This window comes from Girardinichthys multiradiatus, chromosome 22 (assembly GCF_021462225.1).
Source record: "Girardinichthys multiradiatus isolate DD_20200921_A chromosome 22, DD_fGirMul_XY1, whole genome shotgun sequence".
NCBI classification, from domain to species: domain Eukaryota; kingdom Metazoa; phylum Chordata; class Actinopteri; order Cyprinodontiformes; family Goodeidae; genus Girardinichthys; species Girardinichthys multiradiatus.
This window is the reverse complement of record NC_061814.1, coordinates 7,281,755-7,425,933: the sequence shown is the minus strand read 5'-3', so window position 1 is coordinate 7,425,933 and position 144,179 is coordinate 7,281,755. Positions and strand designations below refer to the sequence as shown.

Genomic DNA, 144,179 nt, shown 5'->3' with positions numbered 1-144,179 from the left:
AACATACCTTTGTGTTTGGCTGGTTTTCCTGCTCCAACACATGACTTTCACTACACATTGAGCCTCTAAGAGCCGAGATCGACAAACCTGCTTTGCAAAAGGCTATGCAGACATCCTGATAAATTATGGAATTTATTTTAGGCCGTTTCAGTGCATGATTGATATTATTACTATTTGTCAGCCAGGTGATGTGGCCTGATGGATATGACAAAGGAAAGCCTTTTATGCAGTAAGGCAAGCATTTAGTTTATACCCTTGGGTTACTTTAGTGGGTGTTTAGCATTCTTCTTGAAATCTGACTCGTTCTCTTGTGAATTTAATGTTGGCTTGTGCCTTTAGGAAAGCAATGTCAGCTACCAGTCTAAGTTACCTGATGGCCTTGAAATGACAGGTTTCAACAGACAGCATGTAAAAGAGGAGCATGGTCGAAACATCTAAAATGGGCTCTCAATCCACAAGGAACAGTAAGTGAATACCTCAGAAGCTGTTTAGTGAAGAGCAGCATTAATGTAACTGGTATGGAACCAAAAATGTTAAACATCTCCACCCTTTAAGTTTATAAACCATAACCCTCTGCAGGTTCGCTGGGCAGGTATCAGCGTTGTTCCCTTTGACTGGAAATCTGCAGACTTCACCCTCCCAATACCCGGTTTTCCCACTTGCAAGTAATTTTCCAAGGGGAAAAAAGTATTTGCTCTCTTTGCCAGATTATACCAGGTAAATGCCAGTGGGCTTTTTACAAAGCTGTGTAGGGGTCTGGTCTCAGTCGCCTTTGCAGAATCATTTTAACAGAGTAATTTGATTGTTTTATAGCAAAAAGTTCTAACACACCATCTCAAATTAATTTAGGTCCAGACTTAGACTAGGCCACTTCAAAACCTTCATTGTATTTTTCTGAGCTACTGAGAGGTGGACTTGCTGGTGTTCTTTGGATCATTGTTCTGCGTAACCCAAGTACTCTAGAGCTTAAAGTAACAAACTGATGGCAGGATCATTCAGGATTTTCTGGTAGAGAGCAGAATTCATGTGTCTAGATTGCAGCAGGTCATCAACGTCCTAAAGCTCACAAAGTTATGACATCATCATCTGTGCTTTCTCAAATTGTTTAAAGAAGTATTAATCCCAGAGTAATTTTTAGTTCTGAAGAGAGTATAAAAAAAACTATCTCTCATTGCTACGGCATTTAGCAAATAAAACTTTTCCCAAAATAATTGGTAATCCTAACTTACCTATAACAGGAATATTTTAGTCAAATTTAATAGCAGGCAGTGAGAAAATGTGTGTTTCTATAAACTATATTCCTCTAACCTGTAACAGCAAGCTACAGGGTTTAAACAATACATTCAGTTTTTTTTGTTTTTTTTGGGGGGGGGGGTTCACAAGTAGAGGTATTGAGATTTTATAAATTAAGCCATGTTATAAAGAGTCTACATATTTTAAATCTATTGATTTCACAAATGCTGGTCTTTTCTGTCTTTAGTTGTTTTCTCTTTGACCCCTCAAGTCCTCAGTTGCATTTTTGTATTGTCTCTGAATCACCTCATTACCTCCTATTGCTCATCGCTCACCTGCTCTCCACCCTGCTAACTTGAAATGATTGAGTATTTATTGTGGGTGATTGAATGTTATAACTGACTGTACAGTGCATTCTAAATGCCTCTATAAAACAATTGTCTTTGCAGTTTTACTCACCCCTCCTCTCACAGGGGTCCAGATCTATTTTAAAAATTAAAAACAGTTTTGTGATTGATTGGCATTTTAACTTTGCGAAGTGCCATGAGATAAGTATGTATTCTTCTGTGATTGTTTCAACTCAGATTTGGTGTCACAGCCTATATTTATTTTTTTTTTGCCATTTTTCCAAAGTAGGCAAATAGGAAGTGGGTTGGAGAGAGGGGGAAGACAAGCAGCATACGCGTCTGTTAGTGTAGACATAAAAAATGTCTCGGCTATTTTCGGCAAAACAAAATATCAATTGTTGAAATGCTTTAAGACTGTATCTGTGTCTGTGTTTGCGAAACAAAGCCAAAAGGAATGAACATGTGAAATAGTTCTTTGCACATCTAGAGACTGAAAATTTTGCTCATCCTTCATTAGAAAACAGCTTCAAGTCATTCAAATGGGATTAGGAGCATCTACGAACATCACTTTTCATTTCTTGTTTATTCTACAGATTATCAATTAAATTTGAGCCTCGACTTTGACTAGGCCATTCCACGACATGGATATGTTTTGATCTAAGCAATTCCACTCTAGCTCTGGTTGTACTTTTAGGATCGCTGTTCTGCTTGAAGGTGAACCTCTGCCCACCTGTCTCAGGTCTTTTGCAGAATCTAACTTATCTCCTCAGCATGATGCTACCACCACCATGTTTTACTTCCTTACCCTAGTTTCAGTTTAGATATCACAGTGTGTTGGGCTGCATGTGGAGCAGTTGTTGACACTGTTGCCTTGCCTTGAAAAGTCATCAACTTCATCTTAATGAGGGGAAAGGTGCTGTTTCTTCTGCTCGACACCAGATATAGTGTTGATTTGAAAAATGGCAGCTTCCAAGGAAAATGTGCTTCCTACTGTTCAAGTTGGCACCCTGAAAGAGTGCTTCACTGTTTATTGTATTCATGTATGTCTGTCATGCCTCCTTTCAGGCAGACAAAGGCTCAGCTAGTTTGTTTGAAGACACACTGAGGCAGAATTTTTGCAGTCCCTCAGTTCTAAACACATTTTACTGTTTCAAATAGATTCTTTTTATTTTTTTTTTGTCCACCAGGTGTCGAGAAGGCTATCAAGGAATCCGCTGTGACCAGTTCCTGCCCAAGACGGACTCCATACTGTCCGACCCGAGTAAGAGTCTTCCTTGTTCTCCCTGTGTCAACACAAAATTTAAACATCTAAACAAAGAAAAGCAGAAAAAATACAAATTTATCTGAAATCCCTGAAACCACCAACTTCTCACTTATGCTGTGTTAAAGCAGCTTGACAGCTATTACGGACGCACTTAGTCAGATGGTATAAATAGAAATGTGTTCTGTTCGTTTGAAATCAAATTGCCTTCACTGCTAAATCTTTTTGGAATTTATGCAAATGTATGTAATATTTATTCAAATGGCGATGAGTCATCTTAGCAGCAAAAAAGTCAGGAAGTTATTTCTCTCATTACCACCTCACATCAATGCGTCAAAGCACAATGTGCAATGTCCATCTACAGTATTAAGACCCATTCAACTCTTTTGTATTTTGTAACATTACACCCACAAACTTTAATGGTTTTACTGGGATTTTATTTCTTAGTTGTAAACTTTACTTGTGAAGTTTAAGGAAAATAATATATCGTTTTCAAAAGTCTGAACAGTGTGGCATGCATTTTTTTCAGCCTCTTGGTGTCAATAATTTGTAGGATTCCACCAATTAGTATGTGATCATTTATGTCAAGTCAAATGTGTGTTAAAGTTGCCAACTGATGAATGTTAATTGATGGGTCACTCTGCAGCGCTCCCTATGTGCTTCCCCCTTAGGGTTGTCCTGTTGGAAGGTGAACCTCCACGACAGTCTATAGTCTTTTGCAGCCTTTAATAGGTTTTCTTCCAATATTCCGCAGTATTTAGCTTCATCCATCTTCTCATTGACTCTGATCAGCTGTCGTGTCCCTGTGGAAGAAAAGCATCCCCACAGCATGATGCTGCCACAACCATGTTTCACCATAGGGAGGATGTGTCCATGGCGATGTGTGGTGTTAGTTCTCCACACACATAAAATTTTGCAAAGAGTTCTATTTTGGTCTCATCTGACTAGAGCATCTTCTTTCATATATTTGCTGTGTCCCCCACTTGTGTTGTGCTAAATGGTAAAATAGGACTACTTATTGCTTTCTTTCAAAAATAGCTTCCTTTTTTCCAATTTTCAATAAAGAACAGATTTATGGTAATGATTAGGACTTTTCTCATTTTAAACTTCCCTAACTTTATCCCTTGGGTTGGAGTTGTGCCACACTTTCCATTTTTCAGATGATGAATTTAACAAGACTTTAACAAGATTGGTTGACTTTCCAGACTGGGATATTGTTTTACAAATTAGCTGTACTTTAAACTCCTTCACGACATCATCCTCGACCTGTCTGCTGTGTTACTTGGTCTTCATAATACAGTTTTTTCAATAAAGTTCTCTAAAAATCTTTGAGGCCTTCACACAGGTATATTCTACACAAGAATCAAGTGCATCAAATTTTTAAATAGATGCACTGGATTTAATTTGGGGGTATTTGGGGGACTAAAGGGGGTTAAAGACAATTCCACATCACAACCTTTCAGATGTATTTTGTGTGCAGAGATGGGGATCTGTAAAGTGAAAGCCAATGTTGCATGATGTGTACCCTGGAAAGTATTCATTTTGTGCATAATCCTTTCAAGTCCCTGTTCAAATTTGGCTTTGTGCTTTGTTCACAAATATCTTCGGGTCTCCACCACCTAATGTTTTTCTCTGTCATGCCATCCCTTTAGGAACTGTGAGTTTTTATCTCTTTAGAGGCTTTTTTCAGAGCTTTCCCAACTATTCTTTACTACTTAGAAGAAGGTCACTTTCCTCTTCCTTTATCCCCTGAAAAATATGGTTCTCTCACTCTCACAGACCATAGAGAAGAACACAGATTACCCAAATTTTTCATTATCCCACCGCTATCAGTGTTATATTAATTTCCTAGGTCTTCTTGGCTCTACGTCTACATATTGTTTCATAACAATAGCTTATCTGTGTTTCCTGCTAACAATGCCATAATAGCACCATTTAGCATTAAAGGACACTATGTATTTTTTCAATGTCAGAAGCCCCCTCAGTGTGCTAATAATAAAATTTTAATTTGCCATTTAACACTTGATTGGAAAGGAGAATGTGCCATAAACAGGATGCGTAAATTAGATGTGGCAAATGCATCAGCACTGCTATCGTTGGGTATTTGCTAATATCCTTTACTTTCCAGATCATTAAAGAAGTCTTGGCAATGAGGTTTTTAATTCCATGCCAAGTATTAAGGTAATTGCTTCTTAGAGCAACGGCGGTGTTCACTCAAGAGACACCCATCACTTTTGTATGTGTAACAACCTACTGACCCGAGTATGTTGAAGAAATGTTACCTTCCTTATCAATTTGGCAGTTTCCTAAATATGCCATAGAATTAGGTGCTGATTTTTAAACTAAAGTATTCACAGCCCTTAACCTTTTTAACAATTTGCCATGGTAAAACCACAAGCTTCAGTATATTTTATTGGGCATAGCCCATAACTAATTAATGCTTAGTTGTTAAGTATGAGTTTTCAACCTTTTTTTCAAAAACAAATCTAAAAATTATGATATGTGTTTGTATCCAGCCACCCAGAGTCAATACAACCATCTTTTGCTTCAATTACAGCAGTAAGCCTTTTGAGGTATGTTTCCACCAGCTTTGCACATCTACAGAATTACTTTTTCCCATCCTTCTTTGCAAAATAGCTCAAGGTCATTCAGATTGTATCAAGAGCGTGTCTGAACAGCAATTTTTCGTCTTGTCAGAAAATTTTCATTGGGATTTAGGGGTGGACTTGACTGAGCCTTTCTAATGCAACCATTCAGTTGTAGCTTTGGCTAAATGTTTAGGGTTGCTGTCCTGCTGGAAGGTGAACTTCTGCCCCCATCTCAAGATTTCTGCAGTAAGTTTCTCATGGATTGTCCTGCTTTTAGCTCCATGTATCTTCCCATCAACTCTGACCGACTTACCTGTCTGTGCTGGAGAAAAAGATCCCTACCACACCATTCTAGTTTTATTTAATTTGTGGAGTGCATGATAACTGGTTGTCCTCCACCCAAGCTGTAGATCTATGCTGTTCCTTCAGCCACTTTGATAATGTGACTGCTTTAAATTGCTCCACAACCTTCTCTATGTTTCTTGGTCTTCATGGTGCTGTTTGTTTAATAATGTTTTGTAACAATCCTGTGAGACCCTAACGGAGGAGCTGGATTTATACTGACATTAAATTAACCACAGAGGCACTCTATTTACAAATTAGGTGATGTTGAAGGCAGTTGATGTCACTAGATGTTATCTAAGGGTATCAGAGGTAAAAGTGGTAGAACACAGATGCATGGCATGCTTTTGAGAGTTTTGTTTGTAAAATAAAAACAAATCCTTCCAATTCACAATTATTTGCTACTTTGGGTTGATCTATCAGATAAAATCCCAATAAAATATATTGAGTCTCCTCCAGGCTAACGCTGACCCTGTGATTCTTTGACAGCTTCCTGCATGCAGGACTTCAATAATCTCTCTTGTGAACTGGTGAGAGATATTTTAGACCAAGCTAGAGATGTAGAAGCTGAAATTGCTCACCAAGAGTTTGTGGTAAAAAAAATTTGAACATTTTCATTGAGTTATTTCTGCTCTTTCCAGCAAAGACATTAAACTCATAGTCATAGCAAACCTGGAAGAAGTGGTCTTAACTTGTTGTGTAAAGAGCCAATCAGACAATAGGGACTGTTGAAAAAAAACGCCCTAATCCCGCCCACTGCGTTTAATGGGTCAAGTTGACGGTTTCAACAATTTCACGATAATACTCCATAATAACTATTGAGTAAAAGAATTACATGTATTATTAAGGAATTTATTTTTTAAAATTACATTTACTTATTTATTTAATAATTTATGGGGAATGTTTATTGATGTAATGGAACATTTAATTATTTAATTGTGCATTACATAATTTAATGGTATATTTAATTATTTAATGATGCATTATATAAATAAATGGTACATTTAGCTTTTTGATGGGACATTTAATGAAACATTTATTTATTTCGTGTGACATTCACATTTATTAATTTCATGTTATATTTAATTATCTAATTTTGTCCCTTTTGGCCCCCATAAAGAAAGAAAAATTAAAGTGGAGAAAAGGGAGTTATTTATGTGATTCATGAAACAAGTCCTCTGATTTGAACTGTTTACTAAAGGCACGACTCTACAGGCAGAAGAGTTTTCACATCAAGAAAGAAAAAAAGACTAACCACATCTTTACCATAACCTTAAATTGGTTTTCTTGTCGAACATGGTGACCATTTAAATGAATAACAATCCAGAGGACTTTTTCAGGTGGATTTCCATATAGATTGTGCAAACTTGCAAAGTCATTCCTCAGCAACTAAGTGCCGGAAGATAGAATTAAGGAAGGGCATGCTAGGCAAAAAACATCTAAAAGAAGGCTGTTTTGCAACTCTTTCATCATCACAAACTGTTACAAACAGAATGCTGATTAAAAGCTGAGGCTCTCTTTATTTTATACCAGTCACATTAATATATTCTTTACATACTTCTGTTAATCTAATCCTAATGCAGTTTATATTTTCAAATTAAACTAAAATGCCTTACAGGAGTATTCAGCCCCTTAAACTTTTTTCACATTTTATCACATTCAACAAGAAACTTCAGTGTTACTTTCTGGGATTTTATGTCATGGATCAACACAAAGTAGCGCATAACTGTGGAGAGCGAGAAACTTCTTAATAATTTTCAAATGTTTTACCAAAAACTCTGAAAAGTTTCAAAATTTATATGTACTCAGCCCACTTTTAATCTGATACCCTGAAATCAAAAACCAAAACAATACATTACTTTCAGAAGTCACCCAATGAGTAAACAGATTCCACCACTGTGAAAATGAATCTGAGTATAAATTCAGCTGTTCTGTGAAGGCCTTCGAGGTTTACTAGAGAACCTTAGAGAACTATCACAACTTGGCACATAAGCTAATGAGCTAAGGAGGCACACAACTTCAACAATAAACTACTTTTTTTACTCAAGTTCAACCCAAAATAAATCAACCAAAATAACACAAAATGACATTTGAGGTGGGAAAATCTTGTGATGAGACAACTTTTAGCTATGCGCTTCACAAACCTAGCCTGTATGGAAGAGTGGCAAGAAAGCCATTGTTTTGAAAAAAGGCTGTACAAAGAGTTGCAAGTCATGAAGGGGACACAGCAAAGATATAGAAAAAGATGCTCCTGTCAGATGAGACCCAAGACTCAACATCTTTGTCTGCATGCAAAATGCTATGGATGGCAGAAAACTAACACTGCACATCACCCCGAATACACCCTCCCCATCTTAACAAATGGTGTTGCCGGTATCATGCTGTGGGGAAGCATTTCATCAGCAGGGACAGGAAAGCTGGTCAGAATCAATGGAAAGACAAACAAAGTTGAATATGGGGTGCAACTGAAGGAAAAACTATTAATGGTTTTAAAAGACTTGAATGTGTAGTGGAGATTCACCAGCAGAACGAATCCCTAAAAAGACAGCCAGAGAGAATGCATTTTCATATGTTAGAATGGCCCAGTCCAAGTCCCGACCTAAATCAAATTGAGAATCTGTATATGAAAACAACTGATGTTCACAGATGCTCTCCATCCAGTCTGACTGACGTTGAGCTTGAGTTTTGTGAAAAATGAGAATTAATGTCAGTCTCTTCATGTGCAAGGCCGATAGAGACACTGCAAAAAACCTGCAGCTGTGACTGGTGCAGGTGATCCAACAAAGGGTTTACTCCTGGGAGTTGAATACAAATGCCCACCACACTTTTCAGATTTTTATTAGTAAAACATTTTGAGATAGGACAATTTTCCTTATAATTCACAACTAGGTATGACAGGGTGTTGGCCTGTCCCATTAAAACCTAATTAAAATAAATAAAAAAATGTTATTGTAACTTTATAAAGTGTAACCAAGTTAATAAGTATGACTACTTTTGCAAAGGCCTGTATTTTCAGCTGACTTCTGTCAGTTTTGTATACAACTAAACGCAATGTTGCAAACTTTCTTCCTCGTCTTTTCCAGTAAACTTTTTCTATATTTGTTTTTTCTATTTTTCAACCACCTCCTGCTTCAAAAAGTTGGTAAGTGCAAAGTTGGCAAAGAAGAGTGGCAGATTGTGGCTTCTCTTCTTTCCTCATCCCCCAGATAATCTTTTCACAGCATCACTCTCCCTGACTTTGCTCGCAGTTAATCACATCCTAATTTTCTGGGTTACCTCTGTGTCTCCTGCTCGAGCTTGCCTCAGTGTTGACATCCCTGTTCCCTTTTCCTAAGTTTTCCCTTCAGACAGCCCTCTCACTCCTCATCCGTCTCCTGCTAACCTCCTACGTGCCATTCTTTTGTCAAAACACATTTTATACCAGCGTCAAGCTCATCCCTTCTGCTCAGCCTCTAATGCTCTGTCCAAGTCATCTCTTAACACGAAGAGACGCGGCCCTCAAATTGACTCAATTTTGGATTGTGGCAGCCAAAAAAAGTTCAGCGGTAGGGCAAAGAAACGCTGCCAAGTACTTCTGGCATTCGGTAGTCTCTGGGGGAAGGAGGCCGGAGGGTGAGCCAGGTGGAGGCAGCCAGGATGAAAGTAACCAGAGAGGGGTTATCACACTGTCTCAGGTTTTCTGGGGGTGGGCATCGAGGCTGCCATGGCTAGACAAATACAACCACAAGACGGGAAAACAGGAAGCAATATTTCTTCTCCTGACAAAATAGGGATGAGTAAATTGTCTTACCTGAAGGACAGGGAGTTTTTGTGTCAGTAGGTAACTTTTTGTCGGAGACCAAAAAATCCATATGTGGGGTTCCCACAAAGGTTAACTTAACCTTAACTAAGCCCCTGTAATGTACTTTTCTCTACATGTTTTTTTTTCTTATGTTTTATTCATGTAAAGCCCTTTTTAATTGTCTCGTTACTGAAATGTGCTATACAATTAAATTTTCCTTGCCTTACAGATAAAATACACCCAATGTTTTAAATATTGCTACTATAAGGGTTTGAAATACTCCAAAATAAATAATGTTTTTATTCAGAATTATTCAAATCTGTTCTAAACAGATTAAAAAAACATTTAGAAATAGCAATTAATCAAATACAACATATTTATAATAGTAACAGCCAAGTATTTCAAAAAATGTGAACATTTCAGAAGTGCTATTTATCCATGTAGTGGGCAAGGTGCATACACTGTTTAAACTACCATCCAATGTTGTAAAATCTACAAGACATAACAAGATGAAAATCTACGTTGGTGCATGCATTCAACAATAATTTAGTAATTACATGTTCTAGGCATTCCAATAATTACAAAAACAAAAAGAATTCAGGGATTTTACCTATTAAAGTGTTGAGAAATCCACTTCAGTGAAAGAGGAACATGTGCATCCAAGAAAGTTTGCAAACTGTATGACTACATGGCCTGATGGACAGACATAGTTACAGATTAATTAACCAATGGCTTTGCAAGGCTAAACAATAAAACTTAATGACTATGTAAATATGGTCTCACAAGAAAAAACTATTAGCATGTTTGTTTTTGTTACAACTAAAAGTGATGTTGTAATTTTGCAACAGTGGTCCTTATAGGATATCTTCATCTTATGAATCAGGTATAATATGAAATGAATTATCTTCTTTTATTATACACAGTTATCAGACAGAAAACAGGCAGACATACAACAAAGGTCCAGAGGTCAGGACTTAAACCCTGGACGGCTGCAGTGAAGCCTCTGTATCCGGGGTACCCGCTCTAATGCTACAGCACACGCTGCCCCAAAATAATTATTTTCATGCACATCTTTTTAATTTCAGAAATAATAATCCATGCAGCTGGCACCTGAAATTTAGTGTATTGAACAAATGTGGAAGATGCATATGAAATTTCTTCAGTATTAATAATGTGATATACATTTAACAAAGTAACTGAATTGCGATAACATTATGACCAGAGACACATTTCCACAGATGTTGAATTGGTTTATGAATTAGAAACTTCACAGAACAGGTCAAGATGTCTAATTGCTGTTTCTCAATTCATCCCTGAGGCTTTTGCTATTAGTAATTACTATTTCCATAAAACACAGCACTTACTCAGGAACAATGTTAATGTAGGAGGTGAAACCTACATGAATGGCAGAATCCAAGGTTTTCCAGCTGAACATAGCCCTAGACATTATACCGCCCTTGCCAATTTTCATTTCATTTCCTCATTATTTAACCACGAAACACTCACTAAGAAAAGGTTCTGGCCACAAAAGCAGCAAAGAAATGGTTTTAGACACAAAACAACGCAAACACAAAACCATACATGCTTGTAATACTTGGTGTGGACAATAGGAGAACTTTTATCAATTTTTTTTCATAAACGTTTTAAAGATCTGAGGCTTTGCCTGTTGAAGGAAACCTAATAAGGTCTGAAATAAAAGATTTTAAACTCATGCATAACACCTGATGGAGCACTGGCTCATAGCAGACAATAGCCGACTCAGTGATGTGCATTTAGATTGAAGCCCTGGTGAGGTTGAACATGGCTTGTCACCTTAGTCGTCTGATGGGATGCATTAGAGATCAGAGGCTTCAGAGTCGGATTTTCCTTGAATCCATCAACGAGCAACAGAAGCTTTTGATGTCATCTTTATATGCACTACGTCAAAGCTTTTTATAGTGCAAAGAAAGCAAGTTCAATCTCCTTTTGTGGTCTGCAGCTTTGTGTTGTTCAAACAGCAATGTTGCTGATTTGTACAACCCACTGAAGAACTTTCGCATGATAACACAGTATTCAAGATCCAACAAAGATAAGATATTCTCTTTGATAAGTGTTCCCTCTCTCCTTCACCTTACTTTAAGACATTTCTTTACTGTTTTCATCATCTCACAGAACCCTTCTGCAATCATTGTCTCACCCACATTGAAAAAGATATTCAACCTCTTGGAATTGAAGGTCTCGGAGCCGAGACAGTCTGGTTTTATGATGCAGAGAGAGAGTCAGAGTCAACGTATTCCCTTTTGAAGTGCATGCACTAGTTCACTCTCTGTAGACCAAAAGAAGGAGTTAGAGGTTTAAATCTAAAGGCAAATTTAGTTCTCACTACATTTGAGAAGTGATTACATGCTTTGCAGGTCTCTGTGCGTGTCGACAGTAACATTAAAGCAATCATGCAAGCCTGTGTTTTACATTCTGCAGCATGCTTAAGTCCACTGGATAATAGAGCCAAAAATGTTATGTTGTTTAAAGCTTCATGCTTTTATTACCATTATAAGGACAGTTCAAAAAAAGCTCTATCAAGCATTCAGTCAGTGATTTTTTTACAACTGTCATCATGCATTCACATTTTTATACTATGGTTCCATTATAAACAAGATGAGTACGTCGAGTAAGGATATCCTATAGAAACTGAAATGTCCCTGGGCAAAACAAGAGGCACCCCTGAGTGTCGGAGGCGATTCCTGCAGTGGTTCCTGACCTGCAGAAAATTAGCCAATCAATACGGCATCAGGCATTTGTTCATATAGCGTCACGGGGAGGCAAGGCTTAATAGATGGTGTGGGTGTTTGGGGAAAAAAAGCAGTCGATAGAAAGCCATGAGTTCAAACTGGTGTATCAAGCATATAAATTCAGCACATACAGAGAGTGGACATGAACATTAGTATACTCTTAGTCATGTCACAGAGTTGTATAGTGAAAACTCTAGCCATGAGGAAGTCAATTTGAGTCCCAGGCATGTGATATGAGATGGCTTTAGTTCTTCAGCAAACAGCAGTTTATCTGTGTGCAGGATGCCGTTTTTCTGTTGTTATCATGATTGTATAGGCACTAGTAACTATGAATAGCTGAGCTTTACTTGAGCTAAAAGGAACCCATCAGTGGACGCCTTAAGACAGCTGCCCTTTGAAGCCAATTCCTATATTTTAATTTAATTCACTTTTTTTTCCTTGTTTTTAGTTTGACTGAAGAAAATGGTGTTCAGTGTTCCCATTAAGTACCATCCACATTTATTGCCACCGCCAGTAAGAAGACTTAAAATAAATGTATGCTCTGTTGCAATACCATAGTGGTGAATGGAAAGTTTTACACAAATCCAGCCTTTATTTTGAGTGCATTTGTCCAGTAGGGATAATATCCCATGTAAAGAAATATTTGTTTTTAGCAAATGACTTGCGGCACAGTTGTCACTCCTGTCAGTTCTTTATACATCACCCTTTAGCTATTAGGACAGCATTCGTGTTCTCCCATAGTGTTTCAGAAGGTTGGAGAAAATACAAAGAGAGGGGTCTTTCAGTATTTCTCTTTATGCAATTTCTCTAGATCAAATGCTGAAAAAAACTCTGCAATCAACCTTTTGCCAAGATTCTCAATGTGCGCTTGTCCAATGGCTACAGAGATAGAATGTAATATTGGGGCTTCTGGCAGTAGGGATATCATTTTTAACTTTAATGAAGCTCACTGGTTGTCTACTCTAAATGAAGCTATCAAGGTTGACAGTGTCATTGATACTGTGCCTCTTAGGTTCCTGGAACACAGTGGGGTGTTGGCAGTTTGCTACAAATATCTCTATCCTGTCAGCTAATATCAAACTGCCTACATGTAGGCAGAAGTTAATTAGCTGCAGATGTGCTTTATTGGCCACCTGCATTACAATATGTTAAAACACCACCCCCAACTCACCCGCACACCACGACTGCCTCCCCATCCCCACCCCAACTGGTTTACCACTGACACATTAGAACGCACCGCCTGTTTATCTGCATTCAGAAATTACCAGATCTTTCAACAATGGTTCACAATAGCTGCTATTCCTGTAGGCTGCAGCTGGTGAAAGTGAAAGATTAATTATATGTTACACACATTTGGCTGCTGCTTGCACATGTCTTGTATTCTTTGCTGTACTTCAATCATTTTTGTAATCACATTATTTGACATGATTACATGAAGCAAGAAAATTGAGTACCTCATAGAAATACTTGAAATTGTCTTGCTGTCTTCTCCTTCATCATCCTATACTTGGAGGACAGGTTAACATTAAACTCTTTTCCACTTATAACTGGAAAAAAACGTCATAACAGTTTAATGGCACAACACTATGTAATTAAAGTATAAAATAGTGTGTTGCCACTAATGAGGTCTTAACCACATCCTTTACACAACGATGACACTGTTGCTTCAGTAAAAACGTCTGCTTGCAGTAAGTATAGCTTTTGGTTCAGCATGACCAAGTAGTTGTGATAAACAGAACCTACTAACTATTAAAATGGAAGTAATTATTCCTAAGAAGCAATAAATAAGAACACAAATACATGGTACTACTTTAAACTCAATCAACATGCTTCAAAGCTTTTTTTCCCCTGACTATTAAACAAATAATGAACGTAAATTAATTTATCTCTGCCAGCTGTTAAACTGCTTATTAAAACAAACATCAACTCAGATAATCACATGGCAGTAACTTAACGCAATCAGCTATCTAGATGTATTGAAGACTACTTGTGGAAGTTCAAAGTGAACATCAAGATAGGCGATGTTAGAGACTTTAATCTTGAAGTGATTGTTGGTTCCTTAAGAACTGGTCTGAGCATTCCAGAAACAGCTGATCTACTACCATTTTTACATCCAGTCATCTCTGTTTTACAGAGAATGGTCTGAAAAAGAGAACATTGTGACCAGCAGCTGTGTTGACCAAAATACCTTGTTGATGTCAGTGGTAAGAAGGGAATGGGCAGCCTGGTTCAAGATGTTAGACAGAGCAGTAGGTTAAATACCCATTCATACAACCAAGGTATGCTGAATACCATCTCTGAAAGCACAACGTGTCAAACCTTGAAGTAGCTAGAACCTAAGAAAACTAAGGCTACATTTTGCAATAGCTCACCGGTACTGGAAGGCAACATATTGAAAAAACATTGCCTGGTGCGATGAGTCTCAATTTCAGCTGCAACATTGAAATGGTATGGTAAGAATTTGATGTAAATAATGACAGTTCTAACTTTATAGGGGTCTAGTCTGAATCAGATATTTGGTATATGTTAGGTATTATTTAGTCAACTCAGAGGTAAGAACGATACAGTCAGAGTTACTTGCAGCAAGGGTAGCCCACTTTGCAGTGAAACTACAAAGTTTTTGACACCCTATCTCTTTATTTATATGCACAGTTCAACAGACAGTTCAGACAGGGTGTGTGTGTGTGAGACGGAAAGGAGGCTGGTTCTCACAAAGATAACAATGATCTCACACACACAGGGAGGAAGGCATAGTGCAGGTGCCTTGCAACACAAAGTTTTTACATGAGTGATAACAAGTTTTTGCACCCATCCAACAGTATAGAATCAGGATATCTCGCAGCAGATCCACTACTCTGCTGTCTGGAAGGAAGGATGTTTGTGGCAAGCACTGCTGGTATGTCTTGCTAGAGTCAGAGACATTCCTGTATAAACGGTCAAAAACAAACACACAGCAATTTTTTTCTTTTCATCTGTTGCATGTGTACTTCCAGCTGTAAATAATCCAACCTGTTATCCAAAAGACACACATTTATTGGAGAAAACAGTGATGTAGGGATTTGTGCAGGTCAGAATGTCACTTGGCCGGGCTCTCAGCCCCTTTAACAGCTGACTATACAGCCGTTTTTTTTTTTTTTTTACTGTGTCCTGTCCGGTAGTGTAGCAGTCAAAATTGTTGTCTAAGTGCCAAGAAGAAGCCCAGCAGATTTACCTTCACAGGTGGACCATTACGGCTAATGCTTTAAAGCTCTGCTTGACATTTATAATAGAAAAATTTTTAGAAACTGCTTTGGGATGGAAGACTGAAATAAAAAGTAAAAAATAAGAAGCAAGAAAAAGAAAGACGTGGGGCAAAAAGGAAAAAGGGAGAGAAGGATAAAAGACTTGAGGAGTGAAAGAAAGGTGAAAGTAGAAAGAAATGACTGGAAATTACCTTCTCAAAATGGGTTTTTAATGCTCTTTTTCTAAACCCCCATCAGTTCACAACTAAGTAATTGACAATTTTCTGTCAGGAGAAAAAACACTTTGTCACTGTGATTCAGATTGTTGTGTCATTCTTGTATTAATGTACACCAACCTTGTCCCTTGAGGAAAAAAGTTAATAGAATATAATTCAGTTTTTTTCATTACTAAACAGTGAGAATTGTCTCTGTGAGGAATCATTTCTGTGTTTGTAACACTCGTTTTTCAGATTATGCAAAACTAAATTACATGCTAAGCTATAAAGAAATTTACTTTAACAGTGAGTTGTGAAGTAGAAGTAGGTCCTGAGGACATTTCTGATGTCCTAAGCTCTCCCATCTGCAACCTGTGCCGGATGCTGTCCACCTTCCTCACATGCGTCATCTTCCTGTTCTTCATTTTCCTCCCCTTCTATGTATTCCTCATGATGAACCTTACAAAAATTATGGAAGACACAACATGCTACTATGACTTGACTAATCAGTGAAATATGTGTATTGTTTTGTGTAAGGGGGAACTCCAGCGCCTCTTGAGGCGCCCAAAATTGGCAGTATCACCTAAAAATTATGAGATAAATATTTACTTCTTCAACTGTTTTGTTTTATCGTAGAAAGAGTTCAATCCTCTAGCACTGATCAAATATACAGGTCCTTCTCAAAATATGAGCATATTGTGATAAAGTTCATTATTTTCCATAATGTAATGATGAAAATTTAACATTCATATATTTTAGATTCATTGCACACTAACTGAAATATTTCAGGTATTTTATTGTCTTAATACGGATGATTTTGGCATACAGCTCATGAAAACCCAAAATTCCTATCTCACAAAATTAGCATATCATTAAAAGGGTCTCTAAACGAGCTATGAACCTAATCATCTGAATCAATGAGTTAACTCTAAACACCTGCAAAAGATTCCTGAGGCCTTTAAAACTCCCAGCCGGGTTCATCACTCAAAACCCCGACCTGACTGCTGTCCAGAAGGCCACTATTGACACCCTCAAGCAAGAGGGTAAGACACAGAAATAAATTTCTGAATGAATAGGCTGTTCCCAGAGTGCTGTATCAAGGCACCTCAGTGGGAAGTCTGTGGGAAGGAAAAAGTGTGGCAGAAAACGCTGCACAACGAGAAGAGGTGACCGGACCCTGAGGAAGATTGTGGAGAAGGGCCGATTCCTGACCTTGGGGGACCTGCGGAAGCAGTGGACTGAGTCTGGAGTAGAAACATCCAGAGCCACCGTGCACAGGCGTGTGCAGGGAATGGGCTACAGGTGCCGCATTCCCCAGGTCAAGCCACTTTTGAACCAGAAACAGCTGCAGAAGCACCTGACCTGGGCTACAGAGAAGCAGCACTGGACTGTTGCTCAGTGGTCCAAAGTACTTTTTTCAGATGAAAGCAAATTCTGCATGTCATTCGGAAATCAAGGTGCCAGAGTCTGGAGGAAGACTGGGGAGAAGGAAATGCCAAAATGCCAGAAGTCCAGTGTCAAGTACCCACAGTCAGTGATGGTCTGGGGTGCCGTGTCAGCTGCTGGTGTTGGTCCACTGTGTTTTATCAAGGGCAGGGTCAATGCAGCTAGCTATCAGATTTTGGAGCACTTCATGCTTCCATCTGCTGAAAAGCTTTATGGAGATGAAGATTTCATTTTTCAGCACGACCTGGCACCTGCTCACAGTGCCAAAACCACTGGTAAATGGTTTACTGACCATGGTATCACTGTGCTCAATTGGCCTGCCAACTCTCCTGACCTGAACCCCATAGAGAATATGCTAATGTTGTGCTAGTTTTTCATCCGACCAATAAAAGAAAAGTGTTTTTAACACAAAAAACGTCAACCTTCAAATAATCATGTACAGTTATGCACTCAATACTTGGTCGGGAATCCTTTGGCAGAAATGACTGCTTCAATGCGGCGTGGCATGGAGGCAATCAGCCTGTGGCACTGCTGAGGTCGTATGGAGGCGCAGGATGCTTCGATAGCGGCCTTTAGCTCATCCAGAGTGTTGGGTCTTGAGTCTCTCAACGTTCTCTTCACAATATCCCACAGATTCTCTATGGGGTTCAGGTCAGGAGAGTTAGCAGGCCAATTGAGCACAGTGATACCATGGTCAGTAAACCATTTACCAGTGGTTTTGGCACTGTGAGCAGGTGCCAGGTCGTGCTGAAAAATGAAATCTTCATCTCCATAAAGCTTTTCAGCAGATGGAAGCATGAAGTGCTCCAAAATCTCCTGATAGCTAGCTGCATTGACCCTGCCCTTGATAAAACACAGTGGATCAACACCAGCAGCTGACACGGCACCCCAGACCATCACTGACTGTGGGTACTTGACACTGGACTTCTGGCATTTTGGCATTTCCTTCTCCCCAGTCTTCCTCCAGACTCTAGCACCTTGATTTCCGAATGACATGCAGAATTTGCTTTCATCCGAAAAAAGTACTTTGGACCACTGAGCAACAGTCCAGTGCTGCTTCTCTGTAGCCCAGGTCAGGCGCTTCTGCAGCTGTTTCTGGTTCAAAAGTGGCTTGACCTGGGGAATGCGGCACCTGTAGCCCATTTCCTGCACACGCCTGTGCACGGTGGCTCTGGATGTTTCTACTCCAGACTCAGTCCACTGCTTCCGCAGGTCCCCCAAGGTCAGGAATCGGTCCTTCTCCACAATCTTCCTCAGGGTCCGGTCACCTCTTCTCGTTGTGCAGCATTTTCTGCCACACTTTTTCCTTCCCACAGACTTCCCACTGAGGTGCCTTGATACAGCACTCTGGGAACAGCCTATTCATTCAGAAATTTCTTTCTGTGTCTTACCCTCTTGCTTGAGGGTGTCAATAGTGGCTTTCTGGACAGCAGTCAGGTCGGGGTTTTGAGTGATGAACCCGGCTGGGAGTTTTAAAGGCCTCAGGAATCTTTTGCAGGTGTTTAGAGTTAACCTGTTGATTCAGATGATTAGGTTCATAGCTCGTTTAGAGACCCTTTTAATAATATGCTAATTTTGTGAGATAGGAATTTTGGGTTTTCATGAGCTGTATGCCAAAATCATCCGTATTAAGACAATAAAAGACCTGAAATATTTCAGTTAGTGTGCAATGAATCTAAAATATATGAATATTAAATTTTCATCATTACATTATGAAAAATAATGAACTTTATCACAATATGCTAATATTTTGAGAAGGACCTGTAGATGAGAGTGCAACAAATCAAGCATCATGTATTTGTCCTGGTTGCCCAAAGTTGACATGCCATATTCCCATTTTGTGGTCTACAACCGTCTGTAGGATGATAGAATATTGGCCCTTTATATTAAAGTAGTCTGCTGGTGTATTTGAAGGGGCTTCGATGGGTACATGGGTACCATTAATGACTCTTACAACTTGTCTTTATCTTTGAACCCTTGGGCTATTTTCCTACAGTCAGATGCACATGGTGTCTTTAAGTGAGGTGGTTTTAACACTGTATTTATAACTGGTTTTACTTCCTGGGTGATGAGATAGCATGTTGATAAGAAAACTACAAAGAGGTGGGATGGATCTTTTTTTTTCATATTCATTCCTATGGGATTTTTGCACGTGTTTTTTGGCAAATTTGTTTACCTTGCTAACTCAGATCACCAAGATCAGTGAATACTCAAAGCCTATTTCCAATAATAACCCAAGTGGGATTTGTTCTCAACAGTGGAACATTCTCTTGGGGAAAAAACGGTAGGGTAAATCTGTTAAGCTAAACAAAGTTTACTGATCACAGCTGAATTATGTAATCTGAACCCCATGACTATGTCTAAACAGACTTTAAAGGTCAAACTCCCATAGAGAATCGGCATGAATCTCAGTGGCTTGGGAAGGGTTAAAGAAGACACATTTTGGTAACAGTAACTAAAGATTCAAGGAGTAATTGTAAAAAAAAAATGTTCAGCCCCCACTGGGATTTTTGAATTTTATGTGCATGTTATAATTTTCTGCTATAAATAGTTTTCCACCAACATTCTTATATCTCTTCATCTTTTTTAAATAAATAATGTGAAGAATGTGTTACATGTAAGCAGGAATACAAAGAGAATATCTGACTTGCTACTCAGGTAAACACTATAATTATAATATTTCCATGTTTACAAAAGCTATAACGTACATTGTGTTTTATAAAAGTATCACTGCTGACTCTGGTCTGAGAGTACTTGAAGAATTAACTAAGAAACATTAAGTCAAAGATAATTTGTTTTGCTGTCTTTCAAGTTTTCAAAAATTGTGGCTCCGAAAACAATTACGCGCCAGAATTCTAAAAACATTGGTAGATATTTCTCCTCTGGTCATTAAAGCACAGAGAAGATAAATTAATGAGGGATCAATGCGTAGGTTATGTGGCAATTTTAAACTGAACTGCAATAAAAGAAGCACTCGTTCTGGAGAACTGAAAGCAACTCCAGATATCCCTAGATTCTTTAACAATCTGCTTCTACTTTATATGATAATTAATGAACACACATATAAAATGTTCTGTTATAAGTTTCATTAGTCTATAGGAGAGAAGAGCTGGTGGGAGGAATGCAGTCCGGCTTCTCTCTTGTGCTGGAAGCTGTGTTCATTTTTTACATACATAATGCTTGCTGACTTAAACAAGAAAACACATGCGATGACGCATCAAAACTCTGTTGTACCGTAAATGGGGAGCTCAAATTATTTTTATGTGTCCTGGGTCAGTGGCAAGCACATTTACCAAGTGTGGATCAAGGTTTTATTCCCAGTGGTTTTTAGTGATCATTTCTATAGCCCCAGTGAGCTTCTAGGTGCCCTTCAACCCAGACTAATACAACAGCAATAAAAATCAGCCAGAACTGTGATGGTCTCTGTAAGGTGTTCAGAAGGTCCTCTTGAGTGCATCAAAATTTAATGAGTTCCCTATTAAGTCTGATGGAACGTGAGAATTCTTTGACTGTTTTGAAAATGCACAAAATTTCAATGGTACATTATTGTGTAACAGTGGCTGCTTCTCCACAATGTGTGGCTCACGTGCTCCTACTGGCCATGTTGGTCACATGCCAAGGCTACACGTAACTATATCAACCCTGGGCTGGCAGCGGTCAAGTCATTTATTGTGATGATTGTGGCACCACAGCTGCTGTCCGCTTTCTATTCTGCCCTTGCTCTCTTTGCGCCTAGAGGGATCTCACCAAGCATCTCAAACAGAAAAATACATGATCTTTATATCAGGGGAGCACATGCTGATTTCCAATGATATGGATGTCATATCTCAGCCAATCAGAATGTGCTACACTCCCCATGCCAGGGCTTCAACTGATGGCAGCTTCACATATTTTCAAAGCAATTCAGTAAATAATTATTTGACCACCAGGGGTACGCATGGAGCATTAAATCTGTTACATTAAAAACACAAAATGCATCAAAAAGTAGTAAAGTAAAATCAAATCAAATAGTAAATCTATACCAAATCAAATAAAGGGTTAAGACTTGATAGAAAAAATTTTATAAACCTTTACCTTTACTGGTAAGTCGCAGTCCTGATTTAAAGAGATTTTTTCACATTTTAGTTTTTCATAAAGACAGTGTTGAGGAGCACTAAATGCTGCCTTCCTTTGTTTAGTTCTGGTACTGAAAAAACAGAGTAATCAGGTCTCTGATTGGCCTGAGGCGTCTTTGTGGTTCATACCGGTTTATACCAGCAAGTCTGCAATGTATTTAGACCCAAGGACATTCGGTTCAATTCTATCCTTTTTTCAAGCAAGAAGCCGATGTGGTGAACCAGTACTATTTCAGTACTAGTATAATCCAATCCATTCTCAAGATGCTTATAGTAGGCAAGAATTTATTTTTCTGTGTTCTTATTTGCTACAAAACACTTTTTCTGATGATGCTTTTAAGATTGATAGGATTATGGGTTGCCATATGTAAGAATTCAGCAAAATAATGTCACTGTTATATTTCTGTTATTTAAAGCACTTTTTTCACATTAAGAGCTTTTTTTCATATTTATCGGGAATTGCTACATATAAATGTTGCATCCATTTCTTAATATGATATCTTTATTTATATGTTAAATCTATTTCTACATCCTGTATCTATTTACAGTATTAATGTTATATTCTAAATCTTAAATCTATATCTAAATATCTATCTTATATCTAATTCTTAAATGTAAATATATTTCTTAAATCTTATATCAAATCTATATCTATATCTTAAATATAAATCTTAAATTTTGGAGTTAAATTTTCAGAAGACATGCTAGATTACCACAGCCCTTTCATGTATCAACTTGTGGCCACACCCCCAGCGCACTGCGGTCAAGCCAGCCTCCACTGCGCTGGGGGTGTGGCCACGAGATGAGACGTGGTTAATTTAAGATTTAGATTGATTTAGATTTTAAGATATAAACTATAGATTTAAATTTAAGACTTTGATTTAGGATTTAAACTAAATATTTAGATTTATATATAAGATATAGATTTAGATTTAAAAATTAAGATATACACAACCGGTCAAAAGTTTTAGAAAGCCTTTCTCATTTAATGGTTTTCTTTATGTTTACGACTATGTACATTGTACGTAGATTCTCACTGTAGGCATCAAAACTGTAAATGAACACATGCAATTATGTAGCAAACAAAAAATTGTGAAATAACTTTTTATATATATAATATTTTAGATTCCTTAAAGTAGCCACCCTGTGCTGTGAAGACTGAAATATTAACCTTTAACCGTCTCTCAATGAACCTTTTGGAATTTCTTTCAAGACTCTTTAGAAAACTATTTCAGGTGACCACCTGATTAAGCTTATGGAGAGAACACTAAGACAGCAATGCAGTAATCCGAGCAAATGGTGGCTACTTTGAAAAATCTGAAATATAAAAATGTTTGTTTACTGTACAATCCCATGTGTGTTCATTTATAGCTTTGTTGCCTTTGGTGAGAATACAATTTAAATAGTCATAAAATAAAGAGACCTATTAAGTGTGAAAGTGTATCTAAAACTGTTTTATTGATAATTTGGGGGGGGGGGCATAAAATGAAGAATTAAAGAAAGGATAGACGGATTGACACATTGAAGCTCAAGGGATGACAGCCATGAACTGCTGAATCATGTGGTAACCTGTTCTTGACTTCATCTCACTCTCTTTCCTCACTCTCCTGTTTCCCTCTCTCTGTCACTCCTCTATGCCCTCAGCACTAAAACTCTGCATATCACTTACAAAAATACCCTAAGTCTCTTTTGACATGTCCTACCTTGCTCCTGCGTCCTCCTCATGGGAAATGGTTACTCTTTCCAGCTTCTTCCTCCTCTCTTACTCATTCATCCTTGGAAAGTTTGCCAGCGATTCACCATCCACGCAGTTCCTCTCATTGAGCATGGTCTCCAAAGGCAACTGTGGGTCACTTCTTGACCTTGCACTGTTATTTATTAAAACAGGCTGTTTCAGTGTATGTTGCATTTTGGCTAATGTCATTTAATCAACCGTGTTCATACATTTTAGGTCTGTCAGTATCAATATAATATCTGGATTTGATTTTAAACTATTGGTAAGGTCTTCTTGTAATTTCCTATTATGATACTGTGCCTTACAAAAGTGTTGATACCCCTTAAACACATTTTGCCACATCATAAACACATAATATTGTGTTTTATTGGAAGTTTATGTGATAGACTGCAAATACAACTGCAGTCTAACTTTGTACAATTAGAGACTGACTTTTTCCAAATCGCTTTGGCTTGTCAATATATAATATAATAATAATGTAATACTTAGATAACTAGGCAAGTTGACAATACCTAATTGGCATAAAACATATGAAACTAAATGACAATTCTAACAGATTATTTTATCATAGAAGCAACATTGGGATCAAACTCCAAATGGCCCAGCTGTAAAACCCAGACAAATACATGGTATCCCTACAACGACAACTTTTGTTTTTGAAGTTATATCTGGACAAATCTTAAATAATTTGTTTCAATTTCACAGCATGGAAAATAACCCAAACTGATATCTTATCGTAGCTGTGCAACATCTACATTCCATCAACTATTGCATTTGTCAGTAACTGAGCCAGCAAAAACTCCATCTTGATTATTTGCCATAGTAAAAGGACAAAACTAAGTCCAATGGGAAGGAGGTAAAGGGGATATCCCTCCCAAAGCGTGCTGCTGATCAGGCTGATAATAAGCCAGCATTATCATTTCACACTAGGAACTGATAGGTCCCTAATGGGAAACGATAAGGGGGGGATAATGATTTCTTCCCAGCCACTGCATCAGCTGTAAAGCAGAAGGTCCAGTAGCCTTTGCATAAGATGAAAACTGGAGTACATCATCTAGTGAGACAAGCCAGCTAAACTGCTTCCAAAGTTGCGACAAGTTAATATTCCCATTTTTTTAAAAGAATATTTCAAAAAAGACTTGCAAAAAAAAAAAGAGACTTGCAGAGTTTCATTTCCACACATTACAAAATGCAGTATCAAAAAATATTGTCTTTTGTTAAAACAAGATAAGAACAAGAAAACACCTTCCAGCTTCTATCGTCAGAGGGGCACAAGGCAATAATGCCCCTTCATTATTTGCTATTTTTATTGAACCACTAGTGGCAGCAATCAGGCAAACTAAAGATGTTAAAGGCAAAAATGCATGAATATTGAACATAAAATCAGTCTTTATGTATTACTTTTTCTCCAGCATTCACAAAGCTCACTCTCTCAGGTAATTGGATTAATAAATTATTTCGCAAGAGTTTCAGATTATTCTATAAACTAGTTAAAAATCTACAGTTCTTCTAATTAATTGTTCTTTCCACAATTCCATTAATACACAACTGCAGTCAGGGAATATTACATATTTGGGTATTAATGTTTCTTCTAGACTGGCAGATTTAACAAAACTAAACCACATCCGCTTTTAAAAAAAGTGGAAGATTATCACGCTAGATGGAAATCTCTATCCATATCACTCATGGGCAGGGTTGCTTCAATAAAAATGATGGTCTTGCCACAAAATCAATTACTTATTCTCACTGATCCCAAAGTAATTGTCATCTGACTGGTTTAGATCTCTGGACTCCTCGATGACCACATTTCTTTGGAAAGATAAACCCTTGTGTACAGGTCCTTCTCAAAATATTAGCATATTGTGATAAAGTTCATTATTTTCCATAATGTAATGATGAAAATTTAACATTCATATATTTTAGATTCATTGCACACTAACTGAAATATTTCAGGTCTTTTATTGTCTTAATACAGATGATTTTGGCATACAGCTCATGAAAACCCAAAATTCCTATCTCACAAAATTAGCATAGCCTCTTGGGCCTTGGCTGGATCTGCTCTGGTATAGACGGCTGCCAGTGGGGCCTGTGGGCTTGTTGCTACAGCTTCCTGGGGTTTCTGCACTGTGGCTGCTGGATGGTCCCCTGGGTCTCTCCTCTGCTCTTCTCTAGGGGGTTGTGGTAGTCCCGGTGCTCTGGGGGTGCTCTGGGGGAACCTTTAGATGTCTGTGGGTCAGATCTCCTCTGAGTCTGTATTGGGTCCAGGAGGGCAGGTCTGTGACTCCTCACACTCACTATTGCATATTTTTATGGAGAAACCTTATATCCACAAGGGCGCTCACACTTACACCCACAGGTTTGGGTTTAGGTGTTAACAGATACACAGATGTTCTATATTGAGCTACATTTAACACCAAATACATCTTGCATTCATTAGTACCTAGCAATGTTCGGTAATAATGCCGTTGTTATATATGTTTCTTCAGGTGTAGAAGCAGTCTTCTACAGTGTTACCTTGTATTCTCTTTACCCTTCTTTCTCTCCTATACTTTTCCTTCTCTCTCTTTTTCCTCTCTCCGTGTCCACTGCAATTGAAATAATCCCAAAGAAGTTTCTAATAAAATGTATATATATATATATATATATATATATATATATATATATATATATATACAGGGGTTGGACAATGAAACTGAAACACCTGTCATTTAATGTGGGAGGTTTCATGGCTAATTTGGACCAGCCTGGTAGCCAGTCTTCATTGATTGCACATTGCACCAGTAAGAGCAGAGTGTGAAGGTTCAATTAGCAGGGTAAGAGCACAGTTTTGCTCAAAATATTGAAATGCACACAACATTATGGGTGACATACCAGAGTTCAAAAGAGGATAAATTGTTGGTGCAGGTCTTGCTGGCGCATCTGTGACCAAGACAGCAAGTGTTTGTGATGTATGAAGAGCCACAGTATCCAGAGTAATATCAGCATACCACCAAGAAGGACGAACCACATCCAACAGGATTAACTGTGGACGCGAGAGGAAGCTGTCTGAAAGGGATGTTTGGGTGCTAACACGGAATTGTATCCAAAAAACATAAAACCACGGCTGCCCAAATCACGGCAGAATTAAATGTGCACCTCAACTCTCCTGTTTCCACCAGAATTGTCCGTCTGGAGCTCCACAGGGTCAATATACACGGCCGGGCTGCTATAGCCAAACCTTTGGTCACTCATGCCAATGCCAAACGTCGGTTTCAATGGTGCAAGGAGCGCAAATCTTGGGCTGTGGACAATGTGAAACATGTATTGTTCTCTGATGAGTCCACCTTTACTGTTTTCCCCACATTCGGGAGAGTTACGGTGTGGAGAAGCCCCAAAGAAGAGTACCACTCAGACTGTTGCATGCCCAGAGTGAAGCATGGGGGTGGATCAGTGATGGTTTGGGCTGCCATATCATGGCATTCCCTTGGCCCAATACTTGTGCTAGATGGGCGCCTCACTGCCAAGGACTACCGAACCATTCTTGAGGACCATGTGCATCCAATGGTTCAAACATTGTATCCTGAAGGTGGTGCACCAATACACACAGCAAGACTGGTGAAAGATTGGTTTGATGAACATAAAAGTGAAGTTGAACATCTCCCATGGCCTGCGCAGTCACCAGATCTAAATATTATTGAGCCACTTTGGGGTGTTTTGGAGTAGCGAGTCAGGAAACGTTTTCCTCCACAAGTATCACGTAGTGACCTGGCCACTGTCCTGCATGAAGAATGGCTTAAAATCCCTCTGATCACTGTGCAGGACTTGTATATGTCATTCCCAAGATGAATTGACGCTGTATTGGCCGCAAAAGGAGGCCCTATACCATACTAATAAATTATTGTGGTCTAAAACCAGGTGTTTCAGTTTCATTGTCCAACCCCTGTATATATATATATATATATATATATATGTTCAAGATTACCCTGTATTTAGCTCCAACTTTCTATTAACTTTAACCAGCTTCTCTGTTGCTGTCGAGAAACCCATCTCCAAAGCATGATGTTGTCACCCACATGTGTTGCTATGGGGATGGTGTATCCAAGATGGTGTGTTAGTTTTCAGCCTTTGATAGTGTTTTGCCAAAAGCTTTACTTTCATCTCCGCAGAGCGACTTGTTCCACATGTTTGCTGTGTGCCCTATGGCTTGACACAAACTCCTAAAACAATTGTTTTCCTTTGAGACCCTTCAATTAAGACCAGATCGGTGGAGTACATGACCAATAAATGTCCTGTTGACATATTTTCCCAGCTGAGCTGTGGATCTCTGCAGCTTCTCCAGAATTACAGCAGGTACCATGGCTGCTTCTCTGATTAATTCTGCCCTTGGCTGGCCTTTTAGTTTTTGTTGGAGTGGATTTACAGTACACTCTGGGAGATGTTCAAAGCTTAGGATGTTGTTTTATAGGTTAACCCTGCTTTAAAGTTCCCCACAACTTTATCCCTAACCTGTCTGTTGTGTTCCTTAGTCTTCAATATCCTGTTTATTCTCTAATGTACTCTAAAGAACATGCAGAAATGGCTAGAGCTCACTGATCACTTTTTAGCTTTATTGTGCAACCTTTATGGAGACAAACATTTCAAGCTTTGCCAGTTTGATTTCTTTCAGCTTGCCAGCACCTGATTAAGCCCATGTTAGTTAGAATATTTTAAGAGGCTTATCTTCTTTCGGGTGTTTTTCACAGAACAGGAATAGATACAACTGCATATAAAACTTTTCAGATTCTATTTTTTTGTTATATACACATATCTTGGTGCCTTCACTTCACAACTACTTGGTACTATGTGTTCATCTGTCACATAAAGGCCCAATAAAATACAATGGCGTTTGTGGCTGTAACGTGGGAAAACATAGAAAACCTCCCGAGGTATAAATAGCTCTGGAAAGCACTGTATATTTTGTCAATCAATAACCAAGATCAAAAGACAGAACATCCTAAAAATAAAATGAAAATCATTTTCACTGTAAGAAAATAAATGGGTAGGTAGCAACAGAGAAATCAGTTAATTAAGTGATTTGAAATGAGTAGTTATTCAGTTCTGTAAAGTATAAAAGGTTGAACTGCTTTATTTTGTCATGGCTGATCTTTTGTCAGGCTTAGCTAGTTTTGCACAACTTTGTTCATACAGTGGCTCTAAGACATGTAGTCCTGATAAAAAAACCAGGTTTTTGTGACGTTAAAGACCTTGAAATCCTTTCAACAATTTTCCAAGCGTAATTTGATCTTGTTTAAATTAATCCAAAAAGGTAATAAATCTGTTAGAAGAAAAACAAAGAAAATGTACAATAAGCTGGTTGCACAACCTATAACTAAATATTTGTTAAAGCACATCTTGACGGTTCACCATTCTTTGTTAGATGTCTATCTACATCTAATATCTTGATTTGATAATTTATGACCAAACGTTTTTTACGTCATAAAACCTGGCATTGCTCCACTTTTGAGAGCCACTGTATTTGTGTACCTTTTAAGATTGGTGGGTTAAATTATGTATGTTGGGCTGTATGCTTCTTAAAGGGAGTGCTGAGGCTAATCTTCACAGTAAGGCAGTGTTGGTGGCAAGTCATGTACCCTACAGTATGTCTTCAAGAAAACAAAATGCCTCCTGGGTATATTTTTGTTCCTCAATCTGTGTTTTAACTAGTTAAGTACTCATGGATTATCTAGTAAAATAAGCCATAGAAGCAGCATTCTTCTCTGTCTTGTTGTCTTGACCACTCTGATTTGTAGATGCAGAACAGACAGCTCAGATGAAAGACTTTTTATTTTTGCAAGATACCTTGTTGCCACAGCAACAGCTATCAGCAAAAACAGTGAACAACAAGAAAAGAGGGAAACAAGGCAAAGAACAGATGATGAAATAATGAAATAGGTCTGTGAAAGATGGCATTCGGATTCAGCGTTGAGACTGGCACTCAGACTGCAAAGAGTTTTTGGGATGTTTGAACTCGCGTTTATGCTCCCATCACACAGCCATCGATCTGTCAAGATGGTTGCATGCTGCTGCATGCCTCCAATCTTTCTGTTATAAAGGGCAGACGTGACATGATGTAGGATAGCAATCTAAAGAGCAGCAAAATCAACTGATCAACTGTAAAATAAGTTCCATTACTAAAGACCGGATTGTTACGTTTTATTTGCTTTAAATTGTAAGCAGAGTTGTGAAATCAGGTGGTCAACAAGAACTGAATGATGCAAAGTAAGAAAGAAAGACTTGCTTAATCTCATCAAGGTTGAACAGCGCCATTCAGTTTGCCAACACTCCTTCACAACCACCAAAGTATCCCTCCTTTAATTGATGAAAGTCAGAATAAAATCTCTCCTCTCCATGTGTGAAAATAATGTTATCGTTCCTCCATGCCCATCTGCACAATAAATCATTTTATTTTCTGACAGGAGGAACTAAAACAGTTGAGGATTGGGAGTGTTTATGTGTTGTGCTCCACCTGGAGCCACTGAAGAACAAGCATCCACTGTATTAACAAAGGCAGCAGCAGGGAATTAGTCTGCACAAACAAGATCTGCATGCACATAATCAATGAAGGGTGGAATTTAGTATATTTTTGATCTACCACGGACTCAAACTAAAAAAATAAAGATCAAGAAGCAAAGTGTCATTCTTCAAATACAAAGCACATAGTTGAACGAAATGACATTTTGTGCAAACCCCTAGTAACACAGAGCAACATTAACCAGAGCAAAACAAACACAAAAGGCAAGATAACAAATCATGTAAATGTCAGTTATCCACCAAAACCAGACTAAAGATCCATTACCCTCAACATATACTCGCTTCACTTGTAAGGATGTGCAAAAACCTTTTCTTTTTTTTTTCAATAGCATAACCAGAGCAATAAATTAAAAAAACAAAATCTTATGTTTATCAAGTGAAAAACAAAAGTACTACAGTAATAAGAAATAATTTTTGTGTAAATCACCAGTGGCAAAAGTATTATTGGGCATTTATTGTATTGTTTACTGTTATCAGTGAAAAAAATAGCAATACAAGAACTGTGATTTTTCATAAAAACCATAAACTCTTAATTCAATCTAATTTATTTTTGCAAGTTCCAAAAACTGACAGTTAGGTTGTGAACATGACACTAGCTAGTTTTTCATTGCTGGTTCCATTAGAGCATAAATTATTGTCAATATATTTAAATAAATTATTGAAAACAATTACTGTTTGCTATTAAATGGTGCAATTGCACTACTTAAAGTGTCTGATGTAGTGAAATAGCCCAGTGTTGGTTTTTGTCAGAGTTTGACTGTATGATAACAATGTTGCCAACAAGACTGCAATGAACAACTGCTTGATAAGGTCATCCTTATCATTATCACGATAAATTTTACCAAGTGTCTTGATAAAATTTTGAGTTCACATCATGCATATCTAATGCAAAATAAAAGGAAAATGAGATATGTAGATTAGTCTCATCACATTCAACAATTTTGTGTGTGTAACATTTTTGTACATTCTCCCTTCTTAAACAGCTTAGGCTCAGTCAAATTGAAGGAGAGTGTCTGTCAACATTCTTTTTTAACTCAGATTCTTATTTGGATTTAGGTCTGGACTTTGCCTAGGTCATTCTAATAAATAAATATGTTTTGATCTAAACCAATATGTTGTGAGGGGTATACATTCTTTCTCAAGGCACTATATCATGTCTGTAGATGCTGATTTTTCAGTACATTATAAATCTTTTTAGAAAAAAGCTAAAATGTACCTTTTCCACAGGCATAGTTTGGGATTTACCTCAAGGCAGTCACACAAACACAACCCTCAGTCTGTCGGTTAAAGTTGCCTCATCCAAGGTGTTGATAGATTCTTTTCAGTCGGTTTGTATTAAAGCTTTTATTCTGCAGAAGATGATTAATAACTCTAAATGGCTCCAACTTTGTATTTTCTCAAATGAAAAAATGATAACCTTTATCTATCTCCTTCTCTGTTTTCATTAAAATTAGGTGGAAGTTTTTGTATTTCAGCACTACAAGCTGTTTCAAGCATGGCCACGGCCTTTACAGGGGAGAATAGACAGGATGAATGAATATGAGGGAAGAATAACTGTGTTTGGTGCATCCTTGTTTCTGTCCGCTATAACAGCAGCTTTTTCAGGGTTCTCTGTTTGTGTCGGTATAGTTCAATTCAATTCAATTCAATTCAAAGATACTTTATTGATCCCCGACGGGAAATTAGAAAAGTTCAAAAGCCTATTCTGCCGTCCTTGACCAGCCAGGAGAACCATATTAATTCCTAATCTTTAGTTAATTATTTATTGGAGTGAAACATACCAGGGGAAATGTGAAGATGCAATCTGGTTTACCACCACAGACTTTTTCCAACAACATTCAGTTCCGTGAAAATGTATTTGTCTGCTTACATATTTTCACTCTTTTAGTCTTTTTGGCACCATAGTTGTTTATTATCTTTAAACAAATGGTATTATTAAACACAGAAAATCTTAAGAGTTTTCAGTTAACAGTTTTTAAATAACAGTTTTCCAATTATTATCTATGTTAAATTATGAATTACATGAAGTGACCCCTGGGGGTAAGTTCATGCAGCAAGTTCCAGCCAGGCTTTTGTTTTACACATTAACTTTAACACACTCTGTTGTTTATCAAGAATACCCTTCCAGTTTGGGTTGTCTGTTCTAGCTGCAAAACATCCTGCTGCATTCTGCATACATATATATATATATATATATATACTGAACACATAAATGATTTTAATTCTCAACAATATATATATATATATATATATATATATATATATATATTGATTTTGGCAGTATGAGATTTCAAACACAAATCCCTATGTTACACTAGATTTTGTGTTTTTAGTAACAATGCTTTGTTTGTTTTTTTAAATTAGCTACTAATCAATTTAGAGAACTGCTTTGCCTCAGGAAAGGTTCACATTTTATCATTTCTTGCAAGATACAGCAGCCTCCACATGTATTGGTACCCCTGGTAAAGATATATATTTTACCCATGAAGCTGTACGGAAAATGAAATCCCTAACCTTGGCAGCTTTAGTGCTAGGCTCTACTCATTGAGCTCCATGGGAAATTGAGTTTGCAAACCCGACAGAAGCGCTTTTGGATCCACCCAAAAGGACTTACTGAAAAGTGCAGAGTTTTAAAGAACAGATAATGCAGTTATGTTTTTTTTTCGGTTTTCCAGAGGCCACTGAAGTCATAGAGGCTAAATATACAGTGCCAACACATTTGTGTTCCCAATAGTTCACTGGCATGTTATTATTAAGATTCAAATTGTTTTAAAATATTACTCTCAAAAGTGTGACGTATATTTGGATTCAGCCCCCTTTACCCTGGTACCCCTAAAAAGTGCTAGCAATTCCTTTCAGAGGTGACCTAGTTATAATAGTCCACCTATGTGCAATGTATTGTCAGAATAATCCAGCTGTTCCCTTTTTAGAGAACATTGCTGAACGAACAGCATCATGAAGACATCTGACAGGGCAGGGATAAAGCTATGGAGAAGTTTAAAGCAGGTTTGGGTTATAAAACATTACCCTGAGCTTTTAACATTTCACAGAGCTGCAGAGATCCACAGCTTGGGTGCCAGAATTTGTCAACAGGATTATTATTACTCCACAATGGCAAGAAGTAAGCCATTGTTGAAAGAAAACCATCATAAGCCATTTAGGAAATATCCCAGTTAGAAGAAAAGGCCCTGGCCAGATGAGATCATATTGGCTTACATATAAATGGCTTACATATGGCTTACATATAAAATGCTGGATATGACGAAAAACTAAGACTGCACATCACACTGAACAGTCAGTCAGTCAGTCAGTCATTTTCTACCGCTCATTCCATAGTGGGTCGCGGGGAAGCTGGTGCCTATCTCCAGCAGTCTATGGGCGAGAGGCGGGGTACACCCTGGACAGGTCGCCAGTCCATCGCAGGGCAACACACAAACAACCATGCACACACTCATTCACACACCTAAGGGTAATTTAGAGTGATCAATTAACCTAACAGGCATGTCTTTGGACTGTCGGAGGAAGCCGGAGTACCCGGTGAGAACCCACGCATGCACGGGGAGAACATGCAAACTCCATGCAGAAAGACACCCAGCTGGGAATTGAACCCAGTGGAATCTTTTGCAGTGAAAGGGAAGCTAAACAACGTGGAGTGGAAGACTGATGGAGCTGAATACAGAACAATCCTGGAAAAAACTTGCAGAGACTTGAGAAACTAAACACTCAGCTAGAGCTACAATTGAATGTCTTAGATCAAGGCATATACATGTGTTAGAGGAGCCCAGTCAAAGACTGGGCTCCGATCATATTGAGAAGCTGTGCCAAGACTTGGAAAAAGTTTGTTGTCAGACTTTGCGTCAATCTATCAAATAAAATTCCAATAAAATACTTTTATGTTTGTGGTTGTAACATCACAATAGTGTTAAAACCCCTAAGGGGTATGAACGCTCGCAGGGAATCGTAAATATGGGTTTTCATGGTGAAGAATTAATCTGACAGATATGAGATTAAAAGTTTTGCATACGTTTATGGCTTTCTTAGTACAGAAAAACTGACTACAGTTTATTCATATTTTGCAGAATAAAGATAATATCTGTCAAGTTCATCTGATCCTATGAGGCATTGAAAGACACTCTCTGGGTCACTGGTGACATGAAAAATGATCCACTTACTGTATACGTGTGCTAACATCACCTGATAAGATTTGGATGAGATAGAATTGAGTGTTAGAAAGACTAGCTCACCCACCAAAGCATGTCAGGCAGGGCTACTCAGGAGATAAAGTCCCTGTCACTGTGGTTAAAGCCAGACACCTGCACTTCCCTTAGATTAGATCCTACCAAGTCAGCGAGGGGGATATTTCCAGTTCAGAGAAGCTATTGCAATACATGTCACAGCTGCTTACTGCAACGGTTTCCCTGCCTCGCCTTTTTAGAATTTCTTCAAGTGAAGCTAGGCACTCATTTTTAGTGATTTACTACACATTAACTGCACAAGGTCACAAAAATCTTACAAGCATAAAAGCACAAACTACAGTCATCTGTAAGAGCAGTAAAAGTTTTTTTTTCTTTCTTTTTCATTAGTGAAATTGCACTACACAAGAGACTAATCAGTCTCCATATTCCAGGTGTTTCTATTAATGCTAGAAGCCTGCCAGCTATTTTAACGTGCATGGCTGGAAAATTGCAGCAAAAATGTAATCAGGGTCTTAATGTGAAATATGTGAGCAACTTTTGACATGATTACTAACAACCTCTCATTTCCCTGAAATGATTTGAAGCAAAACATATAAGATTAGTTTTTTTTGTTTGTTCTGGATTTGAAATGGGAAGTGTCTACAGCTCACTTGAAATTTCAGCTAACCCCAATCAAGCAGCAGCTTCTATTAGCGGCCTTGTGGTGGCTGATGGTTATAGGATTTTTACTCAACAACTTTACATTTAAAAACTAAAGCAGCAGCAAAAAATGACAGATTTCTACATACATACATACAGGTGCTTCTCAAAATATTAGCATATTGTGATAAAGTTAATTATTTTCCATAATATAATGATGAAAATTTAACATTCATATATTTTAGATTCATTGCACACTAACTGAAATATTTCAGGTCTTTTATTGTCTTAATACGGATGATTGTGGCATACAGCTCATGAAAACCCAAAATTCCTATCTCACAAAATTAGCATATCATTAAAAGGGTCTCTAAACGAGCTATGAACCTAATCATCTGAATCAACAAGTTAACTCTAAACACCTGCAAAAGATTCCTGAGGCCTTTAAAACTCCCAGCCTGGTTCATCACTCAAAACCCCAATCATGGGTAAGACTGCCGACCTGACTGCTGTCCAGAAGGCCACTATTGACACCCTCAAGCAAGAGGGTAAGACACAGAAAGACATTTCTGAACGAATAGGCTGTTCCCAGAGTGCTGTATCAAGGCTCCTCAGTGGGAAGTCTGTGGGAAGGAAAAAGTGTGTCATAAAACGCTGCACAACGAGAAGAGGTGACCAGACCCTGAGGAAGATTGTGGAGAAGGGCCGATTCCAGACCTTGGGGGACCTGCGGAAGCAGTGGACTGAGTGTGGAGTAGAAACATCCAGAGCCACCGTGCACAGGCGTGTGCAGGAAATGGGCTACAGGTGCCGCATTCCCCTGACCTGGGCTACAGAGAAGCAGCACTGGACTGTTGCTCAGTGGTCCAAAGTACTTTTTTCGAATGAAAGAAAATTTTGCATGTCATTCAGAAATCAAGGTGCTAGAGTCTGGAGGAAGACTGGGGAGAAGGAAATGCCAAAATGCCAGAAGTCCAGTATCAAGTACCCACAGTCAGTGATGGTCTGGGGTGCCGTGTCAGCTGCTGGTGTAGGTCCACTGTGTTTTATCAAGGGCAGGGTCAATGCAGCTAGCTATCAGGAGATTTTGGAGCACTTCATGCTTCCATCTGCTGAAAAGCTTTATGGAGATGAAGATTTCATTTTTCAGCACGACCTGGCACCTGCTCACAGTGCCAAAACCATTGGTAAATGGTTTACTGACCATGGTATCACTGTGCTCAATTGGCCTGCCAACTCTCCTGACCTGAACCCCAAAGAGAATCTGTGGGATATTGTGAAGAGAACGTTGAGAGACTCAAGACCCAACACTCTGGATGAGCTAAAGGCCGCTATCGAAGCATCCTGGGCCTCCATAAGACCTCAGCAGTGCCACAGGCTGATTGCCTCCATGCCACGCCGCATTGAAGCAGTCATTTCTGCAAAAGGATTCCCGACCAAGTATTGAGTGCATAACTGTACATGATTATTTGAAGGTTGACGTTTTTTGTATTAAAAACACTTTTCTTTTATTGGTCGGATGAAATATGTTAATGTTGTGAGATAGGAATTTTGGGTTTTCATGAGCTGTATGCCAAAATCATCTGTATTAAGACAATAAAAGACCTGAAATATTTCAGTTAGTGTGCAATGAATCTAAAATATATGAATGTTAAATTTTCATCATTACATTATGGAAAATAATTAACTTTATTACAATATGCTAATATTTTGAGAAAGACCTGTACTACATACATTCGTAGGGGTGCTTTAAATCCTTAAAAATTATAAGATTTTAACAAGGATGTTTTCAAGGTCAGGAAAGTGCTTGATTTCTGTATAAAGTCCTTAAAGGTGCTGGATCATCTAACTGTACAATTCTGTAATAAAGAGCATCCTCACGGTTTGATTAAAAATCTCGGTTTGATATTTTGATGTTAAAGGCACAAAATAGAGAGCAATCATTTTGTCTTTAATGAAGCCTCAGAAAGCCTCACTGCCGCTCATAGTGTTTGCTCCTTTCCATAATACCAGTGTGTGATCAGCAGACATCACCTGACGAACAGACCAGCCGCTGGACCGGCAGTGTCCTCTATAGCATAGCTATGAAGCAGACCTACTCTGAGCTCGTAGCTGTGTGTCGCTAGTCGCACATGTCTCCGGTGAGCGGGAGAAAACAGCATGCCAGGCAGGTTGCCATTTTAATGACTGCTGGCTCTGAAACGCTAGATACAAAACATGGTTGAAACAAGGACCAAATCCTCACGTAGCTTCCTGCTACATAGGGGGGAGTGGTGGATTAGTAGTTAGAGAGAAGAGCATTTGCGTCCCGGAGAAGCCACAAGTACCCTGGTCCAAAGCCACTCTTGGTACTTGAGCAATACCCAAATGCAGTGGACAAATTCTCCATTGTGAGATCAATAAAGTCTATATTATACCATTATTATTATTATTATTATTATTATATGCAAGAAGGACGTGCAGCTTTTTGCAATGGGAGAGTTGGTGCTCTCGAGCGGTTAGTAGTGGGAGCGAATCTTAAATTTAAGCTAGCTTGCAACTTCACAGGTCAATTGCAATGTGATTGTTTGAAGGATGGATCGAACTAGAGTTTTATGTCATCTACTGTACTTTAAAATGATTTGATTTTAAAAATCTGGTCACCTCACTCTGATGTCTTCTGGGCTCCTTCTGCCTATATGTCCATTTCATGTCAATACTATAACCTGCAGAATTTTAATCAGTTGCACAGTATTTTAAATTGTTGATAAGCTCCCTACATATAGGAAAGGCTGTGTGTCGTAATTATAAAGCTCAAAGAAAAAAAGCCGCACAGAGATACAGACTGCTCCAAAGTTTGGTGTTGGACAAGTTTGAAAATTTACCTTGAAAATGCTTGAAAAGTGCTTAACTTTTAGTGTGGGAAAAGTGTACAAACCCCCTACATAAGAAAACACTAACAAAATGTTCTTGGTTATTTTATTGATATTGAAAAAGACAGAAACAAAAATAAAAGGGTTCAAAGCATGTCTTCAATAAATAAATACAAGCTAGGATTAGCACTGCAGCATAGCTAACTGCTACAGGTGGTAAGAAACCTGTCAGTTTAAAACTCCTATAAGCCACTCCATCAAATGCATATGGTGTTTTTATGTTTATTGTATTTCCTTAATGTTGAATTAATGTTGGCTGTTGAAAATGAAAACAATGTTAAGTCATTTGCCTATGATTCTTGTGTTGCCAGTAAGGTCACACACCTGGAAGATTGAGCAACAAAACAAAAATAATAGAGAAGATAATATAGTCAGTTTTCATTAAATTTCTGCATCTGATAGTACCCAAATAGAGGTTGCAGGCAAGCACATGCAGGACTTCTATATGTTTGGATTTTTTCTTCCATTCTGTTTTTGTTTCCAAATATCATTGAAGTTGCAAGTTCTCCCTGGAAAAAAAATCAAATGAATCATAACAAGTCGTTTTTCATGTAAAACATTTTTCAGCACAGCATTGGGTTTATGCTTTAGGTTTGACTTACATGAGATCTTCATTGGTTAAATGTAATCTGTCTTTAGACTATGTAGAAAATACCAAATTAAAAAGTATAAATGTTTCATACTATCCATGAACACCCTACTGTTACCAATATTCTATATTTTTACATAACCACTGTAGGAGATTTTTTACAGACAAAAAACAAACAAACAAAAACGAGTAAGTCTGGACATGCACTAAATGTCTTTATTTGTAATGCACACCACTTTGTAAACAAGCACCAAGGCTGAATTACAATGAGTGGATAGAGTGCAGATTTCTATTAAAGTGTTGAATAAGGTTGTTTTTACTTTAAACTGAAATTGTCCAACAAGGTTTCATGGCCTGGATGATATATTAAATGTTAAATTATTAAAATATGACTGTTGATTAAAAATTAAAAGATTGAAATATCTCATTTAGGCCCAAGGTTTAATAGGTATGGAATCTTAACCTATAGAAGTGCACTAGATGTTGTGAATTTAATGACATGTTCATTTCAGTCATTGGAGACTTGATTTGGAAAAAATCCCTTGTGAACAGCTATGATAGATTATTAATAATGTGATCATCAAAATAATTATTTAGTAGCATCAAGAATAATTTTTGCTTTTTGTTTTAAATAAAAGCAAAACATGATTTTATAATTTTGTTTTATTTTAAACTAATGTGCAGATGCCGTAGTAATTTTACCCAAGATTTTCATAATGTAATAATCTCATATTGCCCATACCTAACTGTTGTGTATATTTTTTAAAATGTATTCAGTAAATATCTTCCTGAGTGGACCAAATATATTTGAGGTTGCATTTGCACAAATACTCACTTCAATGGATCCAAACACACAGAAACAGCCTGGACAGTGAAGCAACCACAATGGCTGCTGATTGCAAAACGATAAAATCAGTGGCTCAATCAATTAATATATATTTGTTTGAGATTAATTTATCCCACCAAGGCATTACTAGTCAAACAATATGAATGCACTATAAAAAATTGTCAACAGATTAAACTTTCTGTTGCTTGTTATATTTATAGTTTTCATAGCCTGGTGCAAACACAGAATGGTTAACATGAAGATGGGATGTAAAACGCAACAGTTTGTGTTTGCATGCATCATTTCTTGTAACATTAATATTATTTAGCTTATTCTTCCTTATGCTGGGGTTTATACTGCGCCTAGCTCTGTATTTTGACACAATGAGTCTATCTTAGTAATGTCTGTTTTCTCTCTTTTTTTCTCTGTCTGGCTACCTGGAACAACAGACCACTTGGGCATTGAGTTTATGGGTAAGGAAGCTTTTCTTGTCTTTGCATATGCATGACTCACGCCTGTAAACATCGTAGGGGTTTCATTTGGATCAACATTATGATGTGTGATTGCTTACATGCAGCATGCGGAGCAATAAGGCTACAGTCTCATTCGTTTGACATGGAAGCAGAGAAGCTATGAATGTGTTATTACATATCTACATGAACAAACCTCGCACCCTGCTTCTTATCTCTTTGTAAAACTGTCCATTGTCTATATGTCTTTACACAAATGCATTTATGTATCTATTACCATTTCTATCTCCTAGCCGTCATTCTCCCTCTTGCGCTATCTCATTTCTTTCACACATTTCTTTCACTCACAATTGCTTATGAAGTGTCCCCTCAGAATACCAATGTGCTGCAGTCTCCTTGGAAACGGAAAGAACAGAGAGGCTGCATCGTGGCTGTTGGTGCTTTTGGTGACGTTGCCACTGTTAGAAAATGAATACCTCATTAGTACTTGTGCGCACATTGATGGCAAAAGTTCAAAAGTGTGGATCTAAAACCCAGAGTTTGGTTGAAATATGGTTGGGTAGAGATTTTTTACCAGTCTTTGTTGAGTGAATGTTGATTTGTCTCTCCCAGTCACATGCCCGTGGGCTGTGATGGGTGGAGGCCAGCAGATTCACAGTGTTGTTGCCAAGCTCCTCTCTCATGTTCCTGGCTCTGCTTGTACGCTCTGTGTCGGGTACTGCAGCTGAGGAGCACTAGTGAATGCCGTGGAAGCTTATTGTTAGCTCCAGCCCTTCACACTCTCAGTTGGAATTGTTAGGACCGTTTCCAGAAGCTCTGATCACAAAAACGTAATTAAATCCACAAGAATGACCTCCTACTTTTTCACTATATTCTTCATGTTCTGAAAGGGCAAGCAGTTTTGTTTCTTTTCTTTTTTTTCTGCCCTACATTTGCATTTGCTCTCAAAAGTACTGAAGCCTGCTGAGACTTTGCAAACTTGGCAGTGACAGATGATCTTCAGCATAGAGCTAGCTTGAAGGTTTTTACTCCCATTTACATTCACTGTGAGGTTTTATGCCTTTGCAACATTGTTCAGGCTGCCACATTTTCCTCACCTTGCTAGCGTTGCAAGCCCTGCCAACATCCTCCCCAGCATTGTGTTAAGCAGTGCATGGGAAGATAAGCACGTCCCACACTTGACTGTAACATCACAATGTATGTGGCTTAGCATACTGTCTCTCCTGAGAAAAAAACAAACATTTAAATCAACTGAAAATAGACATGCGAGTTTGATTCCCCTCCTAAAAAAGGAGGGCAATCAAATCAATTTTCTTTTCAAATTACTTTCTATGTTTGATAGAAGCTGAGATACAGTGTTCAGATGCATGCTGAGAAATTATTATTTAGGTCCACTGCTTTTTAGAAGTTTACATATGCATGATGTTTGAATTTAAAGGTAATTGTCTCTAATCCACACAACTATAAATTTCTACATACATGCTTAAATACACACATTCACCCACATGGGTATTTGGATAAACATAATGAGCAAAGTCCAATAAATTTGCTAAATTCTTTTCTCCAAAAGCAAGGTTCTGGCATATTCTAGATGAATTTTTGATCCCAAAAATTGTAAAGCTCATTTAAAATAGCTAGGTTTCCTGTCATTGACACATCTTTTAAGCAAAGTCCTCAATAGGATTTAGGTCAGGCCTTTGGGGAGTCCAATCAGGAAGTTTACCCAAACCAGTTTTGATGTAAGTTTGGGATCATTGTCATTTTGGAACACCTAACTTTCTTTTAACCATTTGACCCAAACTTTCACCCTCTGGTGAAAGGAAATTGGTTAGGACCTTCAGGAACAATCCAAGCTGATCATAAATTGGAAGAAGCTGGAATACCAGAGTTCCTGTCCACAGTGAAGCAAAATTAATATCAAAGAAGTGTGTTAGAGTTAAAATGCATGGTATAAGCTTGTCATGTCCAGGGAGTGATCCACTCTAGACCGCATTCCTTAACCTTCCACAAACACTTTTTCACACTAAATAAGCAACCATAGTGATAGAGTTAGAAAGCTGATGAATACAGACAAGTATAAAATAAGACACAAGTGAACCAAGTAAGTTTGACTTGCAAGGGTGAGACGGTCCTCTGCCAGAACGGCAACTTCCTTCTCACAAAGGGAAAATCATGCACCAGCCTTTTATTTGGCATAAGCTTGTCATGTTCAGAGAGTGATCTACTCCAGACCACATTCCTTAACCTTCCACAAACTCTTTTTCACACTAAGAAAACAGTCATAAGAATCACCTTTGCTAGAGTAGAACTTCAAACATAAATGTGTATTAAACTAAACAGATGATAACTTATATACATTTTCCCAACACATAGGAATTAGAAATCCTCTTAACTATAGTAGAACTTCAGACATAAACAGGATTTAAACTAAACAATGATAACTTACATAAATGTTTCCAACAAAATGCTACAATAATATTTACTGCTACCCACATGAGCAAACCAAATGTCTTCTGAAGACAGGTTTTAGGGTCATAGGAAACAAAGACTGAGCTATTTGGCCACAATGATAAGAAGCATGTTTGAGGAAGTCAAGGTGAGGTTCCAAACCAAGGAACACAGCACCATCTGTCAAGCAGGGTGGTGGCAGCATCATGATGAGGGTCAGTTTTGCTGCCAGCTGTACTGGGGCTTTGCATAAATTGGATAGAATAATGAATATGGAGGGCTACCTCCAAGGTGTTCAACTTTGCCTTAAAATCTAAAGCTAGAGGGTGGAAACATTGACACAGTTAGGCGTTGCAGCAAGATTGATGATCCATTTTATCCCTGCAACCCCCTAAGGGATGTCTAACTATGGTTAAATGGTTAAATATAATTTTCTACACCCACACCAATATTTGCAAATATTGGTGGTTGTGTAGGTATAAATTTTAGCTAATATGTGTAATTTCGAACCTGCGTTCTTGTGATCATTTAAATTTGTGATTTTGTTGTGCAAGTCTGTCTGTTTATCTAAAGAAATTCTAACCCAATATATGTACACTACCAGTCAAAAGTTTTGACATGCCTTCTCATTCAATGGTTTGTCTTTATTTTTATTCTTACTTCCGGGAAATCTTTCAACACTGTTGAAAAACCAACACCTCATAAAGCTCATCGAGAGAAAGCCAAGAATGTGCAAAGCTGTAATCAAAACAACGGGAGGCTATTTTGAAAAATATGAAAGATGTTTTCAGTTATTTCACAAATTTTTGTTTGCTACATAATTCCATATTTTGCCTCATAGTTGTGAGTTTTCAGTATGTATTTACAATGTAGGAAGCAATAAAAATAAAGAAAAGCCATTGAATGACAAACTTTTGACTGATAGTGTAAGAAGACAGTCTATATCCTATATATGATTTATAACCAGTGAATCTCCCTCCTTCAACCTTCAACTTCTGTGACTAAAATTAGAAAAGAAGCGCATAAAGGTTAAGATTTCTCCACCGGGGACATCACCCGCCCAGCATTTAATAAAACTTGGAATATATTTAAGACTTCTCCGATACTGCCTCCCCTCTTTATAAATCTTTAAAGTACCAGGGCAAGGGGGAGATGAAATTTTCCTCCCTCATGAGGCAGTCATGCGGGCATCCATCAATATTTCCTTTCCATGAGAGGTCAGTGGTCTCCTGATGTAAAATATGGTGCCAAAACCTGACTGATGATTCTAAATTGGTGTTCAAGCAAAATGTTGTAGGAAGCTTTTTTAGGTGGATATTGGGTGGATTTCTTTAGCTCATGGTAGTGATGTAAAGTGTGTGTTCACTGGAACTAGACATTTATTTACAGATGAGAGAAGCATTCAATTGGACAGAGCTCATATTTTTGCTGAATCCCGAACATACCATGGTTTTTACCTAACAAATACCAATTAAGCATTTAATCGCAATCGTCAATGTCCTGGTCGCCTGCCTGAACTTTGTGTTTTGGTTTTGGTTTCGTCATGTTGTGTTCTGTCCTGTCTGTCAAATAACTTTATTCGGTTCACCTGCACTAAGAAAATCAGTCTCCTCGTTTCACCTTGTTCTGTTCAATCCTCGCGGAAACATTTCAGATCATGTCACATTGTTTTCTGCCAGTTGTTGTTGTTCATGCCAGGCCTGTTCATGCCTGTTTTTGCCTTCACAGTCTGTAGTTAGTTTGATTCATTAAATGATATTATTCACCACTGATGCTTCCTGTCCATCTGCATTCTGGGGTCCTCCGCCATACCAAGCCTGACAGAAATCCACAAAAGAAAACATATTATAAAGCAGCTAAATATGCCAGTATATGTAACTGGAAGCCATTCTTCTTCATCTTCCCGATGTTGGACCACTTGTTTGCTGAGTATTGGATTATCTGCATGTTGTTGGACGTCACTGTGCCCCTCCAATGGCATCGGCCATTTTGTACCCAGGACAGCCCGCTCCTACATATCCCATCGAGCATTGCGACTGATATGACTGGGCGTCCCAAGTCTGACGTCACAGGGCGCTATATAGGAGGCGCTCATGTTTGAAAACTTGCCTTCTGCTAGAAACCGGTCTAGTGACTGAAGCGCACCACTTTAAGAGAAGAGCTCTTTGCAGAGTTCATTCATTCTCTCTCGTTGGACAACGAACAATTCATAACTGAGGTTTTTGGACTAAGAAGGCCAGAGATTTCACTTTGCCGATCGAAGACGTGAGTTAACACGTAACTGAGAACACGGAGTTTCGGAGAGACGAACCGCTATCGTGTTTCATTTTCAAGTCGACTTTGATGGTCAGATCATATTTTTCCTTTTTGTCAAGAAGACCAAAGGACGAAGACTGACCGCTCCCCTGAAGTTGATTGTGGACGCACAATTAACTTAACCCCACTTTTCCTCGCTCGAATTCCCTCACTCAGGAAGAAGACGACACCAAGTAAAACCAATCTTTTTATTTTATCTTTTATTTCTTTATTAGAAGGCCTGGGCAGGGTCATAGGTTGTAGAAGCGATCAGAATCGCTGGTTAGGATCTCATGTGTTCTGAATAATATGTGCATGTAACCTTGCTTATTGAACTTTGATGTGTTATGTTGATGTCGGGATCCGCCGCGTTCCCAGAACTGTTTGTGTTTTTACTATCTGAGAGTCAACGCGGGTGCAAGACTGGACTGTTAAAATGACCTCATGGTAAAATTCTCCATTTTCCTTTGTCTTCAATCCCACTGTGCTAGCTTGCCGCCAAAAGTTAGAATCCTTTGTGCTCAGGAGTTAGGGGGAAGTTTTATGATCAGGAGACCATAAGGACAGTCGGAGCTGTGCTCCAACCCTCACCACTCGCCACCACGCCCCTTTCATATCCTCATTTTCCTTCGTCTGTAGTGCCATAAACTGCTGGCTGACTCAATACATACCCACTACCGTTTGTTGATTTTTGCTTATTTAGATGTGTTACCTCTGTGTTTGTAGAATTTTGCATGTTGAGTAGGTGAAAATTAATAAATATTCACATAGATAAAGAGAGAGCGTTTTGTGTTTCATTGTGTGCAAAAGGTGATGTGTCAGTCAAAATAAGGTTCAAGTTCCACACGTTTCGGCAGAAACGGTCGATTAAACAGTGATATCTCCGGCAATAGTTATTAATTATTATGGAGTATTCAACGGTTGTAATTGTCAGAGCCACAATTACAACACCAGAAACATCTCTGGTCTCAATTCATAAATGAGGATTTTTGGTTAAGAAATTGATTTTGTCAAATTATGATTTGTAATTATAATTATTGATCAAGATTAATCAAGCAATAATCATAAACCTAACACCGGTATTTGAAAGAGGAATGGACTGGTATGATTATGTTAGCCAGTTTAAAGTGTAAAACATTCCCTGACATTTTACATGTATTTGCTCTGTTAGAGACCCTTTTTTTACATCTAAGAATGCTGGTCCAGAGGTCATGCACATAATTATGTACGGACTCTGGTGGATGTCAGTATGGACATTTCTAGGTCTAGTTGGCACACCAAAAATGTATTTGACACCAAGCAGGAACCCTGTCAGGATTGAGTTATTTAAAATTTGCCATTGACCAAATCATAACAAAATATTTTTAAAATATGGATTTTGTACTTGTTCAGTTTCCTCTTGGTGCTGTGAAGGTTGACTGCAAACTTCTTCAAGCGTCTGGCAAAAATAGACTTGGGTTGAATTTTGGCAGATGGCGAGGCGTAAGGCGGAGCAGTGGAAATGCTCTCATTGACTATATAGTGTGCATAATTACTGTGGAGTGAAGACGGACGCTGTATAAATTGAAGGTTACTATACTGATCATTTAAAATAGCCTTAAATGGGACCTCAAACTGGTACCTTGCATTGGATCAAGAACTGCTGACCACCCAATGTTGGACTTACCTGTCAAATGCCAGTCTGTCAGCACTGAGCTCCTCAGCCCATCTGGTAATAGTGATTAACTTGAGGCCTTTAACGTGCCATCTTTCTGTTAATGTTTAACAGAAAAATGTATGTGTTTAAGTAGTTTTTCATATGTGAAAGTGGGGTGATTTTCATTTAACTTATTTTGATTCCTGACAACTTGAAATGTAGTGAGAATGCAAAACGGCCTGTGCTGCTCAATGTCAAACAGGACAAAACAATAAAGAAAAGAAAAAGAAAAGGGTAGAAAGAGAAAAGGGCAATCTGGTGAGGAAGTTTCCAATCCCTTTGGGCATAGCCTTGTTCCTTTCAAATAAGCTAGTGCTCCAGCTGCAAGAAGCATAATTCATTTTTATATGTCTGCATAATGATGTCAGAGTAGAATGAAATCTCATGCTCTACATATAATTTTTATCAGTCTTGGTAATATTCAAATACATTTAAGTGTGATTTGTCTTTCTTCTTAATTTGAAAATTTTAATGAAGTCCATTTTATATAGTGTGCATTTGTGGGGGGCACAAGGTTTAGATTGAAACTGAAGTGCAAATAAAAAAAAGACAACCCCATGAGCAACTGCAGAATCCGTGAACCTCAAAATGGTCACATAACAGGAAGGCAATACCAAAATATTGCCCGGTGAAGATGCCCGCAAAGCATTATTTTTTTAACAGCCATGTTGCATTATTTATAAATCACAAAAGCACAATGCTAAAAGTTGTAAAAGATTTATAGAAACATTTAAAGAAATCTGATTTATAAGGACAAGGAACAGAGATGTGGAGCACCCAAACATTCTGTAGACTGATTTCAGGGGTTGAAGGGTTGTAGTTGTGAGGTACATCATAGAAATATATGTCATCCTTCATGTATCAGTTTATTTCTTTTGGTAGTTAATTGTTTTTGGTCAACAATTATATAAGATAATCTTAAATCATTTGTTTCAGAGTGGGTCCAAAGGTCCCCAAGGTGGGTACGAATTGAGGCATGTCAACATGAAACATCCCCTGACAGATGGATCATTTTCATATCCAGAAAAACTCAAGTATAAAATAACCAGAATCACAAAAGCATGAAAGATGGTCAAAATGATGGGGGACCTGTTTTAATAACTCTCCCTGGCTGGCTATTATTAATAATCCAACAAAACATTTGTCAGATCCTGGGACAAGAGAAAGTAGAAAAGACAGAAAACAGAATTGTCACACTGCAATCAACTAAACAATCAACTAAACAAGTCTAAACAAGCTATCAAGATAATATAAATAAAACATTTGCAAGAATTAAAAGGACAAAACAACACATAAATGCTGTGCATCAGCTTTGACCAAGTAAAAAGAGAAATAAGGCCTGTGAAACAATTTGTTCCATTTACCTTCTAAATGTCAGTCAGTACTTGGCAAAATTTGGCTGAGTTTTGCCTGAATTAGCAGTAGCCTCTCTCTGGGTTGTTATTGAATAAATTCTATTGACATTGTTCGACAGTTGCTACACGTGTTACTTATACGAAAAGCAAAACTTTTTTAAATCAACTTATGGTCCAAACTGATAATCCATGTCAATTTGACATCTACCTGCAAATCAAAAGTAGCCCTAGTATGGCAGTCCCACCTTCACAGTGTTGTGTATCCGCTTTGAGTTTCAGTGGTGCACACTGCCACATGCTTTCCTACCCTTCTCATAGTGTTGAGCATGCAATTTTGTCACCAGCTAAGAAAGGCTGCTGTGGAATTTCTTTGGTGCACAAACAATTCTAGAGCATGATCGATGCAACTCTGAGACACCATAAATACAGCACACACTGCCGACAAACGTATGCAAGCAATAATCACCATATTGAATACATTACTTAATCTTGTGGTACGCTATGCAGGTGCTCTGTCTGCCAGTAGCTCCAACGGATGGCAGCCTGACCTACACTATAATTATTTAAATATTTTCGGGCCTCATAAATTGTGCATAGAAGACTAAATGTTCATAGTTAGGTGATTGTTGAATATAAACGTCTCAACAAAAATGAACTTACCTCATCCTGATGCAATAGAACACTGGAATTTCATGCACACACAATATGCAAAACATGGGTCCATAAAATGCAACATATTTACCTCATAGATGAGACAGGACATGATGTTCCACAAAATGTGCATTTTTTTACTGATCTGTGCCTACATAAAAACATTTTTTTTGTTGCCAACATACATGCCTAGATACAAAACAACTGCAGTATTCTTGAACACAACCAGCCAAAGCAATCTACTTAAGCCAGTACAAAGACCCAGCAGCACTTCAGACTAGTTGATAACCAAAAACTGTCAACGTTTCAACGCAGTCCAAATAGGTTTTAATTTTATTACCTGTTATGGTATTTAACTTGAATAAACTTTCACCTTTCAAAGAGTTTCACATAGCTTCTCACTGCAGATAAACTTTTCATGGTTCAGAATTGGACAGCATGCAGCAGAGGAAGAGTCAATAAAGATGTAGCTGAATAACAATAAAACATAATCTTTTCCCACACATACAATTATCCCCACAGTCTGTCCACTCCAGCGACTGTTCCCAGAGCAAATATGAGCCATGTGGGCAGAAATATTCCAGAAATTAATTTTGTGCATGCACCAAAACTGGTAGCAGCTTTCATAGATATCAGGTTACGATTTCAGAAGTTTTCAAGTAAATTAAAAGAAACATTGTGTATATGTGGTCTAATCGCTGTTCTGGTATTCCAAATAAATTTGCATAAAAGAGAAAGATCTTCTATTACATGATGTCTGAGTCTCTTTGGAAAAAAATGCAGTTGGCATTAATTATTTTACAGTGCAATAGGTTAGCAGTTTTGTCTGATAGATTCAATTATTCAATTAAAGATTCTCCTCTAAACGGTTTGGAATCCTGAAAGGGAAACAAAGACATATGCAAAAAGGCACACTGAATAAATTTGCCTACCATTCATTTACCATTTTAGCTCTGTGACTCCATGACAAACAGACCAAAAACAATGCAAAGCAGTTGCTTGCTATCATAGTAGCACATTGGCAACAACAACTTTGTGCAAACAGTAAACTGATGTATTCTTGATGGTACTCCAAGCACCAAACTACAATACTAATATAAATGCAGAGATTAAGAGATTAGTTAGTTAGTCTGTTACTAACATTGAGTCGGTCGGTCCTCGGATGCTGTCAGACTTTTCTAAATGCTCAAAATATTCAGAAAATATTTTTGTGAATCCAAGATTTCCCACTGGTTATCATTTTATGGAAGTTATTATCTATTCCATCTGGACTGAATTTTAAAAGTCATTTACATGATTTAGTTATGCTCGTAAGGTACTGAGATACATCTAAAGAGCAAAGCTAAGTGTAGCTTTATGGAAGACATTTAGAGCGAGGACTCACATTTTTAGACAAAAGGTTTTCATCCCAAATTCTCTAAGAAGAGGGAGCCACCAGTGATTTAAATGAAAGTGCTGCCAAGGGTGTTGTCCAGTGTCTCTGTTTTTATGTCATGAACTCCACTTGGCTGACTGAAGCACTCTCACTTCAGCATGCCTCAGAGGTTCTCTCAAAATGCCACCTCACACTATCACCACACTTTGTCACCTCAGTTATTATCTGTGTGTGCTGCCAACAGCTATGTGTGTTTATAGGTGCGGATTGTCTTTTGAAATCACAAGCTGATAATGACTTAAAAAAACAAATCACACCCTGTCCCAAAATCCTAGGTTTTACTCATTTTAAGTTGAAAAGAGTCCCTAACAAAAATACACACCTTTGCCATTGAGGAAGCTCCATGTTAAGTACAGATTGGAGGGATTACTGTACTCAGAACTTCATTTTGAAATAAAAAAAAAAAACATAAATTAGGGCGGTACACCAGGGAGCAAAATATCTAATTTCACCATCAAAACTAAAGGTGGAGGCAGAAGTAAAACCGTTGATACTACCTGAGGCTGTGAACTGGAAGACCACCAGCTGGCAAGGTCCAAGCTTACACTAAAGCTGCGCTGAGAAGGCAAAAACTTCAAAGTTCATTGCAACTTTTTCTGCTGAGGATCTGTGACCTGAGATGTGTTAAGAATCAGAGCTTTAATGCTATGGATCGGTCTATACATGTACAACTACTGCCACAGAATTTTCTGTTTTGTAACTTAGCATTTTATAAAGTGTTGTGGTTAGCATGTTGAGTGCTCCAAAAAGGTTTCTGTAAATGGAAGATTGCTAAGAAGAATTTGGTTCTAGATACAGAAAAATTGACCAATCTCATCTCTGAACCCTAATGGAATGGAATTGATAAGTGGATAAAGATTCCCAGCCTTAAAAACCAATAGATCAGTTAAAAGGTTTGATTAGCTGATGACCATTACTTTATGCAAACTAAAAGAAACACCAAAATAAATAACTTCTCTCATTGTAAAAACACAAAACAGCAGCATGTTAATGGCTATGACAGTATTGTCCTTTTAACACTGTCTGATGTCAGGTGGTGCTTCTTATTGACAGCACCAACCACAACAGAAGGTGCAAATCAGCCTGTCAAAAGTTATTTATGCCCTCCTCTATAATTCGTTGGCCCAACTGCATTCAAACTCTTCTTATAATTACCAAACAGCTTTTTGCAGATTTCCACTGTTGTTTTGACAGTTTATTTGTGGTAGTTGGAAGGCCTCCTTGCCATCACCCAATTTTTTTCTTCTCTTGACAGATTAAAGTCAGAAAACACGTTGGTAAAATGAGATAATTTCAAACCTAAGTTTCCCAGGAGTTTGAATAATTTAGAACTTAACTGCATATATAAAAACTTTATAAAAAAGTGCATGTTGTATCTCTGTTCTATCTTGGAAAAGAATGCTTAAAATACATCGTTAATAACGCAATATTAATATGACATGCATGTGCATAAACTGAACTTGCCCTACATCAATATACAAGAAGATAACATAGAAACACAGATACAGTTACAGCTGCTGTCACCTTGAGTTTAAAATATTAATCACAGTTGTCTTTAATGTTGCTACGAATAACTGACCAGCAGGGCAGATCGGGGGGTTTGAAGTGGGAATAAATAGAAGTTGTGACCCTGAAGCCGCACAGACGGAACAAGAACAGGCTTTCACTCTCTTGAGCTGAATGATTTATTCACATCAAGAGTGTGTGCCAGTGCAGGCAGCAGTAGGTGTGTGCGAACAAGGAGTCTTAAAGCACAACCTGACCTTCACATCATTACCCTCACACTGAGTTTGCAGTATGGGTAAGATCTTAGTCAAAATGTCTTGGATTTAGGGAACTAATTTAGGTTTAGTCAACCCATGTTTTTGTGTAGGTAATGAAGTTCTTTAAAGGTCACCTATTATACTTCCTTTTAAACATTTGGGATAGGTATATAGGCTATACAAAACATGTGAATTACATTATTTGCACAAAATCATTCTCAGAATTTGTCCAGCAAAGCTGTACCTGGCTGCACCGCCAACCAGCACTTCGTACATGTGAAAACAAAACCCAAACATATAAGACACAACAATAAGTACTTACATTTCTGTCATCTGCTGATTTGCCACAAACAGTAGAGACTGAATTTTTCTTCAGTCTAAGTCTTTCTGCAAATCCTAACATGAACTGATGTGAGTTCTCAAAGCAGTCGGTGGTGAAGTGATTTGCGTAATTGAATACTGTCTCCGGCAAAGTGACTGGAACATTGCCGTCAAAAATAAAAGGAAGCCATGAATCTCAGTTATCCGACAGCGGGAGGATGTGCATGGACAAATGTGGCTCTTTGCCACCAACAGAACATCTGCCTTTGAGGGTAGCCATAGTAAAGCGTGTGTAAGGAAAAACCAGCCGACGAGACATGATCCTCTACTGAAAGTCAAGTGGGTGGAGCTCCGCTCCAGTTGCTAGTCAGGGGCGGGATTCAGGTAACATTCCTAGGCGTCAGTGTAAGTGTGACGTCACAAGCTTTTGAAACTGTGCGTTTTCTAGGAAAAATGAAACATTCATTCAAAGCCAAAAAAACAGGTTAATGTTTGGGGGGGGGTTGCATTTGGACTGCTTGTAAAAGCATTAGAGACCCAAATGGAGGTATAAAAACGATCAAAAAGTGAATTTTGCATAATAGGTCCCCTTTAAATATTTGTGTGCCCTCCAAATATATTCAGAATTACAGAAATCTAGAGTTAGAACAATGCAAAAAAATATATTTTCAGTCCAATACCCCTTCCGCAGAATCTCTTTTTTTGTCACCCTTTTGTGCACTGTGTCAAAGTAGTGTCTTCCTTACATCAATCAACTGCAAATTTGTTTTTGCCCTTTTGGGTCAAAATTGGAAAGTATACTTAAGTGGACCAACAAAGAGTAACATTATAATGTATTCGTCCCTGTGGACATACATTGCAATCCTATTCAATATCAGAGGATGCTTTTAATCAGCAAATACAGAAAAACTGGTCAAATTTGATGGGAAGATAGATCAAGACAAATACTGGGTAATCCTGGAAGAAACCGGTTAGAGGTGGAGGTTCATGTTCTTAATGTCCCCTAACATTCCGACAGAACTACACAAGAATGGTTTAGAATAAATAAAACAATAATAACCTGGAGAAAGCAGCATGTTGCATGGCAACTAGTAGCACCCTGCAGGCATGGCGGTATTTATATTTAAATTTAATATATATGAATCAATGTCACATCTTAAAATTTAGCCTTTCCTCACTGATAAATATGCAATCAGTCAATATTAGCGAAAAGAACCCAATATAATGAAAGCCTTCGGTGTAAAAGCTGCCAAAGATAGAAATCCATCAAAAAGCTTTGCCCTTAGGGAGGAAAAAGTTTTCATGACAATTGTTTCCGCTGACATGTGGGTATTTCAGATGACATTCTGTCGAAGATACAAGGAAGCACTGAGATTTCAGTTCCAATACCATTTCATAGGTAATGTTTATGATAAAACAGTGTATTATATGGGCTTCTCTAGTAACCGTGAGTCAGATCATTTGGAAATTTCAAACTGTTTACCTGAAGTGAGATTTTTTTGGTTTACTGCTGAGCTCTGCATTGATAGATCGGATCTGTCCTAAGACAGAAGGATGCACAGACAGAGGTGTTTTATGGAAGAATGCAGCGGGTTCAGGTGTTGCACTTGCCACTAATTGGCCTTTACACAGAACCTGCAAGAGAAACAGGGCTATTACTAAGTTATAACAGCAGATACGCTCGCATTACACTAATTCACTTTATGTGCTTAGCTCTTAACACTGAGATTCATTATAGGACCAAAACAATGTGTATGCATGGAGCATGAACATTAAATGGTTCAGTATTTTTAAAGTGAAGTTTTGCTAAAGCAAACAGATGCCCCAATCACATTTTTGTGGGCTCTTTTCAATCGTTGGTTTCCTGCGGATACCAATTATAGATGATTCCAATATGTTTTTGAGAACTGTAGTATAAGAAAAAATAAGAACAGCATTAAACAAAAACACCTTTCTTGATAGCTGTCATTAATTATGTATTTCAGGAATTAGCATCAGCATCTTATGTAAGCAATTAGCACAATTAATACAGTTAGCAATTCTTAAACAACAGTTTCCATGTGATGTATTCCAGAGAATATAAGCCAACATTTCAAATGCAACATGTTCCATTAAACACAGAGGCTGAGAGCTCAAAGTACAAAACAGAGCAACTGTGCTGTATTGCATTCAGTAAAGTATTTAAAAATAAAGACAGAGGAAGCACAAAAGATTTAACAAGATATGAAGAGGAAACCTCTTAAACCTTTTGTGCTTCCTCTGACTTCATTTCCAAACACTACACTCAGTGGCAGCACCCTCACCCAAGAGCGTTGTTGTTATCACAGTGTAGTAGTGCTTAGGAAAGATGGGTTCAGTGACTGGAAAAAGATCAGATCAAAGTTTCCAACTGATCAGTCAAGTTAAATATCAGCTGAGTCCAATCACAAGCTGATTTCTTAGTACATCTTTATTTTCAGGCAGTTATGGTTTTACTTACAGTAGATCATTCCCTTGGCATTTTAATTTAGTATAAATTATTTTCCACAAACTGGACTTCTGTGCTAGTCACGGATTGTCTATAATGAACACCATGTTTAAGCATAACGGTGTTCATCAGTGCACTTAGCACCAGGACACCCTAGGCAGGAGGTCGATGATCGACTTTGTTGTTGTGTCTTCAGACCTTCGGACACATGTTTTGGACACTTGGGTGAAGAGGGGCTGAGCTGACCACTGATCACCTGGTGAGTTGGATCCGCTGGAAGAGGAGAAAGCCAGACAGACTTGACAGGGTGACCGGTATGGAAGCAAATCGTTACCATATTTCAAATGAAAAAGCATTTTCAGAAATGCTTTTTCATTTTAAGAATGTGGCTGCATTGTTTGACTCATAAATGAAATTAGTTATCAATAATCCTATTTGCATTTTAATTTTCTTCTTCAAGACTGCTCATTCCTTCAGTAAATTAAAATGAAAAAGACATTTGAGATTTATTTTTCAAAATATGCCCCAGCAAATAGATACCAAAATTAAATTTGAAATGTAAAATTTGAAAATGAAAAAGCATTTCCAGAAATGCTTTTTCATTTTAAGAATGTGGCTGCATTATTTGACCCATAAATAAAATTAGTAATCAATCATCCTATTTGCATTTGCATTTTCTTCTTCACGACTGCACATTTTATGCCATAATCAAAAAGAAAACAAAGCAGACATTGTTTTTCGTTTTGGTGGTCTGCCCGCAAAGTACTGCCCAGAACTCGAAAACGAAAAAGCATTCCGAGCGGCGGGCGCAGTGACGTCAGCAGCCGCTCTTCCTCAGCTCCCTGCTGACCGAGCTACCCATCTTGTTCGGTTGGGGGCGCTGTGCACGTCTGCATTGCATTACATTGCGCCCGCCGCTCGGAATGCTTTTTCGTTTTCGAGTTCTGGGCAGTACTTTGCGGGCAGACCACGAAAACAAAAAACAATGTCTGCTTTGTTTTCTTTTTGATTATGGCATAAAATGTGCAGTCGTGAAGAAGAAAATGCAAATGCAAATAGGATGATTGATTACTAATTTTCTTTATGGGTCAAATAATGCAGCCACATTCTTAAAATGAAAAAGCATTTCTGGAAATGCTTTTTCATTTTCAAATTTTTCATTTCAAATTTAATTTTGGTATCTATTTGCTGGGGCATATTTTGAAAAATAAATCTCAAATGTCTTTTTCATTTTAATTTACTGAAGGAATGAGCAGTCTTGAAGAAGAAAATTAAAATGCAAATAGGATTATTGATAATTAATTTCATTTATGAGTCAAACAATGCAGCCACATTCTTAAAATGAAAAAGCATTTCTGAAAATGCTTTTTCATTTGAAATATGGTAACGATTTGCTTCCATAGACCGGAGGGTGTGTTCCAACTATGGGGGGATCAAACTCCTCAGCCTCCCTGGTAAGGCCTATGCCAGGGTATTGGAGAGAAGAGTCCGGCAGATAGTCGAACCTCGGCTTCAGGAGGAGCAGTGTGGTTTTCATCCTAGACACTGCACCAGCTCTACACCCTCTGCAGGGTACTTGAGGGTTCAAGGGTTCATGGGAATTTGCCCAACTGGTCCACATGTGTTTTGTGGACCTGGAGAAAGCATTCGACTGTGTCCTTCATGGTGTCCTGTGGAGGGTGCTCCAGGAGTACAAAGTCGGGGGCCCTTTATTATGAGCCATCCGGTCTCTGTACAAGCGGAGCAGGTGTTTTGTCCGCATTGCCGGCACTAAGTCGGACCTGTTCCTGGTGCATGTTGGACTCTGGCAGGGCTGCCCTTTGTCACCGGTCCTGTTCATAACTTTCATGGACAGGATTTCTAGGTAAACCTTCCTCGGGAGGTGTTCCAGGCACATCCCACCGGGAGGAGGCACAGGGGACAGCCCAGGACATGCTGGAGGGACTATGTCTCTCGGCTGGCCGGATTACGCCTTGGTCTCCCCCCGGAGGATATGTCTGTGGAGAAGGACGTCTGCGTGTCTCTACTTCTGCTGCCGCCGCGACCCGGCCCAGAAAGCGGAAGACGAGTATGAGCTGATGATTATATACACTAGAAATTGAGTTAGAAGATGGTTTGTCATGATTTGAAACATGCAAAGCATAACTGGTCTAAGTAACTGCCTGATATAAAAGTAGAGGAGTGTAAAAGGTAAAAAAATATTAAAGCTGTGAAAACTGTCTTAAGTTTCTACTTTGAGCAGAAACATTTTACATCGGTTCTCTGTACAAGTCTCTAACATTTAGATCCATGGTGGAACACCACCTTGTACCTTAATTTACTCTGTAGACAATCATTGGCTTCTGCGTAAATAATCATCCAATCCAACAGTGATGACAGTTTGAAGGCTTATAAAGTATCATTTGCATAAGCAGTTTTTTTAGACTGGAGTTGTTTCTAAATATTAAGTCTGCTCTGGTCTTGGTCTCTGTTGGAGGAGCTGTTAGCTCCAGCCTGATTTAATCTTAATTCATAAAAAATTGAGTCATAAAGTGGTAAGATATTCAGTATATTCAGGACTTCAGTTAACTGCTTTGCATGTCAATATTGGCACCCATCCAAATCACTGACTACAGGTGTTTGCATTACATCCATGCCAGAGGTGTATGAAATCCCGCACCATGGCACTTGGTAAGATATTAACGGCTCATGACTTTTTCACTTAACCCCTGAAATATACTCTTAAAGCCGGTGCTACATATCGACAAATTGTGTTGTCAAATACTAAGTATCAATATCGAAAACACCCCAAGCACATATAATGAGCCCCATGTCTTCACAAAGCTTCATTTTTGGGCACAAGCGATAAAGAATTGTGGTGATTTGCAATCTAATTCTTCTGCAAGAAGGCTGCAACACGTTTTGTATATTGTTGTAGATGTGTTACACATGTTTGTTTTAAAAGCTTGTGTAGATAATGTAAAACTCTGAGATTTTTACTGAAGGTAATCATACCATGAGAATCTCATACTAGCCCTTTATTATGTAAATAAGAAAAGTACCATAAAAGGTCAAATAAGGCAAAACTAAAGCCATGTGAATTTTTTTATTTTTATGTTTTTTTAATCAAAATTATTTGTTTTCTTTCTGAAATCTGCAGTGGCTTGTAAAAGTATTCATACCCCTTGAACTTTTCCACATATTGTCACATTACAACAACAAACATGAATATATTTTATTGGAATTTTATGTGAAAGACCAACACAAAGTGGTGTACACTTGTGAAGTGGAACAAAAATTATACATGATTTAAAACAATTTTTACAAATAAAAAACTTCAGAAGTTGCCTGATGATTGCTAATGACTAAATAGAGCCCACCTGTGTGTAATCTAATCTCAGTACAAATACAGCTGCTCTGTGATGGCCTCAGAAGTTGGTTACGAGAATATTGGGGAGCAAACAGCATCATGAAGTCTAAGGAACACACCAGACAGTTCAGGGATAAAGTTGTGGAGATGTTTAAAGCAGGCTTAGGCTATAAAAAGATTTCCCAAGCTTTGCACATTCATGGAGCTCTGTTCAATCCATCATCCAGATATGGAAAGAGTATTGCATAACTGTAAACCTACCAAGGCAAGGCCGTCCACCTAAACTTACAGGCCGAACAAGGAGAGCCCTGATCACAGATGCAGCCAAGAGGCCCATGGTGACTCTGGACATACTGCAGAAAACCACAGTTCAGGAGGGGGAATCTGTCTACAGGACAACTATTAGTCGTGCACTGCACAAATGTGCTCCTTATGGAAGAGTGGCATGTAGAAAGCTATTGTTAAAAGAAAACCATAAGAAGTCCTGTTTGCAGTTTGCCAGAAGTCATGTTGGGGTCACAGCAAACATGTGGAAGAAGGTGCTTTGGTCAGATGAGACTAAAATTGAACTTTTTGGCCAAAAAGGAAAATGCTATGTGTGGCAGAGAACTAACACTGCACATCACTTTGAACATACCGTCCCCACTGACAAATATGGTGGTGGCAGCATCATGCTCTGGGGGTGCTTCTCTTCAGCAGGGACAGGGAAGGTGGTCAGAGTTGATGGGAAGATGGATGGAGCCAAATACAGCACAATCTTGGAAGGAAATTTGTTGGAGTCTGCAAAAGACTTGAGACTGGGGGGTTCACCTTCCTGCAGAACAACGACCCTAAACATAGAGCAAGGGCTAAAAGGGAATGGTTTAATTCAATTCAATTCAAAAATACTTTATTAATTCCAGAGGAAAATTAAATGTTGTTATAGCTCATATTATGAAGGTTTCCTCAAAGAACCGTTGTAGATGCTGATGGCTGTGGGCAGGAAGGATCTCCTGTAGCACTCCGTCTTACAGCAGATCTGAAGAAGCCTCTGACTGAAGACACTCTGTTGTTGTAGGACAGCCTCATGAAGAGGATGCTCAAGGTTCTCCATAATGTTCTTCATTTTATGAAGAATCCGTCTTTCAACAATGATCTCCAGAGGTTCCAGAGGAGTCCCCAGAACAGAGCCAGCCTTTTGTATCAGCTTGTTGAGCTTTTTTAAGTCCCTGGCTCTGATGCTGCTTCCCCAGCAGATGATGGCAGAAGAGATCACATTCTCCACAACAGACTTATAGAAGATATGCAGCATCTTGCTGCAAACACCAAAGGACCTAAGCTTCCTCAAGAAGTACAGTCTGCTCTGTCCCTTCTTGTAGATGGCTTCACGGTTGCATCTCCACTCTAGTCTGTTGTCCAGGTGAACACCGAGGTATTTATACTCCTCCACCACCTCCACTTCTTCTCCCATGATAGAAATAGTTTTTGACTTATTCCTGTTTCTCTTAAAATCTACAGTCATCTCCTTTGTTTTAGTCACGTTCAAAATGAGATGATTGTTTCCACACCATGCCACGAAGCGGTCCACCACCTTCCTGTACTCAGCTTCTTGTCCATCTCTGATCCACCCCACGACTGCAGAATCATCCGAGTATTTCTGCAGATGACAGGAGTCTGTCTTGTACTGGAATTCTGAGGTGTACAGAGTGAAAAGGAATAGTGAGAGTACAGTCCCCTGTGGTGCTCCTGTGCTGCTGACTAGCTGGTTAGACTCGCAACCCTTCGGTCTCACAAACTGTGGTCTGTATTAGAATAGCCCAGTCAAAGTCCAGACCTAAACCCAATCGAGAATCTGTGCCAAGATATGAAATTGCTGTTCACAAACGCTCTCCTAATCTTACTGAGCTTGGGCTTAAACATCAGCCACTAGATTTGCAAAGCTGGTAGAGACATACCCTAAAATACTTGCAACTTTAACTGCAGTAAAAGGTGGTTCCACAAAGTACTTTAGTACAAAGTACTAAAGTACTTGTGCAAAATGCCCTTTCAGTTTTTGATTTGTAAAAAAATAAATAAATGTAGAATTTCCGTTGCACGTCATAATTGTATACTACTTTATGTTGGTCTTTCACAAAAAATTCCAATAAAATATATTTATTTGTGGTTGTAATGTGACAATATGTGGAAAGTTTCAAGGGGTATGAATACTTTTACAAGCCTTTGTATGTTTTTATGGTTTCTTGTTTGCATTATTGTAAGGACAAAAGGGAATACAAATTAATTATGTAGAAAGAAAAATGAAAAATGATAAAAGAGATTTCCTAGAGCCCTATAAAGGTTTAAATAAGGCATATTTTACTATTTTAAGCAAGTAGAGTGGAAAACCATGTCAGACAATGTCCTAAATCTACATCAGAAGAGAAGAGTGGGCTGGATTCATCTCTGAAATATCTTGGATGCCCATTGAACTTCCTTACTTTATCTCTTTTCATCTTCCTTTGCCACATTTCCCCAAACTGTCCCTCTTCTTCCTGTCCTGCTCTGAGGTTCTGTCTGCCTTCTCATTTCCTCCTTATTACATACAGTAATTATACTCTTTAAGCCAGTCTGATGCTGCAGCTTGATTAGCACCTTTGTAAAAATGCCAGACTGACATGTCATTATATCCAAGATGGCGCCGCAGATGGTCGCCACGGCGTGTTGGTGCGCATTGTTTTGTTTTGTTTTTTTGTTTTTTGCTTTAAAACAGTCTTCTGTGATGGTACCCGGAGCTCTCTCACCAGAGAAGAACTCATGAACATCAGGGCTACTACACCAGAGGAGTTATTTCCAACTTTTCTGCCTACTGCTCTGGAATTTTTGGACATTCTGGTCAAAGGTGCGCTCACCTTTGTTCACGCGGTGAAACGCCGGAAGAGAGGGAAACGGGCTGGGGTGCTGATACGACTTCGCCAGCGTGGACTACGAACACCGTTACCTGGAATATTTCTCTCTAACGTGCGCTCACTTCCCAACAAAATTGAGGAACTACAACTGCTGTTGGGGAAAAACTGGGACTTTTATTCATCGGCAGTTTTGTGCTTCACGGAGACCTGGCTGTGTGGATTAATACCGGACTTTGCGCTGCAGCTGGCAGGATTCCAGCTCTACAGAGCGGACAGAGACACGGAACTCTCCGGCAAAGCGAAAGGTGGAGGAATCTGTTTTTACCTCAACAGTGGATGGTGCAACAACGTGACAGTGATTCAGCAGCACTGTTCTCCAGACCTGGAATCCTTCATCATAAACTGTAAGCCTTTCTATTCCCCCCGTGAGTTCGCTTCGTTCATCCTGGTTGGTGTTTACATCCCGCCGCAAGCTAATGTGCAGGTCGCACAGCGCATGCTCGCCGACCAGATACTGAGTGTGGAGCAGACCAACCCGGACTCCTTAGTAATCGTCGCTGGTGACTTTAACAAAGGTAATCTGACCCACGAACTCCCCAAATATAGACAGTTTATAAAATGTCCGACCAGAGAGGACAACATTCTGGATCACTGTTACACCACCATCAGAGACGCTTATCACGCCGTCCCACGTGCTGCACTGGGCCAATCCGACCACATCATGGTCCACCTGATTCCTGCATACAGGCAGAAACTAAAGCTCTGCAAACCTGTTGTGAGGACGACAAGGAAGTGGAGCAGTGAGGCTGTGGAGAATCTCCAGGCGTGTTTAGGCTGTACAGACTGGGATGTGTTCAGGACTACTACCAACAGTCTGGATAAGGAAAAGGCCTTCAGGAGTGGGGACAAAGACATATACAGAGAGGCAAAGTACAAGTTTGGCAAGGCAGTGAAAGAGGCCAAACGACTGTACTCTGAGAAGCTCCAAAACCAGTTCTCAGCCAACGACTCTGCGTCTGTCTGCAAAGGGCTCAAGCAAATCACCAACTACAAGCCGAAAGCCCCCCACTCCATCAACGACCGACGCCTCGCCAACAACCTGAACGAGTTCTTCTGCTGCTTTGAAAGACAAAGGGACAGTCCTGCAACCATCCCCCACGACGCCCCCCAACAGCTGCAGCCACAATCCACCACCCCCATCTCTCCAACCTCAAGAGGGGCCTTGGCACCTCCAACCCCCCCCCCGGAGTTGCCCCCCCCCCCCCCCCCCCCCCCCCCCCCAGCCCCCTACCCACGCCGAGGACGGCTCTTTCCATCCAGGAGAGGGACGTCAACAAACTCTTCAGGAGACAGAACCCCCGGAAAGCTGCTGGACCGGATTCTGTCTCACCAGCCAGCCTGAAGCACTGCGCTGATCAGCTGTCTCCAGTCTTCACAGACATTTTTAACACCTCACTGGAGACATGTCATGTGCCAGCCTGCTTCAAGTCCTCCACCATCGTCCCTGTTCCCAAGAAGCCAAGGACCACAGGGCTTAATGACTTCAGACCCGTCGCCCTGACCTCTGTGGTGATGAAGTCCTTTGAGCGCCTTGTGCTCTCACACCTAAAAGACATCACCGACCCCCTCCTGGACCCCCTGCAGTTTGCCTACAGAGCCAACAGGTCTGTAGATGATGCAGTCAACCTAGCCCTTCACTTCATCCTCCGGCACCTGGACTCCACAGGAACCTATGCCAGGATCCTGTTTGTGGATTTCAGCTCTGCCTTCAACACCATCGTCCCAGCTCTGCTCCAGGAGAAACTCTCCCAGCTGAGTGTGCCCGACTCCACCTGTAGGTGGATAACTGACTTCCTGTCTGACAGGAAGCAGCGCGGGAGGCTGGGGAAGCACGTCTCTGACACCCTGACCATCAGCACCGGTTCCCCCCAAGGCTGTGTTCTCTCTCCTCTGCTCTTCTCCCTGTACACCAACAGCTGCACCTCCAGTCACCAGTCTGTCAAGCTTCTGAAGTTTGCGGACGACACCACCCTGATCGGACTCATCTCTGATGGTGACGAGTCCGCGTACAGATGGGAGGTGGACCATCTGTTGGACTGGTGCAGCCAGAACAACCTTGAGCTCAACGCTCTAAAGACAGTGTTCTGATTCAGACATGGGTGGAGAAAAATGGAGAAAAACGCTGTACAATATCACTTTGAGAGATTCTGCAGCATCTGTCGTTTTTAGAGAAGATAAAGAATCTAAAGTGTGTGATGGATTATATCTGTGTTGGGCAGAGTTGCTTGAATTTTTTCATAGGCAAATATATCCAAAGAAAGGCTTAAATATCTTGTTGAAGTCAGGAATTATTGTATTACCTTCGTCACCTAAGATAGTTGCGAGGATCCTATTGAGCAAGATGTAACCAGGCTGCGGTTGGGTTGCTATAGTGCTGAGAAAACTCTGATTGTATCAGGGTTCCTGCCATGTTTCATGTAAAACCTAACCGAACTAGACTGTCCACAGCTTTCCCTTCTTTACTTTCAATTTAAAATGTAAAATATGTGAAATAATGGTAGATATTTCTGCAGCAGAAAGACTTTAAGTATAAAATCTGTAAAAAAAAAAAAACCTTTAAAAGGAAGGAAGGAAGAAAGACTCAAGGAATAATAGAAAAAGGACAAACAAAAGGAAGGAAGAAAACTGGACAAAAAGAAGGAAGTGAAGAAAGAGAAAAAGAAAAAGAATGACAGTGACTCAGAGGGAATGGAAGTAGGACACAAGGATGAAATGGCAAATGGAAGGAAGGAAAATATGAAGAAAGGAAGTAGTGCCACAGTAAGGAACGGAGGACATGGGGATTAAGAAGGAAGTAAAAAGAAAGAATAAGTTTGAAAATAAAAGTATATTAATGAAATCAAAATATTAATGTCATACTTTTCTATACTTTCCCAACATGGAAAATTATAAAATCGAATTTCATACCCTCCCATAAATTTTCAGACAACATCGGAATACTTTTATATTCAGTGGCTCAAAGCTTTAATTGCTATATTTTTTGCACAAAATAAAATCCTTAGAAAATTTGTCTCAATGTAAACCCTTACGCCCGTTGTCTTTATGGCTTTCCAAGGTCTAAGGGTTGCAAAATAAATCCTGACTGATCGCCTATTAATGTATCCGAAGGCAACTGTGATTTACTTGTTCGGAACAAACAAGACAGCTTTCATTTTTCTCCACTAATGGTGTCCCTCCGCACCATAACTCTTCTTGTTTCCAAGTGTTCTAGCTCCATTACATGTGGCATCCATTTGAAAAGCAATGTCTGGTATCTATCGGACCATTACTCGATGTGGCAGAGCTGATAAAAAGAGCTGAAGGGGCCGCACCGTAACTCGGAGTGCCACGCACAGCGGAGGGAGCTGTAAATATGTGGTTTTTATTTTTGCGCAAATGAGAGCTGAGTTACTCTATGTCAGTAGTATTTGGTTTGTTTATCACAGAAGTAATTATTCTTGAAAAGAATTGAGGCAGATTAAAAAAAGGGGGGGAGCCCCAGAGAGCTCTTTGTTCAATAACTGCCTGTTTGATTATTTAAATAGCTGTTTGGATGCTGCAGAGAAACACATCAGAAATTAAAACCGGATAAGAACAAATCTCAAAACTATGTTTAATCCTGTGAATGGCAAGGCTGTAGAATCATATTAATTTAGCTTGAACACACCTCTTGTGAATGGCAGATTTACACAGACAAAAAATACTTCTATTCCTTCTCCCTCTTTTTTATCCTTTGTGTCTGAAACATGTATGCAGACAAACACGTATAACATCTACAGCTTTATTTCCCAGGAGTGTGCTGTTCAAACATTAATATGGTGTCTTCTTCTGTTTTGTTTCTCCACAGAGAGCAAAGCTGTGTACAAGAGACAGGTTCTGTCAATCACATCTATCGCCATGGCAATCAGTCTTCTGGGAACGCTGTGCATGGCCCTCTACTGCTTCAACAAGTATGATGATAAACACAGAAACAAACACTTGCTACAGCCCATTTCTAACGTAATTTCTGTGAGGGGTCGGATTGAGTGTGGGCCTTTGTTCATCCTCTGGGTCTCACACAAACAACAGTAATTCTTTCCTTGTTACTTGTAAAAATTCCAGGCAGGCAGAGTTTATTGGAAAGATCTGGGAATGCATAAAAATTGTATCAACAGACAAAAACAGAAAATCTCCAGGCCCTATGACATCAGATTTATCTTTCATTTTGCCTATGGAGCCTTTGTTGCTGTATTTATTTTTCTGAATTCCCTGTTTTACAGTCAGTCATTTTCTATACCGCTTCCTCCATAGTGGCTCGCTTGGAAGCTGGTGCCTATTTCCAGCAGTCTATGGGCGGGAAGCTGGGTACACCCTGGACAGGTCGCCAGTCCATCGCAGGGCAACACAAACAAGCATGCACACACTCAGTCACACACCCAAGGGCAATTTACAGAGACCAATTAACCTAACAGAGGAGGAGGAAGCCAGAGTATCCGGAGAGAACCCACGCATGCACGGGGAGAACATGCAAACTCGATGCAGAAAGACCCCCAGCCAGGAGTCAAACCCAGGACAACAGTGCTACCAACTATGTCACCATGCAGCCCCTATGTTTTATATATCAAATAAATGATGTATTGGGCAACAACAATTTCAAACAGGGATGCTCTGGTGTGAGACAACGTATCAGAGATCATGATCAATATCAGGAGTCGCTGATGAAACAACATTCTGATTATGTTCCACACTCCCAGCAAGGTGCATAGCTGTGTTTTGCACCTCCAAATATTAAATGTATATTATAGTTTCCGCACATTATTTCCATGATCAAATTTTTCAGTCTTAACAGTGATTTATGAAAAAAGAGAGACTGTCCTTCTGTGTCATCTGACCTGGTGGGCTCTGACATCACCAGACAGATATTGGTGGAGCAAAGAGCTGCCAACAGCAGCTCACACACTAGTCGATAAGTTATATGGCATTTAAAACATAGTGGTAGGTTTCAGGAGAACAGGTTTTTCTAAATGTTTTGCCCACATGATTAACTGGAACCGCACTAAAATAGTTAATAAGGCAAATCATCAACAAGTCATATCAAAACAGAGTGTAAACATGCTAGGTTAGCTTAGGACTTCAGTTAACTGCTTTCCATGTCAATATTGGTACCTATCCAAATCACTGACTACAGGTGTTTGCATTACATCCATGCCAGAGGTGTATGAAATCCAGCACCTAGGCACATACATGGCTTCTATTAATACTTGTGAAAGAATGGGTTGCTGTCAGGAGCTCAGTGAAATTTACCATGGTACCATGATAAGATGGCACCTGTGCAATAAGCCCAGCTGTGAAATCCCCTCACTACAAAACCTTCCACATTAGTGGTATAAAAAAGTGGAAACAGTTTGTGGATAACTGTTAGGTATTAATTAGTCAACTCAGAGGCAAGAACGATACAGAGTCAGATTTACTTGCAGCAAGGGTAGCTCACACTCTGCAGTGCAGACTACAAAGTGTTGGCACCCCTCTCTCTTTATTTATACATGCTGGTTCACACACAGTTCAACAAACATTCAGGGTGTGTGTGTGTGTGGGGTAAGTTTTCAAACCCTAACAATAACCCCTTGTGATTCAAACATGACTGCGCACCAGTGCACAAAGCATGTTCCAAAAAGACATGTTTGGGTGACTTTTTGGTTGAAGAACTTGACTGGCCTTCTGTCGGGTTGAGTTCTGACCTCAAGACTATAGAACAGGTTTGGAATGAACCAGAGCAAAGACTGCAAGTTGTACAATATCAGTCTCTGACCCCACAAATGCACTTCTGGAAGAATGGTCAAAAGTGCTCCAAACATACTCCTGAGAAGAGTGAGCAGGCCTCATATTAAACCCAAAGGGTTAAAGCAATTAATTGTCACCAAACTTCACATCTGTGTTAAGGCAGATGAGCATGAACTTTTAACAATTTAGTGGATCATTAGAACTTGTCATAAAGCTATATATCTCAATTGGATGTCCCTAAATGTATTGTGTTACTTAAAAGTGTAAAAATGTTTTCAAGCATTTTGATGGCATTGATTTGATTAAGTTCAATGAAGTATGTGACCTGGTAAAGATCAATGCCTAGTCTTATATGACTCAGATAGGTTTCAAAGACAAAACAAATCTTGATCTATAAAGACAACTTTCCAAATTCAACGAATTTGAATATATTTTGGCACAAACAAACTGAAAAACATTTTATTCATAAAAAACAATCACTTAAAAAAAAATGAAAAGCCATATGTTTCATCCCTCCTTTTTCTAAAAACAAGCTATTTTGTATGAAACTGAAAATTCGCACTACATTTCATCAGTATTGCATGGTATTCATTAGTGTGACTCACTCCCCAATGATGATGTTCAGGGTGCTGCAATATATCCTGTTGTTTTGTTCACAACAGCTGATGTTGTGCTGCACCTCAAATGGGCATATTATTGTGATCTTTTGCTATGTTTTTATCTGATTCTGATCATACAGCAACAAAGTCTTCAAAAAATCATGTCTTGCTTATTCCTGCTGTTTTCATGGGAATTAGTTTGCTGTGTTCAACTTTTTCGTTGTAGGAATTTGTTACATATTTATATTGATTATTCTGTTAGGAAATACAGCTGATAACTGAAAGACTCTTTTTGACTGATATCACACGAATTCTCACATCCAGAATTATAAGTGCAATACTTTTTTACCAGAAGCAACATCCTCTCAACCGTTACTTCTTAAGTAGTTTTATTTCAAACTTAATATCCTAATCGCAGAATTGCAAATCTGCCTTGCTTTTCAATGGAGTAGAAAAATTTACTCCAGGTAAATATTGCTCCGGGTTAGCATGTCCATGCCTGAAAAAGCATTGCATTCACAATTTGATCTGCATCTATGCCTGGCTGTCTTCATTTTTTGCAAGCATGTCAATAAATTCTGCAGCATAATTGTTGCAAGTTTGAGACACCATAAATATAAATCCACTCATCTAGGCACTCACCTGAGTGCCTGATGACACTTCAGCCTATTTTCTGTTTGATTTAGGTAACAATTAATTTTTGGGTTAAGGGCCCATATAGAGTCTATATAAAACATTGAGCTTTCATACCCATCCTGCGGTGGAGGAAGAGTGTACATTTTACACCCTTCATCCCCATACACACACACACAAAACATTTTTCCAATCATTCTAATACTCATAACTTCATAACTTTAACCAACAATCACGATAACTTACAAACAGTAACTTGTGGGTGTGGACAGACCAAAGGGTCAAAGGCCATTTTGTTAGTGTTTGTTGGAACTTCTTGAAGTGTCTGACAAGTTCAACTAAATCCCTGGAATTCTCAAATCAGTCACAAAGATAATTAGGTCAACATAAATGCTTAAAGCTTATCATAACGTAAAGGTCATGGTCTGTTTGGCTAAACGTATTTTGTGGGCATAATTATTACTATCTGAACACTGTTTTGTATATATTTAATTGTGAGAATCTTAGCACAATGAATAAAACATGTCAAATAACATCTGTCTGTTGTTAGAGTATACTGCAAAGACTGGAGCAGGCTGATAGATGGAAATGTAATTCCATAGGTTTCCCACTGTAATATAACTGTGTGAGTGAGTGAGCAGCCTGACAACAAGATAATCGGATCAAGACATGATGGACAGGCACTCTCATTGAATCCATAATTGAGTCAGGGAAGTTGCTTGTTCAGTCGAGAAGATGTATGCAGATCTGGAGAAGGGGAGGGAACGTTAATGCAAATCCAAACGACCTGAATGACGATGAAGTCAACCGTTTTTTCACACAGAGGAGAAAAGATTCTGACACAAATACTGATGAATAAAAGACAGCTTACTCCTCAATTCATGCCTTCGCCAGTGCCCCTTAATTTGCAGTGTGCATGCATTTATCGATGGACAAATCTTTGGTCTTTTTGTATACAACGAGTTTAACACTAACTGTGGAGCTGCCATCCATGCTCCAGTACTTAACATCATTTGTCTCTTTACTAAAACCTCTAATTAAAACGTATTCTATGTTCTACCAAGTTTAAAGTTAAAAAGGTGATTAAAGTGATTAAAGTTAAAAAGGTGTTTAAATGAAAGTGACTATTAACCAGATAAATGTTCTCTTTAGCTCAGTTATCACTGGTCAACCTAAAATCAGACACACTGCTCTATATAACAGATATAATGCACTGTATATCCCAATGCTTATACAGTTTATGTTCTGCATTGCACCATATGTTTTTTAACAAATATTTTTGTATTCATTTAAATAGTAAGATTAGTAATATAATGGTCATATTATGGTAAATAAAATGTATGGATTATAGACATGTTAAATGTTTTACAAACAAAACCCTATAGACCCCACATTATTTCAAAATGTGGATGTCAGTAACAGATGGGTGAGAGCAAACAGAAAGCAGTGGTGTAGCTTTGTAGCAGTGTTGCACATGTATGGTATGCATGGTCCGTGGCAGGACGCCAAAGTTTTGTCAACATCTCCAAAAATGGTGAATCTGGTGAACAATTTGCAGATGTCTCAGTGTCAAATGCATAGAAACATGAGGCCAGGTCAGACACGCAATACTGATGGGCCTTTAACAAGCAAAAAACTATTGAAATAGAAGTGAGTGAAAAGATAGTCAAAGCCAAAAGAGAAACTTCAAGAGAAATACCTATTTAAAACCTGATGAACGACTTGATCTTGAAAACATGGACAATTGCAGACATAGGCAGTTTCACAGCTTCTCTGCAGCCATTTTTGATCATATGAGGAATTATTGTTGGCATGCACTGCATAACAGTCCTGATTCCTGCCTGCCTGAGGACCTGTACCGTATCTCACCATCTCTTCTTTATTAGCTCTTTTTGATAAGACATGGCTCTACAAAATGGTTCAAAGATTAAATAACAGGATAAGAGGCATAATTAGCACCACTTAACAGGAGGGATCAAATAATAGCTTTTTCCTAAGTATTTTTTAGCATGATAGATGAAAGTACATTTTTTGTACAAACTGGAATTAGTCTCTTTTAGATTTCCTTATTCAACCGATACCTTAAGCTATGTTTCAAGATGTTGACAATTCTTCAGTTCTACGCTAAAGTATTCATACCCCTTGAACCTGTTCATATTAGGTCATGTGACAACAACAAACTTTAACGTATTCTTTGAGAGTTTGAATAGACCAACAAAAAGTAGCACATAAGTGTAAAGCACTTAGGAAAGTGAAATTTATATTCAGCCCCTTTATTCTGATAACCCTAAATAAAATCCAGTGGCATCTATTGCCTCTAGACGTCAGTCTAGAAGTGTAATTAGTAAACAGAGGCCACTTACTGTATGTGTAAGTAAATCTCACTATAAATCAAATGAAGTTGTGGAGAAGTTTAAAACAGGGTTAAGTTGTAAAAAAAGTATGGTACAACTGCAAACCCCCCTAGACATGTTGACTGAGAGTACAATATTAATCAGAGAAGTAGTAAAGTGGCCCATTGTTAACTACAGATAACTACAGCTCAGGTGGGAGAATCTGGTGACGGGTCAACTAATTGTCAAAAAATGTGTCCATTATGGAAAAAAAAAACATTGTTAAAAGGAAGTCATAGAAAATTTTGTTTCTAGTGTGCATCAGGCCATATCGGGGATACAGGAAAGACTATGTTCAGCAGAAACCTAACGTACCACATAACCCTGAATACAGCATTATTGAGATGTGGGCAAACATAAAACCAGTGCTGCAATGGAATGCAGCACTGGATCGGGGGTATCCAGCTCCAGTTTTCAAGGTCTTGTGTCCTGTAGATTTTAAATGTGTCCCTGCTCAAACAACTGATTCAGGTGGCTGAATTAACTCTTCAGAATGTCACCTACCTCTGCAGAGGCTTGCTATTGAACCTTCATTTAATTCTAGTGTGTTCATTCAGGGCAACCTCTGAACCATGCATGACTAGGGATGGGTACCTTTAACATCTGAACCGATACGGTACTGATACCCGGTACCTGGGAATCAATACCAGTACTCAATGGTACCAGTTTTTGGCACTTTCGTGTGTCTTTATGTGGAAATAAATGTGAATTTGTTTATTAATATAATCTTCTAAATTTTCAGTGTAACATATTTATTTGTCAGTATATAAACTTTAATGGTGAAAACACCACACAGCTCTTTGTATTGTAACATCTCAGTTGTTTAAAACATTTCTTCAACATGAAAACCTTGAACTACTGTAACTACGCAGTGTTTTTCTTAATCATGCACAAATTAAAACTCGCAGACGACGAGTTGCTAACAGATGCAGGCGTGCTAACGGTGCCGAATGCAGAAGTCCTAGCCGTAGATCTGAGGCTGTCCAAAATTGTGCACTCTTCAGCCTTGAGAAAAATTGGTACTTAACCAGGTGCTTCCTCAGATTAGAAGTATTGTGACGCTGGCCTTGCACTTAGCGTCACAAATATTGCAGCAAAGGTGTTAAGGCTCTGCTCTTTTAGCCATAACAAAAGCATATGGAGACACAGGTGCAAACAAGCTCTTTATTGAGCCAAAACAAAACAATAATTGATAATCAGTGTGTGTGTAATCAGTATATATGTTTAACTAATAAAGATGCATGCCATGAATGACCTCTAAAATGCTACGCAGTGTTAGAGCTGCAATATGTATTAATAAGGTAGGCAAATTTTGGCCCACAGCGGCTGGCATGGCTGCCTCATGGACCAGGTGGCAGAAGCAGGGTGGGGCAGAAATTCCCCGCTCTCACACACAGGAGGCGCTGGGCCATAGTGGATCCTGCGGGCTGACACTTTAGGTGCACCACGTAAAAAAGAAAAGACAAATAACATAAGAGACGATATTCAAAACAAATCTTCCCTTTTAAAAGAAAAGGGACCGTCACAGAGCATAATCTGCATCGCATTTTGAAAAGTGGAGCCATACTTTCAAACACTTTCTATCAGCCATGCATTGTTGATGGTACCAGCGGCTACTGACGTCATTACGCTCTTGTGCCACACCCTCAGTGTCACAATGATGCGTTTAGGTACCGAAAATTGGTACCGTTTGATTTTACGGGAATCGGTACTTGGTAGTAACGATGGAATTCGGTCGGTACCTATAAAAGTACCAAATTTGGTACCCATCCCCATGCAGTCCTTGAGGACTGACTTTAAACACGTCTAGTTAAGATCAAAGACTATTCATGTGTTAGAACATTCCAGCCAAATTCCAGAACTAAATCGAACTGACAATCTCTGGCAAGACATGTAAATTGCTATTCAGAGATGTACTATATTCAACCTGAATGGGAAGAAATCTTGTGTGTGATGTGTAGTTTAAAACACAAATATGTTTTCGTCTTTCCATCTCACATTATTCGCTATCTAGTGTTGATCCATCACAGAGAATCACAAAAAAATACTAAGATTGTGGCTGTAACTAGACAAAAATAATGTTACTTAAGCTTTCATTTGGTTTAACACCCATACTTGCTGACATCAAATTTGCTTAGCCTCATTTTCAGGTGTTTTATTAGGAATTAATGAAGAATACTGTGATGAAAATGTTAGTAAAAATTCAAATCCTCTAAATGAGGACATCTCATAGAGTCTTATTTTGCAGGCTAAGACATTCAATCTATTTAGACAAAGTCTTAGCAAGGCTATATGTCTTTTTGTTTAGTAAAAAACTTTTCCAACAGTACCATAGTGTGTACAATAAGTTTAAGCCTTCATCTGACATAATATAATTAAAGTGCCATAAAGGTGGAGAGCACAGGAGCTTACCATGAGGCTGTTTGCAAACACTTCATTACACTGCTGTCACGCAGCAGAGAATCTCCCAGACAGCAGCAGTAAAGGTTTTATCGGCTGAATCTGATAATGAGCGTACCTCTGGCACAGCATAATGAAGTCGTGATACACGGGTTCTGTGCATTTTCCTCCAGGACAAAGTAATTGCACAAGCCTGGGCAGCTAGTGTCACCATAACATCATGTAAAGTGAACTGGTCAGAGCAACAAACCAGAAACACAATTTTAAGATGAATAGAAGAAATCACATTACACTCTCTGAGACAACAGATCTAATTATTCTACTTCCTCTAATGTGATTATCTCTTGACCTTTCATCATGAGGTCAGCTCTGCGTCTGCGCAAGGTTTAGGGCAAGCTAATCGGTTTGTTGGTCAGTGAATAAAGTCTTCTATTGTTTTCGCTATAACGTCAGAGATGACTGTAACTGAACTGGTTTTAATTAAATAACGGCTGAGAAATAGTTTTGACTCATAACATCTCAACATAATTATTAACCAAAATCAAGTTGCATCTTATAAACTCAAACACTCACTGTCTTCCGTTTCTTTTAATTAATGTTTGGGGAGAAATTAATGAAGAACTTTCTAGGTTTCTTACGAAGCAAATTTTCTTCCTGTGTCTCATTATCAAGAATAACTATAAGTTGGAATAAAATTCTCGTTTATTTAAATTATTAGTGGATGATGATTTAGGAAAAGACTTTATTCTTATAGTCACATCCATTTTAAAATACTACAGTTATCAAGATATAGTCGTGAAAAAACAAATTAGACACTCAATTAAATATTCAGTTCTTTATAATGAAATGTTCATATACAGATGTTTAATCTTTTTTTTTTTTTTTATCCTTGGAAAGAGAAAATAATTTTATTGCACCTAAACTAAAAATAACCTTGTTTTACTCACTAAACAAAAGTTAGCCAGTGTTACCTCCTTTGGCTAAAATAACCTCGGTGAAACACTTTTTGCAGTCATCTACAAGTGACATCAGTCTAAGGAAGATTTGTCCCACATCTCACCTTCAGTTGTAAAATGATTGAAAGGTTTCTTGAATGTACAGTATTTCGAGCCTACAGAATCTCAGGAAGGTCAAAATTTGGGCTTTGACTCGTTTCAGGACCTTCCATTTCTTCAAGCTCGAGTATCAAGTTTATTTGTGTATAGCACATTTTAATAACAAGACATTTCAAAGTGCTTTACATGAATTGATTGCAGTGGCTCTCAGCCAGACCATGGTGGGTGTGTTTCTATTTTTGGATGGATCATTGTTGTTTTTCAGGATCCAGTCCTGCTTAAGCTTTATTTTTATAGAAGGTCTATAGTTATTTTAACAGAGGTAGTATTATATTCCTTTTTACTGGAAGGCTGTTTTTGGTTAACACTATAAGCATTTTATTTTCTGGTCTCTAAATACTCCAAAGAGCATTATTTCAGTAGTCTTTATTCTAACTTCTCTCTGGAAAATGTCAGTCTGTCCTTCATGTTTTCCTTGAAAGCAAAATTTTCTGTAGGTGCCATTTGGTGGTTTTTAGGCTCCTCCCCTTAGCATCTTGTGCTCTGCATTTGGGATGATCTTGCCTGGATGGCCAGACATGGACATGGTTACAGTTGTTTTGAATGTCCTCCACAATGGAATGGCTGATAAAGTTATTTAAAGTTATTTTGTGACCTTTTGAAACCTATTCCAGTTCTTTATCAGACTTATATGCTGTTACAGTCAACTTTCTTAGGGCCTTTTTCAATCTCAAAAAGGTGGTAACTGCAAACTAATTGTTTCAGGATTAAATAGGTCTTCTTCAAAATACAGCATGACAGTGTTCTAATCATGTGCAGTCGATATGACATGCAAATGTGCAACTTTAACTATTTTAAATGATAATAAATTGTGAAGATTTCTAAATGTATTCCCCAACATAAATAGCTTTTGTTTTTATTTTTGAATTTTACAAAACGTTTTAAACAGGCTTTTTTGTGAAGTATTAATTGTTTGGTCATTTAAGTATCCAAATGTTGGAATAAGTCAGAAAAACTCGCAAGCCTTCATAGGTTAAAAAAAGAAAACTAGTGTCTGTTTCCTTATCCTAAGTCTAAAATATAGCTTCTACTATATAAAATTGTCTTTTGTGTTTGAGCAGTTTTAAAACATGTAGTTTTAGCTTAAAATGCAATAATTTAATATTTGCCAGAATAACTCATTTCATTCTAGTACATTTTTGCTAATAATATTGTAGGATCATTAGTTAAATAAAAACCTGAATGCTTTGAAATACAAAATTTCTCTATACTTCTTTTTCTTATTCTCTATTAGGAGGCGCAGGGAGAAGCTCCAGGCGCACCTGAAGGAAAGTCGGAGTTTGAAAAATTACACCGCCAATTCCATCAAACCTCTAGAAACCAAGATGAGGGTCCCAAACGCCAAACTGCCAATGCATGAGGTGACTTTTCTTTTCCAGCATTCTTTTCCATCATTTCCATCACTTTTATCAGAGAGATGCTGCTTTATGATTCCCCATAACCATAAGGTTCACTTTGAAGAACAGCTTTAAATTTGCAGCTTAAATTAGATAGTTTAAAATAAAACAGTAGAACATACAGAATAGTCGCTGTGTTTCCATATGGTGACCCAATTAATTAGTTTACATCCCTTATGTTTCCTAACAAATAACAAATAGAAAGCTTCCATTCATTATTTTAAAACAATGAAAACACACCCATGTTGACTTGAGTGTAAAAGGTGCAGATCAGGTCACATGATCCGCACAAATGGCAAGCTGTAGCAGCCAGTTCAGTCTCTCTGTTAAGGTGTGCATCAATGTAAAGGGTGAAAAATAGGGAAAACCCAGAATCATTAGTGTAGAGTAATTGAGATAGTGGACAAAATGTCTCACTACTAAAACTCACACACAATGGCTGGGTAGCATCAGCTGTTGTGCAAATGGAATAGACAACAGGGGGAAATCTTTGGCGATTAGCAAGGCACACTCAATAAAGGAGTGGTTCTGCAGGTGGGAACCACAGACCACTTCTCAGTACCTATGCTTTCTGGCTGATGTTTTGGTCACTTTTGAATGTTGGTGGTGCTTTCACACTCGTGGTAGCATGAGATGGACTCTACAACCCACACAAGTGGCTCAGGTAGTACAGCTCATCCAGTATGGCACATCAATGCGAGCTGTGGGAAGAAGGTTTACTGTGTCTGTCAGCGTAGTGTCCAGAGCCTGGAGGTGCTACCAGGAGACAGGCTAGTAAACCAGGAGACGTGGAGGAGGCCGTAGGAGGGCAACAACCCAGCAGCAGGACCGCTACCTCCACCTTTGTGCAAGGAGGAACAGGAGGGGCACTGCCAGAGCCCTGCAAAATGACCTCCAGCAGGCTACAAATGTGCATGTGTCTGCACAAACGGTTAGAAACCGACTCCATGAGGATGGTATGAGGGCCCGACGTCCACAAATGGGGGTTGTGCTCACAGCCCCCACACCCTGCAGGACGCTTGGCATTTGCCAGAGAACACCAGGATTGGCAATTTCGCCACTGGCGCCCTGTGCTCTTCACAGATGAAAGCAGGTTCACACTGAGCACATGTGACAGACATGACAGAGTCTGGAGACACCGTGGAGAGCGATCTGTAGCAACTGCATGACATTATTAAAATCTCTGATGAACCTTTTTAACATCTTGTTGAATCTGAACCAGAGTTAAGGGAGTTCTGAAGACAAAGAGGATCCAATCTGGTACTAGGTAGGTGTACTTAATAAAGTGGCCAGTAAGTGTATAAATTCCAACAACAGGCATTGGAATTTGAGTCTAGTCAGAGACTCTGATATATATTTTTTTATAAATGCAAAGATTTCAGTCCTTAACATTTTCCTAGCTGTTTTTCTGTCTGAAACACATTTAATGTACAGTCATGGTGTGCGTGGTTCTGCATATGGGCAATTAAAATCCAGCCTAATATGACATATAGTACAAAGAAAGCACCTCGCTTTTATGTAGTTTTATGGGGTTTCAAATTTTGTTGGCACACAGGATACTTTAGCTTTGATACATCTGAAAGCTTTTTTATTCTATTAATTCAAATTTGGGGGGCTCTAGACTATCTTAGATCAGGGTTTTGCTGGATCTGTGGTTCTTAAACTGAGTTTGGTTTTGCCACAAATAACTCTAGATTTTTATAACCAGAATGAAATTTGCTTTCAAGGCCTGTTTTTATTTCAGTCTAGTTTAAGTACATAGATTTTAAAATAGAAAAAATAACAAGTGGTAATATAACCATTGACCACACTGCAGAATTGGAATCTAACTGCACTAGTTTGGTGAAACATACAGACGCAAGCATACAGCAAGGTAAACTTTTTGAACTGAAAAGTCCAGAATATTCTAAAAATTGCTGATTTCTTTTAATTTTAAGTATTGAAAAGCATGAAGTTTCAAAATCCTGAAAATCATATTTGTATACGAGTTCTAATGCCCGCCTCAAAATCTTGGAATATGACAAATAATAAACTGTAGCAGGTAGAGACCATAAAGGTGACATTATGCCATATAAAAAGTTTAAAACCCTTCTATTCATGAACAGGTCACTGAATTAAAATGCCTGAAAAAGCTTTACAGACCCTCTCAATTTCATTGCTGGGCAGAAAGAATTTAAAGCAAAGGGACATTCTTGCCTGAGGCTCTGCTCCTGAGTTGTAGTTGCAGAGTGTCAGATGTATGAGATATAGCGTGGAGCACAGCTAAACAGGGCTTGAAAGTAATCTCTACAATATTGTGTTTGTGTGGACCGAACGTCAGAGTGCCTTCTCATATTACCCTCAAGCTGAAGCATCTGCCAAGGACAAACATTTTTCCCAAATATACAAAAGTGAATACCAAACAATTATTATTTTCTCTTAATGTGTGCCGAAAAATAAAAGTCACATCTTTTTGGTCTGGAGCATCCGGGGATTAATGGAGTTAAGGTTTCAAGTTTTAAATAGTTCTTCTTATAGTACTCAAACAACACATCCATGTATCTTCTTTATTTAGAAAATATGCATTCTTTATACACACCTCCCATTCTGACATATAAATGTATAAAAGAATACATTTTTAGGCTTTTTATTTATAAAACAGCATCTACAACAAGGGCTGGGAATTGTGCCCCATGAACAGTAAGAATGTCTAAGATTCATAGTATTACAGAATAATTTTGTTCGACCTCAAAATCTTGTTAATCCAGCTCAATCACTATTTTTGCATAGGCAGAAACAGAAATCCTAAAACCGCCCTCGGAATATCTCACATTCGTCTTGCACTTTGATGCTTTAGAATATGCTGCCATAGTTAAGGGTCTAAAATTTGTGCCTTATACTCATCTGTTAGTGTGGAATACACAATGTTTGTTAGGTATTATTTAGTCAACTCAGAGGTAAGAACGATACAGTCATAGTTACTTGTGACAAGGGTAGCCCACTTTGCAGTGAAACTACAAAGTTTTGACACCCTATCTCTTTATTTATATACACAGTTCAACAGACAGTTCAGACAGGGTGTGTGTGTGTGAGACGGAAAGGAGGCTGGTTCACACAGAGATAACAATGATCTCACACACACAGGGAGGAAGGCATAGTGCAGGTGCCTTCCAACCCAAGGTTTTTACATGAGTGATAACAAGTTTTTGCACCCATCCAACAGTCCCTCCTTTTATCACAAGTAAAAACATTTAATATAAAAACGAGTAAGAAAAATACTTTGTATGAGCGAAAACCCACGGACGGTAAACAGATTATATTTTGTGGGAAATACTCATACGGCCCCGCCGCCCTCGGCGACCATTAAAAGTTAAATGTTGATTAATACTTGAAATCATAAAAATAAAATAATAATACTTGAAATCATAAAAATAAAAGAATAATACTTGAAATCATAAAAATAAAAGAATAATACTTGAAATCATAAAAATAAAAGAATAATACTTGAAATCATAAAAATAAAAGAATAATACTTGAAATCATAAAAATAAAAGAATAAGAATACTTGAAATCATAAAAATAAAAGAATAATACTTAATTAATGAAAACAGTGAAACATAATAAAGGAATTTCAAAATCTGCCCTGTTTATGTCATCATTGTACTTTTTCTCATTTCACTTAAGCAACAACTTCTTTCGATTTTCTGCTGTAAGGTCATTTTATGAAATACAATGTATGAGTACACTCAGGCTTTTGATGTGATTTATTTACAACATGTCATCATAATCGTCCCCTTCATTTTCGTGCATTTCTACCTGGTTCAGTGTTGCATATGCCACCATGAACAATACCAGAAATTCTGTAGGAATGGATGTGCGTCATGTTCTTCCGTCAGTGTTCTGAGATGGGTCCCGTCTGATGTCCATCTCTTCTGGTTCGGTATCACCTCCTGTGGATCCTGCTTTAGATAGAGAAAGAGTCCTGCTACCAGAATTAAGCTCAGGCTTATCAGTCCTGTCCACATGTTACAGAGAGCCATTTTATAATTGGGCGCAGATCAGCTGTTTTCTTCACCGGTTTGAGACGCTGGGCCATCTTTGAACCCGGACTTCCTCTGCTACCCCGTCGGTTGGTTTGGCTCCTGTAACGGCAAAACTGGCTTACAGTGGCTTTTATGGATCCAGGAAGGCCTCTCTGCTATTTTCAGAGCTGTGGGCGTTGTCAGGAGTATTTGAAACGGCCCTTTCCACCAAGGAGTGCTCCAATCCTTCCGGTGGAGTGTCTTAATCAGGACCAGGTCTCCAGGCCTCATTCTGTGGGATAGGAGCAGAGATTATCGGCAGACCACTGGACATTTGTTCTTCTTTTGTCTGCAACATTTTATTCATCCACTCAGCTAATGAAGGTTCCTGTTGTGCTTTCTCTATTTCATTCATGTCAGAGGGCAGAGAAAACGGTCTGCCATGTACTATTTCTTTGAGAATACAAATTCACATCAGCAACTTGGTGTCACGTGATCTCAGACTCAGAACACAGTGGGTGGAGTTATACAATGATGTACAGTAGGTGGCAAATGGAGTAAGACCGGTTTGATTTGGAGTTATTCTCATCCATAATTAACCAGGGATAGGCATTCGGGCCATGGCCTCCCTGTTTCTTCCATTGTTTTCCTTAATCTTTAACTGAAACCCTAATGCTTTAGAACTTAGTTCTATTAATTTATTTACAAAATGAGTTCCATTATCTGACCTTATAATCTGTGGGATACCATATGTGGGGAAGAAATGTGTCACTAGGTTCATCTATTACAACTAGGCAATATTTCTTCCCCCGTGTTTGCAACAAATTATGCATGATCTGCAAAAATGATTTGCATAGTCAGAAATATTTATAGTGTAGCATTAATGCTTTACCAGATGTGACATATTCCCCCCTTGACACGTGGGTCTTCCCAATGTGTCACTGTAGCCGCTGTGTTGTATAACTGTTTTTGGGAGGATTGGTTTATCTTCTATCTGATAGATGTCATCTTTTTTCTGTGCTCCTCTCTTTAGCCAGACCTTTATTTCTGTCTTGGTTGCTGACTGTTGGGCGTCTTTCAGCACGTCTGTGTCTATAAATAGCAGATCTGACATTTTCTCTTTAATAGGTTGAAATGAGTTAGTTCTGTCCCTGATGATGTTTTAAAACCTCTATTTTGCCAAATCTTAGCATGGTGATGTACTGATCTGAAAACGTATTGGCTGTCTCTGTATATAGTAAGTATTTGTCCCTCATGTAATTCACATGCTCTTACTACAGCATATAATTCTGCTGTTTGGGCTGAGCATGTATTGGGTAGAGATTTAGCTTATATTATTCTGTCGATGGTTGTTATTGCATAACCAACTCTATTCTTTCCATATTCATCTTTAGATGCTGAGCCATCTACAAACACAACACATGAATCTGGTATAAGGATTTGAGAAATGTCTTGTCTGGGTTTGGTGTCTTCTTCAACTTTTGCTTTATAAGAATGTGGTTTTCCATCTTCTGCAGTAGGTATTAGAGTATTTGGATTTAAAGAGCACATCTTTTTAGATTTATGTTTGGCTGTGATAATAATAGCGATGTCAGTGTGATATGTCTTGCATGTAGCGTCAGGTGCTTCTTTTAATATTCCTGACTTCAACATATCTTGTATTACTGGCTTAGTACCTTCTTCAGCTTCTGGCTTTAAGGGGTATTGACGGACTAATGGCCTTTTTTCAGATATTAGTTTAACCTTGTATGGTGGGAACCCCTTTATAAGCCCTACATCAGTTGATGATTGGGACCACAGTTCAGGTGGGACAGCAGATAGGACAGGATGCATGTTGCTCTCTTTGCTCTCAGCTAAGCCCTGTATTTGTCCCTCTGCCTCATCTAAATGTGTCATTGGATGGACTTTGACTATCCACGCCAGAATGAGCTTCCAGATTCCTGTATTAGGATCTACCTTTGACAGTGTCAGTGCTGTTCCTGCAGAGGTTTAAAGCCTCTGTTTTTCCAAATTCTTATTATTCTTTTTTATTATATTTTATAAAGTAAGTCCTTATTACATTTAAAAATGAGATCAATATTTGTGGTAGTTGCTATTATTATAAATAATGTTTGGTTTAGTTCTTATTAAAAATTAAAAATAAAAACTCACTCACTGATGAACACAAAAAAATGAAGGGCATATTATATCTTATAATCTTAGTTTATCTTACCCAGTTTTATAGATACAACATACAGTTTCAGTCAGCTTTGTATTTAGTTCAAGTAACTAAAGTTTGTTTCAATTAACTCACGTTTTATCTATTTCAGTCCAGTCCAGTAATTCTGTTAAGGTTCATTTCATCTTATGTTAAGTTTGAGTCTAATTCAATCATTTTGAACCTGACTGGAAAAAGTCTAAACATCTGTTAAAATCTTTTTGTTTTACCATAGAGAACTGACCTAATATTATTATGGTATGTTGAGGACTCTAATTTTTACATAACATGAAACAGACATTTATTTCACAAAAACAGAAAGTCAAACACAGACATTTGGCCACATGAAAGTTTAAATAACCTGTTTGTAAAAGAATTAGGAAAAATTCAAGACGGGTCTATGAGCTTTCTTATGGTTATCAGTATTTTCAGTAGAGGTAGAACCTTTGCCATCTTTAAATGATTTTTTGAAAAAGATTCTGGAAACCTTATTAAGATATAAATTTGGCAAAGATCATCAGAACATCAGACCTTTATTAGCGCTTTTAATGTCCCTCAAAGATGCATTACAATGAAATCAGTCATTCCCATTCACACACATTCACACACTACTTACTTATTTCTCTGTCAGAGTAATTTTTATTTGCAAAGATTTGAACATAATTTGACTTCTATTATTCTTAAAATGCACATTGTTTCCTCATAACCCCTTTTGTTTCCACAAGGTCTGTTTTGAACGCTTCAATTCTTTTTTTTTTTTATTCACCAAGAATCAATAAGGTGGTCTTAGTGGATCCACCTTAAAGGTGTTATCTGTTGGGTGTCATGTTATCATTGTCAGGTCAGTGAGGTTCATAAGTCAGTCTGAACCTTGGTCATTTGTTCTGTGCACATAATGTTTCATAGATCCAGCCTATGATTAGTCAGCAAAACTTCCACCTATAGGAGAAAAATTGATTGTTAATGAATGAGCTGCATTTCCTAGGAACACTGTCTTCCTCCTGGATGAGCATCACCTGTTGAAAAACTTTCATCATTGTTTGTTTCACATATTCAATCAGATCTTTATATTATATCAGTAGGTGAAGTTGTTAGTATCTCATGTAGACTGACATATACTGTTGCATTTGGAGAGGATCTCAGATTAAATAAACTTAGTTAGAGCTTCAATCCAGGTTCATTTTGTGTCTGCAGACTTTAGCCAATTTTTCTTTTCTTTTTTTTTTTATACATAAAGAGCAAGATTCAAAACATTTTCAAAAGGCAGATTGTGGCAGAATGTAGACAAAACTGCTTATTGATTGACAAAATAACATTCAAGCACACAATCACCATATTAAAAGGCTCTACTTCTAGAGAATCACTAAACTTCTGGGGTCCGGTTTTGGCCCGCGGACCTTGAGTTTGACACATGCAGAGGTAGAGTTACAATTTTTTTCAGACCTTTCAGCAGAGACAGGCTTCTGCTGTTTGCAGAAGTTTTATCTTTGTTTTCAGGCAGCTGCATCTCTTTGTCAAGGTCGTTTCACAGAGCTGAAATTTAACTTCTCTCAAAGAGGAAAAATCAAGAATGCACAAAATCTGAGCCAAATATGGAATTATTTCCCTGTAAAATGAATCTTTTGCATTTTATCATGATATTGTTGGTAGTATAACACCATAGAATGATTTTTAAAGCACCTGTTTCTCACTAATGCTTGCCTACAAAATCTTTTACTCTCAGATTACTTCTTTAACAACATTCTGTTCTCCCTTCTCTAGTCATTGTTCACTGGGTTGTCCAGTTGGACAGTTTCCATGTTGTCCACATTGTCACCTCCTCTTTTAACTTCTTTTACCACGTCCTCTAAAACCACCTCTTAGTCTTTATAATTTGGGGCTACCTTGGTATTCTAACCTGGAATGGGTGGCGGTCCGCCCCTCTTTATTTGTTTTCAGTTAAGCTGAAAGTTTTTTTCTGTGCTTTTCTTAAGGCCTCAGTATTATGGCTATGTCAGTTAAAAGCTGCTCTTATTGTTGTTTTTTTTAATTAAACTTTTTGTTTTAATCTGCTTATCAACTGTGAGCACTCAGGGACTGAAAAGTCCCCTTTGAAATTATAATCTGGCAAGGTTTTTTATTGTCTCTTGAATCTTTTGAATGCATAATCTCCAGTTTAAGATCCCCGTGTAGTTTTAGGATTTCAGTGATAATTAAGTTACCTGAAAATCCGTATTTTTATGCCATCGTGCACATATTTCTGTTAAATCAGAGCTTTTTCTCTGTTCTTCCCCCATTGTTCTTTGTTATTTTTATCTTTTTAGTTTTCATTATTGCTAATTTTAGATCCCCTTGTAATTTTAAGACATCCTTTGTATCTAATTTGCCCAAAAACCCATGTTTTTTATTTTTTATTCCATCTATGACAGATCATACCTGCTCCTTTTACATAGTTCTCCATAAACTTTACCTCCCCTTCTAAGTCAATTAGTTTACTTTGTTTCTTCCCCATTATGTTTTATGTTAGTTTAATTATAGTATAAATGTCCCAGATAAAAGGTCACTGGCATGAGACTTTAAGGAGAGGACATTAACACGGCCTTCTACTGCGACTAATTCGCAGCGGTGTTAATTTTCTGGAATGAAATCCGACCTGAATCTCCAAAGTCACCAGTACGTAGTTTTAATCTGGGCAAAAGAAAACACAGGACTAGCAGAATCCTGCTATGATTCTATTAAAATGCTTAGTCCTCCATACACACACAACACAGTCACACAGTTAGTTTCAGGTACCTTGTAATTTTTCTAAGTTAACTTGGTGTTATTTTATGAGCTCAATTTACTCCGTTCTTTTTACTTGTATAGCGCTTATTCTATTCCCTCGCAGGGGAATAACCCTTAGTCGTTTTATTTGGCCCCCTTCTTGGCGGGGCCCTACCTTAATTTGTCACTATTCCTTTCACGGTGGAATAAAACCATACCAATGCAGCGTCCTTACCGGCGACGCACTACCAACGACTGTTAAGTACTTTTCTTCTTTTATTTATATAGCGCTTACTCTATTCCCTCTCAGGAGAATAATCCTCAGTCGTTTTCTTTAATCCCCTTCACGGCGGAATTGTACCAAATTTGTCACTATCCCTTTCACGGTGGAATAAAACCATCCTAATGCAGCGTCCTTACCGGCGACGCACTACCAACGACTGTTAAGTACTTTTCCTATGAACTGTATTTTAAAACTGTCTCACCTCGGAGTTGACTTCTTGGTGACTCTTTGGACCCTGTGAGAGTCACCCCGCGCAGAGGAAGGCAATAACCCACTGGCCAGGTGTGAATTCACACACACCGGGACTTTCAGCCACTCCGGCTAATGGAGGCTGTGCAGCGGTGCTTCGCTCGACGTCAGGCTTCCCCCACGGATCCCAGAGTCACTGTTAAAGCAAAGAGAAATAAGGTTATTGAATTAATCCGGCTTCGAAGGACCAATAAATGTTAGGTATTATTTAGTCAACTCAGAGGTAAGAACGATACAGTCATAGTTACTTGTGACAAGGGTAGCCCACTTTGCAGTGAAACTACAAAGTTTTGACACCCTATCTCTTTATTTATATACACAGTTCAACAGACAGTTCAGACAGGGTGTGTGTGTGTGAGACGGAAAGGAGGCTGGTTCACACAGAGATAACAATGATCTCACACACACAGGGAGGAAGGCATAGTGCAGGTGCCTTCCAACCCAAGGTTTTTACATGAGTGATAACAAGTTTTTGCACCCATCCAACAATGTTATAACAGGTGGCTAGGCTGTCAAGGACTTTTGTGATATAAAGCACAAGCATCACAATTCTAAGATGCACGCCATATGTACTGCAAATGTACTAAACTGCTATGCTATGCATGTGGAAGATGGCCCCTCAAGCCATGCACAGAGAATGCATTAATCACAATAAATTTAGATTTTAACAAGCCAAAGGGATTACTTTTTTTTACATAGGGTCAGGTTTATTGGAATATATTTTTCCTTAATTAATGAAATCATTTGGAAAATGGCCTTTGTATTTACTCAGGTTATTTTTGCCTCAGTGTAAATTCATTTGATGATCAGAAACGTGTGACAGCAAAAAAAAAAAAACAGCAGAGATCTGTAAGGTGGGCAAATACTTTTACACAGGACTATAGTGTTGGCTCGCATTGTTATAAAATGTTAGAGTGCCAGTTGTTTTAGATATTTGAAATCTGCTCAGCAGCACAAACACTAGTTTAATTTTAAATGTAAATCATGTTAAGACAGTAAGTCATTTAGAATATATGAAAAACATTCTCCGTAAATTAGCATATTTTACAGCAAAAATAATCTGATGGAAAATATGTTCATTTTGTTTCTATATTTGCACATTTACTGACTCTATAATGTATTGTTGAGCAAAAAAAAAGCGTATCCTTTGTGCATCAAGTTTGCCTTATTTATATTTATTCATTTTCTGTCTAAGTCTTAAAGAAACATTTGTTTGTCTGGAGCATTCTCACAGTAAGTCAACTTGATTTTTTTTCCTACAGTAATTTACTTAAATCTCTGAACACATAGCACCAACCAGTGTTTTAAGACAAGAGAAACAAGAGAGTCAAGGCAAGGCAAGTTTATTTATATAGCACATTTCAGCAACAAGACAATTCAGAGTGCTTTACATGAAGAAATAAAAGTACTTCGCAGTGACAAAAAAAATTAAAAAAGTACACTGCAGTAGCATGATAAAGGAAAGTAAAGAAAAGTTGGACTAGAGACTGAATTGAATGAATTTTTATATTTTAGGGCTGAACGAGGCCCGTGTCGGAAACTCTGAGGTTTTAACCCATTCATTGACGCACTCTGCACTCTGTGCATTTGGGGACGTATTTTTTTATATTTTGTTTTCGTAGCTCTGTTTGTTTAGAAAACTTATTCTAATTTTGAACTTTTAATCTGATTAGCAGGAGCTTTTAAATCTTTAAAACTTAAAATATTTTTTTATTTTGATTTTAGGCTTTGGTTATATTTTGTTTTGCAAGGTTTTTTTGAGCTATTAAGCAAATAATGCAGTCGATGCTTTCAGGCCCATACATAAAATAAAATGTTTCTCTCTGGGGAGAAGGTAACTCCTTAGAACTGTTCTGATCCCATCTCTGTGATGGGGGAATATTCCTTTTAAACTTGTTCTAGGAGAGCCTAGCTCAACCATGGCCTGTTGCTCTTTTACACTGAACTACTTCTTTCTCACTGTGGACAATGAGGTCTTTTACACTGTCTGTCCCAAGGTGGAAAATCCTAATTAACCTTTATTCCAACTAGAAACCTTTACCAACTATTCTTTTGTTATTGGTAACAATCAAAAGTAACTCTAAGCAAATGGTTTTTTAACCTTGATTTAAAACAACTCAGGGATTCAGCTCTGCAGTTTTCTGAAAGTTTGCTTTAGTTTAGTGGATCATAAGAATTGAATTCTGATTCTCCTTGTTTGGTTCTGGTTCCGGGGATGCAGAGTAGACTGGAGACATAAGACCTGAGTGGTGTGGAAGGTTGATACAACAGCGATAGATCTTTAATGTAGTTTGGTGCTAAGCCATTCACTGACTTATAAACCAACAGAACTATTTTAAGTCCATTATCTGAGATAGAAGGAGCCAATGTAAGGATTTTAGAACTGGGATGATGTGCTCAACTTTATTAGTTTTAGTGAGTACGCAGCGTTCTGGATCAGCTGCAGCCGTCTGGTTGACTTTTTGGGGCAGACCTGTGAAGACACTCTTGCAGTAATCAATTTGACTAACGATAAAAGCATGGGGTCAGACATAGCCTGCTGAATTTCTTTCTGGTCATAGCATATGCTTTTATATAAGGTTCTGGTTTCCTTTCACATAGCTTACTATGTAATTTAGATTCCAACTTCTGAGACCCTGTGGTAGATAAACACTCCCAGATTGCTTGAATCATGAAAAGAGGCAGCTGATGGTCACAGCATCTTCCGGGCATAAAGAAATGAGCTCCTCTAATGAGCAACTGCAGAGCTTTTTGTTGGAGGTATTTGATTGGGCAATAAATAAAAGAGCAGCACTGAGCAGGTCACTTGTTTTCTATCAATAAGATTATACTGCTTAGCTCAGGAATTCTTCATGTGTTTATAATGGACTTTGTTAAACCTGGCTAAGCTCAGAGTTGTTAGTGTTTAGCTACAGTGGCTCTCAACACACCCTGGTTAAAATACCAGGTATTGGGATCTTGATAAATAATTTTAAACAATTTTCCTGACTTTAATGTGATAAATATCTAAAGGAAATCTGTCAGATTAAAAGTATAACAAATACAAAAGATGCAAAAATCTGTTCACATAAGTGTGCAGACCCTTAAACTATTACATCGTTCAAACACTTTTGTATAAAATTTAAGTTTTGTTTGGGAGGAGTCTATCAGAATGTTACATCTTAACTTGACAATATTTGCCCACCCCATCTTGCAAAAGTTCTCCAAATCTATAAGACTGTCAGGACATCTCTTGGCCACAACCCTCTTCGGGTAATTCCAAGCACTGGGCCTGTCCTGCGGTCATTCCTACGTCAGATATATGCTTGGTCTCACTGTGATGCTTAAAAAAAATGCATTTATTTTCAGTTTTCAGGAACCATCTGTAGATTTTGAGGGCTAACTGGCTGGCATTTATTTTTTTGAAAATAATCATGCCATCACCATGTTTTGAGAGATTGTGATGATGGGAAAGAAACAAAATATCTGAAAAATTTGGGTTAACCCTAATATTGTTATTAGAGTGTTCAGCAATGGCATTGCAATTATGTATTTCACCGATATTGCGCAGCTTAGTTCAAACATTTGGAGAGTACAGGATGCTGTTGACAGCACTTGACAGAAATACCTCAGTGTTGATATTTTTAGTTATTCATGCTAAATGCTAAATGCTGAGTCATTAGAAGCAAAGTATTAGTTTCAGGCAAACTTATAAAGGCAGGAAACTGCAGCTTATAGATAGATAGATAGATAGATAGATAGATAGATAGATAGATAGATAGATAGATAGATAGATAGATAGATAGATAGATAGATAGATAGATAGATAGATAGATAGATAGATAGATAGATAGATAGATAGATAGATAGATAGATAGATAGATAGATAGATAGATAGATAGATAGATAGATAGATAGATAGATAGATAGATAGATAGATAGATAGATAGATAGATAGATAGATAGATAGATAGATAGATAGATAGATAGATAGATAGATAGATAGATAGATAGATAGATAGATAGATAGATAGATAGATAGATAGATAGATAGATAGATAGATAGATAGATAGATAGATAGATAGATTTGGTTTGTGGTATGGATTATTAATTTAAATTGGATAATGCTTTAAAATCATTTAGCAGGTCATTATTTTAAGTCACAAAAGCTTTTGAGAGCCTATATATTGTGAAGCCTGCCTTTGTGATTATAAAAAAATTATTGATGTTTGGACCAGATAGTCTGAGGTTGTTGAAAAAATGTCCACAGGCATAAGGTGTGTGTTAATCCCCATTTCAGAGATTGGTACTCACATTATACCACATGCAGGCGTGAACACATTTCCTTCAATAAAAGCCATTCCATGCACTCTTTTTTTAGCCACCAATGTCCAGACTGGGCATGAAGTCACAGTCAACGGGATGATTACTTTTTGCTGAACGTATCTCTCTTGTTTTTGGACCTGAATCGGTTCTTTTCCTGCAATTTTATTGATGCCCTTTAAAAGCTGCCAGTGGAGCAGGATGATTTGTGCAGACAGTTTCCAGTTTTTCCTCCAGGCAATCTGTCTGAAGCCTAAATCTGGTTTCAAACTGAGACAGAATAGAGCCTGAACCACACTGGGTATCAGCAATGGTAACCCTTTGAGCTGATAGGCACTGCTCATTATTTGTGTTAAACATGTTCATACATATGTGCAATGGTAAAAACAATCAAAACGAATCAATCTCCAAACTTTCAGTCATAGTTTACAGGGTTGTTGTAGTTGTATTAATTCTTACAAAACATAAAACAGTTTACTTGCAACTCATTGAAGCATGAGTAGATCTCTCACTGTAAATGAAGCCAAAATTTTTGCAATGCAAATACATCTTCTCGCTGTTAAAAATATTAAGTTTCCATTTTAGCACAGGCAGGAAGTTGAGCAAATCCTGGATGGAAGTTTCTGTATTAATTAGCAGCTTGGGCTTTGCGTCGTGTCAGGACACCAGAGAGAAACTAAGATGAGTCAAAACAGTGATGCTTGATGTCTCATCCCTCTCTGCAATGTATCAAATTAAACCACTTCGTCTTCCGCTTCATCCAGGATCCGGTCGCAGGAACAGCAAACTCAGTAGAGATAACCAGACATCCCTCTCCTCAGACACTTCCTCCAGCTCCTCCAGGGGGATCCCAAGGTGTTCCCAGGCCAGCCGAGAGACATAGTCCCTCCAGCGTGTCCTGGGCCGTCCCCTGGGCCTCCTCCCGGTGGGACGTGCCTGGAACACCTCCCGAGGAAGGCGTCCAGGAGGCATCCGGTATAGATGCCCGAGCCACCTCAACTGACTCCTCTCGATGTGGAGGAGCAGCAGCTCTATTCCGAGCTCCTCCCGGACAGCCAAGCTCCTCACCCTATCTCTAAGGGAGTGCCCGGCCACCCTACGGAGGAAGCTCATTTCAGCCACTTGTATCCGGGATCTCGTTCATGACCCAAAGTTCATGGCCATAGGGGAGGGTAGGAACGTAAACCGACTGGTAAAATGGAGTTTAAACAAAAGTTCAGAATGAAAGACTCACCTTTACAGCCCACTCCTTCCAATGATTCTTCTGTCCGTCTCCCGGCCCCCAATCAGCATCCTGTCCGCCTGATTCTCCATCCAATCACCTTCCAACGCCTTGCTTTTAAAGGACCTTCAGCGGTGTTCATCCTTGCTTGTCAGCTGAGCTCATCCCTCCTCCACCCCACCTCTACCATCTTCCTTCCCATCTACTCCTGGCTTCCTCGCTCCCTGGCCGCCAATGCACCACCAGTGTCGGATCAGGGGGAAGACATCTCTAAATCTAAACCTTTCAAATGTTCATCTTAGCTCATGTCAGTCTCAGCATTCATGTCTTCCTCTCAGGTTCGAGCGCCAAAGAAATAACAACGTAATTTCACATCATTAAAACTTTTCTAATTGCCATCCCTTTTCTTTTTGAGTCTTTTCAGATTGAATTAAGAGCTGCGCTTTACCATAATGGACCGGCAAAGTGCACCCATTACTGTGGCAGCTGCACCGATTCATATGTTGATGTCCCGCTCCATTCTTCCCCCACTCGTGAACAAGACCCCAAGATACTTGAACTCCTCCACTTGAGGCAGGAACTTCCCTCCAACTTGAAGAGGAAGTTGACCTTTTCCGGTCAAGAACCATGGCCTCGGACTTGGAGGAGCTAATCCACATCCCAGGTGCTTCACTCTCGGCTACAAACCGCCCCAGTGCATGCTGTAGGTCTTGGCTAGAGGGGGCCAACAGGACCACGTCATCTGCAAAAAGAAGAGACGAAATCCCAAACCAGACCCCCTTTGGTCCTTGGCTGCGCCTAGAAATCCTGTCCATAAAGGTTATGAACAGGACCGGAGACATAAATAACCTTATTTAGTAAATAGAAAATAAATATATAAATAAACGAAATACAAATGATGTTTGTATATTTGTATATAAGAATGTCTAGTATTTGTTTTTTTCATGTATAAAATGATCCACTGGAATAATTAGCTGAACAACAGCCCGCCAGAACTTTTACAATAAGGCTCAAGGGTTTTGATGTGAGGGGGTGTTCTCATTTCTCCTCATCCCATGACCAATCAGTGAACAGCAGTCTGTTCATGTCACGTCTAGTCCCTACTCAGCTTCGGTCGGACCTGCTCAGGAGCAGGGAGGGAAAAACTATTTACCGGTACGGTACAGTAATGGAACTGCTTGCAAAGTGGGTTGAAGGGGTGGAGCTGGGCTAAGTGGTTGATATCATTGTTGGGTTATAAAGCTAAGATATTTATGTATACCTTCTGACATGGGCCTGTTCATACTTTAATACTAAAGGTTGCTGAAATGTTCATATTAGATGGATACAGATGTCTCAGCACAAGTATTTTCTAGCGATTAAAATGCACCCACCCTCAACCCTAACTTGAGTCCTTTTGATGGAGGTCAATCCTGCAGAATGAACATGACTGTCTCTAAAGCTTTTTTTGTTCCAAGTGAAATCAAGTTTGGGGGTTAGTTTTATTCCTCAAACTTCTGCACTGAAAGTCTGTCTCTCTTATCATTCTAAACAACCTTTGACAAATCTGTCTTGTACTATTTCTTGGCCCGGTCTTGATATTAAAGTTTGTGAATCTTATTGGTCAAACTTTATTAGAGTGGACACTTTATGCTGTACAACCGGATACTTTGGGTCGGTATCAATCATGGTGGCATATAGGTGACATAGACTTCCCTGCAGTTTAATGTTAATACATTTTTTTTCTCAAGTCTCTTTGCAGTTAATTTACACCTTTTTTCTTCAGGCATATTTTATTTGCAACAAGCAAGTTTGCAAGTTTTCACAGACAAATGTACTCCAGCAATGTCCCTTCAGTTTAAAAGGCAATTTCCAGTTGTAAATAATTATGGTTTCTATTCTTTATTTTTGCATATTTTATTTTACATATGAAGGTGTCTGTCAGCCACTTAGAAGAACACATTCTGATTGTTTAAATACACAACAGTTTTGTTGTGTATTACAGCGAAATATAACCAAACGTCTCACCTCTGAGTTGACTTCAAACGCTGTTGAGGGACCTCACCTGGCATCGAGTGTAGCTTTTCCTCTCGGTGTCAGGCGATGTGCAACTGCAATAGATAGGATAATTACATAATCCGGCTTCGACCAAGTTAAAATGTTGGGGTGTGGAATGAGTGATCAGCTCAAACCAACAGTTAGACTCAGAGGAACGACACAGAGACTCTTTCTACTCGCCGCGAGGGTAATCACACTGATCTGCAGTGGACTACAGAGGTGTGATTACCGACGGAGTTTATTTTATACAGCAAAGTAAACAGACATATCAGGTTACAAATAGGGGTGCTAGACATGTCAGGCAGAGTTCAGAGAGTGGAAACAGGAACAGAAACAGCTGATTCTACTTGCGAGGCCTGCTGCACACAGAATGTTCCAAGGCATAGGCTTCTCAGAAATGCAAACAGAAATACAAGTGAGTGATAATATGTAATAATATATACATTCAACCTAACAAGTTTAATATGATCAAGACCAATAGGAGTTCCAAATATAGTTTCAAAATTGACATATATGTATAAATACTGTACATTTTGCAAATTTATCAGAGCTTGTTCTTTCAATCATCTACCAGGGTGAAACAAGATCTCATGGCGCAAGATCTTCCTATATTTATCTTCAAAGTGCAGCTTTTAGCAAAGTGCCATCTAGTTGTTGTCAGCGTGCAACTTCGTATAGTGAGGCTCCAGGTCAATTTGTCCATTTTCCACTTTGCATCTTAATTTTATACCTGTGCAATGTTTTTTCATCCCTTCTTACAACTCATTCATTTCTGAAAATAAACGTTTCTGTATCCAATTACCCAAACTATGGCGTATTTATTTATTTGTTATTGTGGATAGGAATTCTTATGAAATTGAAATAGAAACAATCATAAAAGTGCCCAAATATCACATGTAACTTATTCAATCACATCATTATTTAGGAACTTTGTATTAGACTCTATTCCCATGTATTGGTTTTGTTCCCCATTTGGGTCAGTTACTTTTATAAAACATAACCACTGATCAAGCCAGAAGAACAAGCACTGCTTTAATTTAGCTTATTATTTGTCAGGGACCGTGTACAAAAAAACATTAAGCTCACAACAAGAAAAGATGCTTTGTACCAGACTTAATAAAAGCTACATTCGATCTTCAGTTTCTGGGCAAGTGTGCACAATAAACCAATTCACAATACAAAATTGCCATTGGCTCATGTTAAAAAATACTTTGTTCATATTTCATTTACAATACAAACACATTTCCTAAAAAAAAAATATTATTTGGCCTAAATTAATTAAAACTAAAAATACTAGCAGTATTGGTGCACACTTTGCTGCATCGACTGCAGACATCGACAAAACCGATGCAAGGGAAATTTGCTGCAATTTTTGTTATTGCTTTGATTGATTCAACTGAATACCTACAATCCAGCGCATGTATAAAATACAAATAGGGACATAAAGTATGTATTTGCACTATAGTAAGCTGGCTGTAGCAGAAGACTTATTAATGATGCATTTCATTGGGTTTGTTCATTATTTAGTGTGAAAAACCCTGGAAAACTAGTTTAATATAAAGATCTTGAGAAGGACATGTCAGACCAGAAAATAGACATTTTGGGCTTTTTGTAATAGCATGTCACTTTGAGCACATTCCATATGTAATATGCACCTAATTTCAGCAAAATTAGCAAACTTGAAACTTCTACTGTAAGTCCAATTAAATTTTAGTTTTTTAATCCACAATACTTGAACTGAAGAGACCTTACCTGAAAAAAATGTTTACACTGATCTGAGATTCATTAAAACAGTTTGAGATTATTGAAATCTCTCTTATTGATTTATTAAAAAATATAAAAGACCATTTTAGTGCTTTAGTGGCATTGGGAACAACTTAGAATTAAAGAGGCACAAAAACCACAAAAAACAAACCAGTCAAACCTAGACTGAATTATTTAACGCCAGTCTTTCGTACACAGATTACCATTTGTAAAACCTTTCTGCAATTTGTGGAAGCAAAACATGTGGATTGTTAGTTTTTACTTTATATAACTTCTAGAAATTACATCAAACTCTACTATAGACAATGCATCGTTTGACTTTGATGAGAACGTATGTCATGGTTTTAAGAACATATTATTCTCTAAACTCCTGGTAATCACTATGACAGCATGTGTGATGCTAATAAGGTTGGTGTCCTGCAGAGTTTCTTCAAATGTCATTGTGTCAGCGACAGCCTACTTAGTCAGAGATCAAAACTGACAAGGAAGAAGTTGGAAGTAGTTCTTTAGAGGAAGAAATAGCACCAAAAAATCTCACTTGCCAGATTTCTAGAAGCTTCAGGGAAAATGATGGTGAAATCTTTCTGAACAGAGAAAACTGTCACTTGAGCATGGATTAAACAACAAAAACATGTACAGTAATTGTAACAGATATGGCTAAAACCAAGTCTTACTACACAACACTAAGATTGAAAGTCAAAAAGCACATTTTATGTTATTCTGAATTCTTTTCAGGAGTTTAGAGCAAATCATTCGGGTTAGTCTGCCTTTTCCAATGTGTTCACAGAACAGAATCAAAGGACTGCTTTTATTTCATTGCATATGTGTGTTCTCAGAGATATGGAAAGACATAAGAAGAGTTAAAAGAAGGAAGCTTGCATTGTTCTACTTCAGGGTTCATCCATATATATTGTATCAAGAAGGATTTAGGAATGAAAGTTGAAATGAATGGGGACAAAGGAAGGATCGACATTGATGGGACAAGATTCAAAAGGGATTCAAAGCAATAAAACAGAAGGCATACTGACGTATTAAAGGAAAAATGGACTGTGCAAACTCTTGTCAGAAGTGTAATGTTTATTGGCTATCTATATAATCACTTTGAAACCATATAAATGCTTTATGGTGGAGTATCTGCTTGTTTCAATTTCATGTTTGAATCTTTTTACATTTTTCTTCTGTGATTTTTTTCTTTATAAATAATCAGATTCTTGCTCTTGTTTTAAAATATGTCTAAGACTTTTAAAATACAAAGAAAGAATTTGATATTAACCAGACAGATTCTCTCTTTAGTGTGACGATGAAAGACTCAATGATTTTTTTTTTCATGGCAGTTTCTCCTTATTTACAGCTAAAACAGATCATGAGAATGGATCCTTTCAGTCAAGGGTGTTATTAAATCCATATAAAATGCTTTAAAATATGATAGTCTAAATCACGTCTAATATTTTTAGTTCATGGTGAAATGAATACCTCTTACATATCAGCCCAGAAAATAGAAGATCTTTGTATTTTTTTTATCATGCCACTTTAAGTACATTTCATGTTTTATATCAGATTCAGCTTTATTGCCAAGTATGTACAAACAAACAAGGAATTTGACTCTCGTACACTTTGCTCTCAATAATAAAGAAAATCTTTTAAAATGTACATATATACACAATTGAGTTTCCAATGGAAAATAATGTGAGGTCAGTCCGAGAATGCATGGTGTTGTTCTGAAACTGTGAATGTCAAGTGTTCGCCAGAGAATCAGCCTGGGGGAAGGAACTGTCTCTGTGATGGCTGGTTTAATAGACGGCGCTCTGTAGCGCCAACCTGAAGGTAAAAACCTAAACAGTTTGTGTGGAGGGTGTGTCTTCAGAGATTTTAGCTGCCCTTTTCTTGACCCTAGACCTGTATAAGTCCTGGACAGAGGGAATTCAATGCAAAATTCAGTAGTGTTGTGATTATGAATATATTATTATAATATATTATTTAATATTAATATTTAATATTTTATTAAATTATATTTCGGTCTGTTAAGGGTTGTCCTCTGAATACCAGCCCAATAAGGCAATGGCATTTGGACAAATTTGAAAGGGATGAGATGAGCTCTGACATTATTGAACAGCAAAACTCTGTACACACATGGAATGAATTCAGACAATTTCTTAAAATACAAGGATTTATTAACAAAAATAAGTAAACTCAAAGTCAAACATATTTCAATCAACAAACTCTTTACTAAGCTAAAACAATCCAACTAAACTACCAAGCAGAATTAAAGAATAAGGAAGACTAATGGGCTATGTACAATATAACAAGTGGATTAAAGATGGTTGAAACCATGACCAAAAGAGTGATGCAATATTACCATGCAATATTTATGTTTGAGAACCAAGGATTATCTTGAAGAATCTGGAATTGAAGTTAAGTTAGTCTTGGAACTAACTTGGGCAATTATTGGTATACCTTTAAAAATTCACAATGCAAGATCAGATAAAATATTATTTGATAAAATATTTTAAAGAATGATTTGCTGAATAAAACCATCCTTCTGGATGACCAATTCTCAGCGGTGTTTAATTAGCTGCCTTTATTTATTAAAATAATATTTAAAGAAATATTATTAAGAAAAAAGTAAAATAATATTTAAGGAAATATTATTTTGAATAAGAACCAAATCTTTCTGGAGAAATGGGGCTTAATGGTGTTTACTTAGCTATCAAGTTTAGTAAAATAATATTTAGGGAAGTATTATTTCGTAGATTGAGAACTAACAACCTTTTTGGGTAAATGATCGTCAGCAGGTGAGCACGTGTTCTTAGCTGTTATCGGTTGAAGCTAACAAAATAAGCTTATAGCTTATCATCAGAATCAAACACATACCTTTAAAATACCATTAATAAAAGGATTAAAATGCATAAGCGTGGATTGCGCGTTATGGCCGATCTTCTGTATTTACATTCACCCTTTAAATAAAGTTTGTCTTAACTTTAAAGAGACACAAACACTGAGCACATGTGCTGAGCAGATAATCTGCCAGCACTAAGATGGCTGAGTTTTCAACATAAACAAAACCAAACGTCATAAAACGAAAAATGTTTAGATTATTTTATTCTAAACTACTTCTCTCTGCCCAAAACACAACCTCTTATGTGAACCGTGCTGAGGAAAAGATGTCCAGGGCGACGAAGTTGAAGAAAGCGTCCACTGTGAACAAATTGTTAACTTGCAGCTAACCTCCATAGCCGTGCGGTGGGGTGGCTCATTCTGTCGGTGGCCAAACTGCACGTTACAGCTGTAACTACGGTGATGCGCTCCCGTTGTCCTTCCTTTAGACCAGGAAAAACTGCTCCACTAGGCGTTGTAGAGACAGGGTCTCTGCTGGGAACTCTTTGGAGCACAGTTTGCTTCTGTAGACCTAAGAGAGAAAGTCAGGCAACGCTTGTACCTTAATTACCGCGTTCATGAATGAGTACGGGATACACAAACAGCAATTCATTCCTACTTAACTTCATTATTGTATGACACTCTTGGTTGACACTCCAGTTTGAAGAGTTATGTCTGTTTGCCAGCAAAGACACATTAGCACGCTGTGTCCCTCCATTCAGTTCCGCTGGGGACCTGCGTGGAAGAGGTCAGTTTGTTGCAAAACCAGGACTTTTATAGCCCTTTTACAGTGACGTTACTGGACGTCCGCTGTTATTCCCTGTTGCTGGCTGTGCTGGAAGTACAGGAGTTGGACAATGAAACTGAAACACCTGGTTTTAGACCACAATAATTTATTACTATGGTGTAGGGCCTCCTTTTGCGGCCAATACAGCATCAATTCGTCTTGGGAATGACATATACAAGTCCTGCACAGTGGTCAGAGGGATTTTAAGCCATTCTTCTTCAATGAAGACTGGCTACCAGGCTGGTCCAATTTAGCCATGAAACCTCCCACACTAAAATGACAGGTGTTTCAGTTTCATTGTCCAACCGCTGTAGGTTAATGCGATTTATTTTGAAAGTTCCAGAAAAGTTATTACTGGCCTTCTATTTTGTAACCCATGACTGTGGTCCCAACAGTAGTTCCACAGTCGGGTCCGCTGAGGTGCAGTCATTTGTGTAGAGGGAGAAGAGGAGTGGGGAGAGAAAACACCCCTGGGGGGGCGCCGCTGCTGATGGTTCTTGTGCAGGAGAAGAAGATCCCCAGCCTCACTTGCTGCTGCCGGTCCTTCAGGAAGCTGGTGATCCACTGACAGTTGGAGGCCAGGACTTTGAGCTGGATGAGCTTCTGTTGGATGATGTCTGGGTTGATGGTGTTGAAGGCTGAGCTGAAGTCCACAAACAGGATCCCGGCATACATCCCTGGGTGGTCTAGGTGGTGCAGGATGAAGTGTAGTCCCAAGTTGACTGTATCATCTACTGATCTGTTTGCCCGATCGGCAAACTGCAGGGGGTCTGTGATGTCCTTCAGGTGCTTCAACACCAGTCACTCAAAGGATTTCATGACCACAGATGACAAGGCAACAGGCCTGTAGCCATTTAATCTTGTGATGGTGGGTTTCTCGGGTACCGGTATGATGGTGGAGTGTTTGAAGCAGGGGGGAACCTCACACAGCTTCAGCTACTTGTTGAAGATCTCAGTGAAGATGGGTGCCAGTTGGTCGGCCCTGGCTTTCAGGCATGATGGGGAGACATTAGCAGGTCCTGAGGCCCTTTTTGTATTCAGGCGCTGAAAGATCCTATTTACATTTTCCTCTGAGATCCTAAGTGCAGGCAGGGGGTCTAAAGGTAGACGGGTGATTGGTGTATGCCAAGACTTTGTATCTAAATGGGATGTGGAGGAGTTGGGTTGAGGTGTGAACTGCTGCTTTTCATACCTGCAGTAGAAGCCAATCAACTGATTTGCCAGGCAAGGATTCTGCTCAGGGTTGGAGGAAGGGCTCCTGTTGGCAGTCATGTTTTTCAAACCATTCCAAACAGCAGAAGCGTCTTCATGTGAGAAGATTTTCTTTAGCTTCTCAGTGTAGCTTCTCTTCGCTGCTTTGATCTCCTTGGTCAGTTTGTTCTTGGCCTGCTTATACAGGGCCTGGTCCCCACTGCTGTGAGCCTCTTATAACCTGACCAGCTTCCTCAGATAAGAAGTGAATCAAGATTTATTGTTACTGTATGTGCAAAGGGTCACAGAAACTGATGTATTATGTCACCACCTCAGTAAGTTGGTTTAAATCAGTGTCTGTAGTTTCAGAAACAGTCCAATCTGTGAAGTCAGAACTGTCCCGTAACATCTGCTTTGAGTCATCACTACACTTCTTAACAGTCCGTACCACAGGTTTGGAAGCTTTTAATTTCTGCCTGTAGGTTGGGATAAGTTTTACCAGAGAGTGGTCAGAAAGTCCCAAAGCAGCCCTGGTGACACCACCTGCATGCTGTTTTTCTGCAGATGAGCTGATCAAAATGCTGATATAATTTCTTTTTCCAATGCAAGGAAAAAACTGATGGTGGTGGCATAGAAACCTCTGATAAATGTATGGGTATTTCTGAGATTCTGAGAAAATATCCATGTGCAAATGTGATACCCTTGGCAGTCTCACTATGATGAGATAGCAAAGAAAGCTTCACGTAGAATCCTGTGTGATGAAAGTGGATGGACATGTTCACCATAACACTGAAGTAAGGTATTCCAAATTAGCTGTGATCCAATGGCATTCAGATATATTTTGGGAGATCCTAGAGAGTATGGTGTGTTCTTAAAGGGGGGGGGGGGGTTAGATCCAGTGTTTAAAACAAATATTCTGGACTGCTGTAGGTAGCTGGATCAGAATTGTTCACACTAACCTAAAGAACATATTGCATACTCAATATTGCCTTAACAAAATTGGATTATGGTTAAATCATAATGGTCATTATTGTTGGGACCCAGCCATGGGTTTCAACTTTAAATGTCAGTAAGAACTTTTCTGGAACTTTCAAAATAATTCACATTAACCTACTTCCAGCACAGACAGGAACAGAAACAAAAAGGGAGTAACAGCGGACTTCCCGTGACGTCACTGTTTTAATAAAAACCCTGCGTTCCAACAAACAGGCCTCTTCCACGCAGGTCCCCGTGGAGCTGGAAGGAGAGACTGCGTGCTAATATCTCCTTGCTGGCAAACAGGCATGACTCTCCAACTTGGATTCAAAAGTAACTATGATCACATGCAACACAGTTAAGTAATGATTTGCTGTTCACGTATCCGACATTCATTCATATAAGGGGTGTAATGAGACAAGCATGACTTGACATTTCTTGTGAGGCCTCCAGAAGCAGCCCTGATCAAAGCTGATTTCCCCCACAGCCTGGAAAAGAAGGCCGGGACCGCATTGCACGCCTTCCTGCGTGCATGTCCAGGTAGCAGACAGGAAAACATCCACGTGTGTTTACCCACATGTGGATGTTTTCCTCAACACCCAGGACAACTTCTCCTCAGCACTGTTTACTTAAGAGGTGGTGTTTGGGCATAGAAGATTAGTTCAGAGATAAATAATCTGAATAATGTTTGTTTAATGACGTTTGTTTTTGTGTTGTGTTTTTAAAGTGAAGACAAACTTTATTTAAAGGGTGCTTTTTTTTAAGCACAGATCGATCCTTATGTGCTGTATTAGTGGTATTTTAAAGGTACATGTTTGATTCTGGTAACAACTATAAGCTTCTTTTGTTAGCTCCAACCGCTAACGGCTAAGAACACGTGCTCGCCCACTTTATGAGTCAGCTGAAGGTCATTTACCCAGAAAGGTTGTTAGTTTCCAATCTGGGAAGTAATATTTCCCTAAATATTATTTTACTAAACGTGATAACTAAATAAAGACCACTAGAGAACATTTACCCAGAAAGGTTGTTGGTCCTCATTCAAAATAATATTTTCTCAAAAATTATTTTAACATTTTCTTAAAAAATATTTTCCTTAAATATTATTTGTACTAGACGAAGTCAGCTAATTAACCACCATTAAGACCCATTTATCCAAAAAGGTTTGGGTCTTATTCAAAATAATATTTCCTGAAATATAATTTTAACAAATAAAGGCAGCTAATTAAACCTTGTTGAGAATTAGTCATCCAGAAGGTTGGTTTTATTCAGCAAATAACTCTTTAAAATATTATTTTATTAAACTAATGTTTTATCTGATCTTGCTGTATGAATGTTTAAAGGTATACCAATAATTGCCTAAGTTAGTTCCAAGACTAACTTAACTTCATTTCCAGGTTCTTCAAGATAATACTTGGTTCTCAAACATAAATAACATTTTATGGTACTATTGCATCACTCTTTCGGTCATGGTTTTCAACAATCTTTGATTCACTTGTTTATATGTTTGATTCACTTGTTTATCATCACAAATGTGTAATATTATTGTTTACATTTCTAAGTTAGTTTGATTGTCTTTTATTGAACAGAAATGAAGGATTGAGGACTGCTGTTCTATTGTGCAATCAAAGTTCTACAATACGTCTTTGTTTGTCTTTTTCTTGCCAAGTTGCTGCAGATATAGCAGCTGCTGTCATCTCTGAAATCTGAAATATTTTTTCATTTTCTCATGTATCCTGTCTTGTCAAAGCATTTTTACATTGCTCAGACTATAAAAGAGCAAGAATATGTAAATTTTGTCTTTTTAATTAATGGGTATATTTGAGCTCATAAAATTAGGAAAATTTCTTCAAACTGAAGTTCAGAATCTGAACTTAGTTTTGGAGAGATTCTCAAAACAGGAAGAGTTTCCAGTCTTCATTTTGCTTAAAAGGGAAGCTTACGAAAAACATATAACTAACAGAACTTATTGCAGAATTGGAGAATTTCAGACCGCATGTAAATTTCAACTCAACATCTCATTTGTTTCTCCTTTGTGTTCCCAGTACTGCAAGCGTCCCCCTACATCTTGCCAGGGAAATGTTTGTGAGTCCAGCTTTGCATACAGCAACATCACCACCCTGCCGCCCAGCAGCTCTAGAGGTGCAGCAAAACATCACAGGTAAAATATTTAACTGCACACAAATTCTGATTTAGATGTGATTCAGAACCACAACTGCAGAGACCTCTTCTCTTCGCTCCAGGAGGGAATGTAGATTTTTACCAACAATGAGGAACTTCTGTGTCCTTCCTTGTAATCAGCACAGACTCAGTGAAGAAGGAAATTGAATTATCCACATTACAGTGCTGGCAAGGCTAATTGCTGATTTTCAAAAGGATGGTAGTAATTATAATTAAAGCTATAAACACTTTAACAATCATATCTATAACAGTCATGAACACAGTAGAAATGGAACAGAGATTATACGAGAGCCAGTGCAGACATGTAAGAGCTCAGAAACCTTTTCATATACTGCTGGCTGGGCTTCGGCATGGCTTCACACTCCAAAACACACAAGCATGCACACACACACACACACACCCACACAGAAATTACATCCTCTACCAAAGCAAGTTTCTGTTAGACTACACAAGAACAAGCCCATTCACAGAGCTGAGCCAGAGGGAAGCATGTCCTTGCAGGTCAGCTTCACATATCTAACCAGCTTGTTGGTATCTTTCCTTCAAGAAAACCCCCAGTCTGAAACGTTTTGATGCTGAGAAAATGCAACATGGTTGCATTTCATCAAAATTTAACATGCTGAGTGGCCTCTTTTAATGTCATCCAGGTTTGTCCTCTACATTAGCTCTTAGCAGTTAAAAAATATAAAAACCAAGGGCCTGATCTTCAAAAGTTGCGTGTACAAAAAACTACCCGCAAACCTGCTTTCATCCACAAAGCTGATCTACTAATGAGGAGCTAATCGGACTGCGTGTGCAAAGTCAATGGAACAGTGCGTGCAAACTTTTTAGCGTGTTTGCTTTCATAAATAGGCAAAACATATGATAATGACCAAACTGCACAAGTTTATGTTAGGGGGATATGAAAATGTAATCCCTTACCACCACAATTTATCAAACCTGAAACGGATGGCGGGTGTCGGGGTTCTGGGAGTGAGTGTTTTTCTGCCTGCTATTGACTGTGCTTAGTCCCTAGAGGGCGGTGGAGACCGCGGTGTGAGGAGACAGGTGTACCCCGTTCCCGATGATTATTCCTGGAGTATTTAAGCAGGAAGCGACCTGCATCTCATTGCTCGAATGTTAGCCTACAGTGTACTACGCCGGAGATGACCTGGTCCGTACCCAGTCTTGCCTCCAGCTGACTACCTCCCAGGGCTACTTCGATCCCATACTACAAGGGATTCCTGACTTCCTACCGAGGCATGGTTCAACCAGATCAATCGCCAGTTGGCAGCTACCTGGCTTCCACCATCACGTTCCTCACCCAGCGAACCCTGTCCACCCTCCATCGCACTCCACGACCTACGCCTAGTACAAGCACTGCAAAGCCAAGCCCTGGATACCAAGGTCAAGTGACAGAGAGATCCTACAAACCTACCTTCGCTGTTCTACCTCGTGTCTGCTTCCAGTCCCCGTATACCTCTCCTCCTAGCGGTCCACATCCCCAACCTATTGGCGGTTGTTCCCGACCAGTACTTACCTGATTCTACCTTAGTTGACAATAAAACCTATTAAACCATCCAGATTCTCTTGAGCGTTTTCTCCATGTGGGTCAAGTCGGTTTTATAAAACAATGACAGCGGGAGCTGTTTTTGCATGTTTGAATTGCAGATACTAACTGGGATGCAAAAATGTCTGCTGTCACTTTGTCATTCCATCTATGCCTCCTTCTTGCCAGACGAAGAAGAAAGAGAATCTTCTGTACATGCGTCAACAGATTTCGAACAACTCAAACTGAAAAGCTGATATTCATGGGAGACAACCCTATATTGGTCAATGTTTGTTGTTCTTTCTGAGCCGAAAAGAACAGCCTTATTACAATGTGATCTGATGTTGGCTGAGACCTTCGGCTGGATCACTCTGCCTCATCACCTGATCTATTAGATCTGATTGTGTGTCCACTTCTCAAACAACTATCAGATCTGAAAAAACATAGGGATGTACCATCCTTAATCCTGTCGCAGAAATAACAGGCTGATGCAAAATCAAAAGATATACCCAGCTGGACTTAAAGCGAACTTATGTGTTGCAGCTGGATTGCTGTAAATGTGACAGATAGATAGTAGCCCGGCTGATTTCTGGTCTTGTATTATTACATTTAAGCTAATACCTGCTAGTTTCCTTTTAGCATACTCATAGTTTGCTGTTTAAGACTGTTTAGCATTCTCTACATGCTGGTGAAAGTAACCCCTTTTACAGCTCATTTCAGTAACTCAATTCACTAATTGAACCACATTATGTAGATTAATTACACAAGACTGATTTTAGGCCTTTATTTCTGGTAATTATGATGGGTTCTTGTTTACACAACATTCAAGATTATAATATTACATCAGACCAATAAAAAACATTTTAATATAATGGTGAGAGCTTAATGAAAAGAGTGTTTAATACCTGCTTTAAGGTTATGTTTAAAAGATACTTTTATTTTGACAAGCCTCTTCAGAACACATTTACTCAGTATGACTGTACCCGCAAAATCCCATCAGTCTTTCTTTCACTCAGCATAATTACTGAACTCCCATAAGATCTGTTCCTTAGTTTCTCCTAAAGCCATTGTCTCTCTAAAAAAAAAGCAATGCTGATTGTTACGTTATTTGTTTGGGAGAAACAAAACTCTGCCAGCAATGTTAAGCGACTGATTGTAAGCTTTCTGTTGTTGTGGCTAAGAAGCTCCTCAAAACAGCTGATTTAAATATGAATGAGGCTCTGAAATGTAGTGTCACGTAAAAATTAAACCTAAGCTCAAAATATTATCAACATGAAGATGGCTTTTTTTTATCGTTGTAAAATGAGTCAGAATGCACACAAATTCTCTTTCTGTAATATGTTTCTAGGTTGTATGGCATTGTAACTGGTTTACTTGAAAACAACATTTTCTTAAACAATGTGTACTCTGAAGGTCATGAAAACTTTACAGTTGCACTAGCATTTAAATAATTTATGTTGGAAGTTGGTCTCTACAAGCCACATCTGATAACAAAGACTTAGTGACAACTTAGTGACTACAACCACTAACCACTAAGAAGCTAGGGGTCAATTTAGTTTACTTGTTCCTTCTTAAATTAATCCCAACTGAACCTAAGGATGACCAGGACCTGATCACTGTAGATGTGCAGCTGCTGGACAGGCCAAACATCTCAAATCCCTGTCTTCCCAGGAGGAAATAATGAACTTACACCATCTGAGCGGCCGCTCATCTGTTCCTCCTATTGTCAGTTAAAGCAACACACTGGCTTTACTCTGACATCTTGACAGATACATCTTGCAGCCAGGTGTGAAGCCAAAAAAAACTATTCCCTGGGTATTTCTAGACTTTTTTCAAAATGAAACAGACTAATATTCTAAGGTATAAACTAAATATTATTTTGTTATTTCTTTGGAGTATTTGCTAAGATTATCAAATTAAGGAAACTAAATGAACTCAGTAAACTTTTATAATGATCTGTTGATAACCAAGAGATAAGCTATAAACCCATAACCCATAAAATTAATCCATAGGATTACACTGCTGCAATTCCCCTAACCAATAAACTAAAAACCACAGAATGATTAGATCATTAAATATTGTTCTAGAAACCATGGAAATATTACAAAGCAATAATAACACAATTAAATTAAGCATGATATCCCTCTTCTGACTTATGGAAGAGATTGAAACACATCATAAATGAATGAATGTATCATGGTGGTCACTAGGCATGGAATGGTATGAGAGTCTCGTAGTATGATAAACCTTCATTAAAAATCCAGCGGTTTCACTGTAACACTAAACTTTTAATCAAAAATATATATCATGTTCTTACTTTTATATCAGAACAAGAAAGGTTCAGTTATTTCTAATTCTACTAAAATAATATTAGTTATAAAAGTTCTAAGTTCATAGCTTAGGTCTTTCCGTTTTTGCAGCAGGATGCTGCATATCTTCTATAGGTCTGTTGTGGGGAGTGCAATCTCTTCTGCCATCATCTGCTGGAGTAGCACCATCACAGCCAGGGACTTAAAGAAGATGAACAAGTTGATAAAGAAGGTTCTTTCTGTTCAGGTGCCTGCTCTGGAACCTCTGGAGATAATTGTGCAAAGACTGATACTTCATAGAATGAAGGACATCGTGAGGTCTACAGTCAGAGGCCTCTTCAGATCTGCTGTAATACAGACCGCTACAGAAGATAATTCCTGCCCACAGCCATCACCAACTTGGATAATATGAGTTACTACATCATGTAATTTCGCCTTAGCATCGTGCTTTACAATTAACTTGAAACTGAATATACTATCCTGAATAGATACTTGCTATTTTTAGTAGTAGCTTCCAAATGAATAATAACGAGAGATTTAGTGTAATAATCTAATTTTAGTGACTGGATGAAAAATCCAAACAGCCATATTTGTCTTTCTTGTAAGCCAAAGACCAATGTGAAAGCCTTTTTGTCAGCAAGCTGACAGACCACGGGTGTGTTATTCTTTTAGCCATAATGTGGACCAAACTCCGGTCATTTCAACAGTTTCTAATTAAAAGGAATTAACCTAAATCTGTATTCTCAGTAAAAATATAGGAAAATTATGTCCTGGCATCAACTTACTATGCCTTTAAAATTGTAGCAGACACAGTTTGATCACAAGATAAACCACGTATCACCAGATTTATTTGGACATGTCAAAAAAACTTTACAGCAGCAGGGCTGCAGCTCACACACACCATTCAGGTCCTTCTCAAAATATTAGCATACTGTGATAAAGTTCATTATTTTCCATAATGTAATGATGAAAAATTAACATTCATATATTTTAGAGTCATTGCACACTAACTGAAATATTTCAGGTCTTTTATTGTCTTAATAGAGATGATTGTGGCATACAGCTCATGAAAACCCAAAATTCCTATCTCACAAAAATAGCATATTTCATCCGACCAATAAAAGAAAAGTGTTTTTAATACAAAAAACGTCAACCTTCAAATAATCATGTACAGTTATGCACTCAATACTTGGTCGGGAATCCTTTGGCAGAAATGACTGCTTCAATGCGGCGTGGCATGGAGGCAATCAGCCTGTGGCACTGCTGAGGTCTTATGGAGGCCCAGGGTGCTCATCCAGAGTGTTGGGTCTTGAGTCTCTCAACGTTCTCTTCACAATATCCCACAGATTCTCTATGGGGTTCAGGTCAGGAGAGTTGGCAGGCCAATTGAGCACAGTGATACCATGGTCAGTAAACCATTTACCAGTGGTTTTGGCACTGTGAGCAGGTGCCAGGTCGTGCTGAAAAATGAAATCTTCATCTCCATAAAGCTTTTCAGCAGATGGGAGCATGAAGTGCTCCAAAATCTCCTGATAGCTAGCTGCATTGACCCTGCCCTTGATAAAACACAGTGGACCAACACCAGCAGCTGACACGGCACCCCAGACCATCACTGACTGTGGGTACTTGACACTGGACTTCTGGCATTTTGGCATTTCCTTCTCCCCAGTCTTCCTCCAGACTCTGGCACCTTGATTTCCAAATGACATGCAGAATTTGCTTTCATCCGAAAAAAGTACTTTGGACCACTGAGCAACAGTCCAGTGCTGCTTCTCTGTAGCCCAGGTCAGGCGCTTCTGCCGCTGTTTCTGGTTCAAAAGTGGCTTGACTTGGGGCACCTGTAGCCCATTTCCTGCACACGCCTGTGCATCGTGGCTCTGGATGTTTCTACTCCAGACTCAGTCCACTGCCTCCGCAGGTCCCCCAAGGTCTGGAATCAGCTCTTCTCCACAATCGTCCTCAGGGTCCGGTCACCTCTTCTCGTTGTGCAGCGTTTTCTGCCACACTTTTTCCTTCCCACAGACTTCCCACTGAGGTGCCTTGATACAGCACTCTGGGAACAGCCTATTTGTTCAGAAATGTCTTTCTGTGTCTTACCCTCTCGCTTGAGGGTGTCAATAGTGGCCTTCTGGGCAGCAGTCAGGTCGGCAGTCTTACCCATGATTGGGGTTTTGAGTGATGAACCAGGCTGGGAGTTTTAAAGGCCTCAGGAATCTTTTGCAGGTGTTTAGAGTTAACTCGTTGATTCAGATGATTAGGTTCATAGCTCGTTTAGAGACCCTTTTAATGATATGCTAATTTTGTGAGATAGGAATTTTGGGTTTTCATGAGCTGTATGCCAAAATCATCCGTATTAAGACAAGAAAAGACCTGAAATATTTCAGTTAGTGTGCAATGAATCTAAAATATATGAATGTTAAATTTTCATCATTACATTATGAAAATAATTAACTTTATCACAATATGCTAATATTTTGAGAAGGACCTGTATATACAACACAAATGTGTCACTGCTATAGATTTTATGTGACTATGACACATAAATAACATTATCTAATCTCACACATGCCATGCTGTCTGCATTCATTCAGAATTATTCATCTTAGTATGCTAGATGCTTTATACTGAGAGTAAGACCTGTTATCTGACCATCTGCTCTTAGAGCATTGGAATTTCATGCCCTGTCAGTTGATACTCTTTTTGTAAAAAAAATAAAAAATCTAGATGGTGATGTCACTTTAAAAGTAAGATACCCAAATTCTGATTTAGCAGAACACCGGGAATTCCACACACTTGATCCCACTACATGCACACTATTCACAACAGGATCAAAAGTGATACACTTTAAAATCAAACTGCATAACAAGCGGTTTTCAATATTTTCAATTTGACAGCTTGACATCGAAAATATCAGATTCAGATTCCTTGTAAAAGAGCCAACAGAGTAAAATGACTAAAACAGCTGTTTATGTAGACAAATAAACAATTTTCAACTGTTCAATCCAATTTAAGAAAATATTGTGGCATTAATGTCAGTTTCTCCATCTTATTTTTGTTTTACCCTGTGTTTTATTCAGGCAAAAATCTAATTGGTAAGATTAGGAATGTACATAGATTTGGTTTCTGTAGCCGAGATGGATTTCTACACTCCTCAAAATAAATTATTTTCCAGCCGTTTCACAGAATCATTGGTATCATCACCATTTATTATTGAAGGATCCGTTTCTCTGGTAACGAGGCAGATTGCTCTTGTAGACAGGTGTAAAATAAGGAAATTTTTTTACATGTTGAAGTCAAGCTCCAAAAAGACCAAGATAGAGTGTATTTCTCACAGAAGACTGAAACTAAGCCATAGAAACCAACGTTTAGCTAAAAAAAAACTGTTAACATGATAAAAAGGCCCAGAGACACATTTAAAATCCTGAAAAGACCAGCAGCACAAGTCTTTTTGTCATTCTAACAGGCAATTAAAAATTGTATTTCCCTTTCAGAAATGGCTCCTTGTCCCATAGTCCTGACCAGAGAACGAAGTCAGCTCGTTGGTCATCTCCTCGCAGAACCCCACCTATAGCAAGAGGAAGGCTAAACCCAATTGGCGGATCCAAGTTTTTAGGCCCTGCCTACAAACACCTTCATGAAGTAGACCCATCTGAAAAGGAAGCAGAAGAAATAGGGTGAGAATTGACTGAATGCACTGGCTGCACATTGGTAGAACATGTCACAAAGTTTGGACTCTGGATACCTGCCTCAAAGACACTTTTTTATTTTTATTTTAATGCACTCACAGTTTTGAAAAATATATCTTATTTGTTTTATTTTTTCCTACTATTAAATACCTGGAGTCAAATAAAATTACTGTAGGCCTATTTAAAAATGTATGTGTGTGTATATGTGGGCTGATTTGGAAACGAGAGCAGCTTTTAAACCAAAGACGTTTTCAGGTTTTATTTACACCTCCTTCTCCCATTCTTTATGTCTCCGCTGCTTTTCTGTGCCGTTTCCTCCCAGTGCTGACTCATTCTAATGAAAACCATTAAATGAAAAATACAGAGCTGCCACACACAAAGCTTTGGATCTTATTTCAAGCATGAATATTTCCAAAACCAATCCTTTTAAAATGATTTATTTCCTTTCTTAAAGAAGAAGAATCTACATTTTTAATACACTCTGCTCCTCCTCATGCTTTTGTTTTTTTCAGTCTCCCAAGCTTAGGTGGAAACAGGGTCACTCCATGTTGCGATCTGCAGTTACTGTGGCCAAAAGGAAATGCTTATGCTGGCACTATAAGGGACACAGCAAACAGACTGCACATCTGGAGCTTTCAATCCCTGCCTGCTTCTCCAGGCCTTCTTGTTACACTTGCATTAAATTCTGATATATCAGCTTTTTAATGTTCTAGCTTAGCAAATTGACCAGTAATTAAATCCCAGTTAGGTGTAACACACAGCTCACATAAACCTGTTTAGGAAGCACAAAAAAATCTGTGTGAAAAGAATTCCTTGTAAAGGTGCTGTGCTCTGACCCATTTTCCTAGGATAAATAACGACTCTTTGCTTTTTCCACCTGGACTGCCCTTCCAGGTGCCAATGGTCCCAGCTCAGCATTAAGCTACACATGCTAATGGAACAACAAAGAACACACTTTACAACAACAATTTTTATGTGTTAGGCCAACACATAATACAGGTCCTTCTCAAAATATTAGCATATTGTGATGAAGTTAATTATTTTCCATAATGTAATGATGAAAATTTAACATTCATATATTTTAGATTCATTGCACACTAACTGATATATTTCAGGTCTTTTATTGTCTTAATACGGATGATTTTGGCATACAGCTCATGAAAACCCAAAATTCCTATCTCACAAAATTAGCATATTTCATCTGACCAATAAAAGAAAAGTGTTTTTAATACAAAAAACGTCAACCTTCAAATAATCATGTACAGTTATGCACTCAATACTTGGTCGGGAATCCTTTGGCAGAAATGACTGCTTCAATGCGGCGTGGAATGGAGGCAATCAGCCTGTGGCACTGCTGAGGTCTTATGGAGGCCCAGGATGCTTCGATAGCGGCCTTTAGCTCATCCAGAGTGTTGGGTCTTGAGTCTCTCAACGTTCTCTTCACAATATCCCACAGAGTCTCTATGGGGTTCAAGGTCAGGAGAGTTGGCAGGCCAATTGAGCACAGTGATACCATGGTCAGTAAACCATTTACCAGTGGTTTTGGCACTGTGAGCAGGTGCCAGGTCGTGCTGAAAAATAAAATCTTCATCTCCATAAAGCTTTTCAGCAGATGGAAGCATGAAGTGCTCCAAAATCTCCTGATAGCTAGCTGCATTGACCCTGCCCTTGATAAAACACAGTGGATCAACACCAGCAGCTGACACGGCACCCCAGACCATCACTGACTGTGGGTACTTGACACTGGACTTCTGGCATTTTGGCATTTCCTTCTCCCCAGTCTTCCTCCAGACTCTGGCACCTTGATTTCCGAATGACATGCAGAATTTGCTTTCATCCGAAAAAAGTACTTTGGACCACTGAGCAACAGTCCAGTGCTGCTTCTTTGTTGCCCAGGTCAGGCGCTTCTGCCGCTGTTTCTGGTTCAAAAGTGGCTTGACCTGGGGAATGCGGCACCTGTAGCCCATTTCCTGCACACGCCTGTGCACGGTGGCTCTGGATGTTTCTACTCCAGACTCAGTCCACTGCTTCCGCAGGTCCCCCAAGGTCTGGAATCGGCCCTTCTCCACAATCTTCCTCAGGGTCTGGTCACCTCTTCTCACTGTGCCTTGATACAGCACTCTGGGAACAGCCTATTAGTTCAGAAATTTCTTTCTGTGTGACCTGACTGCTGTCCAGAAGGCCACTATTGACACCCTCTTGCTTGAGGGTGTCAATAGTGGCCTTCTGGACAGCAGTCAGGTCGGCAGTCTTACCCATGATTGGGGTTTTGAGTGATGAACCAGGCTGGGAGTTTTAAAGGCCTCAGGAATCTTTTGCAGGTGTTTAGAGTTAACTCGTTGATTCAGATGATTAGGTTCATAGCTCGTTTAGAGACCCTTTTAATGATATGCTAATTTTGTGAGATAGGAATTTTGGGTTTTCATGAGCTGTATGCCAAAATCATCCGTATTAAGACAATAAAAGACCTGAAATATTTCAGTTAGTGTGCAATGAATCTAAAATATATGAATGTTAAATTTTCATCATTACATTATGGAAAATAATGAACTTTATCACAATATGCTAATATTTTGAGAAGGACCTGTATAACTTAATTATGAAGTGGAATAAATAGGATACATTGTTTTTAAGAAAATGTTTATGCATTGAAATTTTAAAAATGTGAAATGCTTAATGCTGGTGGTGGCAGCATCATGCTGTGGGGATGCTTTTCTTCAGCAACAAAGATGGAAGGAGCTGAATAATCCTGGAGGAAAACCTGGGCCCTGTCCCAATACCCACACTACACCCTACGCCCCTCTATTAAGTGTGTACTTTGTACAAGTGCATGTAAGGGTTGAAGTGCGCAGGTTACAAGCGTACAAAATTTGAGAATTGGGACAATAGGGGTTACGCCATCGACTTGCACCTCTGCACCGTAACTGCAACATCAAAAAGGGCGGGAACCAGCGCTGTTTTCACAGTCTTGCTGCTAAAAAAACTATTTAAAACTGCAACAAGCAATTGTTTTGAGGAGAAGAATGTGCAGGAAGCGAAAGAGGTTTATACACCAGACCCTCGCCGCACCAGTGTTTGTTTGAAAGGTAACTTCAGTGTTATGGCCTACTGACTGCCCAGACTCACTCTGAACCCACTGGTATCTCACAATGTTGAGCCTGGAAAACCAGTAAAAATATATATATTTGTCGGCTTGCTCTCTATAGTTTACGCAGTTCTTATTATTCTGATTTGATGGCTGGTTACGTTGACGGTTGTGATTGGTTTTTGCTCAGAACGTCATCTGCAGTAGTGAATTGTGGGTAATATACTTCACCGAAGGGCGGATGTGGGGCACAAAGGGGGCGCGGCTAAGGACGACTCTGGAGAATTGGGACACACTACGCACTCGAACCCATCAACGGGAACGCGCAATTCAGGGACACAAGGGTGGAAGTGCGGATATTGGGACAGGGCCCTGTTAGAGGCTGCAGAAGACTGGAGACTATGGCAGGTAAAACTGTAAAAGCATTGGAAACAAAAGTAACTTTTTAATAGAAGGTTGTTTTTTTTTACTCTGTGATTTAAATTCAATGCAAGCTCTGACATCTTCCCTTTAACTTTACGAGTGCAGGGCTTTTCCCTGAGACCTTTGCCCAAGAAAACCCAAACTTCATCGTAAAACTGTGATCCATCACACAAAAACTGTATTTTCATTATGAGATGTCACCTAATAATTACAATGCCGAAAATATGTGGTCAGAACGAGTTGAACATAAAACCCTAACCCTAAACCAAAAGTTACACTCTGCAACAGCAACAGTGTTTTTTTCATTTGCAGGAGAAATCTGTATAATTTAACTTGAGTGGAAAATTTCATGTAACTGGCTTTTATTTTTGTGTCAATAGATTAGAGTTTGACAATGCTGAGTAACATTCAGGCTGCGCATTCACATCGAGATCAAAAAGTCTTTAGAAAGTAAGATTTGTTTGCAATATAAAATACAACAGCCTGGAGAAATCCATCAGTTTTTTCATCCAGCAACAAATGACAGCAGTGATGAGACTTATTTCTTTCAGAGTGAGATTAATAAAATAACCTCTTGGTCTCAAAGCCATTGTGTCGGGCCCACCTGCAGAGAAAAGATGGACCCATGCTCACTCCTTTTGACAGCCTGCCTGCTTTCCCCTCGGATCGCAAGCTAAAGTGTGTGGAGCTCTATTTTTCTCTGGGTGGACACAACTCTGAAAAAAACTTTTATTCTGAAAGAAGTAAACAACTGAAGGTTTTTTTTAACATCTCAATGCTTTTTAATTTTAAAATAAATTTCATTTGTCAATATATTACATGTTATTTAAAGAGTTATCCAGCAGTATGGAATTTTATTTTTCTTGTTTGTCAAAAATGAATGGCATTTATACAAGATTTAATTCACTGAAATATATTATAATAGGCCTTTAATAGGTTTATATAGTACTAGAAATTGAATAGTAAAATATTCTTTGATGCAATAAAGTGTTGTGATTATTATTATTAATATATTATCTAACATTTAATATTACTATTTTAATATGTTATTAAATAATAATTCCGTCTGTTTAGTGTTATCCAGTGAATATCGGCCCAATAAGACGGTGGTATCAGTACAATAGAGAAAGGGGTGAGCCGAGCTCTGACATTACTGAACAGCAAAACTCTGCACAAACATGGAATAAATTCACACAATTTATTAAAATACAAGAATTTACAAACAAAAATAAGTCAACTCAAAGTCAAACATATTTCAATCACCTCTCTTTACTATGCTAGAATAATCCAACTAAACTACCAAGCAGAATAAACAAATAAGAAAGACCAACTATATAAATTATGAACAAGTGAATCAAAGATGTTTAAAAACCATGACTAATAAAGTGATGAAACATTACCATTCAATATTAGTTATGTCTGAGAACCAAGGATTATCTTGAGGAATCTGCAAATTAAGTTAATTTAGTTTTGGAACTAACTTAGACAATAATTGGTATACCTTCAAACAACCATTCACACTGCAAGATCAGATAAAACATTATTTTAGTAAAATAGTATTTAAAATAATGATTTGCTGAATAAAACCAACCTTTTGGATCTTAATAGACTCATAAGATGGCGATCATAAGTCATGTGTTATCTTAGCCGTTAGCAGTTGAAGCTAAGAAAAGAAGCTTATAGCTTGTTGTCATCCCTTTAAAATCAAATAGGTACCTTTAAAATATCATTAATAAAGGGATCAAAATGCATACGGGCTGATGGCGCGTTATGGCCGATCTGTGTTTCAAAAGCCACCCTTTAAATAAAGTTGTCTTAACTTTAAAAACACAACACAGAACACATCATTAGCTGAGCAGCTAGTCTGCTAGCACTTAGCTGAGTTTTCTCAGCACAAACAAAAAAACAAATGTCATTTAACGAACATTATTTAGATTATTTCATTCTAAACTAATCTTCTTTGCCCAAACACTACCTCTTACCTGAACCGCTTTGAAGACTGGGCGATGAGTTGAGGGAAGCGGAGCTGTCCCGGTAATCCATGTGTGGGCATCAAATCAGACTAGCGTTGCAACTGAAGTTGCCGCAACTTGCCTTTGTCGTACAGTTCAGCTGGGCTAGCTAAACAGCTACAGTAGCCTGAAATGTCTAGGAAATAGTTTATTTTTAAGTGGCTTCTTGCTCTTTATGTTTTCTTCCGTTAGTAACAATTTCCATGATGAAGAGTTCTGTATTTAGCATGACCTGTTACCGCTTGGATGTGATGACCGAAAATGATTGGATTTATTTTGGTTCCTGGGCATTTAATTAGGCTCAATTCAATTCAAAAATACTTTATTAATCCCACAGGGAAATTAAATGTTGTTGTAGCTCATTATGAAGGTTTCCTCAAAGAGCCGTTGTAGATGCTGATGGCTGTGGGCAGGAAGGATCTCCTGTAGCGCTCCGTCTTACAGCAGATCTGAAGAAGCCTCTGACTGAAGACACTCTGTTGTTGTAGGACAGTCTCATGAAGAGGATGCTCAGGGTTCTCCACAATGTTCTTCATTTTATGAAGAATCCTTCTTTGCACAATGATCTCCAGAGGTTCCAGAGGAGTCCCCAGAACAGAGCCAGCCTTCTTTATCAGCTTGTTGAGCTTTTTTAAGTCCCTGGCTCTGATGCAGCTACCCCAGCAGATGATGGCAGAGGAGATCACACTCTCCACAACATACTTATAGAAGATATGCAACATCTTGCTGCAAACACCAAAAGACCTAAGCTTCCTCAAGAAGCACAGTCTGCTCTGTCCCTTACATTGACATTACATCAAAGTGAAAAACAGTCAGTTCCAGTCACCTTCTGATTTATTTTGGCATTTCTCTGAAAGATGTTGACCTGAATGTATTTATAGGTTTTGTAACTTTGTAAACTGGATTCTTATTTGGGTATGGTCCAAAAAAAAACTACAAATGAAGGGAAGACTCGGCAAACAGCACCATATTTGGACATCAAGGCTGAACCCTATTTCTTGGTGTTACACCTTCCCCTAAAAAGACAAGTAGTAGTAGGCATCACACTAGACCTTACATTGAATGTTATGAGAATTAATTTAAAAACTGTCTGTCAAAAGACTTTACTACAAGAATATCATTTCCATGGGATATTTTGTTCAATGCTTATACCAAGTTTCTATTTCAGCCAGAATATCTTGTAGATGTTATCCACATTTAGGCCATTTTTAACCATATTTACTACGGTCAGTTGAGCCTTTACTCACTGTAATGCACAGCATTTATAAAAACCTTTCTCAAAAACACACATTTGAGCACAGATGTGACAAATTCATACCTAGTTTGTGCGAATAGACAGGCCATGCACACTTATTCTGTCACTGACCCACACACTCTGGGTCCCTGGCCAATTCATTCACTAATTCACTATCCAAGAGACAGGATTTTTCAGAACTGCAGATGGACAGAAAGATGGCCGCATCCCTTTACTGTAGTATTGTGGCAGGGATTGCCATGGAGGCATCTGACCACGACTGCATAGAAACTGAGAAAAATACACAGATACAGAAATAGCAGGGGATCACCTCAGCAGCTGAAAAATAAAAGGATGTAACAGAGGACTGTGCAGATAGTATGTGACAGTCAGAAAATGCATTTAGAAATGAAAAAAAAAATGATGGTGGTTCCTTTTTATCCCCTATTTAGAAACCTGTTGTTAGCTCAGCAAAATGGCTGACAGGGTGACAGAAAGTCTCCCATTGTAACGACTATTTTAAGATAAATCTGTTGCCAAAATGGCTGATGAAGAAGTTGGGTGCCCTACAGGCTCGAAATGCCTTTTTTTCTTTTTTTAAATAAGGAATATTTTCTTCTGCACTTCAGTCTGCCAGACACAGTGTTGTGCAAAAATATTCATACCCCTTAAATGTTTTTACATTTTCTTACACAACAACCACAAACTTCATTGTATTCTATTTGGATTTTAAGTGACAGACCAACACAAAGTAGTGCATAAACGTGATGTGGAAGGAAAAGGTTTTTGATTTTATATTTAAATTGTTTTTGCAAATATAAATCTGAGATATTTGGCATGAATTTGTCTTTAGCACCCCCACACCCCCACCTCCCTTACAGACAAGAAAGTGTCTGTAAGGATCAATTTTCAAGACATCTGAAAGATTTGGTATGAACTTTGCTGGGGCCTTTCTAAACCATGAATATGCTTTGATCTAAACCATTCTATTGGAGCTGTGGCTGTTGTTATTCCTGCTACAGTGTGATCTTCTGCCTCAGCCCTCAGGTCAATAGCTCCATCCATCTTTGTATCAACACTTCTTACGTGGAGACAGAGGAGCATCCATGCAGCAAGGTCCTGGTACCTCTATGTTTTATCATGGTAATGGTATGTTCAGGGTGAAACTAATGGTTTTCTTTCAAATAAGCCAGATTGGTGGACTGCAGGACAAAACATTTTTCCCACCTGAGCTGTGAATCTCTGCAGCTCCTACAGAGTTACCATGGGTAATTTGGTTGCTTCTCTGATTATTGCTCCTCTTGCCTGGCAGTTTTTGTGGATGACAAAGTCTTTGTTGGTTTGCAGTTGTTCCACACTCTTTACAGTTTTGGATGATGGATTGAGCAGCTCTTTGTGAGATGTTCAAAGAATGGGATGTTATTTTACAACTTGACTCTGTTTTAAGTTCTTCACAACTTTCTCCCTGACCTGTCTGCTGTGTTCCTTGGTCGTTATGATGCTATTTGTTCTTTAATGTCTTCTAACCTGTTTGGCTTCAGAGGAATGTGTGGGGGGCTGTGGGGATGGTGGTTGGGGAGATGGGATTGGAGGCTGAATACACTACGCTACTCTGTCTTGGTCAATTATATGAAACATAGTGAATTTTGTTTGTAAAGTGGTAAAATGTATCATGTAAGCCACTGTAAGGAAGACTTTGGCGTGTGCAGCTGTGTAAACACCAACACAGAAATGCGCTCAGGTTGCTTTCCCATTTTACTGGTTAGTTTTGTTACTTTTTAACACAAATTCATTATCATTTATTGAATACATTCAGAAATACATAATCAGAAATAATAACAACAGATGAACAAAAATGGCTGTTGACACTTCTACCTGTAATGAGCTCCCATTTAAGATAAAGGACTGATCACTTATCTTTCTTCATTTGCACAAAATCTCCATGTTTGTTCTCTCCAGCTGCTCCGGCATTGCCCCGGGGTCTATATTTGAACTGCTCTTCATAGATTTTTTGCAATCTGATTTTGTTTCAACACATTAAAAGAGAGATTTGTCTGTGAATCTTATCTTGGGAATTAGCACCTTCACATCATCCTCTCTTGCAGGATCCTCTCTATGGGCTCCCCAAATCTCTGCTGTGCTTTTTTTAGAACCATTTTCATGTATGAGGGAAAAAAAAACACTATAGAGATAAAACAAGGAAGTGATTTCCCCAAAGTCTGAAAATGCACCTTGTCAACCCACTGCTATTTTTAAAATCCAAGAAGGAAAGTAGTCGATTACATAACAGAATAGCCATCTTTCTTTTTGTGGAATGTTATGAATGATTAGACAAAGATAATGAGGCTCTCCTGTAGAGTAACACTGGATGTAGACACTGATAAGACAGTGGAAAATGGTAGGTCTTAGAGAGAGATTTTGCCAGGAGTCAGTGCAGCCAGCTCAAGACCTAGATACAGAGCAGAGATGAGACGTTTGCCTGCAGAGCTTTATGGCAGCAGGGATTTTGGGTAGAAAAAAGGCTTTAGAAAGTCAGCTGAGATTGTCCTGAAACTGATAAAGAATGGAGCTGAGCGGGATGAATGGGTCAAACTCCCTGGGGCCTGTGTGAAACGTTGTTGCATTTATTTGTGTTATCTTATAAATCACAAGTAAAGTATTTAATTATCTCAAGATAACAAAGCTAATTCTGTGGGGATAAGGTGGTAATTTATGGCGTTATCTTTTCTTTAGCCAGCAGCTTCACCAGTAAATGGCATGACATCATTTGTTAAACTTATCATGTTTATCTAGTGCAAGAAAAATGGTTTGGTCTAATAACAGCACTTTGGCTTTTTTGAGCCAAATGTCTTCCCTGACAAGCATAACAATAATCCTAACAGCGGTATTTATGTGTGATCATATCAACTTCACTTTTATTCTGGATAATTACCCTCTTATTTAAAGTAAATAAGGGTGATTATCTTCAGGATCGTGGGTTAATTTATTTCACCTGGAGAAAATAAAAGGCTAATTTCTCAAGATGATGAGATAAATTAACCAAGTTATAGAACTGAGGCACATGTCCCAGTAAACAGTGGCTGACCCAAGTGCTGCTCAGCTGAAAAGGTTGGAGTTCACACAAAACTGATCATTGAGCTCCACTATTCGCAAGATAAACTAATTAATGGCAAAGAACAATTTACAAATTATTAGACTTTGTTACCGAGCAAAAGGAATGACCAAATCTTATTTGTTCTGACCCGGATCCTGTGGTAACTCAATCAGAGATTGCTGGATCAATAACTAATGATCAGGGGGATTATATGAACCAATAATGATCGATTTTGTAATGTAATTTAACAATATAATAACATGCTAATAAAATCCTAAAGTTTTTGACCAAATTGCATATCAGTGTTTTGTCAGGTCATATGGTCTGTTCTTTTTCTGAATGCCAGCAATTTCCACTAAGTGGTTTAGCTCTCAAATAGATTTCACAGTAATTAATGAAATAATATTTATCTATACTATTTACATATAGAGGCTAAGGAACACCATTGTAAATAAAAAATTCCAAAATTGGCTCCGACCACTATAATTGAGGAGGAAGCGCTTCATAGTATGTATATATTTTAAATGTTTCAATGTATTACTTAATAAAGTAATTAAATTGGTGAATCTAGTTAAAATATGAATCACATAAATGGTAAAATTTAACATATTTTTGGTTCTTTTGAAATTACTTGTTTGCTTCCCTCTACTGAAGTACATCATGAAATAATTTAAACAGCTGCTGTATGTTGCTAAATAGAGCCTATGGATGTGTCTGGTAGTAACGTCAATCTAAAGCAGGGTACCAAACATCACAGCTATTAACGTTTATCAGGCTCCAAACGTTACATTTTCAATGCTTTTTGATATCATGACCAACATAGAAAAGCACAAAAAAAGAAAGAAATAGCATGGTCAAACATGGATGAAAATATTGTACACTGAGTAGTCTGTTGTGACGTGTGAAACCTTTGCTGTATTTGTGAAAATGAAAAACTAAGGTTTTTTTTATTTTCCTACAAATATTGCTAAAATCTCGTCTGTTTCTGTTTTCTGTTATCTCTTGTATCGTAAGCTGGATCCATCTTTACACCTTCAGTTATTTCTAAAGCAAAAAAAGTTCTTACTGATATTCAGGCTACCTTACCTTTCTAATTAAACATTTTAATCAATCAGTATAAATTTATAAAATGTCTAAGGTAGTGCTTTATAAACTCGATAAAATTGTTTTACATGTACAGTATCTCACAAAAGTGAGTACACCCATTACACCTCTGTAAATATTTTATTATATCTTTTTATGGGACAACAATGCAGATATGACACTTTGATACAATGTAAAGAAGTCCGTGTCCAGCTTGTATACGTCTTAAGTCTATTGAAAATTCATGAAAATTGATCTGCATGGCTGTCTTCTCAGAAGGAAGTCTCTTCTAAAGATGATGCACAAGAAAGCCTGCAAACAGTTTGCAGAAGACAATAAGACTGACATGGTTTACTGGAACCATTCCCTGTGGTCTAATGAGACCAAGATACATTTATTAAGTTTAGATGGTGTTAAACATGTGTGGCGGCAACCAGGTGAGGAGTACAAAGACAAGTGTGAAACACCTACTGCCAAGCATGGTGGTGGGAGTGTCATGGTTTGGGGCTGTATGAGTGCCACTGGCTGTGCGAAGCTACAGTTCATTGAGGGTGCCATGAATGCCAACATGTACTGTGAAAACTGAAGCAGAGCACGATCCACTCCCTTCAGAAACCGGGCCGCAGGGCACTATTCCAACGTGACAATGACCTCAAGCACCCCTCCAAGACGACCACTGCCTTGCTAAAGAAACTGAGGATAAAGGTGCTGGACTGACCAAGCATCTCTCCAGACCTGAGACCCTTTCGAGCATCTGTGGGGCATCCTCAAATGAAAAGTGGAGCAGCGCAAGGTCTCATCCATCAGGTCCATGATGTCGTCATGGAGGAGTGGAATAGGATTCTAGTGGCCACCTATTAAGATCTAAGGCAGAGCTGAAAAATAATGGTGGCCATACAAGATATTGACACTTTTGGCACAATTTGAACATTTTCACTTAGGGCTGTACTCATATTTGTTGCCAGCGGTTTAGACATTAATGGCTGTGTTTTGAGTTATTTTGAGGCCAAAGCTAATTTACACTGTTATACAAACTGTACACTGACTACTTTACATTGTATCAGAGTGTCATATGTGCAGTGTTGCCCCATGATATGTTTTAATAAAATATTTACAAAAATATGAGGGGTGTACTCATACAGGTCCTTCTCAAAAAATTAGCATATTGTGATAAAGTTCATTATTTTCTATAATGTAATGATGAAAATTTAACATTCATATATTTTAGATTCATTGCACACTAACTGAAATATTTCAGGTCTTTTATTGTCTTAATACGGATGATTTTGGCATACAGCTCATGAAAACCCAAAATTCCTATCTCACAAAATTAGCATATTTCATCCGACCAATAAAAGAAAAGTGTTTTTAATACAAAAAACGTCAACCTTCAAATAATCATGTACAGTTATGCACTCAATACTTGGTCGGGAATCCTTTGGCAGAAATGACTGCTTCAATGCGGCGTGGCATGGAGACAATCAGCCTGTGGCACTGCTGAGGTCTTATAGAGGCCCAGGATGCTTCGATAGCGGCCTTTAGCTCATCCAGAGTGTTGGGTCTGGAGTCTCTCAACGTTCTCTTCACAATATCCCACAGATTCTCTATGGGGTTCAGGTCAGGAGAGTTGGCAAGCCAATTGAGCACAGTGATACAATGGTCAGTAAACCATTTACCAGTGGTTTTGGCACTGTGAGCAGGTGCCAGGTCATGCGGAAAAATGAAATCTTCATCTCCATAAAGCTTTTCAGCAGATGGAAGCATGAAGTGCTCCAAAATCTCCTGATAGCTAGCTGCATTGACCCTGCCCTTGATAAAACACAGTGGACCAACACCAGCAGCTGACACGGCACCCCAGACCATCACTGACTGTGGGTACTTGACACTGGACTTCTGGCATTTTGGCATTTCCTTCTCCCCAGTCTTCCTCCAGACTCTGGCACCTTGATTTCCGAAAGACATGCAGAATTTGCTTTCATCCGAAAAAAGTACTTTGGACCACTGAGCAACAGTCCAGTGCTGCTTCTCTGTAGCCCAGGTCTGGGGAATGCGGCACCTGTAGCCCATTTCCTGCACACGCCTGTGCACGGTGGCTCTGGATGTTTCTAGTCCAGACTCAGTTCACTGCTTCCGCAGGTCCCCCAAGGTCTGGAATCGGCCCTTCTCCACAATCTTCCTCAGGGTCCGGTCACCTCTTCTCGTTGTGCAGCGTTTTCTGCCACACTTTTTCCTTCCCACAGACTTCCCACTGAGGTGCCTTGATACAGCACTCTGGGAACAGCCTATTCGTTCAGAAATGTCTTTGTGTGTCTTACCCTCTTGCTTGAGGGTGTCAATAGTGGCCTTCTGGACAGCAGTCAGGTCGGCAGTCTTACCCATGATTGGGGTTTTGAGTGATGAACCAGGCTGGGAGTTTTAAAGGCCTCAGGAATCTTTTGCAGGTGTTTAGAGTTAACTCGTTGATTCAGATGATTAGGTTCATAGCTCGTTTAGAGACCCTTTTAATGATATGCTAATTTTGTGAGATAGGAATTTTGGGTTTTCATGAGCTGTATGCCAAAATCATCCGTATTAAGACAATAAAATACCTGAAATATTTCAGTTAGTGTGCAATGAATCTAAAATATATGAATGTTAAATTTTCATCATTACATTATGGAAAATAATGAACTTTATCACAATATGCTAATTTTTTGAGAAGGACCTGTATGTATACATGGAATCATACATTGTGCTAAGGTAGCAGAAACTTTAAACACCACAAATGTGAGATTATACCAAACACAATGGTGAGCAGGTACTGCAGCCAGTAGGTCAAACTGTGAAGACTACGTACAGAAAACTCAGTGCAGTGAGAGTTATTAAAAAACTTTTGCCCTCACTGCAGTTATAGAATCTCTAAACCTGACTTGAAAAGCATTTTTAAAGCAACTCTTGACCTAAAGTTTCCCCATTCCTCAGAAATCACCACACAATGCTGTCTTTGGTTGAAGCTCTGTTCCTCAGCTCTGCTACACTCTTAAACTTGTTAAAATCAATAATAAGAAGAACTCCGCCTCCTCATCATCCTTATGTGAGAACTATTGTAAGTTGTGTGTGTGTGTGTGTGTGTGTGTGTGTGTGTTTGTGTGTGTGTGTGTGTGTGTGTGTGTGTGTGTGTGTGTGTGTGTGGATTCAGATATAAAGAGATGAAAGAAAGATGTCAGACTCATCTTCTTCCCCCTCTTTTTCCTTGGTTTCAGCCTGCGAGATGGCAGAAGGTGGAGAGTAGTATTCTGCCAGTTTCGGCGTGGGAGTTTGAAAAGGCGATTGAGTTGAAAACACGCCCAAGACACAATGACGTTTTTCCAAACTAAAGGGTGGAAGTTTTTTCCAGCTGAATAACCTTTTCTCTCTTCCTCCTCTGTCTCTGTCCTGTCTTATTCAGAGTCCACAACCAGGAGGAAAATCAGGGCTGTCACACCAAACAAGATGCCTTTGTACATATGCAAACTCCTGTTTCCATGGAGACGCCGTCGGCACTGACTTGGTGCGGCCGTGTAGACATGCGTTCCCCTCCGCAAAGCAACCGCAGTCTGAAGAGGCCTGCCCGCCGCCACAGCCTCTCCCCTCCTCCCCCATTTCGCTCCTGCTCCATCCCCATCATTCCCTCCGTTCAGGGTCACCACGACAACGAGGTGTCCTGTATGCAAACCAGCCCGGAAACCACAGAGATGTCAACAAGCTGCAAGGAAGAGAGGAGGGAGAAGACGGTGCACACCAGGCCGTTCTCCTCCTCCTGCTCCTCCACCGTCGGGCGGCAGCAGGATGCAGTGGCGTTGCTTTTGGAAGAGGCGCAGGAGCAGCTCAGAGCCTTGGCATTCACCCACAGGAAGCAGGAGGAGGCCGGGATCATCGGGAGCGGATCGCCAGCTGCGCCACTAGAGGCTCGAGAAACTGTTTGCTTCCTGAACCTTAACGGAGGAAACACTGGGGGTCTTGGCTGCAGTGGACCCACGCAGACCCAGCTAGTCACCCTGAGCCTATCGCACAGAGACTTGGTCAAAAACGGCCAATGAGAGGACTCGATTCAGGACATGCATATTTCGGTTTGACACTGCTGGCAGACCCCTGTGTTCTGTATCTGTAAGATGTGAATGGAAAATGTCAATTTGAAAAATTACATGGAAAATCCTAATGATATGCATATTGTATGGATACAAGCGTGTTAACATTTTCCACAGACTGTACGGAAAAGAGAAAAAATACATCAACAAAACAAGACAACACTTCTACTTAGATAAAAAGAAACCAAATAGTCTGTCAAATCCATGGTGTTTTTAATTGTAAAAAGAATATATAAATATATATATATAAATATATATGGATATAAATATATGGAATTCAAAAAGTGACCAAGTGCAAAGTTGAAGAATACAGGAATGATGTTATTATTTTGGTTTAATCTTTGTTTCTCCCCCCTGTTTTGTATCAGTTTATTTAGTTACAAACACCTTCATCAGTGTCCCACCGCACGTACAAGAGCCACAAGGCGGATCCAGCAAGTTCTTGCTGTGTTAAAGATCACCGTCGAAGGAGGATTCTCCTCTACAATTTCACCCCCTTGCCTTTTGAAAACTGTGACCCAGCCAAGAATTACATTACTGCCCTCTTTGGTTATCAACCTTTTTGAGGATTTATGGCATAAGCCAAAACTCCCCCGGCTGTGGGTGTCCGCGATGGGAAGCAGACAGAGAGGAATACAACTTCTTCAGCCAGTCGGCTTCCTGAGTGCAGATTACAACTCATGCTTCTTTTGTCACTTTTTGTTACGAGGGATATTTTCACACAGATGCACACACACCCGGGTTATTTGTGCATTATTACTTTATTGGCTGGGTGTTTGCAATGAAAGTTCTGCTGGTTAAAGACGGACAGATCACAGGAGTTAATCTGATATTTTTTTAAGTTTGGTGTCCATTTTTAGTTACTAATGAACAATGCTGCTTTTCTGGGGTTGATGGTTGGGAGAACCATGTTGTTTTGGTATTGAAACAAGAAATAAATGTCTCTATGTTGTATCCGATTGTATGGAAGCATTTGAATTTCTGTATGAAGTCACAGCCAAATGTTTCCGGTGTCAAAAAAGTAAAAAAAAAAAAAAAATGGTTGCAGTTCTGGTAAAGATTTTTCAAAATATCACTTGGTTGATTGATTGATTGAGACAAGTGTCCACTACTCATACAGTGCCCGATATGATGACGCAACATTTTCAAACTTCCTCTGCATTAGCCTGAACAAGCATGGGAAAAGATTTCACAAAGTAAATCCGTCCATCTACCCATTTTCTATGATTGCCTTATTGTTGCAGGGCTCTTGAAGTCCTGGTGTCCATCTGCATAGTTCAACAGGTGATAGGCTAGGTACATCCTGGAGTAGGTAAAGACAGGGCAACACAGGGACATAGAGAAGGGATAATGTACAGGTCCCTCTCAAAATATTAGCATATTGTGATGAAGTTCATTATTTTCCATAATGTAATGATGAAAATTTAACATTCATATATTTTAGATTCATTGCACACTAACTGAAATATTTCAGGTATTTTATTGTCTAAATACGGATGATTTTGGCATACAGCTCATGAAAACCCAAAATTCCTATCTCACAAAATTAGCATATCATTAAAAGGGTCTCTAAACGAGCTATGAACCTAATCATCTGAATCAACGAGTTAACTCTAAACACCTGCAAAAGATTCCTGAGGCCTTTAAAACTCCCAGCCTGGTTCGTCACTCAAAACCCCAATCATGGGTAAGACTGCCGACCTGACTGCTGTCCAGAAGGCCACTATTGACACCCTCAAGCAAGAGGGTAAGACACAGAAAGAAATGTCTGAACGAATAGGCTGTTCCCAGAGTGCTGTATCAAGGCACCTCAGTGGGAAGTCTGTGGGAAGGAAAAAGTGTGGCAGAAAACGCTGCACAACGAGAAGAGGTGACCGGACCCTGAGGAAGATTGTGGAGAAGGGCCGATTCCAGACCTTGGGGGACCTGCGGAAGCAGTGGACTGAGTCTGGAGTAGAAACATCCAGAGCCACCGTGCACAGGCGTGTGCAGGAAATGGGCTACAGGTGCCGCATTCCCCAGGTCAAGCCACTTTTGAACCAGAAACAGCGGCAGAAGCGCCTGACCTGGGCTACAGAGAAGCAGCACTGGACTGTTGCTCAGTGGTCCAAAGTACTTTTTTCGGATGAAAGCAAATTCTGCATGTCATTCGGAAATCAAGGTGCCAGAGTCTGGAGGAAGACTGGGGAGAAGGAAATGCCAAAATGCCAGAAGTCCAGTGTCAAGTACCCACAGTCAGTGATGGTCTGGGGTGCTGTGTCAGCTGCTGGTGTTGGTCCACTGTGTTTTATCAAGGGCAGGGTCAATGCAGCTAGCTATCAGGAGATTTTGGAGCACTTCATGCTTCCATCTGCTAAAAAGCTTTATGGAGATGAAGATTTCATTTTTCAGCACGACCTGGCACCTGCTCACAGTGCCAAAACCACTGGTAAATGGTTTACTGACCATGGTATCACTGTGCTCAATTGGCCTGCCAACTCTCCTGACCTGAACCCCATAGAGAATCTGTGGGATATTGTGAAGAGAACGTTGAGAGACTCAAGACCCAACACTCTGGATGAGCTAAAGGCCGCTATCGAAGCATCCTGGGCCTCCATAAGATCTCAGCAGTGCCACAGGCTGATTGCCTCCATGCCACGCCGCATAGAAGCAGTCATTTATGCAAAAGGATTCCCGACCAAGTATTGAGTGCATAACTGTACATGATTATTTGAAGGTTGACGTTTTTTGTATTAAAAACACTTTTCTTTTATTGGTCGGATGAAATATGCTAATTTTGTGAGATAGGAATTTTGGGTTTTCATGAGCTGTATGCCAAAATCATCCGTATTAAGACAATAAAAGACCTGAAATAGTTCAGTTAGTGTGCAATGAATCTAAAATATATGAATGTTAAATTTTCATCATGACATTATGGAAAATAATGAACTTTATCACAATATGCTAATATTTTGAGAAGGACCTGTACAACCTAAAATAATCAACAAGGCATGTTTTCAACTGCTGGAAGAGTACAGAGAAAAACAAATTAACTCTCACACTGCATTTACAGTTAGAGCTTTCCTATTTTGTCTTTTTACAACCACAAAGTTCCATGCAGTTTATTGGGATAAGATATGACAGACCAAGACAAAGTAGTCCAAAATTGTGACGTAAGATGAAAACTGATAAATGGTTTTAAATTACTTTAAAAGTTAAGTGTTGTAGAACCTCCTTTCCCATTCTCGTTCCTTGTTCTTTGCTAAATGGCTCAAACTCAGATTGGACAGAGATAGCATCTATGAACATCTCTTTTCAAATCTGGTCACGCTCTCTCAAATAAAGCTGGACTTTGACTAAGCTATTTTAAAACATGAATAGGCTTTTTCTTTTAAAGAATTTCATGATGGTGGTAGGTGTTCATCCTGTAGCTGGTGGGTTGTCGGTTCGAACCCCCTCTCCGTTCGCCTCAGTCGTGTCTTTGAGCAAGACTCTTGGCCTGCCTTGCCTGCTAATGGTGGTCAGAGGGTTCGGTGGCGCCAATTGTATTTCTGTGGCCTACCACTGTCAGTGTGTGAATGTATGAATGGGTGGATGCCTGATTGTAGACTAATTGTAAAGTGCTTTGGGGTCCTCGGACATGATAAAGTGCTACACAAGTCCAGGCTATTTCCCATTGCAGTTCTGGCTTTTAACAGGTTTTCTTTCAGGACTGCCCTGTATTTAGTTCTATGCATCTTCCCATAAGCACCAACCAACCTTTCTGTCTCTGTTGAAGGAAAGCTTCCCTATGGCAGGATGCTGCCACCACCGTGTTTCTCTCTGTGGGTGGTGGGTTCAGGGTTATCTCTAGTTTTACACACATAGCATCTGACTAGGGCATCTTTTTCCGCATGTTTGCTTTCTTCGATGACCATGACTTTGTAGGTTTGCACTTGTGGGCCAATCTTTCTATTTTTGGATGATGGATTGAACGGAGATCTTTGGGATGTTTACAGCTTGGGATATATTGTTTCATAACCCAACCTTGCTTTAAACTTCTCCGCTGGTCTTCACATTGCTCTTTGTTCACTACTGTTTTTAACAAACCGCTGAGGCCTTCACAAAACAGCAGCAATTATATTGACATTCATTTACACAGCCACTCTATTTACTAATTAGGGGACTTTTGAAGGGAGTTGGTTGCAGTGCATTCTATTGAGTTGTATCAAAGTAAATGTGTTCCACACCAGATTTTTATTTGTAAACAAAAAAGTTGGAAATCATGTATTATTTTCCTACTACTTCAAAATCATTACATTGTCACATAATAACACACTCGTACTCGTCGTCTTCCGCTTTATCCGGGACCGGGTCGCAGGGGCAGCAGACTCAGCAGAGACGCCCAGACGTTTCTCTCCCCAGACACCTCCTCCAGCTCCTCCGAGTGGAGCCCAAGGCGTTCCCAGGCCAGCCGAGAGACAGTCCCTCCAGCGTGTCCTGGGCCATCCCCTGGGCCTCCTCCCGGTGGGACGTGCCAGGAACACTTCCCGAGGAAGGCGTCCAGGAGGCATCCGGTATAGATGCCCGAGCCACCTCAACTGGCTCCTCTCGATGTGGAGGAGCAGCGGCTCTACTCCGAGCCCCTCCCGGATGCCCGAGCTCCTCACCCTATCTCTAAGGGAGTGGCCGGCCACCCTAGGGAGGAAGCTCATTTCAGCCGCTTGTATCCTGGATCTCGTTCTTTCGGTCATGACCCAAAGTTCATGGCCATTGGTGAGGGTAGGAACGTAGACCGACCGGTAAATTGAGAGCTTCGCTTTTCGGCTCAGCTCTCTCTTCACCACAACGGACCGGCACAGTGCCCCCATTACTGTGGCAGCCGCACCGATCCGTCTGTCGATCTCCCGCTCCATTCTTCCCTCACTCGTGAACAAGACCCCGAGATACTTAAACTTTTCCACTTGAGGCAGGAACTTCCCTCCAACCTGAAGAGGACAAGCCATCCTTTTCTGGTCGAGAATCATGGCCTCGGATTTGGAGGAGCTGATTTTCATCCCTGCCGCTTCACACTCGGCTGCGAACCGCCCCAGTGCATGCTGTAGGCCTGGGCTAAAGGGGGCCAGCAGGACCACATCATCTGCAAAAAGATGAGACAAAATCCTCTGGTCCCCAAACCAAACCAGACCCCCTCTGGCCCTTGGCTGTGCCTAGAAATCCTGTCCATAAAGGTTATGAACAGGACCGGTGACAAAGGGCAGCCCTGCCGGAATCCAACATGCACCAGGAACAGGTCCGACAGGCCGGCAATGCGAACCAAACTCCTGCTCCGCTTGTGCAGAGACCGGATGGCCCCTCGTAAAGGGGCCCTAATTCCATACTCTAGGAGCAACCCCCACAGGGCATCACGAGGGACACAGTCAAATGCTTTCTACAGGTCCACAAAACACATGTGGACAGGTTGGGCAAACTCCCATGAACCCTCAAGTACCCTGTAGAGGGTATAGAGCTGGTCCAGTGTTCCACGGCCATGACGAAAACCACACTGCTCCTCCTGAAGCCGGGGTTCAACTATCAGCCGGATTCTCCTCTCCAATACCCTGGCGTAGGGCTTACCAGGGAGGCTGAGGAGTGTAATCCCCCTGTAATTGGAACACACCCTCCGATCCCCCTTCTTATGTAGGGGGACCACCACCCCAGTCTGCCAATCCAGAGGCACTGTCCCCGTCTGCCACGCAATGTTGAAGAGGCATGTCAACCATGACAGCCCAACAACATCCAGAGACTTGAGGTACTCAGGGCGGATTTCATCCAACCCCGAAGCCCTGCCAGCTTTTTAACCACCTCGGTGACTTCAGCCTGGGTGATGAAAGAGTCCAACCCTGAGTCCACAGCCTCTGTTTCCACCAGGGAAACAGAACCACACAATTGGTTTTAATTGTAACAAAATATGAAAAGGGGTTTTGCATACTTTTAGAGGCATTGTGGTTGTTAGTAAGATGCATTATTGGGTTTCACATGATTCCTCATTGAAATACAGAAATAGGAAATAGGTCCAATGTTAAACTGTATGAATCTCAGTGGATTCTGGCTTCAACACAAAATAACCGACTTCTTTCAGATCTATTAAAAATTCTAATTTAAAACAAACAACAAATGTTAAGGGAAGCATTAGTCATTCAGGCTAAAAATGCCATTTTATAGTGCAGCTATTTCTGTTAGAGTGGCTTGTTCACATTTATTTTTTGAGCAAAAGTGAAAGGAAAAGTTTTTCTGTTTGTTGTTTAGATTTATTTATTCATTTTATTGAAAACCTAATTAGCCTTCCTGCAAAAGCAGGCTCTAACTAGAAAGTGTATTAAGCAGCGTGCTATTGGCCCTTCGAGGCTGTAGCGACATTATCTGACAGTGGAACACTGGTTAAACTGACCTAAGAAAAGTATGAGTATGAGTGTATTTGTGTCAACAGGATCCGAGCAGCTGGTCTTCCTGGGGATTAAGAGGTAAGTTCAGACCACAAAAGAAAGCAAGAGTACCTGAACAGAACCCACATATGCATGAGGAGAACATGCAAACTCCATGCAGAAAGCCCCCAAGCTGGAATTTGAACCGAGGACTCTCTTGCTTGAAAGCAACAGTGCTAACATCTGTGCTAACCCCTAGCTTTTGAATTAGAGATGGTAAAATGTAGTCCAGACTTTTCACATTATAAAACAGTTGAATAGTCATTTAGTTTACCACAGATAGGAGGGCCCATCTAACTTCTAACCAGTCATGGTATTCCAACTATGAGTACAAATCATTTGTATTTAGTTTATAGTTATAGTTTAGTTTTATACTTTCTTTTTTCTACCAAATATTGAAAATATAGCATCACGTAGAACTTATAAGGGGGGGATGCTTCTTGAACAACTAATGCAATTTAATGTTGTTGGACAGGTCAATCAGATCTTTAAGATTTGGATTTGTCAACACAATATGGCAACACAAGAGCTGCTCCATATGAAAAACTTAAGATATCCTGTGACAACCTATATGTTTTTCTGATCCATTTGGACAAATTAATGTTTAAAATAAATTTCAACACTGCTGAAAAATTCAAGTAATACAAAGGATAAAACTAAAGAAAACATCTTTTTGAGCCATCTGTAAAATCAAATCTTTAAAAATGATATTTCTGGTCGATTAAATTAGGACACCCTCATATTTATTCCCAGTTAAATTGGCTAAAATCCCACCAAGGGCGTTTTTAGGGTCTCATAATATTGAGGGCTTTAGCCCAAATCCAAAATATTTAGATTTCAATAAGACAATTTATAGGTAATTTTAAATCAAAATAATATAGGACATATTGTACCAGTTCTCTGTCTCGGCTGGTTTTAGACTGAATGTAAATTATTGTGAATCAAACAAAAAAGGTTTACAATAATTTTACTTTTTATTTTTGTTAGAAGGTTAATGAAGGACAAGGAGAAACAGAGTTTAGACCTGATGAAAAACCATTTTGCTGAAGCAAAGAATGACACATTTTGAGGTATTTAGAAAAGAACTTAATCTGAATTTTTGCTGACAACAGTTTTTCTTAAACTCAGAGATGTTTACTCTGGGCCAGATAAATGTGCTTCTTTTGTCATCTACATAAATTACCTTTTTTAAACTTTACATTCTCATCAAAGTATTCCCCTCCTGAGGCTCCACTGTCTTTATTCTTACATTTCAAAAAAGGAAACTGGTATAAAGTTGATTTTCCTAAATCTTAGTCAAATGGTAAAATCCTAAAACACATTTATTTTATTATGCCAAGAGCTTTCGAAACATTTTATTAAAATTGTTCCTTCTTTTATGGACCTGTTCTCTTTTACCGCCATCTTTTCAGCCCTTCGTTCCACTTCTGAAGAAATTTGGCCTGCCAAAAATAATAAATTAAACATTTTTCAAGCCAGTCTTTTGTTCTGCACTGAGCATGTTAGGCATTGGTGCAGTTCTTACTATTAAACACTTTGAGAGGAAAGGGTGTTAAGTTGTGGTGTTTAAAATATAGCATAGAGCCTCATCCTGGACCTTATCAGTACGAATATTACATTTATTAATAACTGTATACACATGGTATGTATGTCTCACCTTCAGTAAAACTGTATCCTTGTTTAATTAGTTTAGTTTATTTAATATTACATGTGTAATTCAGAAAAATAAAATCGTTAACTAATCAATGGTCCACCTGTGATTAATTGCTATGATTTATTTCTTAATTACGCTGCGTCTTTAAACCCAGAACTGCATGTTTAGAATCAGCACAGAAGAAATGAAAGAGAACAGGGAGGCTTACTTTTACACTTTCTACTACGTCTGACTGGAACCAGGAGATATTTTCCTGGTTTATTGAGCAACACTTTTTTCTGTCTACATGTAGAACTAGACTATAAGAACGGCTGCAGCAATGAGATGCAATGTGATGATCTGAAGGACTTCAGATCAGCTACGTTTTGGATTAAATGCTTTTATTTTGACCAAAGTAAAGGACCAGATGTTTTCACATTATGATGCAAATCCGGCTAGAAGCTCACAGAGAAGGTTGCTACTGTTTTCTATCACAGCCACATCATTTAACTTCACCTGTAGCTCAGGTGAAAGTCCCTCATCATGACCTTGATGATGCTCATAAGAGTGAACCTCCACCTCATGTCTTGCTGTGTGAATCAGTGATTAGCTGTAACTTACAATTAGCCCATTCTGAGTTAGCATTCAGGTTTTACCGCTATCTTCTCCTGAGTTATACCGCTTGGCGTCCACCTGTTCCTGAAAACACACACCCACCAGGCTCCCTCTCTCTGGTTGGCTCCGCGGTTGCTCTGAAATGAGCCCTGTTTGAGGCGCTCAGTGTAACTTTTCATGTAATGAAGGAGGCAGGTCGACCTGGAGTAAACTGCTGTTCTGGACTTCTCCAGGATTTAGTCCATCTCTGGCTGTGTGCGTAGTTGCGCATTTGTGGTGCTGCGAGTGCGCAAATAGCTATTTTTTGTCTTCTCCTTTTAACTCATTGTCAGGTTTGGTGGCGCGGTACGTGATTATATGGAACACAAATGAAAAAATTTGTTTATTTTTAAATAAAAATGTGAAGTCCAATACCATTTTGTGGCTGCAGCTTTTTAATACTTCTTAGAGGCTGCAGAAGACTGGAGACTATGGCAGGTAAAACTGTAAAAGAATTGGAAACAAAAGTAACTTTTTAATAGAGGGTTTATTTTTAAACTCTGTGATTTAAATTCAATGCAAGCTCTGACATCTTTCCTTTAACTTTATGAATGCAGGGCTTCTCCCTGAGACCTTTGCCCAAGAAAACCCAAACTTCATCGTAAAACTGTGATCCATCACACAAAAACTGTATTTTCATTCTGAGATGTCACCTAATAATTACAAAGCCGTAAATATGTGGTCACAACGAGTTGAACATAAAACCCTAACCCTAAACCAAAAGTTACACTCTGCAACAGCAACAGTGTTTTTTTCATTTGCAGGAGAAATCTGTATAATTTAACTTGAGTGGAAAATTTCATGTAACTGGCTTTTATTTCTGTGTCAATAGATTAGAGTTTGACGATGCTGAGTAACATTCAGGCTGTGCATTCACATCGAGATCAAAAAGTCTTTAGAAAGTGAGGTTTGTTTGCAAAATAAAATGTAACAGCCTGGAGAAATCCATCAGTTTTTTCATCCAGCAACAAATGACAGCAGTGATGAGACTTATTTCTTTCAGAGTGAGATAAATAAAATAACCTCTTGGTCTCAGAGCCATTGTGTCAGACCCACCTGCAGAGAAAAGATGGACCCATGCTCGCTCCTTTTGGCAGCCTGTCTGCTTTCCCCTCAAATTGCTAGCTAAAGTGTGTGGAGCTCTTTTTTTCTCTGGGTGGACACAACTCTGAAAAAAATTTTAATTCTGAAAGAAGTAAACAACTGAAGGTTTTTTTAACATCTCAATGCTTTTTGATTTTAAAATAAATTTCATTTGTCAATATATTACATGTTATGTAAAGAGTTATCCAGCAGTATGGAATTTTATTTTTCTTGTTTGTCAAAAATGAATGGCATTTATACAAGATTTAATTCACTTCAATTCAGGGACACAAGGGTGGAAGTGCGGGTATTGGGACAGGGCCTGAATTTCTTCTATCAAGGAGCCCGGGGCTATTCAGAAAACATCCGGGACTTCCGCCCCAAAAGCCCAGGTCTAACTACGCGCCTGAATCCCACACAGGCATATCACATCAGATACTCAAGGTGGGATTATTGTTACTCAGCATTTAAAAGAAGCTTTTCTCTGTTTAAACCACAGACATTGAGTGTGGTGTGCTGACTGTTGAGTGAGAGTGAGCACCATGGTGAGAACAATGGTGCTGCCTGCGGCCTTCAGAAAGAAGCTTGTAGAAGCTTATAAATCTGGAGGAGGATTCAAGCAGGTCTCAAAAAATTGTGAATCAACAATTCTTACTGTAGAGCTGGAAGTGTCATGGTTTGGGGATGTTTTGCTGCAGGAGAACATACCCAGCTAACCATCATAAAATCCGCCAGGAATTCCACTGTGTGTCAAAGGGTGCTTATGATGCTGTGTTCATCCTCAGCCTCCTACTGTAAAACTCAAACATCTGTTCATGTAAGTTTTATTAATGCAGTGTGTAACTCCAACATATCTTGTGTGAAGATGATCGAAAGAAAAACTTGCACACTCTGCGGAAATATTGTTAATCCGCATCATCTTTGCAAAATTTATAATTTCTCAAATGGTTTGTTAAGTTTTGCAGGGGAAAAAATTACATTCTATTTTCCACGCAATAAAGAGAAATGTAGAAGCTGGAACATTATTAAGCTCCGGGCTTTACTAACCTGTTACACCAATGTAATTAAAAAACTTTTTCATACATGACAGAGCAGCATTCATTCACATTTCACTGACATTTAAAAGTTAAAACTAGTTATATCACTATTGCAGGCTACAGCTGCCATCAGACATTTGTGATAACAAGTAATGCATGTTTTACATCGCTGTGGAGGACTTTTGGCCCAACCTTCTTAGCAGGATTGTTCTAATTAAAGCACACAAGAGGGATTTCAAACATGAACAGCCTCTTTAAGGTCATCCCACAGGATGTCAAATGGATTTAAGTCCAGATTTGAACTCTGCCACTCCAAAACATTGATTTATTTATTTAGTTTTTCTTCAGACATTCAAATGTGGACTTGCTGTTGTGCTTCAGATCATTGTCATGTTGCCTAAACCCAAGTGTGCTTGATTTAAAATCCTTGAGCTGACAGCTAAATATGCTCCTTCAGGATTTCTAAAAGGCCAGAATTTATGGTTCCATCCATTATCAAAGCAGGCCGAGATCATCACACCATCACCATCATGTTAAGTGTAAGTATTATGTTCTTTTTCTTACTTGGTGTGTCATTTATATGACAACTGGACATACATCTTCCAAAAGGTTTTATGTCATGGGTCAACTGAATATTTGTCTAAAAGTGCTGATGTGATGATTTTTGTTTGGATGGGACTTAGAGTTCATTTTAGGTTCAAGTAAGTTTTCTCCTTGCAACTATCCCATGGATGTCATTTCTGCCCATTTTCTTCCTTATAGTGGAATCATAAACAATGACCATGACTTAGGCAGTTGAGGGTTATAGTGATTTAAGAAGTTATTCTTGGTTCTTTTATGACCTCCTGGATTAGTTGTGGATGTACCCTTGAAGTAATTGCTATTGGTTAGCTACTCCTGGGAAGGTTCAACAGTGGTTAATGTTACTGCTTTTTGCTGGATTCCCAAATGCCTTAAAGGCTTTGAAACCCATTCCAGGTGGACAGATGTCAGTGATTTTATTCCTCATCATTTCTTGTAATTTCTTTAGACTGTATTATGATGTGTTGCTTTTTTGAGATTTTTATCCCACCTCATGTAGGCTGACAGGTTCTGTTCTAGAGATTTCTGATTCTGCACCTCTGGCTGTAATAAGGCTTTGGTGTGGCTAAGGAAACTGAACTTGGATTTCTGAACATCTTGCTGATCACAACTAATTCTGGATTTAACAAGTTTGTTATTTTCCTTTCATAAGTGAAATCATAATTTGAAAACTGCTTTTTGTATTGAGTTTTATGTCTGATATTCAAATTTGTTTGAAATATTTAAATGTGACAAAGAAGCAAAAACTGATTTAATCTGTGAGAAGGTAAATACTTGATAGATAACTAAGAGACAAAAACAAATCTATGCTTTGAAAGAAAAGAAACAACGGTCAGATTTAACTCCCATTTTCTCCTGGGATTATGTAAGGAAGCCTTACACTGCAGAGTCAAGGTGTTACAACTAGTTAAACCTGGGCTTCACTACAACCAATTAAGTCCAGAGATCCTTTAGTACCAAAAGGTGCCACTGATTTTCTTGAGTCTTTTCCCTGATGGAGTTGGAAGGCAAAGTTTACCATGCCTCATTAATTCTTGGCTTACTAGTCGGACTGGCTGTGTCTCTTGAGGGTGCAGAGGTTTAATCAGGGCGAAAACAACTAACGTGGTTCCTCATCAGTTCAGCTCATTAGCTGTGTTTGAAAGTTTTTATTAATTTTTGCAAGCCAAATTCTTCTCAGGACATGAGTTTGTGCTTTTCAGTCAATTTATAAAATCTCAGATATCTGTTTCAAAATGCTATATATTTTTAATCCCTTGTAAACAAAACTCCTTCCTGTTATTCTTCTTCTTCTTTGTCCTGAAAGTCTTACATCACATCAGACGATATTGTTCCACAGACGCAACACATCACACTCAGTGAAAAAAGTGTTAGTGTGAAACCTCAAATCAGGAAATTTAACATCTACAGTACCTTGCAAAGGTTGTCACACAACTTTGGCATTTCACAGCACATCATGTTGTAACTACAACCTTCGTTGTATTTTATTGACATGTTCTGTGAATTAACACTGTAGGATCACATATTGCTGAAATTACATATGTAAGTCCTTTTGGGTATGTCACTACCAACTTTGTATATTTAGACACTGAAGTTTTTAGCCACTAAGTTAAATCTTTTCAAGCCATATTCTTAATTAGATTAGTGTTATACCTTTCCCTGGGCTATAACACATTAATATACTTGGATTGTAGAACTGGCTTTAAGTTCAGGGTCATTGTCCTGCTGAAAGGCGAACTTGTTCTCCATTCTCAAGTTTTTTTCTTATAGGATTGTCTTTTAGCTTTATTTATCTTCCGATCCTTTGACCAGCTCCTCTGCTCCTTTGCTTAAGAAAAGCAATCACATGATGATGCCACCATCATGTTTGATTGTGGGCATGGTGTGTTTAGAGTAATTTGGACAGTTGGTTTTCCTCTTTGGCTTCTGGTAAACTGCAAATTACACTCTATGTCCTTCTTTCAGCGACTTGTCCTCTTCTCACTTTTCCTCAAATGATTTTTACAGTATAAGAATAATAGTTGTCCTTTAAACAGATCCTCCCACCTGAGCTGTTGATCTCTGCAGCTCCTCCAGAGTTCCATGGGAATCTTGGCTGCTTCTTTTATTATTGTTCTCCTTGCCCAGCCATCAGGTTATTGGACAGGTATGTCATGGCAAGTTTGCAGTTTTGACATTCTCTTTTCAGTTTCGGATGATGGGCTGATCAGAGCTCTGTGGGATGTTCAAAATTTGGGATACTGATTTTTTTAACCTAACCCTGCTTTAAACTTATCCAAGACTTTTCCTTGGTCTTCATGATGCTGTTTATTCAGTAATGTTCTCGAACAACCCTCTGAGGTCTTCACAGAATAGCTATGAATACCTCAGCTGTTTTGTGATTTCTGAATGCAACTGTTTGCACTGGATTTTAATGAGGGGTATCAGAGTAAATGGGGTGAGTATCTATCTATGCATACCTCACTTTTCAGATTTATTTGTTTAAAATTTTGCAGACCATGCATACTTTTCCATCCACTTCAGTATGTATAAGGGGTGTAAATACTTTTGCAAGGCACTGTATAAACAAATTCATGCAGTTTTATTCATGTTTTTTTCCACTTGAATTGTGTTCAGTGCACAACACTGTAGAGTTTCTGACCGTCTGTCTGAATTTCTTTCAAAGGCTTGTTTTTTTTAAAGAAATGTCTACTTCCTACTGAGCCACGTGAGGCGACTGTGGCTCAGTAGGAAGAGTAGTTGTCTTGCAATCAGGAGGTTGTGGGTTCGATTCCAGCTTCCTCCTGCCATAGGTCGATGTGCCCCTGGGCAAGGCACTTAACCTCAAGTTGCCTACTGATCTGCGTATCGGTGTATGAATGTGTGAGCGTTAGTGAGTGCAATTGGGTGAATGTGGCTCTAGAGTAAAGCGCATTGAGCGGTCTGCATGACTGGAAAAGCGCTATATAAGTTCAGTCCATTTATCTGAAAACTGTAAAGGAAGTCCCCTTTCTATCAATTTGTTGAAGTTCAACATTGTTAGTTATGTAAAAGTATTGCCCAATCATAAATGTTTCTGACAGTACAAATAATGTTGACCTACCCTGTGTAGGTTGATGTCTGTGTGCACTAAATGAAAACAGTACATTTCATTGAGCTTTCTGAGCTTTTAAAAAGATTCGCTAAAACTCTGAGAATTGTCTGAATTTTATGACCTCTGTGAGTAGGGTTGCTACTCTTTATCCTCGGCTTGGTTTTTCATTTACAGAACGCTCTTACGAAAGATTCGAGAGGCTGAAGACTCCCACAGTGAAAATATGAGAATGAGTCACATCCCGTTGAGAAGCAGGCATTTATTATTGACATCCATGACAAACGTTATTACAACATCCAGAGGGAAAAAAAACTATTACTTTGGTCACATACTGTAGGTACATCAGCACAATGTGAGTAATTATACAAGAGAGGAGAAGGAAAAACTAATTTACAGCAGACATCTCTGCCTTCCTCTCTGAATGTCTTTAAACCATTTGTATGTGCAAGCAGTTAAACATTTCTCACTTACTAAGTTCAAGCCTGCTGGTTTACCATGATGAGAAACAGCAGTGGAAAACAGAATGAAGATGTGAATTTGATTAGGAAAACAGATTGGTCTCTCTTTTTATTAGTCACAGATTTGGAGAGCATATCTGCCTTTCTTCATGTTATAATTTTATTTAAAGTGTAATGAAGTGCGAGACGTGTGTGTGTGTGTGTGTGTGTGTGTGTGTGTGTGTGTGTGTGTGTGTGTGTGTGTGCGTGCGTGCGTGTGTGTGTGTGTGTGTGTGTGTGTGTGTGTGTGTGTGTGTGTGTGTGTGTGTGTGTGTGTGTGTGTGTGTGTGTGTGTGTGAATGTTTCAGACTAAAAACAGCACTGCATACTGTAGATGTTCTTTGGTGGCTTCATTATGACTGTTTGTATTTTTCTCCCTTTGGAGGACTGAAAATATTAAATAATAACTTTGCTTATCAAACCCCACAAGATCAGTGTTCTCATATAATCAGAAAGAACCTAGTGTCATATTAAAATATGCAAGAAGGAGGTTGGTCATAATGAGTCAAATGTGTTGACAACTGTTGCTTAAAATATACTTTCAGTGGGATCCTAAACCAGACCAAAGTTTATTCATTCTAAATTGGGCTTTTAGTCTGGACAGTGTGGGTAACACCAGCCACAAACCTGCTGGCTGTCCCACTACATCTAAAACTCTGCTAACACCATTGGTATCTGTGCTCTGCTCTGCACTAACAACCATACACACATGTTTTCACCAATACCCAGTTTGGTTGGCAACTTGGGGTTAAGTGCCTTGCCCAGAAACACAGTAATATGTGACAGGAGGAAGCTGGAATCCAACCAGCAATTTTCGGATTGCAAGATGACTACTCTATAGACTGAACCACAGTGGCCCACTGCCTCCTTTTTTGCCCTGGACTATCAAAACAGGGACATCTCACCAGTCTTCAAGGGTCCAGTTTGCTTTGCCTTGGCAGTTATTGAGGGTCTGATGGCCAATGACTAGACAATCTTTGAGAATCCATTTGGCGACACCGCGCTACTCCTGGATTGCATAATCAGTGATGGCTCACACTTCTTCAAGGGTCCAATCGGTAATCTCTCCCCAGTCTTCTAGTGTGCAATGAGCAGCGCCTCGCTGACCTTTCAGGGTCCAGTCAATGACTTCTTGTCTGTCTTTGAGGGTCCAATTGGCAATGCCTCATCAATCTTCTTGATTCAGAACAATTCTGCCTCTGCAGTCTTACCCCTATAACTGATCATCTACTCACTGTCATATCCTCTTGAGGACACTGTGCAGGTGCATATCTTTTTGTGGGTGTGACTTATCCACTCCTTCACCAACATCAGCTTATCTCAGCTTATCAGGAAGCAGTGATCAAAGATTTTTTTTTGTTGCAGCACTAGTGGCCTTTATTTTTTCCAGTATTTCTTTTGACAGAAATTAGACTGTCTCTCCACCCCCATTAGAAAGACAGGGGAAGACATGTGGCAAATGTCACCGGGGCCGGGACTTGAACCTCGGAGGCCACGTCGAGGAATAAAGCCTCCGTATATGGGTCGTGCGCTTGACCCGCTACAGCACCAGCGCTGCGCCCAGGAAGCAGTGTTTAAGGAGTGGCAGAACTGGAGAGGAATTACCAAATAGTTTTCAAAGAAGTCCTTCACCGCTTCTCACTCCACTTCCCAGAAACCACTTATTGTTGTTTGCCCTCCATCACTCACACCCCCACCCATTGACTTACCTGGAAACATCCTAAAGGAGAAGAACTCCGACGCCGTCTTGCACTTTGCTGACCACGGCAGAACACTCCTCAGAGATCAGTCATCATTTCACAATGTAAGAGTAAGTAAAAGAGAAAGGCAAGATCTTTCATATCTCCATGAGTTTCCATCCTCACACCAGAAGCAGTCTAATCTTTCCATCTTCTCCTCTTGAAGCATGCTCAGAGAACCTCCTGTGGTTCAGAAAGAAAAAGCATATTATCAATATTTCTGTTAACAATAAACTCACATGTTATTCAGTGAGTCTGTCATTGTTGTTTCTAGCACTAGTCTCGTATAAAAAAAAAAATCAGAAACTTAACATTCATCATCTAACCTCAGCCAAAAATGATTTTTTTTTTGGGGGGGGGGTTATCTCTCCAATGCTGCCAATTGTGACAGTATGGACCATCACTTCATGCACAAAGTTTTGTTTATTGGATGTATTTTTTAATGTATTTATACATAATTATACAAAAAGCAATAGTAGATGACAGAGCCCTCCATGCACAACTGTTCCTGTTCTGTTACTTTGCAAATACTTCATCTAAACCTAGTTGGACTCCTGTGGGATATTTTGTAAACAGGTATTAAAGAGCATTCTTGCCCATTATCAAAACGCCAAGTAAGCAAATATTTAAAGTAAGAGTACTTTCCATCTTTCCAGTAATGTGCAACACTCTCTAAAAGTTAATGCCATGGCAGACTAAAGCTGTTATGACAGCCTTACTTACAAGACCTTTTATGTTGGGTTTTCCATAAATTTTTCACCTGTCTGTGCTGCATTTGTAAGAGACATTCAGTAAAGCCTTTCCACAATTTATCCTCTGACTGTTTGACTTCATTTTCCTGAATCCATGCACAGCTTTATGACATCCACTAGAGTTTCGCTGCCTCAGCTTCAGTGATCCACATGAAAAAGTGACAACCATCATTATACTGTCTGCCAATGTGTTTGTGTGAAAGAAACTGATGGCAGCAATGCAGGCTAGAGCATCAGGCCAAAGAGATAAGAGCTACAGCCTGAGAGTCAAAAAACATTTCACTGACAGAGCGTCCAAGCCCGTCAGAACTTATTGGAACTGCATGCCAAATCACTGTCAGAGTCCAGATGATTATTTGTGTGCATTGGTTTAATCTTGTATGCAAACTTTCCCATTCCTCACACATGCCTATTGGTCTCCTCACAAAACCCCAGACTGGACGGCATCACAGTAAATGGCAGAGAAAGAGAAGCAAAGAAAACCACAGCATGAATGTAATTCAGGATGGTTTTACAAAGCAAGATTGTTGAGTGTGACAGGAAAGCTAATCCTTGTTTGAGATACAAGGTCTCTGGGTGGGAGATCTCTGTCAAAGTGCATGTATGTTTGCATAAAGGTGCCTGCTCATGTGTCCCTCATGTTCTTATTTTCCTGACCTGGAATTCCTCTTTGTCAACATCATTTCACTGATATTCATTAGGCAGAGCCTTTTTAAAAATCTTTCAGTCATTAATAAACTCTCATTGGCACAAAGCAAAAGCTGCTTATGTTATACTTAAACCCAAAATTCTGCATACCCCTGAGAGATTTAGATGAAAAAAAATTATTCAACCATCAGATTTGTGTCTGACAGGAAATGATACAGGCATCTCTGAAAAGATGTAATTTTGTTGCACTCTTACAATTTAAAATTCATTTCAATTTTGAAAAACAAAGTCCTGAATCTGTTGTTGGCATGTTGAAAATTATTTATAAACTTCCCAAGAATCCATCCATCTTTCCAGCTGTCCATCTTTCAGTCTGTCCGTATGTTCGTCCATCACTTGTCTATCTATCTCTGTTTATCCCCAGCAGTCATTGGGATAGAGGCCTTCTCAAAAAAATTTAAAAATCTTCATTGGCATTACACCCATCTGAACCATCTTATAATTGCTCACTAGCCTTTTGCATATTTTCACTGGTATTTTGATTTATTATTAGTTATAAGTCTTTGAGTTTGGAACTGGTACTGTTGTCATTTAATTTTAAAGTGTGTATAAATTAGTGTTTTAACAAGCAAATATCATGAAGCTATTCAATGTGATATATACTTTAAATGTGTTCAAAACCTTACTGCCTTATTTAGATTTGCAAAATTGCAGCATTCCACACAATCCTGCATAATTCAACTGCTGGATGGCAGAAAATACCTTCCAGTATGATCCCTGGTATGTATGAAATGGGAATCAAGTGGTATGAGTATGCATGGAGACCCGAAGCGGTTTGATACTATGTAATATGCTGTAAACAGTGAATTTGTGCAATGAAGTGTATGTATATAAATATGTACATATGTTTCATGGCTATCAGAGGATATAATAATGTCTGTGAGGGAGTCTGTGTAGGACTTGTTTGTTTATATGATTTAATAATTATATTTATGTGATTTTCAGCAGCTATGCTTAATAGAATCACATTTCTAAAAGATTGATATCAAAATATTAACTGTTCATTTGTAACATAAAATAGTACTTTAATATTTAGTAATTATAACTTACTCCTTCAGCAGATTTTTTTCTAACCGTTCTTGGTAAGTTTTTTTTATTTCTAACAAAATCTAAATTACACTGTGAAGAAAATTATTAGGAAAATTAATATTTTGATTATAATAATTTATATCCTACATATTTTCCAACTCGTTCGTTCGTTCGTTCGTTCGTCGTCTTCCGCTTATCCAGGACCGGGTCGCGGGGGCAGCAGACTCAGCAGAGACGCCCAGACGTCCCTCTCTCCAGACACCTCCTCCAGTTCCTCCAGGGGGAGCCCAAGGCGTTCCCAGGCCAGCCGAGAGACATAGTCCCTCCAGCGTGTCCTGGGCCGTCCCCTGGGCCTCCTCCCGGTGGGACGTGCCTGGAACACCTCCCGAGGAAGGCGTCCAGGAGGCATCCGGTATAGATGCCCGAGCCACCTCAACTGGCTCCTCTCGATGTGGAGGAGCAGCGGCTCTACTCCGAGCCCCTCCCGGATGGCCGAGCTCCTCACCCTATCTCTAAGGGAGTGCCCGGCCACCCTACGGAGGAAGCTCATTTCAGCCGCTTGTATCCGTGATCTCGTTCTTTCGGTCATGACCCAAAGTTCATGGCCATAGGTGAGGGTAGGAACGTAGACCGACCAGTAAATTGAGAGCTTTGCTTTTCGGCTCAGCTCTCTCTTCACCACAATGGACCGGCACAGCGCCCCCATTACTGTGGCAGCTGCACCGATCCGTCTGTCGATCTCCCGCTCCATTCTTCCCTCACTCGTGAACAAGACCCCGAGATACTTAAACTCCTCCACTTGAGGCAGGAACTCCCCTCCAACCTGAAGAGGACAAGCCACCCTTTTCCGGTCGAGTACCATGGCCTCGGACTTGGAGGAGCTGATCCTCATCCCAGCCGCTTCACACTCGGCTGCGAACCGCCACAGCGCATGCTGTAGGTCTTGGCTAGAGGGGGCCGGCAGGACCACGTCATCCGCAAAAAGAAGAGACGAAATCCACTGGTCCCCAAACCAGACCCCCTCCGGCCCTTGGCTGCGTCTAGAAATCCTGTCCATAAAAGTTATGAACAGGACCGGCGACAAAGGGCAGCCCTGCCGGAGTCCAACATGCACTGGGAACAGGTCCGACTTAGTGCCGGCAATGCGGACCAAACTCCTGCTCCGCTCGTACAGGGACCGGATGGCCCCTAATAAAGGGCCCCCGATTCCATACTCCTGGAGCACCCCCCACAGGGCATCACGAGGGACACAGTCGAATGCCTTCTCCAGGTCCACAAAACACATGTGAACCGGTTGGGCAAACTCCCATGAACCCTCGAGCACCCTGTAGAGGGTATAGAGCTGGTCCAGTGTTCCACGGCTGGGACGAAAACCACACTGTTCCTCCTGAAGC

General features: G+C 39.1%; 1 protein-coding gene across 2 annotated transcripts; it reads left to right on the top strand.

Moving 5' to 3' along the window:
• The first annotated feature begins 39,186 nt into the window (after positions 1-39,186).
• LOC124859340 (pro-neuregulin-3, membrane-bound isoform-like) lies at positions 39,187-124,530 on the top strand. 2 transcript variants are annotated; one of them, XM_047352087.1, is made up of 6 exons: positions 39,188-39,236; positions 63,764-63,866; positions 74,051-74,177; positions 100,881-100,996; positions 108,345-108,527; positions 122,898-124,530. In XM_047352087.1, the coding sequence occupies exons 1-6, from the start codon at positions 39,233-39,235 to the stop codon at positions 123,526-123,528; spliced, it is 1,164 nt and encodes a 387-aa protein (XP_047208043.1). In that variant the 5' UTR covers positions 39,188-39,232; the 3' UTR covers positions 123,529-124,530. The 2 variants fall into 2 exon arrangements, with proteins under 2 accessions (XP_047208044.1, XP_047208043.1); XM_047352088.1 differs by lacking the exon at positions 108,345-108,527 and having other exon boundaries at positions 39,187-39,236.
• Positions 124,531-144,179: the final 19,649 nt, after the last annotated feature.

Excerpts from the sequence above, each read along its gene's own strand:
- LOC124859340 (XM_047352087.1), top strand. Across the intron at positions 100,997-108,344 it reads GGTGCAGCAAAACATCACAG|AAATGGCTCCTTGTCCCATA; the intron begins GTAAAATATTTA and ends TTTCCCTTTCAG. Across the intron at positions 108,528-122,897 it reads AAGGAAGCAGAAGAAATAGG|AGTCCACAACCAGGAGGAAA; the intron begins GTGAGAATTGAC and ends TGTCTTATTCAG.